At 40.4% G+C, this 132,741-nt stretch overlaps 3 protein-coding genes across 5 annotated transcripts in view; all 3 read right to left on the reverse strand.

Moving 5' to 3' along the window:
- The window catches only part of LOC110968853 (calmin-like), a 72,562-nt gene extending 65,658 nt beyond the window's left edge, over positions 1-6,904 (reverse strand). For both annotated transcript variants that reach the window (XM_051942750.1, XM_022218857.2), the window contains exon 1: positions 6,486-6,904. In XM_051942750.1, coding sequence (XP_051798710.1) covers positions 6,486-6,570 — 85 coding nt within the window. In that variant the 5' untranslated portion in view covers positions 6,571-6,904. The remainder of the gene's footprint in view (positions 1-6,485) is intronic.
- Positions 6,905-21,278: 14,374 nt separating this feature from the next.
- syne3 (spectrin repeat containing, nuclear envelope family member 3) lies at positions 21,279-68,762 on the reverse strand. Its single transcript, XM_051950322.1, has 18 exons — positions 68,605-68,762; positions 64,118-64,275; positions 61,561-61,733; positions 58,556-58,865; positions 57,428-57,583; positions 53,543-53,902; positions 51,412-51,548; positions 49,190-49,364; positions 48,333-48,515; positions 46,936-47,079; positions 45,402-45,536; positions 44,656-44,817; positions 42,705-42,877; positions 40,980-41,502; positions 39,393-39,533; positions 37,593-37,778; positions 36,197-36,247; positions 21,279-29,601 (listed from the first exon to the last, which is right to left on the reverse strand). The coding sequence occupies exons 2-18, from the start codon at positions 64,259-64,261 to the stop codon at positions 29,419-29,421; spliced, it is 3,336 nt and encodes a 1,111-aa protein (XP_051806282.1). The 5' UTR covers positions 64,262-64,275; positions 68,605-68,762; the 3' UTR covers positions 21,279-29,418.
- A 6,500-nt stretch (positions 68,763-75,262) lies between these two features.
- mocs1 (molybdenum cofactor synthesis 1) lies at positions 75,263-91,412 on the reverse strand. Of its 2 annotated transcripts, none has more exons than XM_022216704.2 (11): positions 91,110-91,412; positions 88,329-88,440; positions 84,839-85,006; positions 82,461-82,625; positions 81,422-81,483; positions 80,241-80,352; positions 79,790-79,902; positions 78,736-78,846; positions 78,360-78,480; positions 78,214-78,261; positions 75,263-78,030 (listed from the first exon to the last, which is right to left on the reverse strand). In XM_022216704.2, the coding sequence occupies exons 1-11, from the start codon at positions 91,314-91,316 to the stop codon at positions 76,901-76,903; spliced, it is 2,349 nt and encodes a 782-aa protein (XP_022072396.2). In that variant the 5' UTR covers positions 91,317-91,412; the 3' UTR covers positions 75,263-76,900. The 2 variants fall into 2 exon arrangements, with proteins under 2 accessions (XP_022072396.2, XP_022072397.2); XM_022216705.2 differs by having other exon boundaries at positions 77,881-78,030; positions 78,199-78,261.
- Between the last annotated feature and the right edge of the window lie 41,329 nt (positions 91,413-132,741).

A 132,741-nucleotide genomic window follows, 5' to 3' on the forward strand; every position in this document is an offset into this window, starting at 1 on the left:
CTAAGCGCTGTAAGATATGCGCTGTGAATCGGCACAATATAAATAAAACTGAACTGAATTGGTGGCATAGCTTCTGTGATGCAGGGATTCAGTGTCTAAGCCCAGTTTACAACCATGATACCGATGCTATAGAAGTAGAAGTACTGCAATGGCGGTTGAGTTCACAGCAGTAATGCTAAGAGAGAGAGCGCGAGTGAGCTGTGTGGGATGTGTGATGTGGGAATGTTCAGCTCAGGGACTCGTACACTGTAATGCACACAGAGCTGCTCTCCCTCTCTCCTCGTCTCATCATGTGTTATGTAACAGCTTTCAAGCCATTGTTTCAAAGTACGAGCTGCTCTCCCAGCTTTCATGCAAAGTAAAGCCACAATCAGTCTGGCGCATCCCTAAGCACTGGACAGAAAAAGGACAAAAGCAGAAAACTCCTGCATTTTAAAATGCTATGAGAAGTCGAAGTTCATAGGAAAAGCTCAGTTTATTGGCAAAAGAAACATACAGCTAAGATCCATCCATCCATCCATTCTCTATACACCGCTTTATCCTCATTAGGGTCGCAGGGGGTGCTGGAGCCTATCCCAGCTGACTCGGGCGAAGGCAGGGGACACCCTGGACAGGTCGCCAGTCTGTCACAGCTAAGATGTACGTAGAATCTCCAACTATATCTTAGTGCACATAGTCCAGTGGAAAAAGCAGGATTTGCTGGACTGGACACCCGAGCTTATGGTACCTCTGTTCAATGCATTCTAGTTTCTCCTGGCTTTAAGGTAAGACCAAAAACTGTACTGTAGGATTTCAAGCTAGAATAGTTACACATGAACATGTGGTTGTCACCTGAAAATCAAGCGGCAGAGGTTATACAATAACCAAGTAGTACAATATGTAGTAACAAAGTATGAAAGTACAATATGTTGATTATTTGACAAAATTTCAATAGAATTCAAAGCATTTTTATTTACCAGGTCGCTCCATAAGCCTCTACTTTTGAGACATTCACTAGTGTGTTTGTGATCATTGTCCATTTGATTCTGTAATCTAGAATGAAGAAGCCTCTTGGATGAGGGACAAAATGTCTTCAAGAGCCTAAAGGAGAAGTCCAGTTGATTTTTTACTGAAGCTTCTAGGAATTCCATGACTGGATGACTGAGACTCCACAGACACATTCTGCTTTTTCTTTCTAAATCCTATGTTCCCTATCAGTCCATCCAATCACATCACAGGCTAGTGTGTGACAGAGCAATCCACAATTATCACCTCTAACATCCATCCATCCATCCATTATCTATATACCGCGTAATCCTCATTAGTGTCGTTGGGGGCTGGAGTCTGTTCCAGCTGACTTAGGGTGAAGGTAGGGGACATCCAGGACAGATCAGCAGTCCATCACAGAGCTACATACAGACAAGCAAGCACATTCACACCTACAGACAATTTAGAATCACCAGTTAACCTCAGCATGTTTTTGGACTGTGGGAGGAAGCCGGAGTACTTGGAGAAAACCCATGCATGCACAGGGAGAACATGCAAACTCCATGCAGAAAGATCCCAGGAAGACCTGGACATGAACCGGGAATCTTCTAGCTGGAAGGACAAAGAGCTAACCACCGAACCACTGTACAGCCACCTCTCTAACATTTCTCCTAAACTGTTACATAAACTATAACAAAAAATGTGCTAACTATAATTTGTTATTAGAAGCATTTCGTGGTACTTTCTTGAAATCTCTGTTGTGTTGTCTCTGATTTTGTAGCCAACACTGTGTTGCGACTAACAGTTGTGCGTTTCCAGAGCAACAGTTCTTCAACAGGGCCAATAAAACACAGGGTTCGCTGTAATCCACTTCTGTTTGTTGTCTTTGGCACAGCGGGGGAGGAGCACTTTATCCATCCTTATGCAGTGCCTATCATGTTTCAAACTCATTTAAATGATAATAGCCTGTATCACCTGCAGTCCCGGCACAAAAGCATCAAACGGATCTTCAAAATAAGGTTGATGTATTTGAAATAACACTGAAACTTTTAAAGAATAAATGACAGACTCTTTATCTAACATCTGAAAATAACTTCATAAGCAAAAGACAAATGGCTCAACTCTGAGTTTTCTTCATCTCTACAGACCACCTGAATTTTCAGCAAATACACTGTTTATGTTCAGCATCACTCAACTTGAGCCACAGGCTGTTTAAAACCGGAAGAAATCCTAGCAGTCTCTAGGCATCTTTCTTTCTAATTGGCCATTAGTTTATTTCCCTCACTGTGGGCTTATTTTTCACTGCATTTCTTCATTTCTATGGAACCAGCACAAACATGGCTACATGTACTTATGTGCAGTATGGCACAGTTACAATGCCATTAACCACAAAAAAAAACATAAAAACTAAAGGAATTTCTTTGATTATTTATTTTTTAAAGCATAAAAACCTGGGATCAATATGTTTTTCAAACGCCACAGTTGTTACCAATACTAGAAACTGTGACTCTACATACTCACTACTTGTAATTTTAATTTGTTTCCATCCTCGTTTCCAGTCTGATCTACAGTTTTAGTTCTGGCCAGGTTGGTCAAAAAAAGTCACACAGTTTTTGCCACAGCTGTTGGTTACAGCCAAGACTGTAATCTATGACTGATACTTTCACGTTACAAATTAAGTTTGGTTTCTACTAGTGGCTATGAGTCTTATCAGATTACAGAGTAGCAAGACTTCTTCTTTGGCATCCTGTTAAACTAGTATTCCAGTATCCTGTGCCAACACATACCGTAATAGGACACAATGGTTTCAATGCATCAGAAGATAACTTGCTTGTGTCCATTTTGGGCTAGAACTGAACAAAGCTTTCTTTCTCACCACACTCAATAAGTCAATTACTTCCACTTTAAAGAGCAATTGTTGTTACCCTCTCCTCTGATCTTTGTAAAGCCCTGTTTGGCAAACTGACAATACTCACAATGTATTAAATATTCCCACATGATTTACAGGTTCACTCCAACTCAAACAGCAGGGCATGGAGCAATATGTAATTACATCACACCAATTAAAGACGGTACACTGGAATACCACCTGTGATGTCTCAAACGATCTTCACAGTTCAAAAGTGTTGTCCAGAATATACAGAAGCAGGATGTATGCGTGAATCTGACGTTGCAGCATCACATGCAGAAACAGGTCCAAAGGATTCCTCGCAATACCATGAACTGCTGCTCAAAGACTATCTGAAGAAGCTGCCTGGTGATGCTCTCGACCGAAAAGATGCAGAAAAGGCGCTGGAGCTCATCTCCTCTTCAGCAAACCACTCCAATGCAGCAATCAGAAAAATGGAGAAGATGCATCATTCGTTATCTATACACTGCTAAGTTCTCATTAGGGTCACGAGGAGCTGGAGCCTATCTCAGCTGACTTATGGTGAAGGCAGGGGACACCCTGGACAGATCATCAGTCTGTCACAGGGTTACATATAGAAACAAACAATCACACTCACATTCACACCTACGGACAATTTAGAATCACCAGTTAACTTCAGCATATTTATGGACTGTAGGAAGAAGCTGGTGAACCCAGAGAAAACCCACGCATGCACAAGCAGAACAAACTTCACGCAGAAAGATCGTGGGAACCAGGGCTGTTCTAGCTGCAAGGCGAAAGTGCTAATCACCAAGTTACTGTGCAGCTCCTGTCTCAAACTACTTGTTCATAATTAAATAACTTTCAAAGCACATCTAAATGTGCATGAAAAAGAATTACTTAATTAAACTGTTCCTGAACCATGTATTTACAGGTAACTACAGTATTTAGGACTTTAACAAGGAGTAGCCATCCTGTGGGCGCCAACTGGGTAGGTCTAAGGAGAAACATCTGGCCCTCTGGCAACGTCTTATGCCACTAATCCATCAAATACACTCATCTTCATTCTTGCATATTGTAATCAGTTTGGCTCCCTGTTACAGTAAATATGAGGTGAATTACTGTAAAGGAGAATTGGGCTTTTGCTTGACATAGCCCACAGTCTGTAAAAAACTATTCACATTTAAAACCATGACTAGATCAGGCTGATAAGAACTGTGGTTATAAACCATCATTAGACTTAATTCATTCGTTTGTTCACTTCTAGACACCTAAAAGGGAAGTTGTATCAACAGATGCCACAATGACGGCTAATGTTTTTTTTTACTAGAAACATAATCCATTCATATTTACTGAAATATAAACAAGGTTATTTCATGTGGGAACATGTTTTTAATCCCATGTCTTACCTCGCCTTAATTTTAGGTGACATTATTTAAGAAAAAAGCAATGCCAAAAATAACTCTAAACTAACAAACCGTCACTGATGTTAATCTTGCAAATTTTTTTACTGAATTATTCAACTTGTATTCATCTTCTGTTGTAAAATGCACAGTGTAAATAAGGGTCAATCCCTCACCTGTTCATTCATCAGGCCAGTTAATGTCTGTGTGGAGCATCTAACAGAACTAATCAAAGCTTACACTTTGGCTGCTTGAAAGAATACTATGGAAAGCTCTGTGTCTACCAGAGCTCCATAAAAACTTTTTCCACTGGTAGTCACACTGATCTCTAATGAAAATTTGAGGAACACCATTTAAATTGCCATTAAATGCAACACATTGACATGTGTCCATATTAACTGTGTTGAAAAAGGAACTGATTTCATTTTCTCCAAAGGGCATTACCAGACCGGACACGGGTCGATGACATCCCACCCTCTTATGATGACAAGAGTCTTTGTTAACTTTTAACTCTAATCAGTCCCTCTCTCACTCTCACATAACAATTCTCACTCCTTCCTGGTGTTTCACATGATACACAATGAAGATTTAAAATAAAATTAATAAAATAGCAAAAGGCAAATTTGCAGATGCCAATGCTGCTAGTTATTAAACCTAGTAGTACTGTCTAGTATTACTATCATGAATGTACCTAAAGAGTTGAAGTCTGTAGGCCTGCATTACTAAATACATCTGTAAATAATTATAATTTATCATAATGTAAGTGGAGACAAAATCATCCTCCAGTACCACACATGAAACTGGTAAATAAAAGTCATTGAAATAGGACAATAACACGTACAGAACCTTGGTCAACTTTGAAAAAGGCTGTGATACACAGTCAGAAGCTCAAAATCAGGTAGAAAATAAAAAGCTCTCACTGCTCGAGCACTGTTACCTGTTTTTCTGGGTTCATATAATTTATATTTGGCTCTTATTCAAGTGAATAATTGGCCAGAGGTAGTCAACGTTACAATATCCCAGAAACTTGTCAGTGACCAGTGGAATCTAAAGGCTGTAATTGTTTGTATTGATCTCATCCTCAACATCATCAGTGAACACAAAGTTTTGAGGTGAATCACTTAAAATCAATCAGAAACTTTGGATTCTCTTACATGCTTCAGTCTGCCACTGGAGAGGAGGCAGAAAGAACTATTTTCACACCCACAGTTACAAAACATAGCCCAGAGGGCAATGCAGCTACAGAGCCAGCAGAGTTGAGGGTAAAGAGCCCATCACTGACTCACAACCGGCTGATTAACTCACATATTCATGCTTGTGACTGGAGGCCACATTATCACTCCCTACTCTCCTTCTCTCTACTTAGAGAAAGTCTCAGAACTGTAAGAATATCATTTGAGACTGAAGTAAATACCACCAGAAAAGCCCTTCAGTAAACAGTCATACAGCTCTGTTCCTCCAGGGGCATCCTGGCTGTGCAGTCCACCCATCATCAACAACTTCTCTTTCTGTTTTGTCTGCCAGTGCTTAACGAACATTTTACAGTTGAAATGCAGTGATATTATGATAATCGCTCTGTTCTTCCTTGCTGTCCTCCTGTGGTTTCTCACAGAAAACACAGCTACACTGCAGTTCTACGAAGCCGTCAAACACTGCCTGATGTAGAAAACGATGTGCTTTATCTGACCAACTGTCCCAAATCACAATGACACTGTCGGATAGCTGTGATAATTAACTGTAGAGTTTTGGCAAAATTTTAGTCAACCAATCCATGAAACATTGTCTTTTGCAGAGCTTTGCAAGCTTACAAGCAGTTCTTCCAAATGAACTTTAGACCAGTGTGTTTTTTAAATAGCAGAGTTGCACAGTGCTCCCCACAGACACTTTGCTTTATACACTGTGCTCCATAAAAGCAATCTGCTCACACAGCAGTGCAGTTAGAGCATAGTGTGTCACGTTCAGTGGGCTCCCACGGTCACACAGGGCCCTGAGTGGGCTGCCCACTGTATGGAGCAGAAGAGGACCTGTCTGACAGCTCGATCTGGAAAGTTTGAGACTGCTCTGCACTCTAAAGCGAAACCAAAAGCTGCCAATCAAAAGTTTCCCACATCCCAAGCGGTTCTCCAAGTCCCTCGGGTTCTAAACTCAGAGTGCAGCATGGTGGTGCCTGCGTGGCCAGGCCTCCCACTGTTTCATGTGGTATTAAACAGCAGCTTTGGCTCTGCTCAAGGACGGGATGCTCCTACCTTGCAGGTTCTGCACTCGGATGTCGCTGATCTGTCCAATAAATTCTTCCCGCTCGAACCAGTCTTCCCACCCGTGTCCAGCCATCTGGAGCCGCGGACGGTGCTGCAGGAATCCCGGACAGGAACACTGGAAGCTCCCACGGCTGGAGGGAGGAGAGAAGCCTGTGCTGCTGCAGCGGGAAGGCGGGCTGTCTATTGTCCAGCCGGCCGAGCGAGAGCCATGCAAGCCGGCAGCTCAGAGCGGAACAGCACGGAGCTCTCACTGGACGAACATTGCTGCAGTTCGCTGCGGATTTCTCAGCGACAGCAGCCGGAGAGAGGAGAGGAGAGGAGGAAGGAGCTGCTGCACCTGGTTGGTATTTCCGACGTGGGATAGAGTCGATCCAGTGCCCGCCCACCTCTCTCTCCCTCCCCCTCTGTGACCTGAACATTCTCACATCACCCACACAGCTCTCTCTCTCTCTCTCTCTCTCTCTCTCTCTCTCTCTCTCTCTCTTGCACACACACACACACACACACACACACACACACACACACACACACACACACACACACACACACACACACACACGCCCACCCCCACACACACATACATAGTCGTGGAAAATAAGCCACTGGTAAACACTGCAGTTCAATTTTAAGTGACTTTAGTGTTTGTTTCCATTTATACTGCTGTTGTAAACCTGTTCTCAGCAAGGAAAGTGTTTATCGCCTTTAAAACCTTTAGTTGTGCTTTCTTGCTGATTCAGATTAGTAATACAACATATAATCAATATTCAAATGAATTGTAATGTATTGTTTTGGATAAAGATAGGACCCTTGGTGAAATTCACAGGTTAGAGAATAAAAACAACTTCACCTTTGCTGTCTGCCTAATCCTCGGGTCATCCAGGGCTGGAGTCTATTCTAGCTGACTTAGGATGAAGGCAGGGGACACCTGTAGGTCACCAGTCTATCACAGAGCTACACACAGAGACAAACAATCACATTCACACCGACATTCAGTTTCGACTAATCATTTAACCTCAACATATTTTTGGACTGTGGGAAGAAACTACAGTACCTGGAGAAATCCCATGCTCGTACAGGGAGAACATGCAAACTCCATGCAGACAGATAGACAATCATCGTCTTTTGCCAGCTTGAGCCAGTCTCAGCTGAGCCATTCATTCTGACCTCTCTCATCAAGAGGGTGTTTGTTGCTCAAGTAATGTCTAGACTACCTACAGACAATTACAGTGAAAATGTCAGAAGATCGGCTGTTTGCACTGCATGAAAGGAGGGATTTTCATCAGTAAATGGCACTGTAAATTGCTCTGGAATTTCAAGTTAACAGTGGGTGTGGAGGGTGGAAGGTAGGGGGGTTATGGGGTGTGGGATGCCTTCATATTTGCATTGTTTTTTAAGAGAAAAGGACACACAAACAAAAATATAGAGTTTACACTTTATTTGAATCAGGATTCATCCAGCTTTTATAAACCACTCAAACCAGCCCATGTGACACTAGCAACAACACCACAGTCAAAGTCACTGAGATCACATTTTCCACGTTCTGATGTTTGATATAAAGTGTATGCAATGTACAGCTGCCATATGATTGGACAAATGTAGGAAGAAGCAGGTGTACTGGTGTTCCTAACAAGATGCTTGCTGAGTGTATAAGATATAACTTCTTCATAAAGAAAGAAGAAGACAGTTTCTTTAAAACTGTACCCAGATTGAAGCTCTGTCTGGTCTCTGTTCATTGTCACCACACAGGAAATGAGGATCATTTTAGTAGAGCATGTTTATACACTGTAGACAGACCATCATTTTTCAGTTAACTACAAAGTAAAATACAAAGAAGAAATGGGTGTCCACCAGTGCAGACCAACCCCTACCACAGCACTAAGCAGATTAGTTTTACACTTAAGGGTGTAAAATCGTATGATACCCATGTTTTTTGGACTATACTTTTATTGTGTCCATGTCATGTTCTGTGTAAGTTTCTTTCAGTTTGCACTTACAAAAACCAGCAAATTCCACCGAGGCAGAATAGAGGAAAAACAGGTTTATTGTAGGAGGGGGGAGTGAGTATGGTCAGGGGTGAGGGTCCAGAAGTGCAGCGGTTGCGGATGGAGGGTTCCGGCTGCGTAGGTGGGGGAAAGCCGGGAATCGGCGACCGTGGAGGGCTCCGGAGGGGAGCAGAGTGCGGCGGCAGGTGTTATGGGGATCCCTGGCGGCTGGTGGTTCTGGGAGGTTCACTGTGGTGGAGTTCGTGGAGGTCCGGCGGGTCCGAGGGGTACCAGGAGGCGAGGAGGGGAGAGCCAAGGGAGGGGATCCAGAACGGTAGGGACGGAGAGGTTCGGAGAAGGAGCAGACAGGTCTCGGCGGGGACAGGAACCCGGACAGCTGGTCCTAGGCATGCAGAGGAGAATAGACGTTAGAAACGTTCACAAAAACACAGTAGAGTCGGCAAGAAGGTGACTGACTGAATTGTCTAGTGCAACAGTCTGGCAGAGAATGGATGAGTGAACCGGTCTTTTATTGTGGTGGCGGTGATTAGTGGAATGCTCTTCAGCTGTCCGGGGTCCTTAGCGGCGGCTGATTGTTCCAGTGGAGACAGCTGTGAGGCTGTACTCCACACAGAGCTCGGCTGGGGAAAAAACAAGAGAGAGAGAGAGCAGGAGGAAGAAAGAAGGAGGGGGAGAGAAAAGGAGGGAGAGAAAGGAGGGAGACAGGTAGGGAGGAGGTTTTGGGATGCCAGGTGGGTGAGGGTGAGGAGAGAGCCCTGACAATGTCAGGTCATTGCCATGGCCTAATTTGCAGCTCTGGTATAAAAACGTAGTGGTCCTGTGGCACTAACTTTTGCCTGAAATCAGCAAGATGACCACAGCTACAGAGGACTGGATACCTCAGTACTGATAAAACAAAGAAAAGGTTAGTAAGCAGATTAGCACCTAAATAAACATAATGCTGGATATGTCTCAAAAACGTTCATTATGTCTTCTTATTAGTACACTGGTTGTGAGTTCTTTTGTTCAGACATAGAATAATTAGGTAGATGTTGATTGCAGAAACTGTCAAGCAAGCAAAGTAATCAACATCTACCTAATTATTCTATTTCTGAACAAAAGAACTCATAACCAATGTAATGCTGGATATCCAAAAGTTAACTAAATGTGTGCAGTACAAATACAACTTTAGTACTTGTACTTCAACAAATGCGGGGACCCGCGATGCAGCTGCCAAGACACTGCAGAAGCACCGAATTAAAACAACGTTACCCAAAAAAAAACTAATTTGTAGCATGCAACTCATGCCAAAATAAAATAAAAATAAAGTATTGCTTTATTTTGTCTGAGCATGGATGAATGAGAATATACAAGATGCAACATATTAGTTAACGAGTTTGAACGTGACCTTTGGACAAAGCTGGGCTTGTGCTTTCAGTCTTTATTCTGAGCTGAGCTAATCACAGCCTAACTCCAGCTCTGTCACACAGTCATAAGACTGACACTGAACCTATTATCTGACTGCCAAACAAATTACTGCACTTCCTAAATAACTGCTTATTTTTTTTCGTGAAGAGGTAGTTTTTAATTACCATCATATTTGTTTACATTTTTTCAAACAGATGCAGATTGTACTGTATAAAAGCAGCCTTGTCTCAAATATGAGATTACAGAATTAAAGTAAGACTCCTGAGAACGATATGTCAGAAATTAAAATGTATATACAAAGGACTAGTTCACATGTGTTCAACCCACTTCTAGAAAGAAAAATCAACACAAGCTAACAGAGAAACTTGGCTTTCTATTCAGGGGGTTTTCAGAAAGAGAGCACATTTGCATGCTGACCCACATTAGTCCAGTGCAACAGTTCGGAGGTTATCATTTCCTTTTTATCTGCATTCTAAACAGAAGAGTCAGTGCCCCACAGCCAACAAAAAATATAAAATAGAGGTACATGAACAGACAAAAACATGATGTTTGGAGGAAAAAGTTGCTGAAGTGAATGTATCAAAGTTGATCCTGATCTTCAGTGAGCTAAAATCAGCAAATGACTGGCTGATATTATCTGGAATAATCTGTTAGGAGGCCATCTGGCACATGTCACTGCTCCCAGCTGTCCTCAGCAAGTAATCAAATTACATTGCAGTAATTCTACCGGAATATTAGTACTTATGATTATGACAGCATTAGTCATCCGGTCACAATGCTAAAAATGAGTCTGTGTGCGGTTCCACTACTGTGATCTTTCTCGTGGATGTTTATATGGCTCAGTTTCATATGTAATCACATACTTGTGCTACTCCCATTGACCCTGTTGGTGTGTGAAGCTTCTATCTGTAAGCGTGTCAGGTTTATAATTGCTTACTCAGAATATAGAGAATGCCAGAGATGAGAGGAAGTCATGTACAAAGAATTTTGTCAAAAGAATGAACTCTGTTGCAATAAAAACTCTTCTTTTAGACATTTGGCTTGGCTGTGGGTCAGCAGGTTGTCCACTAGTTGATGGAGCTATCTCTGTTGAAGTGTCCACCTTGTATTGCAGCTCTGCCCCCGTTGGTGTGTGAATTGAGAGCCACATTATGAGATGCTGTGTAGAACCAAGCTAAGTGAAGCATTTCCCATTTGAGTAAAATGTAAATATGATCTGTTGATGTTGATAGGGGTCAATATATAATTGTGGGACTTTTATAACATAGTAGACAGGTATCATAGTTGACATTTTTGCTGTTTTCAGGCCTAAAATCAACATGGTCGCCTATAACCAAACACCACATGGCATTTTGACAGAAAGATTCTTCTAAAATATTATATATATAATTGACTAAAATTGAAATTGAAAGTTATTCATAAAGATATTGTAGTAATTCTGTTGACATGCCATAAATCCACAGCTGACTCACACAATACTTTATATTAAATAACTCGGAGTCTTGCCAGTCTTTTCTTCAGGAGGAAATGACATCATGTGGAACAGGTCATGTGATCTGGAATTAACACACTTCATTGAGAGGTGTTTTTGTAACGTGGAACTTAGTTGAAAGCGATTTCTCAGATAGATACAATTTGATATTTTCCATATAAAATTTGATATATTGCCAAAAAAGAAATATCTGTCATGATTATCTCAACTTAATAAAAGAACACAATCAAAACAATTTTGAATAAGCTCATTTTATTATTGTTTAGCTAATTAAAAGGTGGTTGGTATTAAATCCAGATGGTTATTTAGTTGAATTCAATGATATCCAGTCAGTTTTCATTAATAAGTGATTGTTTCCATCATGAATAATTATAGAATTTGTAAAGACATTATCATAATGAACATAAAAAACATTATTTTTTTTACTTTTAATAAAAATGTATGCAAGATATATCCCATTGACTTCAAAAGTGCCTCAATTATATATTTACCAATCACTTCAATTATGACAATTTATTCTGTGGGGACACATCTAAGCCGGATTTCATCTTTTGTCTCAGTGTCTTATATGCTTGTTACTAACTACATACAGCACTTGAACCCACCTTTTGCACATGGTGTCATATGTAGAACATACATCTTACACTGCCAGGGTCATAGTCTTAAAGCCACGTTTTTCTAGGGAACTTTTCAAGCAGAGTGCTGACTGATTACTGAGCACACGCAAATTTAGACTAAAAGACTTGCTTCATTCTAGACACAAACTTATAATATTATTCTGGTATAATATTATAATATTTTAGCACTGTGTGAAAGATTTCCATTTCTGCACTTTGTCAGAAACATTGTGTCATTTATAGCAGAACATTTGGCTGTGCAGAGCTGGCAGTGAAGGCAACAACAGAAAGTGAGTCATAATTCTGCAAATCTCACTCTAATCACGTATTAAATTTGCTTGACAAGTACACAAGTCCCCAGTGACATGTGTGGAACTGAAGCAGTGTCTGAGCAGATTTCAGTGTTTGATTTTTAACAATCTTACAAGAAAATACACATTTGCTTTGTTGTGATGTTATGTGTTTGTTAAGTGTACATTAATGAACAGAATTTGCCATTTTTATTCATCTATAATGAATTCTAGAACAGTACTTTCAGAATCTGCTGCATATCTATAGTGGTGAACAACAAGACCAAAGGTGCTGTTTCCTCCTCTGCTGCCTGTGACTCATGTAACAGTATGTGAGCATCCATTTAGTTCTTCTCCAGGTGTTAGTTATCACTGCATCTTCCAGGGACATCTCCATCAGACACCAGACACAAGATTAGTTCTTCTTCTGGTTGAGAAACAGGTTAACAGGACAGAGTCACTGCATGCAGGGCACTCAGCCAATCAGGAGCAAGATGACACATAGCAAGGTAAGCTATTTTTAACCAGATCTGGGTCTGATCCTAGAAGCACTGGACATTTACATCTCTGGGTAATGTCACAGATAGATAGATAGATAGATAGATAGATAGATAGATAGATAGATAGATAGATAGATAGATAGATAGACAGACAGACACACATTTCAGCTTTTGTTTCCACGTACACACGTGGACAAAATTGTTGGTACCCCTCAGTTAAAGAAGGAAAAACCCACAATTCTCACTGAAATCACTTGAAACTCACAAAAGTAACAATAAATAAAAATTTATTGAAAATTAAATAATCAAAAACAGCCATTACTTTTGAATTGTTGATTAACATAATTATTTAAAAAAACAAACTAATGAAACAGGCCTGGACAAAAATGATGGTACCTCTATAAAAGATTGAAAACTATTTGACCAGAGTGACATGATTAACTCAGGTGTGTCATTTAATTGACATCACAGGTGTTTCCAAACTCATAATCAGTCAGTCTGCCTATTTAAAGGGAGACAAGTAGTCACCCTGCTGTTTGGTGAAAAGGTGTGTACCACACTGAACATGGACAACAGAAAGCGAAGGAGAGAATTGTCCCAGGACATCCGAAAAAAAATGATAGACAAACATCTTAAAGGTAAAGGCTATAAGACCATCTCTAAACAGCTTGAAGTTCCTGTGACAACAGTGGCTCATATTATTCAGAAGTTCAAGACCCACGGGACAGTAGCCAACCTCCCTGGACGTGGCCGCAAGAGGAAAATTGATGACAAATTGAAGAGACGGATCGTTGGAATTGTATCCAAAGAGCCCAGAGCAACCTCCAAAGAAATTAAAGGTGAACTCCAAGGCCAAGGTACATCAGTGTCAGATCGCACCATTCGTCGTTGTTTGAGCCAAAGTGGACTTCATGGGAGACGACCAAGGAGGACACCACTGCTGAAAAAAACTCATAAAAAAGCCAGACTGGAATTTGCAAAAATGCATGTTGACAAGCCACAAAGCTTCTGGGAGAATGTCCTTTGGACAGATGAGACCAAACTGGAGCTTTTTGGTAAGGCACATCAACTCTATGTTCATAGACTCAAAAACCAAGCATACGAAGAAAAGAACACTGTCCCTACGGTGAAACATGGAGGAGGCTCAGTAATGTTTTGGGGCTGCTTTGCTGCATCTGGCACAGGGTGTCTTGAAAGTGTGCAAGGTACGATGAAATCTGAAGACTATCAAGGCATTCTGGAGAGAAATGTGCTGCCTCGTGTCAGAAAGCTTGGTCTCAGTCGCAGGTCATGGGTCTTCCAACAGGACAACGATCCAAAACACACAGCCAAAAACACCCAAGAATGGCTGAGAGAAAAGCGTTGGACTATTCTAAAGTGGCCTTCTATGAGCCCAGATCTGAATCCCATTGAACATATGTGGAAGGAGCTGAAACATGCCATTTGGAGAAGACACCCATCAAACCTGAGACAACTGGAGCTGTTTGCTCATGAGGAGTGGGCCAAAATACCTGTTGACAGCTGCAGAACGCTCATTGACAAATACAGAAATCGTTTAATTGCAGTGATTGCCTCAAAAGGTTGTGCAACAAAATATTAAGTTATGGGTACCATCATTTTTGTCCAGCCCTATTTCATTAGTTTGTTTTTTTAAATAATTATGTTAATCAACAATTCAAAAGTGATGGCTGATTTTGATTATTTAATTTTCAATAAATTTTTATTTATTGTTACTTTTGTGAGTTTCAAGTGATTTCAGTGAGAATTGTGGGTTTTTCCTTCTTTAACTGAGGGGTACCAACAATTTTGTCCATGTGTGTATTTACACCTGGATCTGATACACAACTTAGAAGATGCATCTTTTGTTTTGTTTTGTTTTTTCATGTGAGCAAAAGTAGTGGAACATGGGACATACATGTTTGTTTTGCTGTCCTGGTGTGTCCTCTTATATTGATTATTCAAACAATAAATAGGGCTTCATGTCTACTTTCAACTGTCAGATTTGGGTTTTGTCTGTGCAGACTGCATCTATAGTTAGAGCTGTAACCAACATGAAAACCAGAGAGCTGTCTGTGGGTGAAAAACAAGCAATTGTGAAGCTGAGAGAAGATGGAAAATCAATTAGCGCCATTGCACGAATATTGGTCGTAGCCACTACACCCATTTGGAATGTTCTGAAGAAGAAAGAAACCACTGGCGGACTAAATAATGGATACACCAAGGAAAACAGCAGCAGTTTAACATCAGAAACATTGTAAAAGCTGTAAAAAAAATAAAAATAATAAAAAAAATAAGACCCTAAAACAACTGTTAGTGACGTCTGCAAAAATCTCCAGAGGGCAGGAGTGAAGTTGTCATAAGCTACTTTTCGCAGAAAACTTCATGAACAAAAGTACAGAGGCAAAACCAGATGATGGTATTTGCTAAAAAGTACAGAGATGAGCCTCGAAAATTCTGAGATAAAGAGTTATGAACTGATGAGACAAAGATGAACTTTTACCAAAGAGATGGAAAGGTGAAGGTCTGGAGAAATAAAAGACCTGCTCATGATCCCAAACATACAAGCTCATCTGTAAAACACAGTGGAGGTAATGTCATGGCTTGGGCTTGCATGGCTTCTTCTGGGATGGACTCATTAATCTTTACTGATGATGGAACACATGATGGCAGCAGCAAAATAAACTCAGAAGTCTACAGAAACATTTTGTCTGCCTATTTAACCCTTTGATGCACATCAAGAGATACCCGTTTTCCACTGAATATGGGTCACTTTTGACCAATGTTGCGCATCAAAGGGTTAAAGGAAGATGTAACCAAACTGACTGGGAGATCCTTCATCATGCAGCAAGCTGATGACCCAAAACACACTGCCAAAACAACAAAGGAGTTGGTCAGGAGCAAGAAGTGGAAGGTTTTAGACTGGCAATGTCAATCTCCAGACTTCAACCCTATAGAGCTGCATTTTACCAGCTAAAGAGGAGACTGAGGGGAGTAACCACTAAAACAAACAACTGAAAGAGGCTGCAGTGAAAGCCTGGAAAAGCATCACAAAAGAAGAATGCAAAGTTTGGTGATGTCAATGGGTCACAGGCTTGATGGAATTCTTACAAGCAAAGGATTAGCAACGAAATATTAAATCTTATTCTCTTGAATCTATTTGGAGTCTGTTTCAACACTGTTGCTCACATAAAAAATTGGTGTTCATTACAAATTATGCTGTCTTCTAATTTGTATCAGATCCAGATGTAAATACCTGGAAATAACAACTGAGATGTTGATCTCTTGTCTTATATTCATTTTTTGATGTCAACCCCAAATGTTTTCAGTCTACAGCAGAAAAAGAGGAGTTGGCCTCACTGTTTCAAAGTATGAAGGATTGAATGGTATTAAATGCATTTGAAAAGTCAGAGAACATAATCCTGACATATCCGCCTGGTTCATCCAAGTGGGAATAGACCTGATGGAGCACGTAGGGGGTTGCATCGTTCACTGTGACATGAGAACTGCAGAGAGTCAAGCGCATAGGCAACCAGTGGTCTCAGAAAGTGGTGAAGAAGCTGCTGCTCTTTTCTCTTCATGAAATGTAAAGTGAGGGACACCAGTCTGTCCTCATTCCTCTACGCTTTGATGATGCAAACAGATGAAAACAGCAGTATTCTCACTATAACAGTAGTTGGCAGCAACCAAAAAAGAGTGAAATTAGAGTGAATGCTGAATTTCACTACAACAGGTGGACACAAACACAATACAATTTAGAGTTGCCAAATAAGTGAGGTACATGTCTGAAGACTGGCAGAAAACCAGAGCACCCAGAGGAAACCTGTACAGACACAGATAGTAGACGGAAACTTCACGTTGAACTGTAAATTTTTCATGGACGAAATCTAATGTAAGCAGGTGTAGGTCAAGACATAATCTGAAGAAAATAATGCAAATTCAATATCATTGTTACAGCACTTCTTTCAAATAAATGCTTCAGCAAAGATAGCAATAAAACAAACAGACGGAGCACAGAAACAGGTTTATTCAGTCATAAATACCTCCCTATCGACATCTCTACCACAAACACAAATTCCTGCCCTCTCTTTTCTCACCATAACTTCCTTGTTTCAGCCCCGGTGTTCATGTTCCTGTCCATCTGTTATGTGACTGCCTCGATCCAGAAGACTGAAGGCAGCCAGAGAACACACAGAGACACAGAGACACACACACACACACACACACACATGCAATTAGAGAGGGCAAGTCCACACTTGACTACGTAAACACAAAGCTGATTCACTTTGTCTAATTTCAGATCCAGCCAGTCACGTTTCATTAAGCATTCATCTAGGCTAAGTGAATACACAGATTATATTTTGTAATCATGAACTCTTGCAGATTTTGTAAAAGCAGCACAAACAAGACTAGCACAAACTCAAGAATAATCTACATCATAATAATAATAATGTCATAGTGTGTTTTGTTTATTTACAACCATCAGGATTTAAAAAATAATCCAAATAAAACATCATAATTTGATCAGTCTATAGCTGTTGTGACTTGCACAATGTCCTCTCCTTTCCTACAACCTGTTTAGTTTTGCATTCTCTCCATGACCTTATTTCTCAGGTTACACATTTCACTGTCAAATCAGCAGCAGATCAGCTGGCACCCTTAGTTTGTCCTTAGCTTTGACATTATGCCGTACCAAATGCTAAATACAGACTGCCATGACAGAGAACTACTGGAAAACAGCCAGCATAGTCTGGATTTTGCTGTTTGAATATTTGCACTATAAGTAAGACTAGCACATGACTGTATGACAATCAACTGTAAATAAACAGAGGTAATATGTTATTGTGTGTATTTGTTGACATTATGTAGGACTGGAAAACCACCATCAAACACCAGCAATTCTGAAATATGCAGTGTTGTGATTGCCATGACAGACGAGTGACAAATTAAAACCTACATATGGTGTTGGGCCATTACGTGTCACCAGACCAGCTTCTGTGCAACTTACCTTTGAATACCCAAGTTTCTAGAACTCTTGTGAAGGAAGAAAACACCTTTTTTCAAAAAGCTGTTCCCACATTTAGCGTTTCAAATATGATGAGTTACAGAGAGGAAAGCAGTGTGTAAAACCTTGGCCTAAGATCTCCCATACACAGAGATCTCCATATGTGCAGGCTGTTAACCAAACAGCAGATCACTCATTTAAGTCCAGCAGGCTACTGTATTGAATTAGTTTTCAATTTGAATAGTATGTGCTTAACACGCTGTAATTCGTTATGTGGGTGTTATGAGAGAGAAACATGCCTATCTGCATCAGTCCTGCCTTAAAAATGAAGGTGATTGAGTAGACTCACATGATTTGTGAGCGATGTCTTAATATTTTAGTGGTATTTTATAGATAATTTAAAGGCGAAGTCTGTAATTCTGAAGAAAGGTGGTGTGGGCCATTTCCTCCCGTTGCTCTGATTACATTTGAATGACACAGTGCCATTTTCTCCATAATTCAGTTTGTGTATAATGGGGTTTTATTGAAAACGGCTGGTTACCGTTTCTGCCCTGGTGATCATGTGTTACAACCACATAAACGACCAGTCACAAGCATGGACACACCTCCTCATTCAATGTTTTTTCTTTATTTTTATTACTGTATACATTGTAGATACATTCTGAAGACATCAACATTTTGAATCAAGATATTTGGAATTATGTAGCAAGCAAACAATTGTGATATAACTCGGAACGTGTTTTCTATTTTAGATTCCACAAAGTAGCCACCCCTTGCTTTGATCACTGCTTTGCAAACTCTTGGCCTTCTCTCAATCAGCTTCATGAGGAAGTCACCTGAAATGGTTTTTACTTCACAGGTGTGCCTTATCAAGGTTACTTTGTGGAATTTCTTGTCTTCTTCATGAGGTTGAGACCATCAGTTGTGTTGTACAGAAGTCAGGTTGGTCCACAGTCGACAGCCCCATTTGTTAGCATTCATATTATGGCAAGAACCAATCAGTTAAGTAAAGAGAAGTGACAGTCCATCATAACTTTAAGAAGTGAAGGTCAGTCAGTCCAGAAAATTGCAAAAACTTTGAATTTGAATATATTCCCAAGTGCAGTTGCAAAAACCAGCAAGCACTATGACGAAACTGACTCACAGAGGACTGCCCCAGGAAAGAAAGACCAAGAGTCACCTCTCCTGCTGAGGATAAGTTCATCTGAGTCACCAGCTTCAGAAATCACAAGTTAACAGCACCTCAGATTAGAGCCCAGATAAATACCACACAGAGTTCAAAGGCCCCGTCCACACGAAGATGAAACGCTGAACAGTTTCAAAAATGATCGCCGTAAAGATGAAGGCATCTCAGAAAATGTATGCGTCTACACGAATGCACTTGATACGCATGGAAACGCTGTAAAACGCATGCCAGACCTCTAGTGACGCTGTAACGATATGACGGAAACACGCGCAAACAGAAGAAAAAAACTGTGGGCATGCGCACTTGCGGCAAAAGTTGTAAACAGAGAGCTTCATCAGCACATTTGCTACACTGTACGCCGCCATTGTTGTTGTCGTGGCCGCGTGTGGTGCATGCGTGTCAATGAAGATACAAAACTATGACGCAAGCGTTTCTGAAAAGCAGCGGATCGCCCGTACACACGGAACTGCGTAAACGGCGTTTCAAAATCTTTCCACTCTGGAACCCGTTTTCAAAAATGATCGTTTACAGACCCCCAAAATGCCGTCTTCATGTGGATGATATGCAGATTCGGCAAGAAACTTATGTGTTTAGACCTCGTTTCGTCTTCGTGTGGACGGGGCTCTAGTCGCAGACACATCTCTACATCAACAGTTCAGAGGAGACTGACCAATCAGGCCTTTATGGTCCAACAGCTGCTAAGAAACCACTACTAAGGAAAGGCAACAAGCAGAGGAGATTTGTTTGTGCCAAGAAACACAAGGAATGGACATTAGACCAGTGGAAATCTGTGCTTTAGTCTGATGAGTCCAAATTTGAGATCTTTGGTTCCACATGGGGCTGCACAGTGACGTAGTGGTTAGCACTTTCGCCTTACAGCAAGAAGATCCCCGGTTCAAATCCCGGCCTGGGCCTGGGATCTTTCTGCATGGAGTTTACATGTTCTCCCTGTGCATGCGTGGGTTTTCTCCGGGTACTCCAGCTTCCTCCCACAGTCCAAAAATATGCTGAGGTTAATTAATTACTCTAAATTGCCCGTAGGTGTGAATGTGAGTGTGATTGTTTGTCTGTATATGTAGCCCTGCGACCTGTCCAGGGTGTCCCCTGCCTTTGCCCGAGTCAGCTGGGATAGACTCCAGCACCCCCGCGACCCTAGTGAAGATTAAGTGGTGTGTAGAGAATGGATGGATGGTTCTACTTGCCATGTCTTTGTGTGATGCAGAAAAGCTGAATGGACTGTCTACGTGCATGGTTTCCACCGTGAAGCATGGAGGAGGAGGTGTGATGGTTTGGGGAGGGTTTGATGGTGACACTGTTGGGAATTTATTCAAAACTGAACACACAGAAGCAGTCATGAAAGTAAAGAAAAACCATTAAATGAGAAGCTGTGTCCAAACTTCTGACTGGTAGTGTACATACTGGCTGACTCCTTCCCTGGTAGAAGATGTGTCCACTAAACAAAAATACAAATACAGTGTGTAATAGTTTACTAATATTTACCTTTTCTTTTAAACAAAGGGGAATAAGACATTTTTGGGTTCAAACACACAGCATTTTGACAGCAGTTATGGCTCTCTTGAACAGCACGCTCCTCAATACTGCTGTGTAGCCAGGCAGAAAATCTGCTGAAAAACAGAGTGAGAAGCTTGGGTTTAAATCCTGAAGCGCGTAGAATGGAGATGACTCTCAGGTGAGTCTGATGATCGCCAGCAGGAGGGAAGCTGGTGGCAACTTCCAGAGACACATAAACATCCACAAAGGCTAATTTCGGCATCCTCGTCTCCTCCGAACACAAAACTTAAAAAGTTCTCATGAAATAGCCATAAAGAAATGAATCTTTGATCTACGCATACTGAGCTGTCAGAGATTAGAAAAAGATCTATGATGGAAAATGCTGCACATTTATTAATATTGGAGCTTCTTTAGAAGAGAGGCTGTGCTGGTATTTGTGTTCGATGCATTTGGCAGATTGTGAGCTCCAGATTGCAGCACAGCTCGGTGGGCCTGGCTGGGAGGCCGAGGTGAGAGCGGCGTGGGAGGCTGCACATGCCATGCTTTAAGAGAACACTCATACAAACAGACACAGACATGTAAATTAGGTGATGAAAATAGCAAAAATAATGTCTCTGGAGAAAAGTGGAATGCAGCAGCAGGAGGAAGCAAAAGGACAGAAACAGACAACACCAAGGAAGTCTGGTAAACTCAGGTAAACTGATGTCTCTCTGAGATATAATGGTTTCTGATTTAGAAAGGAAAATGAAGAATAAAAAAGGATTAACTTGCATTCTCTTCTGAATCACTTTATATTCATGTATAATGCATTCTCCACAATTCAGTTAAATACAATGACATGTACACTACTTTCTGCTGACAATCCCACAATGCAACATTTAACAGATGACAAACAGACAACGCTGGAAATTACAATGAATACTAAGTGTCAGAGTAATTTCAATTTACTGCTTACTATTGAGTGTCTTTTAGTGAAGGTACAACTATACAAAGTGTACCTCCATGTTCACTTTTGCAGATACTGTAAACTAAAGTGTTTAAGGATGAAGCTGGAATAGTAAATATAAAAACCCCAAATAAGGCATTAGTCTGTTTGCCAGTACCAACACTGCACCACATCTGCATCCCCCTTTATCAGTTTATGAGTACATATTCATGATTTGTCATCTGATGACATTCTTGAAGATCACCGTAAATTACGCATCGGTGGGGTTTAATGCACTTTAATGTAACTTAAACTGATTCCAAAGGTGTCTTTTCCTCTGATCCTGAATAAATGCACTGGAAAATACAGGAGCTCCACAGACAATGTCAAAAGATCACATTATCAAAATAAAATACATTCCATTCAATCTAATTGAATAATAAAAAAAACAAAACATTTGTTAAATATAATCTCTCTTAAATAATCTGCTTCAAAACTTTGATCAATTATGATTGTATTAATTTACACAAAGAATATTTCACCTGTCAATACTTCTCTGTTCATCTTCAGAATGAAAAATGCAACAACAAAAAAATGGCATTTAGTATATTTGAAAATAACAAAATGTGATGCAAATATTTCCAATCCTTTCTCAAGGACCAGCTGTGCTCAGGAGTTTTAAGTCATTTCATATGTTGCATAAAGAATTGATGGGTATCAAAGGACGCATGCAGTGTTTTTGTCTGACATTAATCAGGCTTTTACTATTTCCAACTGTTTTTATTGCTCAGTTGCATAAAGCATCGACGGGTACAGTATTAATGTCTGATATGAGCCTGGCATTGTGTGAGCTTTTCCTGCACAGTAGAATAGTAGAGCAGTGCAATAAGCGACTGTTTCACTAAAGCTAGTTACTGCATGAGTTATTATTATGAGCTATGGGAAGCTTAAGACTGCCATGATAAATATGGTCTGTACAAGTGTACGTAAATGGACTGTGCAGTGTGTTTGAACACACTGCTTTAAGGCCATGCTACCTACATATGTATGCATATAATGCTACCTGAACTCCTGCATTGTGTACAAGATGATTTGAAAAGGATCATTTCATTTTATAGAATTGACATCACCTCAGAGATTGGCAAGAAACAGCATACACCAAGTGTAATGAAAAAAAAGATCATTTACTGACTACCCAACCCAGGTCTGACAAACCATCATGATTTTCTTCACTACTACCTTTTCCATTACTTTTGCTTAAGGAAGCCTCATACACCACAGTTTTGGACAAGAATTACATTTAAAACATTTCCATACCCGCCAAATTGAACTTTAAACGAGAAGTTCTGAGTAGTACTTAAAGCAAACTGGTACGTATTTGATATAACTGAATCATTAAAAATTAAATCCCGATGAGCTGATTCAAAACTTAATCACACTGAGAAATCAGTGCTGATTTCCAGCACTAATGATGATACAGGCTGATACCTGATACGGCCATGATAATCCATAAATACATAGTAGCGCCCTTTCAATTTCTGGCAGGTTTCACTGCGTCCTGACAACAAATGTGTGAACTGACTGTCCTGATGTCCTGTAATAACACCAGCTCTTGGTTGATTCCAGGCTCTGTTTCCTCTCTTTCTCAGTAAGTTGGCTGTTGTCCTCTGCACTAGCACAAAATGAAAGGAACTAGTGATCATGCTACGTCCAAAAACAGTACTGAGACTGTCAGTGTCAGTCTTGTTCTTTATGGGAGTTTTACTATTATGGATAATTTACACGGTGACAATCTAGTGATGCTGAAATGTTACATCTTTAAAATCTTCAAATGTCCCCACCTGTACTCTTTCATTCAAAAATAAAAGATGAATTTAACATTGAAAGAGGGCCATGCTGTAGTGCTCCTGTTGTATAAGAAAGGAGATGAAGATGTTAACTATTACCACAGCAACATAAGTTAAAAATACACATGCACCCAGCCAAAAAGAAGGAAAAGCAGTAGTGGCATTTCCGTGTATTTTTATGGGAGTGCGTGGTGAGAGAAGAGAGAGAAGGTGGGATGCAACAGTGATTGCTAGTGATTTTGGAGCTTCTATAAAAGAGGTAGTTGCTAAGACTGACAGTTGGCATTAAAACACACAAAAAGCCTATAGCTTTCTAACAGTTTTTTGTTTAAGCTCGACTGTGAGGAAGACCAGTCTTCATTTGCAAGCCAAAATAGCACCTTAGAGAAGCAAAAAAAAGTCTCATGATTTGGTTGTACAGTTGAGACGAGGAGCACAGACTGAACAGAAGAAAACTGCTTGAACCCCACAGACCCAAGAACAGGCTGGGGAATCAATACTGGTCCTTCTTTTTACAGACCAAGGATGAGTGCTCTGAGTCCTCGCTAACACAGAGTACTGATACAAGTAGCTAATATTAAAGTGGGATTTCTATTATAAAAAATAATGCAGAAATGCAAAGACTTGGAGCGCCACACCTGTAACAGCCTGTAGTTCAACATAGTGGCAAGAAGAATCCACAACAATCCACTGCATAGTGCAGCTAGTTATTAGTGGTAAAGCTGAAGGCAGGAATGTCCTGCAGTAAACACTCAGTGTGCTGTTTCACAAAACAGATTTTGGGATGTGGTGATCGTACCAAAATCCCATATTTTCAATAATCAACAATAGTTGGTTGTCAAAAGCAAAGGAGTAAGTTAGAGTTTATATTTTAAATTTTCTTTTGGTTCTCTGAGGCAACGTTTGCTAACTTTAGCTAACGGTTTGAACTGTGCACTGAGTTGGGCCTAGATGTATTCTCACACTGATTATGTTAAATGAGGCTTTTTGCAGCTGACCTCAGAACAGAGCTGGGTTTCCTTTATTTTTGTCAGTGTCTCCAAACTGCTCTCATTCACCCTCTGCTACATTTCTCCTTAAATACACTGAGCTTTATGTAGTTTTGGCATAAAGTGGTACCGAGTGTGTAATATCAGAGAAATGTTGTAATTATGCGTGTGATGTCAGCACACCACTAGAACAGATCACTGTTCTAAAAAACAAAAACTCTATTCCCTTCATTAGTATTAGTGGATGATTTGCTAAAAGGGGAGAAATATATAAACAAAAATCTTAATCTTTTGTGAAGGAGAACAAAATAACATGCATAGTTAAATATGTACTCTCAAACATTAAATGCTACCTTCAGAATTGTCTCATGTCAGCAAAGGAATATCTCAGGATGTCAAACAAACACATTTCAGGAATTCTACTTTGCTGCTGTGGTATTGAGAACTATGCTCATTTAAGACCAATCATTTTCTTTGGCTTCCTAATTTACAGTCAATGTCACTAATCCAATGTGCACAGAAAATAAAGGGATAGTAAACATTTAAGTTATTTGGGTAGCTGCTGTTTAAAATAGCTTTGAATGTGTCTTTATGTAAGTTGTACCTGCTGCCTTTTAGCCACGTCAAAAGTCAAATTTCTATCACTGTCGGGACGGACAACAAAACTTATCTAATTACTTCACCAAGGAACACGGCGGAGTTATGAGATGATCACTTCCCACTACCTGCTACATATTTAGGTCACGGGATCTGTACATAACGTACACATGCATAACACATGCCTGGGCTCAGCGCAAGGTCATTTGGTTTACATCTGTATTAAACGGCCACCTTCTATGTCGCCACGATTTCTGATCTAACTAATAACAAACGCCGCATTTTGATAAAATATATGTTGCATTTCTGACAATCCCATATGGGGGAATGAACACCCATGGTTGAATACTGTGCTCTCAAAGTGCTTTTGTTCCATTTGTTCTAGTTGTTCTATTTGTAATAGTCCAGGAGAAGATGCTGTGGTGCATTTAAGGGGAAAATGGTGACTTCTGTAATTTATTTATGATTCTAACACTGACTATTCTGTCCATGTGTGACGATAAGTTATCCTACTACTGTAAGTTACAGTACTATAAAATGTGCTTCCATTGTTATTCAGCTACATGTTAAAACAATATCCAGCTGTGAAAAAAAATGATGTAATGGTAGTTTATAAACTGTGACTTTGTGCGACAGCTCACTTGTATCCAGATGAAAGATAGAACAGAATGTAATACACTGTCATTTAATGATCCGTATTGATTCTGTCTCCAAAGTCTAGGATAATTATACAAAACAGGGGGATTTTGGTTCCTTACCACTAGTGCTGCTCAAAGGAATTCAAAACAAATTCTAGATTTTTTGGCTTCATTGTTTATAATCTGTAAATATCTTCACATTACTATGTGATAATAAGGCCTGTTTTTGTTTCATTTGGGTCAAAATACTGCACAAACATTAAAACAAACTTTGTCAGTTATACTTCAAAGAACTACATGGAAAAATATCAATCATCATCATCGTTCAATGTCTTGACGGTGAAGATCCTCCTCTATGAACTGCTTGTGATTCTTCCCGTATACTGCCTTATCCAGCACTGAATCAGGCGACCACATCTGTGTGTCCACACTTTCCTGTCTGGGATTGGGTTTGCACTCTTAAACTAACTAAAGTTTAGAGCTAGGTTTGAATTTGGTGATTTTCGAACATGAATATTTATACTTCTTGTAGCATTTTTTTTTTTTAATTTCTCAGATTTAGATTTGTATACTTATTCTTTTACAGTCTGTCGTTGTTGCTGAGTACTGCAACTCTTTACGCCACGTCAAACTCCTTGTGTGTGACCTCACTGCATTAAAGGCTTTTCTGATTCGTCTTCTCTTGTTCATTTATCTGATATGAACTGTCCTCCTTTAGCTTCTAACTGTAGACTGTCTCAACTCACAGTCAAAAAGCAGGATGATTTGCAATAGTGAAGCTGCTCTACGTGTAAACTTCCAGTAGGTTTATAAAGCTAACACGCAAGTTGTTTTTTTAACCTTAAAATCTTAAAAATTATTAAAACATCCATCGACTGTCTATACACCACTTAATCCTCATTAGGATTGTGGGGGGCTGGAGTCTATTCAAGCTGACTTATGCTGAAGGCAGAGGACACGCTGGACAGGTCAGCAGCAGGCGTGAACTAACCGTGACGTCACCCGTTGGTTTCACCGCCGAGAAAATGAAGACCGGATTTTGCTACTTCCTGGTCGCCATTTTGGATTTTTTGGAGCCAGTGACGTAAAAAGCGTCATCAAACAGGCTGGACCGGAGAGCAACTAGGGGCAGGACCAGTCTATGGGACTGTCAATCAAGTATAGCCACGCCCCCTGGCTCCGTCAACTTTAACGATTTATTTAAAATTCAGTATTGATTTATTTTAAGATCGGCCACCTGATCTCTCATTTTGACCATGAAAACTAACGGGAAAAAAATCCTGAGCTGTAGAAAATCAGTCTATCAAATTTAGTTTTTTCCAAAAATGAATTGGGGTCTATGGAGCAAAAGCTTTTTGGAGCCAACCCTAGCGGACGGCGTGATATTGCAAGTTTTTGACACTTCCAGGTGGGCTTCAATTTTGGAGCCAGATGCTACGTCCATCTTTATATACAGTCTATGGTCAGCAGTCTGTCACAGGGCTACACATGGAGACAAACAATCACACTCACATTCACACACACTGGAAACTTAGAATCACCAATTAACCTCAGCATGTTTTTGGACTAAAGGAAGCCCGAGTACCCAGAGAAAACAACCACGCATGCACTGAGAGAACATGCAAACTCCATGCAGTAACATCCCAGGCTGCAAGGCGACAGTGCTAACCACCGAACCACTGCCACTGCCACACCCCTAGTACCAAAACAAAACATTTTAAAATATAAAGCTGACCATTGTATATTTTATTTTTTTTTTGCAAACGAGCTATTCGATATTGCTACATAGCATTGGCACAACATTAGCTGAAGCACAGAGAAAATCTTGGCCAGAGTCCATGCTTCCACCCTGGTTGCATCTGAGTTGGACCACTAGAAAACACAGACAGTTTAATCAAAACTGCACCAGTTTTTGGAACCATTGGTTTGGAGCTTCTTGCATATGTTCCACATTTGCATGTATGGAAAGACTAACTTTGGCTTAGGATGTCTCCGTGTGAAATCACAGACATTTTAACTCCCACCAGCTAAAAATGAATTCTAGTCAGCTGATAAGGATTTGAAGACTCTCATAAAGCAAATGGCATTTCATGGGTTTAGATGTGTGTCTCCCTAAATAGTAAAAGTATGATTTTAAATTTATATTTTTTGGTAATCATGACAGTAAGAAGAGTTACACAGAGCCGTGAAGTGATGAAGTGTAAGCCTGTGTTTGGCTGCCACTATAAGACATGATGACATTTTACCAGCTAGAATCGCATGACTTTTCTTGTTCTCACACAAGACCATTATATTAGGTTTAAAAAATCTTCTTGTAACATAGGTTAATATACTGTTATAAGAAGCAACTTAGATGGTAATAAAATAACATATATGTGACACAGCGCACAATAACCAAATGTAGAAATGTAGTAAATGACTGAAGGGGGAGTTTTATGTTCCTTCTTATTGTCACCAAGGGCTGCTCAGTGTATCCAAGAGGAACTTTGGATTTGTTAGGGTTCTCTGTTCAACATTTTGTAAGGTCTTGCCCAGACTATGAGAAGTGCTATGAGATGACATTACTGTTGTGAAGTAGCACGATAGAAATCTGAATAATAACTTTGTTAGGTCTATACAGGCTCTAATTTTCTTTCTGCGGGCGCTGATTGGGTTCAACAAGTAAATAGTATCGTTCTAGTCTTATGAGATACATTAAAATACCATGATAAAGGGAGTTTATTGCTTTAATGTATTTCATTGAATCTGTGTTAATATGTGATAGTTTAAATAAAGTGATATGCTGAGTAACAAAAGTTCCTTATTAAAGTTAAATAATTTTATATATTTCATATTTGTAATATACATTGTATTACTGACATATTTTGATAAACAAAAAAACAACCTTTGTTATCATCTGAAACAAATCCAAGAAAAAAAAGTGAAACAAGAACTTAGAATTGTAGAAGCTTCAGTTGAAATTAACTGGACTTCTCTTGTAGGTTCATGACACCATTTCACCTCTCATCTAAGAGGCTTCTTCAGTTCTGACTGATTGATCGGGGAGTTTCAGAGTTTGAGGTCACTCCAACTCACATGGCTAATGGCCTATTAATGACCAGAACTCACGTCTCAAACTGTTGGAAACCACTCCATCTCCATCTGTCAGTCAGACCTGAAGAAAACTTCTGGATGAAAGTGAAACGTCTTCAAGAACCTACAAGAGAAGTCCAGATAATTTCTACTGATGCTGCTACGATTACTATGACCTGGATGACTGAGAATCTACAGACAAGAACCCATAATAGGCTGCAATAAATTGCCATTGAAGCCTCTGTAAGCTGGCACTGATGATCAAATCTGGAGTCCATTAGTGATCACTGAAGTAACAGAACGCTTGTCTGGACACATTTTAAAAAAGGTCAGAATGGCAACGACGTATTAAAATTACAACTGTAGTACACTGACCCCTCTGTGGCCACTTGTTCCTATATCTGGAAACTTTTAGAATAAGCTTTGACATCTGTACTCTTGTTGTCTTGTTGATCCTTGTTAATGGGTTGTCTGACACACAGAGAACAGATCATGATTATATGCTGTTGTTTGTTTTCTGCAGATGTGCCTGGTGCTCTACGTAACAGTTTCCTGCCAGACTGAAGTCCATCATAATAGAGATGATAAAGGAGGATTAAAGGAGCTATGAGAGAGTGACATGAGTAGTTTTTAAAAGGAGTATAAGATGGAACAATGAGTTCAAAACTGCACCAACTTTAGATTGATCTGAGAGTTGTGTGTTCTGGTTTGTGGTCTCTCACAGGGGAATGTGACATTTTAAGTGTTCAAGTCAACATTTCCTACACAAGCCATGGGCCATCACAGAGACACATGCTGCTATATGGAGAAAATTCAAATGTGACTTTAGGTCACAGGAAGTTTCCTATGTGGGTGGTGGTCCATCATAACGGAGCATGATGTTGAAGGACCGGGCAAAATTGTTGGAGAGGGAGCAGCTGTTTCCTTCATCCATGAGGGGCAGCAGGAAGGCCAGGAGCAGCAGAGCGAGGAGGAGGAGCCACAGAGGAAGAGCCAGTCGACAAACCCGCTGCAGTAATCCAGGCTTCTGCCAATACAGAAACAATACAACTTTAGCAGGACACAGAACACACTATGCAATAAGTCTGTATTACCTATGTTATAAAAGACAGACCTTCTGAAAAGTTGTGTCTTTCTTTGTCTGCCCCAGACATACCTCCCAATGATAACTCCTGGTCTTACAATGTTGTCATTTAAATGTTTCCAACTGCCTCAAAGAATACACAACTCCTTGAAACAAACATTTGGATAATTATCAGGAAGTAAGTTTGATTGAAAACACTGCCAAAGCCAGTAAGTCCACATTTGGATGTGGTCAGACTTGCACCACTACTGAAGCCCAGCAAATCTGTCAACTGCAGTCGGTACAACTGGACCATATCCTTACAAAAATCTGTTCAGGGACTTTGATGTCACTTAATTTCATTCTCTGAAGCAATCCTCACCATAACTGTGAGCAAAGGCACCAGCTAGCAACCACTAGCTCCCTGACAAAACATGATCAGTAGCCATGGCACATCGCATGTCGAGATAATTAACACTATGAACAGATGTCACTGATATATAGACTACTACTGTTATCATGAAAACTCATTTTAATGTCAACTGTTAATGCAAAGACCCATGTATTGGATCTCATCTCTTTTTTTAGGATTCTTTTTGTCAGATTTGGTTTATATCTGTGAGACTGACTAAAAGAACGATAACGATGTGATGACTTTGTGATCATTTATTCGCTGGGAAGCACAAGGCAAGCTTAGAAATAATACATCTGACACACTGGCTGATCGAAAGCCTGGAAAATAAAGGAAGTCTGAGCAATCACAAACCAAAATGGTAGAAGCTCACCCACACTGTCAGAAACATCTCCTCGCACAGTAAACTGATTAGTTCAGGCTTCTGCAGTCTTTCGTATTTCTCTCAGACTTGTTTTTCTGAATCATGTTTATCACCCACATCCATCTTTCACCTTCTGAACTCTGTCATCCAGCCTTACTGTCAATAACTTGTAAACCAAAACAGGCGCCTGCATAGAAAAACAATTACTAAGGTCCAGCATCAGATATGGACACTTAGGAAAGACTGAGAAAATCTTTAAGATGCTTGTGTCGGACTGTCATAGAAATATCACTTGCTAAAAACACAGAACATAGCAAGTGACTTACATACTGCAATATTAAGAAAAATGCCACTACTACCACTGTCTCTCATATACCTGAACCCTGTGACACTATTCTGTGGTAAAATATTAAGTTGACGCATTACTAGAAACAGTAAATTTGCTGATGAACAGTTTGAATCATCATGTACGTTAAAAATCCTGAGGGTTAATACAAACTGTCTACAGTGTCCAAAACACCACTTCTTGTGTACGTCTATGTATGTCTTGTATGTATCATCCATCTTATCATACCTGTATTCAACTGTGTGTTATATGTTCCTTGTTCCCCACCCTCCCTGTCTCCCCCTCTCCTGTCCCTTTCAACCTGCCGGCCAGCAGCAGATGGGTCCCCCCACATAAAGAGCCGGGTTCTGCTCAAGGTTTATTCCCTGTTAAAAGGGTGTTTTTCTTGCCACTGTCGCCTGCTCTGGGGGTTCAGGCATTTGGGTGCTGTAAAGCGTCTTGAGACAATCTGACCTATAATTAGCACTATAAAAATAAAATTTAATTGAAAATATTGAACATCCTTTCCTGTTGACACGCATGTCTGTTACCAGGTTCAGCAGGATTCCCAAACTGCGCTGGAGGGCCAGATGGTCCAAACTGAGGTCCAGGTCTTTCAGATCTGCCTGTAAAAGCCTTCATAGCCTTGTGGCTGTTGGCTACTACTTTGTGTAATTTCATGTTTGACTCTTCAAGTGTAGGTGCAGATGCAAGCCCGTCAACGACATAAAAATGTCTTACTAACTGCTTTGCATTAGCACTGTGCTTTCTCCCATCCTCAGCTGCAGCACACCATGCAATAATGACACGTGATCTTTTACTTTGTGCATTTTTCACATGCTTGTGCAGGTTATTATCTTCATACCAAATAATCTGAGGTTGTCTTTGTGTCTTTCCTGTACTACCCATCCATCCATTATCTACACAACTTAATCCTCATTAGGCTCGTGGGCGGCTGGATTCTATCCCAGCTGACTTAGGGTGAAGGCGGGGGACACTCTGGACAGGTCACCAGTCTGTCACAGGACTACGCAGAGACAAACGAGCACACTCACATTCACACCTACAGACAATTTAGTGTTACTAATGAACCTCAGCAAGTTTTTGGATTGTGGGAGGAAGCCAGAAATAATCTACACATGTAGGGAGAAAACATGCAAACTCCTTGCAGAAAGATCCTGGGAGGGCTGGGACATGAACCAGGGATCTTCTAGCTGCAAGGCAAAAGTGCTAACCACCAAGCTACTTCCTCTTCTAGAAAACAATTAGACATTTGCTGACCATCAGCTATTAATGCTTATTTTCTGAAAAGCAGGAGAACCCCCAAAAGGATGTTGTTTAAATCAGGGTTGATGCTAGAGGTACGGACCCGTACCTGTAGCATCTGTACTAGAGGTACGGACCCGTTAAGGTCACTGAAGAGCTGGCGCCGGTTAACTACTATTTGCTGCACATTACAGGCAGTTTATATGAATGACTTTGACGGCGAACATTGTATAATTGAACCAAAAATACACCGTCTCCTCTCACACTTTAGACATTGCAGTTTTTACGCTTTTAGATGCCGTGTCTAAATTGTTTGAAGTCCAGCTCCTACTAATTAGTTTACCGCGTTCAGTGGTGGAAGCGGCTGACGAACTCCATTGTAAATGTTCCCATTTAATTTCGGACGCTAATTTACAAGATAAAGTTAAGGATGTCGAATATGAAACAAACACTCGTGAATGGTGAGGAGCAGCTCTTTAATTCGGCATGAATTAAAAAAAACCCACAAACTCGATTTACTGTGATATTGTGAGATTTGTTTGTGGTTATGTAACTTAGCCATTCAACAGAGTCCGCTAACATTAAAGTGACTGACGTGCAGTGTCTGTGTTGACAGACGTAGAAAATACGTCAGGGTTTTGTTTAGGTTGTTAATATGTAATAGTCTGTCGCTACTTTTGAAGGTAAAAAAATAATTGTAGTTTGCTGGCTGTTAGTTCCGCCATTTGTTTTGCTTGCTGTTTGTGCTTTATTAGAACAGGGTCATATGAATAAAGAGTTTTGCTATTTTTAATAGCAGTACTGATTTCAACCCCCAAATCGCTGTCCGTGAAAAAGTCAGATAGTGATGTTGGACTTTTCCACAGACAACGATGACCCCAGGACACTGATTGTAAAATATTTCTTGTAACTTTATTGGAACTTGATATTGAATGAATGGACTTTAATACACTGTTAATACACAAAATACATTTACTTTTAATACAGTGTTATATAATGTGTTTACATCATTAAATACTGATGTTCAAATTCCACGAAGAGCAGATGACTGACATGACAGACGGCTCATTAATATTTATGGTAAGGGAAAGTGCCGTATCCGTAGGCCACAGGCTACGGATACGGGTCCGTATCTGTAGACACTACCTTAAATCAGGGCCACTAAGCAGCACTTTGTTGTAGGGACACTGCTCTGTATTGCACGCTTGAATTGAACACCACTCTTAACTGATCAGGATCTGATGGCAAATGTCAGTGTTCTTTGTCTTCTGTCAGTGGAGAGGAAGGTTCTGCATGGTTATCAAGCTTTTTTTTTCATATGAAGTCAATGCACTGCATTTTCATATCTGGTTTTCTATCCAGTGTTTTCCCAAAAGAACAAAGATGCTGCTCTCTCTGTTGCTTTGAAAACACTATCTGAGGTATCTGGATGGTAACTGTGCAATCCTGTTATTCGCTTCATGTTGATAGACTTCTTTTTTCATTGCATCAAAAATAAAATAAACTTGATCATCCAGTGAAAGTGCTGCTTTGTCACCTTCCCTGGTCTGTTCAAAGACTGCAGCTTCCATGAGATGCTGGCAGTTTTTCTCGGCTCTAAACCATTTCTTGCTACTCCTACACATATTGGCCCACAGCATTTGTATGTGGAGCAGCAGGCACTTGCTATCATTATGCACAACACACGTTCCCAGTGTTTTAACCAGCAGGGTGCATTTGCTCTCCAGAGGGAATCCGCTCTATAAGGGAGAGAAGACTCAATCCCAAAGTAGTCCATCAGGTGTGGCAGAGGTTTGGTCAGGGATCTGTAGATCTCATCGCATCACGCATAAACGCCGCCCAACACAATGTGGTACACAAACTGCACTTAGACTAACAGGAGGAGACTTCAGAAAACAATGAACACAGCTCAGAAAATCATCTGCTGTCCTCCCCCCTCCCTTAAGGATAACTACAACTCCTGCTTCAAACAACACTCTGAAGGTTTATCCAGTGCAACATATTTCTTACTGGTGCAACAAAATAACATTATTTATTGTATGGCACAGAGTATATACTGTGAAAAACATAAATGTGTTTTTGCTGTACAAAATACATTTGTTTTACTGGTATTAATGGTATGGTTTCTGCAGATGCTCAAAATGTTTTGCACTTGAGGAGAAACATCTTTCTATTCTATTCTCAATGTAGTCCACCTAATCTTTTCTTTTTCAATAATATCTGTACTAAACTTCAAATTCAAAATTATACAGTTCCTGAAAATGATACTATTCATAACTACTTCATGTCCATATTGTGCTTTTCTTGGGCAGATAAACTGTGGTATGGCAGTGGGTAGCACTTCATAAGAAAAAAAGAAAACAATCGCTCCCACTCTGTGCGGGTTTTGTTTCTATGACAACAATATCTTGGAAACATATCACCATTCTTACCACCCCCGTGTGACAGACTAGCTTTGCCCCTATTTGTAATAATTAATTATCATATAACTCCGGAGACAGCCATGGCCAGAACAAGCATCTCCACCTTATTTTTGGTTACTAGGGCGACGAGTCCTTACTATATGAATTGTTGCCTGAGAAGTAGCGCCTTTCTGTTTGAAGTAGCTCCACAAGAAATGCAGAGGATTCAGAAAAATGTAGGCTGGGTGATGAGTTATCTAACAAATTATCTAAAAGGGAGAACTATAAACTGCTGTGATGGATGTGGACATGGACTGTATGGATAGTAAATTCTTTGTTTGATCTCTTAAATAAGTCAACATCAGGGATTGTTCCCAGCTTGTCTAATGCTCAGTACAATGTTATTCTAATTCACATGAACTACTGGTCCAACTCAGAAATGCTAGTCACTCCTCCAACTTCATTAATGCATTTATAAGTAATGGTTGTGCTTAAAAATAAGACCAAGAGTCTTTAAAAAAAGAGCACACGATTGGTTAACTAAAAATGTGTCTTTTTGCATTTCAGGCATGTAGATGGTGCTGACTGTGTGTAAAAAGCTTAATAATTAATGTAAGAGGAAATGAAACGAGCTGCACAAAACAAACATCCTGTGGACAAAGGTATGTGTGTGTTTCCTACAAAGATAGAACCCTGTTGTATGGACGGTCTCTGAGCCGCTGAAGCTTGTAACTCACGCAGAAAGTCACAGGTGTCTCTTTCTGATTCACTCAGTTTTTAATGACCCTCCCTATAGGCAGCTTTATGTCAGGTTTAAGGAGGTGTTCCATGAGTCAGTTTCATGTCATGTAGACTCCATTTCAACACTTTAAAGTCAGTTAGTATATCCTGTTGAACATATATCAGTGAACCAGACATTTACAAGCATCTTCTGCTATTTTCAAATGTATACGTGCCATTTGACCATCTGCACAAAGCAGCAAAGAACATCAGGTGTATCCGGACTACCTGCACAGAAATGGCTGTATAATGATTTTTCTTCCACTATTAAAGGAACACTGATTGCACTGATTGCTACAGATTGCAACAAATAAATAAATACCCCTTGTCCTCTTTGCCCTCCGCTTTCAAGTATGTAGGACAACTTACAATGGCTGCTAAAAACACAAAAACATGAAAGCCCTCTGTAAAGCCAGTGTTTAGTTTGTTGAACCAGGCTACTGTACAAACATGAAGAGTACCTGCTCCCTCTGTCGAAATGAAGTGCTTCTTCTAAGCTAATACTTCTAATACTTGAAAGCATACTCTGTTTATAGTACTGTGATTCTTTTTTTATTTTTTAAAGTATTTCTTATTTATTTTTATTCTTTTTTGCACTGCTGTTAATTGTTGTGTCCTTCCATATAAATTCCGTTGTACTTCTGCACAATGACAATATGTAAAGTCTCTTTGTCTCTATCTAATGAAAACATAGACATTAGTATGTTTAGGTGATTATTACACACTAATGGAAACATACAATATCATAATCCATTTTTGCCAATAGACTGCCTTAAATCCTACATGCTGGCCTAAATTAAACTTAACTAAAACAACTGCTTTGGTACCACAAATAAAGCTCTTGTTATTGACAAAAATCTCATGATGTCCATATTTAGCAAGACTACTAAATGCACTGTTTGCAAACAAACGACCACAAATGTGAAAGTTCACCATGAAATTCATATTATATTTTCAGTCTCTACAGGGAGAGTGCAATCATCCAACATATTTGTTAATCACATCCTTACCTTTTGTACCTTTGCTGCCACTGCTGAAGATTCTTGTTTGCTTAGGACTCTCTGCAGAGACAAAATGTGCCACTTTTAAGTATAAATCGTGTCCTAAAACTCAGGTAACATTGCATACAACAATGGCTGGATTATTGATCAAAGAAATATGACACATGTACTAAATTCAAACCAGTACACACATTTAAAACACAGACTGACATACACCAGTAAACACCTTTCAGACATGGAACATTGCTGGCATGATCAATCCATTAAGGTGTTAGCATTCTAGTTGTTCAGATTCTGATGCCAAAGGTGCAAAACTCAGAGCTAACAGCTGATAGAAACAAACTTCAGCTCCTTTTACCATCTTGTGAGGAGGAAAGAAAATGTGATTATAATCATTATTGTTGAGCATCATTATTCTATAAGCGGTTAGGGTCTGTTTTCAACACAGCATGGATTCATTATCATGTACAGTTTATTTTGTTGCCAAATAGATTTCAAATTGTAGAGCAAAGAAAAAGGTGTGTTGTGATTTTGGCACACAAACTGTGTATGAAGCATCTCTGTGATGTTTTTCTGCTAATATTGGTGCTGAAATGTGGAAAAATCCTTCATGTAATCACTTCAGACAACTCAAAATATTACTGCTTGCCTATGACTGCCCATTAATGTGACGTTTCAGTTCAGACTTGTGCCCTGGTGAAAGTGTTGTGGAAATGTGTTACTTGCTCTGATTGGAAAGATTGTCGATGCAACTTCTACAGATAAGCCACCAGTGTGAACATTAATAAATGCAGCCGACCCATTTAGTTGCCGTCAGATTAACAGAACAGAGTGCACCTTTGAAAGAGTATTCAGTTCTTTTGCCTGTACAATTACCAGTCTGTCTTATGAGCATCTTTTGTGAACATTAAATTGGCCTTCACCACATCTAGCTGTGGAGTTAAATCTTTTTTAACTTCATTATACTGATAGAGCCTGCTGACATTAACAACAAACTACATGTGGGTAAGTTTTCCATGTAGTTGTGCAAGCAAGAGCATATAATGTTACACTGCCACCTTATGGTAAGAAAAGGCAGGGTACTAAAAGGGAAGTTAATTTTAAACTTTAGTCACCTTGGAAAGCCAAGTTCATGAAAGCACAATCAATGATTAATATTTACTTTAGGTTATAATTTATTGAGAAAAAAACAGAAATTCAAAAAAATACATTACAACACAATTTAATAAAATGCATCAATTCAACAGCAGTTAAATTAGTTACAAGCAAGTTTGACAGTGAAAGTCTGAGAAACACAAAGGCTCTCAAAGGTCCGATGACTCTATCAACAAGAAAGGCGAGAGAGGGTACAGTAAAAGCGACATGTTTGTCCCCTTAAATGATCAGTGCTTAGCACTGGTCTTACCTTGGCACTGGTCCTGGACCTAAGTTCTCCCGCATCCTTCAACTTGGACTTGTAGAGCATCCAGCGGTACCGAAGTTCCTCCAGACCCACATCTTCTGCTGATCCAGAACCATCTTCACTGCCCTGACTCTCCTGCAGCAACAGCTGAAACTGCTCCTGACCAAAGCACACTCCGTTTCTCAAAGCCTGCACCGAGACACAATACATTATAATAGATTAACTAGTTTGCAGTGTTTCATATTTGTCTATTGTCTGTTAAATACTGAAGCTGTAATTCATGCAGTTATATATTGTTCCTATTTTCATTGTTATTTAATAATTTAGGCACATCTCTTTATCATTTGTCATTTCTAGCTGTCTTAGATTATACAAGGTTACTTCAATCATGATTATTAACAAAAACTCAAATGCCTGAAGCAATCAAAGAAAATGAAAAGGAAAGTTTCAGACTTCTAGTGAGATGTTGCTAGTTAGGGTGGGTAAGGTGCATGGGATAAAAATTCAAAGTCACATTTGGCTGCTTCTGCCACTTGCACTGTGAGGATGGGGGCATTTTCCGGAGGCAACAGCACTCCAGCTTGAAGATTTTCTCTCCTCGAAATGACAACAAAGACTTGAGTTTTTGTAGACAGCGATATAAGGCTAAACAGTATACAGCTACGGCTCAAAATGGGAGTTATCTCCCTTGTTGTAGTTGCTATTGAGTTCACTCCAGCACATTTTCACTGATGTTATTCATTAATGTGCACCAGTCTATATACAAACGCATAAAATAGTAACACAGTTTTTCAGATACACTGGAGAATTACTGGACCTTCCTCGCAATGTTTTTGCCAGTTTTGAGAAGACAAGCTGCAACAGAACTTAAACATTAACTGCAAGAGGTCAGAGTAACGTGACTGAATGTACAGCAAGGCTTAAAATTACACTAAAAACAACATTTGGAATATTTTCAGATCTCATCAGGAGAGCTACTTCTTATTTACAAAGGACTTATTTCTCTCTTATTGACAAATGATCAGGTTGGCACTACCACTATACTGTCATGTTGTACCAGAAGCCACCTTTTCCAACAAAACACATAGATGCTTTGCACTGCCATTCTTCTCCTAACTTTGGTAAATAAATGCTTACACATCAAGTAACAAGAAAAGCACTCAAAGAGCACAGTACTGGAGCAAGGCTGCTCAGTTGTTGTATCATTTCTGATGATTAAGTCCCGCAGTTCCGCAACGGTCAATTTGTAGCAGGATTGCAATCATGAAATCTTGAACAAATACATAGATCCATACTTTAAGCTGCATCACTGCAAAAATCGAATCACTTGTGTCATTTCTGACCTTCTCTGAAAATTTCATAAAAATACGTTATTCTGTTTTTGAGTCATGTTGTGCACAGACAGAAAGACAGACTAACAGACAAACGTACGGCGATCATCACATAACTCCACCGCGTTCCTCAGCAAGTAGTTACAGCCAGTAATTACTTGACGGAGTAACAAGTAAATACTGTAACTATGACAACAAATGAACGCTCTGTCAGCTGCCTGCTGACGACCACATGATTGTGATCCTGCTCCAAATCCACCACTGTGGACTTATTGGGACTCATCCATCAAAATAATACAACTGAGCAGCCTTGGCGGAGTACTGTGCTCTCTGAGTGTTTTTCTTATTACATTTACTCTAGTCTTAATATATGTACACTCATAAATGTATGCCTAGCAAACGGTCTGCAACAATATTCAGTCAATGTGATTACCAAGTAAATGAGCTACAACATTCAAAAACTTCAACTCACCTTGAATGTGTCTTGTCTAATCTCGACTTCTTTGGCACTGAGTGTTGCTTCTTTGGAGCTGAGCACCTCCGAGAGGAGTTCGTTCTGTTTTGACAGCCAGGACTCAAACTCCCACCTCCTGGATTTGTGTCCTTTGCTTCCCTGCAAAATTTCAAACATGTCATTCAAGTCTTGCACACATTTAAACTATCAAGAAGCCAGAAGTGATTTTGTGTCCTTTCAGTGTACATTGGGGATACCTGCTTGCTGTGTGGACTGTTATGACATCTATCTAGTGAGAAGGCTACATCAAATCAAATCTCTGTTGATTTATTTTTCCTGTCGATGTGATTTTATGAAAAACTGTTCTGCCAGGGACTCAGTGGGCTAGTGGTTAGCACTTTCGCCTTGCAGCAAGAAGATCCCTGGTTCGAATCCCGGGGTGGGCCTGGGATGTTTCTGCATGGAGTTTGCATGTTCTCCCTGTGCATGTGTGGGTTTTCTCCGGGCACTCCGGCTTCCTCCCACAGTCCAAAAATATGCTGAGGTTAACTGAGTACTCTACATTGCCTGTAGGTGTGAATGTGAGTGTGATTGTTTGTCTGTATATGTAGCCCTGTGACAGACTGGTGACCTGTCCAGGGTGTCTCCTGCCTTCACCCGAGTCAGCTGGGATAGGCACCCCCTGCGACCCTAGTGAGGATAAAGCGGTGTATAGAGAATGGATGGATGTTCTGCCAGGTACGTACAAAATGGACTGGAAGATGATTACAGCCACTCAAAGCTCACCACCACTCTACAAGTAAAACTATAGCAACAACAAACTAAACATTGAGATGAGGCAGCTCCACCCATCATTTGAATGAGCAGAAACATGGACAGACAAAATAAAAAACTAGGGTGGCCAAAGACAAAAGGTCAACTGGACGTCACAGTTACAACTTATTTTAGCAAAATGCCTCTTCTCCTACAAAGCAGAATTTTGCTGCAACTTGTCAACAGTCCCAGAATGAAAACCAGGTTAAAAAGTATTAATCACTTCTCCCATAGACAATCTGATGGGTTCATTGAGTTTTTCCACTCTCAAATTTAGGTTTGATTAAAATTCTAAGACTTTTAATTTTTAGTCAAATATGAATTCCAGACAGTATTGAAGTAACAACCTATGGAATGCTCTCAGAACCTTGAAGTAGCTCACTTCATGATTTCAGATCAGTTTGAGATAATTTTAGTACTTCACTTATGTTGAGTTTTTTTTGTACCAACAACTTCTGACATTAAAATAACCTGCAGTATTGAAGAGAGAAAATGAGAGTCCTAGTATTTTACACAGAAGAAATTTGAAAATAAATTTACAGAGAAATAATATTGTCACTCTGAACGTGTCTGCCTCTGCCAACCAGTTTATATCCACACCTGTCTAGATTTCACATTAAAGATATAAAATGTCATGCCCTCATAATTTTATCCTGTAAGACAGGGGTGACATTTTGCACTAAAGATCTTAACCGTTGACTACCAAAATCTAATTCATCTTTTGGTCAAAATGAACACTTGTCTCAGGCATGGAGGCATGAGAATACTTGAGTAAACACAGCACAAATATACCATGGTGTGTTGAACTGGTGTTGACATCTCGGCCGAGTCCTTCTTGAACAGCATGAATGCTCCTCCTCTCGAGCTTAGGCCTTCTGCTGCTTCTGTGCCACCTTCTCCAGAGCTCATTCTTGCCCCCTCACCATAGCTGGCCTGTAGGGATGATACCGCTGGCCTTTTGTCTCCGTCCAAGATGATAGCGTCACCTCCTGTTAACTTATGACTGTCAGGGCTTCCAGTAAAAGAGCCTTTGGAAGTTTCCTGGCTACCTGCTCTGCTATGAATGTCCCGAGCAGAGGAATCGACTTCATCTACTGCAAGAGAGGGACCACTGTCCATGACTGTCTGTGAGGGAATGAGATGCTCGTGGCCTTTTCCGGCCAGTATGGTGAGACCTTCACCATGGTCCTGGATCCATGCACCCTCCCCTGCCTGTCCTTCCAGGCTTTCTCCTCTTGCAGGTCCAGAGCTAGACATGACTCCATACGCTGTTGGTAAGTCAGACTCTGTGTGGACTGTGGAGCTGCTGAGCAGCCTGAAAGAGAAACAAATAGGTTAAGTTTTCTCATAACTCACTAACTGTAGGTCTAATTCAGAAAAAAAGAAAACACTTTTTATGCCTCCATACAGTTTTTTTCTTAAAGCAGCAATAAACCTGATGCTATAGAAGCTCTTATAGTTTATATTCAGCCATTACGGGTAAATCATTATGAATGTAATATTTGAGAAAGAAGACAATGCCACGTGGAGGCAACACAAGTTGATTTGCCAAACAATGTTTCAGAACGGATTTGCTGAATACATATCACATTTACAATTTAAGAATGTATCTATGGAGGACTGAAAGAGCTGCAAATGAGAAGTATCCAGTTCTCTTACATATCATTTGATTCATGTCTCACATAAGGAAATGTCCTCAGCATGACCTCATCAGAGGCTCCTATTGCTCTGTCAACCAAGACTGGCTGGAACTCAGCGTGTTAGTGTCATGGAGGCTAAGGACACCCCATCCTTAAATATGACTGACACTGATGACAGATTATTCAAAAACCTAATTACACTACAAACAGAAGATTCCAACCCAAACCTCTCGACCCAACTGTCTCTCCAGGGCTTAGCTAAACTGTCCGCTGGCACAAGCTGGCCCCACTCAGCTCCACGGCCCAGAGACGATGTTCTTTGTAGCAAACCTTCTCTCATCAAACTATCAATCCCCTCCTGGGACCTCCCACTGATTCTGGAGGCATTTTCTGTGGCCTCTTTTGAGCTGCAGGATCAAGTTAACTTAAAAGTGGGGACTCTTTGGTCAGACAGATTTTCTACTGGTACTTGCCTCAGGGGGGGTTGAAATCCATATAGTCTCAGTGTAACCAGCTTGCATAAAGTTCCTCTCAGTGAATTAAAAGTTGACCCTATGTCCTAACACTGTTCTTAAATCCAAAGTGTTAGGGTCATGCTCTCCAGTTCAACTTTGCATTTTTTATCCCCCACCTGTCTCCTCAGACAAGCATCAGTGTTTACATGTGCTGCACCCAAGAACTAATTGGGAAAACCAGTCTCAAAACAAAAGCTTTACTAATAGATTGTGGAGGCCAGGGGTGTGGACTACAGCACGAAAAGGAAACAGCCACCTGTGTGTACATTTTTCTGTAAATAATCCAAAGCTAATGTAGACCCAAGTCTGCCTGGCCACACCCCTAGCCAGATGAGCCAGATAATACAAATTTTTAGAGATACCTGTGAAGATTGAGACTCATATTGTACAGGGCCAGCCAGGAGTCTTTTAATCGCTTTATATCTCGAAGAATGTGGACCTGTCCCTCCTCTGAAGTCCTCTCCAAAACTCTCTGACCCTGGACCTCCATCTGGTGCAGCTGAAGGTCCTTCCCTGGGAACTCTCCCAGTACTCTCTGTGGAAAGAAACAATTGAGCACTTGAAAATAAACGGTGGTCAGAGGCATCACATCAAATGTAACTAAGGCTCAACAGTCAGACTGATTGCAGCAATCATGTCATCTGATGTGTGTAACTTTAAAGGCTCAATTATTTTTACTCTGCCAAGGAATGTGACGAAGTTATGTGACGATCAGCGCACATCTGTCCGTCTGTTCGCAACATCACTCAAACACAGCTTAACGGATTTGGATGACATATTCAGGGAAGGTCAGAAATGACACAAGGACCAAGTGATTAGATTTTAGCAGTGATGCGGCTTATAGTCTGGATCCACAGATTTGTTAAAGATCATTGCAAGATAGCAAGGATCACAAGTGAACACTACATCAGCTGTCTGCTGACGATCCACCGCTGCGGACTTATCTTTACTTATCTGTCGGAAATGATAGAAGGAACAACTGATTAAATTGTTGGGGTGTTTCTGAGTCCCATCAATTCCCGCCACAAGCTACATATTCAGGTCACACGATTCAGTATCCGTAAATAACGTACACATGCAGAACACACACCTGGACTCCGTGCAAGGTCATTTTGTTTGTGGGTACATCTGTATTAAATGGACACATTTCATGGTGCCGTGATTTCTGATACAATTTGTTTTTTTTAAGATTTCAGGCGTCAACAAGTGCTACGCTCTCTGAGTGCTTTTCTTGCTATATTATGGGAAAATTTCATCATCGTACAATTAGTTTTTCAAACTTAACACTAAATATTTTTTAGTAAACAGCCACAGCAAACCGTAAAGGTTCTACGTTTTATGCTGGCTACATCACCAAGCATTTGATTTTTACATTTTAAATCCTCACATGCTTTCGTAAATAGCTTACATTGATGGAATACATAAGCAGACAGGACCTACTTCTACCATGGTTTCTCAAGTGTAAAACTTCAAGATGTTAAGGTTAATCTCTGATGTCTGTCGTTGTGGACTGATTGCGCTGGTATGTCATTGCTACAATTTTACAATAAACATTTAATATGCATTCAAAGATTATTAGTTTGGACTTTTAATTAGCCATTAATGATGTCTGATGGTAGGAAATAACTGAGCAGTTGTGTGCATGAGACTCTCCATAGTTCATAAAGGCTGTTCTAGTCACGGTGAATTTTAAAATTACAAACTTATCCCTGGAGTTGTTATCCTAATCTTTAAATCACAACTTAGCAACTTACCAAGAGCCCGGTCCACTTAGAGAAAAGCTGCTGTTAACAAATGTGACTGAAAGGGTAACCTTATTACAAAGGCTACTCAGTTAAGTTGACTGTTAGAGTAAACGGGATAGGTGTTTGGCTGAAGGCAGTCAGAAGGTCGGTACGTTTTCAGGTAAGACTCCAGCTCAAGCTTTTCTACAGATCCTATCAGTGCTAAACCCTTTAGGCAGATAGAACCTAACCATGCAGACAGACAGCTGGACCAGTAACCTGTCCCAGGGGGGACAGGGGATCAACAACTGAAATCAGGATGAGAATCTATACTATTAGCTGAGTGCTGATAAGGATGATAAAAAACATGGCTCTGTCAGATAATACCTATTAATGGGTTCCCAATAATAAGTTTGTGTTGAGGAATAGATGCATTTTTCTGTCCTATTTTCCAAACTGGATCAATCCTCTATTAATTTCTCCGGCGCAACGGGTCTGCCAAACTCCTAACATTAAACTAAACCTGTAAGATGAACAAATATCGCCTTGAAAAACTGCTGATTGTGAGTTTGAGAACACACAGACAGACCTCGGCTTCATGCTGGCGGCCCTCTACGCTCCATTCTCCTGAGGGGCTGTGGAAGGACTCCAGCTTCTGCTTCATGATCATCAGCCACTTCTCTATGTTTAGCAGGCGTTCGTGAAAACTCTCATGTTCTGCGATGCTCTCCTCACTCTCATTCACTTTCACCTGAAGATAAAAGAACATCAAATGGACAATTAGCGGCAAGGAAAACGACTAAAAGCTGATGCAATGCAATGGATACATCTGAAACAGAAGCAGTCGTTTAACTTCCTGCACTTTTTTATTTAATGCAGCTATGGCATCATTTCAACCACAAAGGTCCTCTTCACTTAAAGGTAAAGAAGTAAATAACCTTTCTGTTTATGGTGACTTTCATCTTCCAGCCCACACATGCAGTCTTGATCCTCTTAGTGTGCTCAGGTTCACATTAATCAATGGATCCACATTATTCAATTACATCCATGTGTGGAATTTATTTTTAGATTTTAATTGTTTTCCATTTATCAAGTCTTGTGATGTATTTGCCTGGACACAAAGTACGTAGAGAAGGAAAGAACCCTGTAGAAGCTGGTGTCTCATACCTGTTTGAGGCTAAAGGCTTAAGACTACATTAAGCACATGTCAACAGTGTTTGTGTGATATTCTCACTACCAGAGCAGGGAGACAGAAGTTCCACACCGCCTGTCTGAGGAGGAGTGTAAAGATATGATTCAGAAGTTAATCTTGCTTAAATGATTCCCCTTTCTTACCCTAACTGCCTTGTGCAGATGTTTCCATTCACCACAGAGCTTCTCAAACTGAGTCCTGTTGCTTGGACTGGAGGAGACCAGAGTCTCCAGCACCACGATATGTCCTTCACAGTCCTCCAGGTCCTTCTGGATCACCTGAGAACACACATTATGTCACACGGCATGCCATAGGAAAAAGAAACACAAATGCTCAACTGTAGTTTGGTGTAAACTGTCAGTTCTGACAAATGGGTAGACAAAATTATTTTAATTGTATGCCTTAACCCCAAGTCAGCTGGAATAGGCTCCAGCCCCACCACCACCCTAATGAGCAGTGTATAGACGATGGATGGATTTTAACTGTATATATAATTACTGTCAACAGGTTAACAAATTAGAAATAAGAGAAAAATCACTTCAAAATGTCTGGTCTTCCAAAACACCATATTACTATTTTAGTATTAGTGGAACTGATTTTTATAGTAACAGAGAAGCACATATTTACTGATAAATAAATAAATAAAACAATTATACACTAGATGACAGATGACTTTCTAAACTGCAGGTGTACAGTGGTATTATAGAGTATTTGGGCAATTTTTGTTTATTCAAACTTGATTAAATTAATTAATAAAATCTAATGTGCAAAACTACACCTGAGGCTACACTGCTAGAGACACTGGGCTGAATTCAAGGATAATAGAGTAAAAATAGGAAAACAGATTAAGTGCATCAGTAAAGATTGTTACGGAGACAAACAAGAATTATCATCTACAACAACATAATAAAAAATATTAAGTACGGGTAAAGACAGACACTCATACAAGGGAAACAATTCATAAGCTAAACGAATGGGTAAACCAGCGAGCTCAACAGGTTGAGCGGGGGACCATTTTTTGTCTCAGCAGACCAAAGAACCTTCTTCCAACTGACCCGGGAGTCTCGCACATGCCTTTGGGTGAATTCCAGGCAAGATTTCATCTGAGCTTTTTTCCAACAGTGGCTTTTTTCTTTGTCACTCTTCCTTACAGCTTTGACTGGTGAAGACCCGGACAACAGTTCTTTTATGTACAGACTCTCCAAACTGAGCCACTGAAGCTTTCACCTCCTTCATAGTGGTCCTAGGTGTCTTGGTGTCTTCCATCACCAGTCTTCTCCTTGCCTGGTCTTTCAGTTTGTGAGGATGACCAGCTCTAGATAAATTTAAACAAGTGCCATACTTCTTACATTTCTTCATGATGGATTTAACTGAACTCTGTGGGATGGCCAGTGAGTTGGAAATATTTTTTAACCATCTCCTGACTTATACTTCTCAGTGATCTTTTCTCTGAGTTGCTTGGAGTGTTCTTTTGTCTTTATGGTGCAACTGCAGCAGGAATACTGAAGAACCAGAGACTGGGCCTTCCAGATACAGGGTTTTTATACTGCCATCACTTGACACAACTCAAGCCTCCATTCCGTTAACTGTGTCACTGGAAAAGCTGCTTGATAATGTCCATTTAAGGAGGCTACAAGCTGTTCTTAAGTGTACACCATGCACTTTGTGTGACCTCACCCTGAATTGGTCTGACTGGCTTTTTTTGGCGAGGATGTCAGGCTGGAGGCCATCAGCTGCCGCTAGTCGCTCTCTCAAACTGGACAGCTTGGACTGAATCAACTCGTAGGTGTTACCAAAGTCCTTTGTTCTTGAAATTAAGGCCTATGAAAGACAAAATGTCATTAAATGCATCATTATACAGTCCGTGATATCTGGACTACATATTGCAACACGCGTTTGTTTTCTTCTTTCTTGCTTCCTTCTATAATGGAATCTGCACAAACACCTTCAGCTTTTACCCTTCTAAACTACAGTACACATCGTTCAATCTTTTTTAAACTTAAATTTAGCATTAATTGATAATTTCAACCTTTGGAGCTATGAATATGCAAGATGGGATTTTTTTTATTATTTCTTTATTTTACCAGGTAAGCTCAGTTGAGAACAATTTCTTATTTACAAACAACAAGTACCTGTGTTTTCCACCTACCTACAGTGGAGGTGATAAGAGTAGAGTTGGTGGGATGTTATTTTTAAACTGTACCGTCTGGTGGCCTGGTGTCATTATTTTCTATTCATTTTCATACAATAATAGTATAATAATAGTGTATATAGTATAATTTGTTGGTACTTCAGGGACAACTCTTACCTCAAACTGTGTGACAGGAAGTGGCTAGTCAAATGCATTCTCAACCAATTGATATTCACACACCAAAGTTTGATTTTATAGTCAGAAAGGCTTAGAGACATGCAGTACATGCAATTCTGCATATTTTGAAAGAAACGGTCAGATTTCATTCATCTTTTTGTATTTTGAGATGGTTATTACGTTGGATTAGACGATTCTAATGTTAAGACATTTTTGCTGACTTGGCCTGAAGACATGAGAGAAGACACAATAAACTGACCAACTGACACAATATCTGACATGTCTACAGACCTGACGAACAGGTGAGAGACTAATTTCACTGTAAAACTGACATCAGTAACATCATTTCTCTTTCTCTACTTCACATTTGCTGCTGTGCTGGTTAACAGCATGTGGTTCATGTAATGTGGTGTTCTAATGTTCACCACTGTGGGACATGTGAAACCAGAGGACCATTTGTAGCTTTGAAAAGCAAACAGAGCACTGCACCAAAGTTTCAGCGCAATGTTTCTAAATGCCAAAAATGTGTGATTAAAATGGGATGTGCTGCAATCCACCATACTAAACATAGTGGAATAAAGATGACTGTTACGGAATAAAAGATTTAAATTCAGTTGTGTCCATTGCCTTTATACATACAGAACTTACTTCCCTTCAACATGAAATTGTCTTAAACAGTATTTCTGATTATAACACAGTCAGTACTTTGAATACTTGACACTCAAATTAAAGACGCAGTGAACCCAAATGAATGGCATGCTGATACCTGTAGCCTGCTCTTCCTCTGCAGCAGCTGAGCGTGCAGCAGCTCTCTGTTCCTGATGGCAGCATTCAGTTCACCCTGCAGACCATCAGACCTATCAAGACCGAACACAGAGTCCAGCAGGTCCCCCTTTACCTGCAGCAAACTGAAACGTTCCTGCAGCTGGACACTGTCCTTCAGCAGACGCTAACAGAGTACAGAAACACAAAACACATTCAGTCAGTCCATACTGCTGACCAAGGTGAAATAAATGTAAGCAAATATTAATAACAATATTTCAATATCCACACAGAAGTTTATAAAATTTTGACTATACTTCAGTGCGGCCACAATGATTTAGCTCTAAAACAAGCTTCAACACTGCTGTGGAAGAGCAGAACTGGTTTGAACATTTTTTTAAAAATGACTGTAAGAGGTGGAAAACATACTCTATTTGTTATCGTTCCTTAATAAGCGAGTGAAACATAGCAAGCATTTGTAATAATGCTGTAATGCCATGACTACCAATGCCACATGACATCCAGTCAGTTTTGACTGATGTAACTATTCCAGCATGATATATGGGAATATATACACATAAGATGTATATGTAGATCAGACAAATAAACAAACACCATGATCAGTAAATATCAGCAGCCAAGAGAATCTGATCATCCCCAAAGGTCCATGTAGCACTAACAATGAAAAAAAGTGTCATCTAAACGATCAGATCTGCCTGTCTGTTGATAATTTTTCTCAGTCTTACCAAATGAACCACACCATTGGGGTGAACACACCCACATTTGAATTGATAAGGAGTTGCTTCCAGACTCCTGAGAAAATTGATGAAACTTTTTCAAAAGTTAATGTGTTTCTTTTACCTCTATACTCTGGACCAGCATGGCTATGTGGGAGAAGTCGGTAACCTCTGCAGAAGTCTCCAACACTTGAGCAACCATGTGGCTCCACTGGGCATAGACCAGTAGTGGGTCTTGAAGGATGCTTCTCAGCCCCGACTCTGACTCTGAACATAGTCTGGTTGCTCGGCATTTCACACTGCAACGTGAGAGCACGAAAGATTTACAGCTTTGTAGAGGACTCAAAGTAATATCTATTATATATACAGTATGTAAAGACCCAACATTTATGCAGGTAACAAAATACTGTGCAGGTGCATTCCTCTGGTTGCAAAAAGAAATCTAATTTTATGGATCTGAACATGCTGCTAATGGATGTATAGAGTTGCTAGTTTTAAGACTTTTTGAATACAGCTTAATGTTAATTTTGAAAATCATGGTCCAATTTAGAGCAAAATAGTAACAAGAAAAGCACTCAGAGAGCGCAGCACTCTGCCAAGGCTGATCAGTCGTATGATTTCCGACGGATGAAATCTTTAAATAATTCATGGTCCACAGCTCTAGATATGTAGTCGGATCGCAATCATGTGATCATCAGCAGGCAGCTGATGTGGTGTTCACTTGTTGTCATAGATACAGTGATGCCGTGCCGCTATCTCACCATGATACAGAAATCTTTAACAAATCTGCAGATCCAGACTCTAAGCTGCATAACTGCCAAAATCTAATCAGTTGGTTGTTGTGTCATTTCCTGAAAATTTGATCCAAATCCGTCAGTCAGTTTTTTAGTAATGTTGCACACAGACAGACGGACAAACGCCAATTGTCACATAACTCCGCTGCGTTCCTTGTTCGAGTAATTAGACAATACAAGCTCACATCGAGGTTATCAGGTTTTATTGCTTTTTTTTTGGGGGGGGGGGGTATTTGTGTATGGACATAGTGTTTCCAGATGGAAGAACATAATCCATACAGGAATTGCAGTGGGTTAGTAAGGCTGGTTATGTTAGTTATTCTGTTATGGGTGCAGTCATGCATGTGAATATGTCGCCCTCCTTTTTCCTAATGGTGTATAATGAGGTCTATGAGTTTGGCTGTTTCATCCATTAGTGTCTATTTAAACAGCACTTAAGCACGCACATACAGCAGTTCCAGACAAAATGCTTCAAAAACAAATATTAAAAATAGATTCCAAAATTTTTAATACATATATAAAGAGGAGCATGGTAGAACACTAAGAAATAGACAAAATTAAATTTTTTAAACTTACTATCTCATCTCCACTATTATAATTTGCCCTGGAGATAATGCAGCGTTTCCACTGCTATTCTCTTTCAGTGTGAAAGTCCTGTTATATTAGCAGTCAACAACCACACAACACAATTAACTGAAATGACTAGAGAACAGTTTTAGAGCTCTCCCTATAATCACCATCACAGCCCAAAGTTCTTTCTTGTAAACTCAACAAAAACAAAGATATTGGAAATCTATTAGGAAATAATGGACTTATTTCCTGAAGTGGAGCCCTCATGTGTTAGGACAGAGGGAAAATAGCTATCCAGAAAATAAATGGGGCATGGAAACTAAAAACATACAAATGGGGTGCCTTGTACATGTTTGATGATATGAAAATAGCTAACACCTTACAACAGGGAAAAAAATCTAATACGCATACTGTACATCAGAGCAAATGGTGAAGCTGTCTTATTTGTCTTCATATGACTATTTTAGTTTTATAAGAGGCTAAAATACTTGTTAAATATTTATCACCCCCTGCTAAGGAATACATAACTCAGAACAGATAATTTGGGTTTGTGTTTTAAATATCTACAAGCAGAGCACATCATAAAGCCTCTCAAATCTCTGACAGTAGCACGAAAAGCTCAGTAGGCTGATTTGCTGCATGCAAAATATGCAGCATTAAAGGGCAATATCAGCTGACAGGTTAAGGGATTACATACAGGTTGTGTTTTATCTGAGCTTGAAGTGCATCCTATGGTCACAGTCTAGTTTTATGCTGACACTGATGAGTATTCACACAATCCTGAACTCCTCAGTTAGCAGTGTTTAATCACTTGATCACACAACAGTTTCAGAATAGAAAACAGTGTCTACACAAAGGAGCAACAAAGTGTTCATTGTTGTCATGAACTGAGAAAAAAATAAGAAGATTTTAATAGTTATTAGGTTATGTGAGTATGATGCATCAGGGATTTCAAACAGTGGTAGGTTTTCCCATCACATACCTTTGATGCTCTTTCACAACAGCTAGGACATCATCAGAAAGGTGGCGCGAGTCCTCTGAGAACCTGAAGAGCTCCTTGAGTTGAGCTTTAAGAAGTTCCACCTGGGATTCCTCCCCTGCTAGAGTGTTCCTCACACCCTGCAACAAACACACATTGAACACAACCAAGATGAGCCCAAGCTAAAACAACAGACAATCAAAGACTGGACACTAAAGAGGCCTGACCCCACTCAGCCACTGTCTAATGCTACGCTCTCATCATATCATTCAGACCACAAATAAAAGCAAAACTCCCTGTTGTAATTCAGAGGCAAAGGTATGGGGACCATGTCTCAAATGGAAAAACTACAGAAATGTCAAAAGACTTGCAGTGAAATTTCCATCCCACTAATAGTCATTCGACTGAAGCACAAGTCAAAAGTTTGGACACACCTTCTCTTTCAATGGTTTCTATTTATTTGATTTTTTTCTACATTCTAGATTAATACTGAATACATCAAAACTATGAAAGAACACATATGGAATTATGTTGTAAACAAAACAGTGTTAAACAAAACAGAATACTTGCTGTCTATCCAAATAGTCAGAAATGGGTAACAAGGGACATGAAAATCTGCCTGGTTCAAAACAAACTGTTTTTTTTTTTTTTTGCATGGAGAAAAGCTCAGGGTGAGGGATCTAAAGAAAGATTTCAGGAGGATAGCTAAGTTGGCCAAGATCAACTACAAGAACAAGGTGGAGCAGAAACTCTGATCTGCAAGGGAGGATTGGCAGGAGTTTAACATCATGATGGACAGAGCCCCTAAGCCAGTGGTGGCTAACTGTTCAGATCACACTTCCTTTGTAGAACAACTTAACAACTTCTTCAATCAGTTTAATAAAAGCAGCACACCAACGCATTGGATCTGCACAACTCCCATCACTCCCCACCAAGCCCTCACCATCAGCGAGCAGCTGGTGACCTCCATCCTGCACCAAGGTAACCCACACAAGGCCTCTAGCTTTGACAGGCTCAGAGGCAGGGTACTCAAAATCCACTCCACTCAACTAGGTGAGGTTTTCACCAGGCAGTTTCAGCTCCTCCTGGACCCTGGCTGTGTCACCAGCTGGTGGAAGGAATCCACCACAGTCCTAATCCCCCCAAAAAACACACCCTGAGGACTAAAGGACACCTAAAGGACTATAGGTCTGTTCAACTAACAGAAGTCACTTCACAGACCCAATGGTGCTGAAATTCTTTGTTTACTCTCCAGAAATTTCCTGCTGATCCTGCCCTTTATCTGTCAAATACTGCAGACATGTGTATAAAAGCATACGATAGCTTAATTCTGCAGAGGCAAAGTGTCACATGTTTATTCCTACTTTCCTGTTACACATTGGAAAAAGGACTGCTTGTCAGTCCTAGGCTAGTGGAGACATGCCTGACAAAGATGTAAATTAACTTGGTATGTGTCACAGTGTCAGTCACCAAGGTAGAAATAATAATCTGCCTTTGGCTCTGCCACTCCTCTGTGAGGCATTCAGTGAATACACATAAGTGATAAAGCAGCTGCAGTAATGCTGTTTCCTGTGTGTTAAATAGGCTGTAAAGTGTACTGTGAGGGTAACAAAGAATCCAGTTGAGTCATCTTGTCAGGACACATAGGTTTTTACCACCTCTGAGAAACTACAAATTGAAACATGTTTATAGAATATGACAGAAAAAGAAAAACCATCACTACAAAAAAAGACAACGACATGAAAGCAAACTAGTAAAACAATTGAGAATAGTAAGAAAGACAAAGGCAATGAGAGAGGACAGTGCAAAATATTTTGGTATACGTTGATGAAGAAAACAGCACATCTTTTGCTAGAGATACCTTCTAGTGTCACGTGTCACTCCTTCCTACGGTTATCCACAGTTCTTTTATCAATTATTTGTTACTGTCTGTTAGAATCTCTCATCCCTTTAGTTATTTGCCAGACTTCTTAATTTAATTACTATTCATTCTTTTTGTCTTACCCTCTGTCACTGATCAGCAACTATATGCAAATTAACCACTATTCACCTTTGTATTTACATACAGTCCCCTCCCTACCCTCTGACCATCCCCATGTGTGGTGGGCTCTGAAAATGTTCTGGCTCGGCTTACCGTGTACTTCCTCCACTGGCCCACAATCTGTTCCTCTGTGTGGTCAGAGTGGTCCCTGGATTTGTGGGTGTCCTCTAGTTCCTGGTCCAACCCCTGCAGCAGCAGTCTGAGGCGGCTGATGTCTTCTCCCAGCCGTAAACACCTGGCTACATACTGACTGTGGGAGTCCAGGCTTGAGCGCAGACCCTCCTCTGCCTCACACAGGCCCTGCCTCAGCCTCTGCCAGCCCAGTCTTAGCTCCTCAGCCTCCTCTACCACTACCTCTGCCCCAGCAGGAGAGGTGGTGGCCCTGACGGATTCTGCCACACCTTCAATATGCTGCAAGGTCTTCTCCTCACAGGCCACGCTGTCATCCAGAGCCTAGCAGAAGAAATAATGCAACATGTTGGCTTGTAGACAAGTGCAGCTGAGAAAAATACATTAGAGAACCTAAAATTTGGTTTGTTCTACATGGTACGTTTTTATAAATTCAAATATTTCTGATTTTCTTCTTTTAAAGACAATGCCAGTAGCTAATAAAACGCAGGTGAAACATGTTGAGAAGTGGAATATGCAACACAATAATAGTCCACATGAAACATCACTACAATATAATGATCAATTCATGTACACACGTGGACAAAATTGTTGGTACCCCTCAGTTAAAGAAGGAAAAACCCACAATTCTCACTGAAATCACTTGAAACTCACAAAAGTAACAATAAATAAAAATTTATTGAAAATTAAATAATCAAAAACAGCCATTACTTTTGAATTGTTGATTAACATAATTATTTAAAAAAACAAACTAATGAAACAGGCCTGGACAAAAATGATGGTACCTCTATAAAAGATTGAAAACTATTTGACCAGAGTGACATGATTAACTCAGGTGTGTCATTTAATTGACATCACAGGTGTTTCCAAACTCATAATCAGTCAGTCTGCCTATTTAAAGGGAGACAAGTAGTCACCCTGCTGTTTGGTGAAAAGGTGTGTACCACACTGAACATGGACAACAGAAAGCGAAGGAGAGAATTGTCCCAGGACATCCGAAAAAAAATTATAGACAAACATCTTAAAGGTAAAGGCTATAAGACCATCTCTAAACAGCTTGAAGTTCCTGTGACAACAGTGGCTCATATTATTCAGAAGTTCAAGACCCACGGGACAGTAGCCAACCTCCCTGGACGTGGCCGCAAGAGGAAAATTGATGACAAATTGAAGAGACGGATCGTTGGAATTGTATCCAAAGAGCCCAGAGCAACCTCCAAAGAAATTAAAGGTGAACTCCAAGGCCAAGGTACATCAGTGTCAGATCGCACCATTCGTCGTTGTTTGAGCCAAAGTGGACTTCATGGGAGACGACCAAGGAGGACACCACTGCTGAAAAAAACTCATAAAAAAGCCAGACTGGAATTTGCAAAAATGCATGTTGACAAGCCACAAAGCTTCTGGGAGAATGTCCTTTGGACAGATGAGACCAAACTGGAGCTTTTTGGTAAGGCACATCAACTCTATGTTCATAGACTCAAAAACCAAGCATACGAAGAAAAGAACACTGTCCCTACGGTGAAACATGGAGGAGGCTCAGTAATGTTTTGGGGCTGCTTTGCTGCATCTGGCACAGGGTGTCTTGAAAGTGTGCAAGGTACGATGAAATCTGAAGACTATCAAGGCATTCTGGAGAGAAATGTGCTGCCTAGTGTCAGAAAGCTTGGTCTCAGTCGCAGGTCATGGGTCTTCCAACAGGACAACGATCCAAAACACACAGCCAAAAACACCCAAGAATGGCTGAGAGAAAAGCGTTGGACTATTCTAAAGTGGCCTTCTATGAGCCCAGATCTGAATCCCATTGAACATATGTGGAAGGAGCTGAAACATGCCATTTGGAGAAGACGCCCATCAAACCTGAGACAACTGGAGCTGTTTGCTCATGAGGAGTGGGCCAAAATACCTGTTGACAGCTGCAGAACGCTCATTGACAAATACAGAAATCATTTAATTGCAGTGATTGCCTCAAAAGGTTGTGCAACAAAATATTAAGTTATGGGTACCATTATTTTTGTCCAGCCCTATTTCATTAGTTTGTTTTTTTAAATAATTATGTTAATCAACAATTCAAAAGTGATGGCTGATTTTGATTATTTAATTTTCAATAAATTTTTATTTATTGTTAGTTTTGTGAGTTTCAAGTGATTTCAGTGAGAATTGTGGGTTTTTCCTTCTTTAACTGAGGGGTACCAACAATTTTGTCCACGTGTGTATGTTCAATGTACTCAATTCACCATCATCTTAGCACTGAATCCAGTTGTACTAACTACAAAGGCAAATCCTGTATTTATTTACAGTGGGTACAGAAAGTATTCAGACCCCTTGGAATTTTTCACTCTCTGTGTCATTGCAGCCATTTGCCAAAATCAAAAATGTTCATTTTATTTCTCATTAATGTACACTCAGCACCCCATCTTGACAGAAAAAAACAGAAATGTAGAATTTTTTGCAAATTTATTAAAAAAGAAAAACTGAAATATCACATGGTCAGAAGTATTCAGACCCTTTGCAGCGACATTCATATTTAACTCACATGCTGTCCATTTCTTCTGATCCTCCTCGAGATGGTTCTGCTTCTTTATTGAAGTCCAGCTGTGTTTAATTAAACTGATTGGACTTAATTAGGAAAGGCACACACCTGTCTATATCAGACCTTACAGCTCACAGTGCATGTGAGAATCATGAGGTGGAAGGAACTGCCCAAGGAGCTCAGAAACAGAACTGTGGCAAGGCACAGATCTGGTCATGGTTATAAAAGAATTTCTGCAGCACTCAAGGTTCCTAAGAGCACAGTGGCCTCCATAATCCTCCAATGGAAGAAGTTTGGGACGACCACAACTCTTCCTAGACCTGGTCGTCCAGCCAAACTGAGCAATGGTGGGAGAAGAGCCTTGGTGAGAGACGTAAAGAAGAACCCAAAGATCACTGTGGCTGAGCTCCAGAGATGCAGTCGGATGAGACCAAGATTGAACTTTTTGCTGTTAATTCGAAGCGGTATGTGTGGAGAAAAGCAGGCACTGCTCATCACCTGCCCAATACAATCCCTACAGTGAAACCTGGCGGTGGGAGCATCATGTTGTGGGGGTGTTTTTCAGCTGCAGGGATGACTGGTTGCAATTGAAGGAAGGATGAATGCGGCCAAGTACAGAGATATCCTGGAGGAAAACCTTTTCCAGAGTGCTCAGGACCTCAGACTGGGCCGAAGGTTCACCTTTCAACAGGACAATGACCCTAAGCACACAGCTAAAATAACAAAGGAGTGGCTTCAGAACAACTCTGTGACTGTTCTTGACTGGCCCAGCCAGAGCCCTGACCTAAACCCAATTGAGCATCTCTGTAGAGACCTCAAAATGGCTGTCCACCAACGTTCACCATCCAACCTGACAGAACTGGGGAGAGGATCTGCAAGGAAGAATGGCAGAGGATCCCCAAATCCAGGTGTGAAAAACTTGTTGCGTCATTCCCAAGAAGACTCATGGCTGTACTAGCTGAAAAGGGTGCTTCTACTCAATACTGAGCACAGGGTCTGAATACTTCTGACCATGTGATATTTCAGCTTTTCTTTTTTAATAAATTTGCTAAAATTTCTACATTTCTGTTTTTTTTCTGTCAAGATAGGGTGCTGAGTGTACATTAATGAGAAATAAAATGAACTTTTTTGATTTGGGCAAATGGCTGCAATGACAAAGAGAGTGAAAAATTTCAAGGGGTCTGAATACTTTCCATACCCACTGTACTTTCAGTTACATCTCTTGCTGCGTTTTCAAGCATTGTTAAGTGACTATAAATTAATCTGACATGGCAATGTTTTGAAAAGTCCACCAAAAACTGAAATTCTAACGTGACTCTCACTTGTAAGGCTTTGAGTTTGTCCTCAGGTGTGTCGTCCCTCTCCATCAGATCAGTCAGTTCCTTAGTTTTTGACAGCAGCCAGGACTGGAACCTCTGAACGCAGCCTTGGTACATCTGGTGCTCCTCAGCGATCTTTTGAAGCACTGACAAATGCTCCTAGCACAGCAGGAGACACACCTTGTTGTAACTTTTAGCAGTAGACTGTTAAAAATGAATGATCTTTCAGAACACATCACACACCACATTTGGGATTACTGAGAATCAGCCTGAAAATGAATTGAAATTCTCCTGTGAAACTCCCTGCTGTCTGTTACTTCAACTACAGAAATCTGTATAACATGTTTAAATATTAGAAATCAAGCATGCAAGGAGTGCAGAAGAGAGCACTCAAGTAGAAGGGGCTTCCACAACTGCTTAAGTCACAACTTTCACAGCTGAAGTCAAACATACAGCTACGCCAGCAGAGTGGTTGGGTGATGTGAATGCTTGATGAAAGCAAAGACAGATGCCTGAGTCTGAATTTTCTAGCATTTAACATTTTTTCATTAGGTTTCAAAACTAAAGTTGTACATTGTCTGCACCAGCATAGAATTTAGTTGCACTTAAAATTCAAATACAGCCACAATGAGTGAGCAAAGGACTGTGGGTAAAGATGAGTGTAACCAGTGAGCTTCTGCATCAAGTCATCATGAAGAGGATGTCTTGACACACTGTGACCATAAACTGTAATCTAATACTAGCAGTCATAATAGTGAAGCTAGTAAATAAAATTAAACACCATGATGAGAATGTTCCCACACTAACGAAGCGAATAAAGGACATTACAAGGGACTGTTCAATGCTGCTTGACCCTGTCAGACTTGGCAGATTTTTGGTGACATGAGCCCTTCTACTTGTTAAATTGTTACTTGCAGCTGTATCCACCAATAAGATCTGTGTAATCCAGAAGCAACACACTAACAGTGATATCTTGAGCACTCGTAGTAATAAGCCAGTGCCCACACAGTCATAATGCAAACTTTCTATTACAGATACATCTGTTACAGCGGCTCTGAATGTATCCACATATGTACAGAAGTATTAACAGGGTGTAGTTGAAAAGTACATCACATCAAGTAAGTGCCTCACCTCTGCTCTGTCTCTGACATCATTGTAGCCCTCTTGCATTCTCTCTTGGGCCTGGGGGTCCACACTGGGGTCCTGAGTTCTGTTGTGCAACGCAGCTGCTTCATCCAGCAGCCTCTCCAGCAGTGCTGCCTGGGCTTGAATATCGCTCACCACCACCCTCTGTTGGTCCACCTGCCACTGCTTCTCTTTCACTCCCACTTGGTGCTCCACCCCAACATCCAGGTTGCGCTGCTGCTTTGTCAGCCACAGCTCAAACTCTTCGTAGGCCTTCAGATACTCACTCCAGTGTAGCCATACCCACTCAATGCGACTGAAATTAAATGGAAACAACACAAGAAAGAACATCTCTCAGCAATTTGTGTCTGGTCAGCTAGCAAGCAGAGAACATTGTGGCAATTTGCTCGCAACGGACAACCATGACAGAGACTTGCAGTTAATGTCTTCAAGGAAGAGCTTCTCTCATTTGACAAGATGCAAGTGCATTGTGGGGCTTTAGGTAGCAATAGGCCGCAATGACATAGACGTCTGTGGTTATTAAGAGCTTCTAGCTAGAGTTCAGTCACTCGAAGAATCAATGTTAGAGAGGACAGACTTTCTATAATCAAAGAGCTTAAACCAATGCATTGTTGTGACAAATGTTAGGTGTTTGTGGTAAGAAAAAATTGCATAATAAGCATGTAAAAATCTTATCCTATATTTCATTCCCTTAAGTTCATTGATTCTACTTAAATTTAAAGGCAAAATATAGCTTAAAACAGTTGTTTAAAATTAACATCCTTAGTAAATGAAAGTGACTGATCTGATAGATGAGTTTCTAAATTCTCACGGTTGGCTACTATGAAACTATAAACCTTACCTTAAGTATAACTGTATTGTTTTTAACTAGATTTTAAATCCCCTATGATTTAAACTTTCCTCCAAAAGCATTGGAGCAGTGAAGCTAATTCTTTCATTTTTGCTGTAGCCTGAAAATATTTGAGTTTGACATCCAACGATGAATATAAGACAAGAGATCAACACTTCAGCTTTTATTTCCAGGTATTTACATTTGGATCTGATATATAACTTAGAACATAGCATCTTTTATTTGAACCCACCCATTTTTCATGCGAGCAAAAGTAGTGGAACGTGTGACTGAGAGGTTTGTTTTGTTGCCCCGGTGTGTCCGACTACATTGATTATTCAAACAATAAATAGTGCTCAGTGTCTACGTTTAGTTTCAGATTTGAGGTTTGTCTGTGCAGACTGCATTTATAGTTAGAGGTGTAACCAACATGAAAACCAGAGAGCTGTCTATGGGTGAAAAACAGTAATTGTGAAGCTGAGAGAAGAGAGAAAATCAATTAGCGCCCTTGCTTAAATATTGGCCGTAGCCACTACAACCATTCGGAATGTTCTGATGAAGAAAGAAACCACTGGTGGACTAAATAACAAATGTTGAATGAGTAGACCATGGAAAACAGCAGAAACAATATAAGAGCTGTAAAGAAAGACCCGAAAACACATCAGCAACAACCTCCAGAAGGCAGGAGGAAAGGCATCACAATCCACCGTTCACAGAAGACTTCATGAAGAGGCTATACCAGAAGATGCAAACCATTCATTAGCAAGAAGAATAGGAAGGCCACACTGGAATTTACCAAAAAGTACTGAGATGAGCCTCAAAAATTCTGGGACAAAGTTGTATTGATTGATGTGACAAAGATGAACCTTTACCAAAGGGATGGAAAGGCTGAAGTTTGGAGAAATAAAAGACCTGCTCATGATCCCAAACATACAAGCTCATCTGTAAAACACAGTGGAGGTAATGTCATGGCTTGAGTTTAAATGGTTCTTCTGGGATGGACTCATTAATCTTCACTGATGATGGAACACATGATGGCAGCAGCAAAATAAACTCAGAAGTCTACAGAAACATTTTATCTGCCTATTTAAAGGAAGATGTAACCAAACTGACTGGGAGATCCTTCATTGTGGAGCAAGTTAAAGACCCAAAACACACTGCCAAAACAACAAAGGAGTTCATCAGGAGCAAGAAGTAGAAGGTTTTAGACCAGCCAAGTCAATCTACAGACTTCAACCCTGTAGAGCTGCATTTTACCAGCTAAAGAGGAGACTGAGGGGAGTAACCACTAAAACAAACAACGACTGAAAGAGGCTGCAGTGAAAGTCTTTCAGTCTACAGCAAATATCAAGGAATTGGCCTCACTGTTGCAATACTTTCAGAGGGGAGTGTATATACTAATAAGGTACTTAAAGGGTAAAGTACTTACTGAGCAAAGCAACATTAAATAAAATGTAAATAAAAATAAACAAGTGTTCATTTTGTGACCTCAAATACTAAAAGTCAACAACAACCTCTTGAAAAGTGACACATTTATAATTGTAGTTAATCATTTCAAACATTATTTTACTGAACTGCTGTTCATCATCAACATGTCAAACTAGGGAAGAAAATGTTGCTCCTAAATGCACTACAATCAGTTTCACATACGTTCACTGTATTTGAACAATGAGGCTGAATGATACTACCAAATCTTTCTAAAACTTCCAGATGTGTCACATATTGTGCTGAAGATGTTTTCAGTTAAAACATCGGCAATTTCAATTTTATCAAAGAAATGAGCCTCAAAGAAAATTTTCAAACAATGTGTTTATAGCTGCATCTCCAGAGGGAGGATTTGCTTTTTTTAAGTTTTCCGTTGTTATAAACTGTCTATTTGTGGGTTTGGGACTGCTGGTTAGACAAAACAAGCCAATTTCAAGATGTCACCTTTCGATTCTGGGGAAACAGATTGATCGGATCAACAACAGCATTACAATCTATTAGTATCAGCATGACAACTGAGAATCCTACATCAATCCTGAAACCACATGCAAAGCTATTCAAAGCAGAGCATTAAGGCACAAGTGTAACTCCCCCAAAGCTGTCCTCCAGCCAAACTAACAAGGATGATTGTTTCACAAATCAAACAGTAATCAAACTGCTGTGAGTAGACGAGTACCTGTGACAGTGGATGATATAGGTGGAGGTCTCCTCCCACAGGCTTTTCAGGTCTTTGAGCTTAGCATGGGTGTGGCTCCGCAGCTCTTCATCTCCGCTTTGCAGAAGGTTCTCTGCTGCCACGAGCACCATGTCCATCTTCACACGACCTTCATGCTCAGACTGATGTATTTTCTAAACAGAATTTAGCAGAACACAATTACATGTATAAATGTACACACAGTATGCATATACCTTTGGGTTAAATATTCAAAAATGAATAATGCTTTAATATGGTGAAATGACTTTAAATAGATTTTGGCTGACAAAATCTAATTAGATTTGACATTGATAATAACTTTCTCACCCAAGATGTATACTGATCAGGCATAACATTATGACCACTGACAGGTGAAGTGAATAACACTGATTATCTCTTCATCATGGCACCTGCTAGTGGGTTGGCTATACTAGGCAGGAAGTGAATATTTTGTCCTCAAAGTTGATGTGTCAGAAGCAGGAGAAATGGCCAAGCGTGAGGATTTCAGCGAATTTGACAAGGGCCAAATTGTGATGCTAGATGACTGGGTCTGAGCATCTCCAAAACTGCAGTTCTTGTTACCCCACAGGAGCTGCAATGGTCAGTATCTTTAAAAAGTGGTCCAAGGAAGGAACAGTAGTGAACCAGCAGCAGGGTCATGGGGTGCAAAGGCTGGCCCATGTGGTCTGATCCAACTGACAAGCTAATGTTGCTCAAAGTGAAGAAGTTCCTGCTGGTTCTGATAGAAAGGTGTCAGAATACACATTGTATTGTAGTAGGGCTGCACGATTAATCGACATCGCATCGACATTGAGGTTTTAACTACTGCGGTAACCTAACCTCACGAGGGTGAGGTTTATTTTTTTAAATCCCTATTTGAGTGACAGACCTATTCGCCAATCAAAAACATTGAGTCTCGTGATCCTCCTGGCCACTGGCCAATCAGAAATGGCAACAGGAAGCAAGTGCGTATGCACTGCACTACCGCAGCTAGCTTTAGCCAGTAGCTAACAACAAACCCGCACATGTACTTTGCAATGCCGTGAGGAGCAAAAACTTTTCATTGTGACACATTAACAGCGTAAAAATGGCTGAAGGAACGTCTTCAGTAACAGAACAGGGTGCGGAGCAGTTGGTATCTAAAAAGAACTCTATTTCAGTTGTTTGGACTTACTTTGGGTTTGAGAAAAACGATGTGGAGCAAAAGCGAGCCAAATGCAAAATATGTAGTCGTGCAGTAGCCAGATCCAGAGGAAACACGTCTAATTTGTACCAACACTTGAGGAATCACCACCGACAGCAGTATGATGCAATGTTTTGGACACAGGCTCCACTTGGCTATTGGTGAGATTATTTTTTCCCCTTAGTCTTGTGTGTGTGTGTGTGTGTACCGCGAGCAGCGGAGCCTCTACAGCTGATCGCCGCTGCTTGGGACACACGTCTCAATTCTGATCACAGATGTATTAAAATGACTGCCGAGACACACGTTTTGCACACACTGTTGCTCAGTGAAATCTGGCGTGTACAACCGGGTAGCGCAAACGCGGAAATGCCCGGCAGCAGCCGACCACGCGAGTTTCGTGTTGCGGTGACAGACTGGCTTGGCTCCGTGCCAAATCAAATTTTCAAAATCATCTGGCGGGCCAGATATTATTCCTGACGGGCCAGTTTTGGCCCGCGGGCCGCCAGTTGCCGACCACTGCTGTAGATTATTTGTGTATTGTTTTTATGTGTCAGCTTGTCTTTTTTCAATCATAATTTGCAGTTTTATGCATTTGAAAGTAGAAAATCAAAAAAATCGCAAATCGAACCGCAATCGCAATTTTGGTCAGAAAAATCGCAATTAGGTTTTTTTCCAAAATCGTGCAGCCCTATATTGTAGTTTGATGTGTATGGGGCTGCATCGCCACAGACCAGTCAGGGTGCCCATGCTGAAACCTGTGTACCACTGAAAGCACCAACAATGAGCACATGAGCATCAGAGCTGGACCATGGAGCAATGGAAGAAGGTGGCCTGGTCTGATGAATCATGTTTTCTTTTACACCATGTGGCTGGCTGGGTGCATCGTTTACTTTGGGAACAGATGGCATCAGGATGGACTATAAGAAGACAAGCCGGCAGAGGCAGTGTGGTGCTTTGGGCAATGTTCTGCTGGGAAACCTTGGATCCTACCATCCATGTGGATGTTATTTTGACACATACCACCTAACCAAGTATTGTTGCAAGCCATGTACACCCTTTAATGGAAATGGTATTCCCTGATGGCTGTGGACAACACACTGTGCCACAAAACAAAAATGGTTCAGGAATGCTTTAAGGAGCACAGTAACAAGTTTGAGGTGTTGGCTTGGCCTCCAAATTCTCCAGCTCTCAATCCAATCCAGCATCTGTGGGATGTGCTGGACAAACAAGTCCAACTCATGGAGGCCCCACCTCGTAACGTACTGAACTTAAAGGATCTGCTGCTAACATCTTGGTGCACTAAAGTAGCAACATTAGTCAGAGAGCAGAAGACAAATAGTAAATGGAGTATCTCACCTCTGTCTCCCTGAGTCTGGCCTCCAGGGCATCACGGGGCCCCTGGGTGTTATCATTGGCCTTCAGCCTCTCCTGGACGGCCCGCATCCAGGAGAGGGCTGCCTCAAGGCTCTCCATGAACTCCTGCTGCTCCTGTTGTGTCATGGCAAGTTCTGCACCTGTAAGAAAAACAGTGGTCTGACTCTGTCTTCAAGGACATTTACTGTGAAGTAGGAATGTGACCAACTGTCTTTTGATGGACTTTGGTGAAATAGCTTGAATAGGTCAAGACATACTCTCAGTGAAAGAAAATCTCTCATTGGAAACAATAAGAATCAAGAGTCACATAGTATTAATCCACTGACCTGAGGTATAGAACTGAATCAACACCTTTACTGACACATCTAAAGATAAAAACTGTAAATTCTATTTTACTGACTATTTCACTACAAAGCCGTGGCTCAAAAGTCTGAAACTACACACAAAATCTGTCATATTTTCATGTAAGGATGGAAATAATTAAAAAGCTTCAAGATTTAAAGTTGAATCATGAGTTGTATTCTTCCCTGAAGCAGCATAGATGACACTAAACTACATTTGACCAACTCATCAGAGGTTTGTTGAGCTAAATCTCCCCGCAGTCATTGTCTACTTGTTAGAGATATGGCTGTACCTCAAGTGTTAAGGCAAACATTGATCACTAAGCAGCTGTCATTCCATGTCATATCATCAGGGCATTTGGCCCAACCATCTCTGATTTGCTTGAAACTTTTTTTTTCCATAAACAATGTGTATTTAAAAATGGCATCTGTGAAATTTTGTACTGGCATTTCCAATGCTTATGAAGAAAAAAAAACCCTTTTTTGAACTTGCACGCTAACCCAGTTTCACCACATTTTTGCAGGCTATACGTACATCTATAGATGTGGACCTACTAAAGATAAAAGCCTGACATTTTTACATTATTTTTTCAATGTGCCATTGATTCATGAATAGATTGAAAAATTTGATAATACAGAAGCCAACAGGCGGTATTCATTGAACCAAATGAAATTGTGTAAACATGTCACTACAATACAAACACAACACATAGCTTTGTTTTTAATGTGAATTACTTGATCACAGAAATGAAAATAAAAAAATATTTTCATTGAACTTTCATAGCAGATTGAGCAGGTACGACAAGTTGCATCACAAAAACAAAAATATTTCTAGACAGCCTAACCCAAGTAGAGCAGAGTTGGTCGGTCGGAGATGCAGTCTGACCTGCTATGTTGTTACCTATTATGGATTATACTTAGTGAATTCAAACTCTGAAGCAGTTCCTATAAATTTTTGAATTCAGCAAAGCTCATCTCTAATGAAACACAAAGCAAGAGAATCAATGTTGATCCTATCAAACAGTTTTCACAGTAACTATGAGAACACATTCACCACTAAAGTCTACATAAGTAATTCAAATTATCATTAAATGAACATCAGGACATGGACATTTTCCACAATAAAAATCACACTTTCCCCAACAGGTCTATGTACCGGGCTTTGCAAAAGTTCTGTTACACTCGGTTTCATGATCTTTAGAGACGTTTACATGTCGGAGTGAAAAATTCCATTAAATAAACTGAAAGTTCTACCTTATAGGCAGGTGTCCTTAATACAAATTTTTTTCTCCGGTGAAGTTGTATCAAGATGGAAGTCAAAAGAGTTGAGATATCTGCTCTCCTTTGTGCTGAACATCAGCCGGATGACCGTCCACAGAGTTGCGGAGAGGCTAAAGAATGGTGAAAATCTTTCAGGTCTTCACTATTCTTGAAAGATCATCTGAAAGATCTTCACCATTCTTGAGCCCCTCCGCGACTCTGTGGACGGTCATCCAGCTGATGTTCAGCTGTTTGGCTCTGTCAGACTTGTTGTGGCCAGCATGAAGGAGAGCAGATATCTCAACTCTTTTGACTTCCATCTTGATACAACTTCACCGGAGAAAAAAATTGTATGAAGGACACCTGCCTATAAGGTAGAACTTTCAGTTTATTTAATGGAATTTTTCACTCCGACATGTAAACGTCTTTAAAGAGCATGAAACCGTGTAACAGAACATTTGCAAAGCCCGGTATTTAATCTAGGGCTGCAACTAACGACGCATCGACTAATTCCATTAAGAGCACCATTTTGGCACTTCACTGCTATGTTCAACTTGAATTAGGCAATCCAGCAATATTTTTGTTTTGTTGTACAACTTCATACCTGTTTAAATGAATTAAATTTTGTCTCTTTTTTTGTTGTGATCAAGTATTTCATGATAAAAATGATTCTTTGCTTACCGGTATTGTGACATACATATGGGTCAGAAAATATCACAAGCTCACTTCTGCATTTTTTTTTTTTTTGGGTTGTTTATGTTTAAAGATGCGACTTTTCATGAGGGTATCATTTGATTTTCATATTTTAGCTCATCCATAATTAGAAAATATGCTACCTACTTGTCAAATATTGCAGACTGAATCAGTGGCATGATGAGAAATAACTAGAAATTTCAGGCATTTATTTAATCATTTCTGAAATAGTGTTGCTCTAATATAATCTGAAATTACAATGTGCAAAAAACTTTAGAAGAAAGAAGAATAAATTAGAAGAAAGTGAAAGTGTCTGAAGTCAGATAGTTATTCTTAGCAAAGAGGGCCTTTCTCACCAGCAAAGGTTTCTAAGGGGGCAGCGCCTGCACACAATGACATTCATTCTGTACGTACTTCCTTTAAAAGCGCCATTATAACATAATGCTGTTTTAAAAGCAAAGGAAAAGCACATTTCTTCTTCTTATTATTTTTTTATTTGTCTGTATATTTCTATTTTTATTACCCTTTTGTCTTATGGATTCTTTTTTAAAACTAATATTGCTTTATATTGCCACATTATTTATTTTTCATTTTATTTATAACCATATTTCTTCTTATTATTATTATTATTTTATTTGTCTTTATATTTTCACTTTTATTAGCTTTTTCTTTTATGAATTATTTTTTCTTAATATATGCTTATATTTCCACATTTATTTTATTATACTTTTAAAGATTTACTACTCCATATGCATATTCCTATAAGAGCAAAAAGCAAATGCAAAAACTGATCAGCAATTTATGTACATGTTTTCAGAGATTCAAATTTTTACTTAAATGTTTAAGCTGATACAACGTAAAATGAGTACATATGTTATTTTCAAGTCCAAGACTTTTGGACGCCACAGCAGACACTTTGCAAGCTTGAAACATGTCAGTCACCACGTTGCGTTGTACAGAAACCGACTGTGCGCTCAGGACAAACAGCTGCAAGAAAAACGTTATGATAACCCAACTGTCAGAGGCAGTCAGGAGTCTGGAATGAAATGTATACGAGGGATGACTGTTGCCCTGCAGGAATGCAGAGGCACCACCTTAATTCTTAGAGGGAAAATGAAATGCAGACAGCCGAGGCCATTTTCCGCAATGACTCACTTTTCCCCACCACAACATTCTCTGCCCAACATCTGCACACTGTTGAAACTATTCAATTCAACTCCCTGTTCTCAGTGAAAGCGCACAGTTGTTTATTCCTTTAATCAAATGTCGTTTTGTTTTGTTTATGACTAATCGAAACAAGATTACATTTAGCTGCTAGTAAACAAGCTAAAATCAACAACCCTGCGCAGAACCACTGAAATGCTGGGACATTTAAGTGTGAAATGATTTCAGACTGCATCAATTTTCAATTAATGCGTTATTAAAAAGTTAAAAAGTAGTATATTTTCCTCTTATGAACAATCAAAACCAATATTGTACAGTGATGTACTCACTCTTCATGCATTGCTCACGCAGACTACTCACTGAGTTTTAAAAACATGTAAATGTGTTGAAGCCATCTCAACGGTTTGTCCTCATTTGCAGCTTTAAACCACTTCTAACTTGTATTTCCTGTTCTAGCATTACACCACGGGCTGTTTCTGTGCATCACAGAGTTCTGCAATAAAGCAGCAAAGTAAACAGATGCTTTCAATAGCTTGCATGTAGTAAGTGTGAATTCCGTGGCATGTGCTGCTGTCTGTGTTGGCAGAGACGCTCCTCAGGTCCCCGGCTCGTACAGTAAACTCTCAAACTTTCAGCATTTCCACGCACACACGTGCCACTGACGGCTTCACTCTTCATTATTTGTCAGACTTGTCAGGCTATTTTTGGATTCCGTGCTCTATCTTAATTTAAAGACACACTCACACACTTTTAGCGTGGTATTAGCGTCCTTTATGCTATGCTCATTTATCGGTTAGAACTGAACGTCAATACCGCACCGGTTTATTGGAAACGACAGCTTACGTCTGTCTGTCAGCTCGTGACAGCACAGCACTGTAACGTAGAGCTGCTGTAAATTCAAGCGCCTACAGGGATTTGTCCGCGTTTGTAGCAAGAGGTAATCCCGGTATCAGCAAGCTAACTGAGCAAAGGCTCATTGTAAGACTGTAAACAACAATAAAACACACTTACGGCTCTGTGGTCATCAGTTGAGAGGCGTCGCTAGGCTGCTCGCTGTCTTGTTGTGTTGTGAACAGCAAAGTTACAACAGGCAGGAAGTGGAGGGAAGGCCGTCTATGGGATCAACACACGCAGCAAGTCATGCTGCCTTCAGGGACTCCTGGGAAACTACAATTCTCGACTCGCAGTACAATAGGAAATACAAACCATTTCCTGGTTTTCTGGCTCAAAACATATCTTTTCAGACTGGCTTTTAATGCACACTAATGTGATGACATTTTATCTGATTTTATTTTACTTTTATCTGATTTTATTGTTGCTTTCTTTTAATCTGATTTTATTTCTAATTTTACTGTTTATTTTTAACTGGAAAGCACTTTGGTCACCTTGCCTGTTGTAAAGTGCTCTATAAATAAATTTTGATTGATTGATTGAACCTGTCCTTAAGTCTAAAGTGCAACTTATGCAGAAAGTGACACTGTGCAGTGCATTTCCAATGTAATTAAAGAAAGACTAAATAAAGCCTTCTGGAGTGATGCATTATCGAGCTTCCTCATGCCCCAATTGTACCATTTTTTTCTCATGGTTGATAATGATAACCATTATCAGAGACCAGTAGCTAATATTTATAACCATTATACTTGGTTTGTAAAGATGACAATCTTGGTTTCAAAATTTTTGAAAAATTCAAACTTCAACACAAAACTTTACTGAAATGCCTATCTTTGATCATGTTTTCTCTTTTCCCTCTTTGTAGTATCCTAGGGATGCCTAACCAACCAGACAGTGCTGTGGGAGGGACATTCCTTTACGTTACAGGGTGGTAACTATAGACAGAGAAGTGGCTGTAATAGAGCCAAAGTAAGCAACTAAGAAAAAAAGGTGCAGGTAATTGGAAAAATTCTGAATATGGGATCCAATAATCGATCTAGCTCATATATGTAAATTCATTTCATAGCATTTAACCAACACAAATGAAAGTGAGAATGCAAACTTCAAACAAGGGAGCACAAGTTACTCAGACCACAAGTGTGTTTTTTAAACAGACTCATTCATAAAAAAACATACCAACAAATTTTTCTCTCTCAAATTGTAAGTATGCTTCTTTTTGAAGTTCAACTGATATGGTGTGTCATTATTTCTCGAAGTTAATTCCATGCCGTAGGTCTGAATTCTACTGACAGGGTTTTCAAACTTTCCCATGGCACCTGAACTCATCAGTAGACCAGCTTGAACCAGACCATGAATAAATCCAGAGCAGCTGCTGATGGCCCAGAGCCCAACACTTCACTGATTCAAACAGAGAGCCACATCTCTGAGCTTTACTGTGATTGGCTGGACACTTCCAACAGTTCCAACTGAAGTTCCTGTTGGTCTTTCAGAACATCATGGGTGTGGTGCAACAGTTATGTCTCTGGGCTACTGATCAGAAGGTCAGAGAATCAAACCCCAATGCTGTCATTATTGGGCCCTTGAACAAGGCCCTTAGTCCTTCCTGTGTCCAGGGGAAAGTTCAAAAGCCTAAGAAAAGTTGTGGGCTATTCAAGCTAGTATGGGCATGCCAGACAGTTTTAAAGCCTCTCATACCCCTTCAGTTCTGTAAAGCATCTTGAGACATTTTGAACTGTAATTGGCGCTATAAAAATAAAACTGAAAAATTTAACCGCTTTTCAGAGAGGAGAGTGTCAGGGTCCAAGGTGACGCCTATCACCAAAATGCTAAAACATGTTCTTTCTGCCGAATGGGCCCAAACGGCTCCTTGTTTTGGTGCCACACTTGCCAACCACTTGAGAAATAATATGAATGAAAAATTCAGTGGCTTGGAAAAAGTGAACTCCCGGTCTGTGGCCACCACCCTGGAGCTACGGTTCAAAGAGGTTGGCTTTGGCAACCAAAGTATTTTATTTATTTATATGTTTATTTAACAGGGACAGAACAAGAAGCATTGTTACAATAACCGATGCCATGTTCATAGGTCAATAGCTAACAGCTAATTTGCAGACCAGGTCCCTAGTCCTAGTAATGCTCAGGCTGTTGTTGAAAACCTGACCCAGGAGTGTGCCAGCCTGACTGATGATGCAACAGAAGATGTGCCTCTGAAGAATGCAGCAACATCTACCAGTATAAATGAAGAGAACTAAAACTTGTGAGTTTTGCTGGACGGCCATGTGGAATCTGCCAGCACTATAGTGGAGATCCAGAGGTATGCATGTTGAGTCCTGCTGAAACACCCGTTGTTTCATTCAGTCATTCATTTGTCTCAGATATTTGAAAGAGCAACATCTGGCAAGAACAGATGATCCTCTGAAGGACTGGTCAGCACATACAACATAATATCCTACATTGGAAAAAATATAGATTATTTCTAAATAAAAACCTGTGAAGAAAACAACCTTTGTCACCTTGTCTCTGTGAATAGACATTGCTGATGAATCCTACAAGTCCCCAAATGACTGCTAAACCATTAGCTTTAAAGGTTTTCTTTAAAAACAGTGAAGTAAAACTCTAAACAAAAGAAGTTAGCGTTTCTAAGTTCATTTAAAGACCAGGATCAGTTGTAAAACAGAAAGGATCTCATCCTGTTATGGACTTTTAGTGCAGTTTTTAAAGCTTAAAGCTCTAAATGAACCTGAACAAACACTTAACGATTCATATTCTGACATTTAGATTTATTCTTTAGTTTAATCACGAATGTGTTTTAGAGTTTGGGTAAGTGTGTCTGCATAATAGTTTTTGTTTGTTTTTTAAAAAATCTAATGTTTTACTCATTTTAACAAAGAACTTAGTTGTACTTCTAAGTGTCTAAAAAGCACAACTGTTTTTAATGTGTAATGATGATTTAATAATTGTTTAGTATAAATCAACAAAACACATGAATGACCACACAGTCTTCACTAAACTTTTATTGCTGACATGGGATTGAAACGGTGTCAGTGCTTCAGTTGTGCTCTTGAGAGGTTGTTATGGCTTCAGTTGTCCACCAGATGTCACTGTCACTAGAGCCTTGAAGCTTTTAATCTTTTTCAGCACAATTGTATGGAAAGCCTCAATGCTTCATGAGGCTTCACCTCCCCACCACTAATGCATACATGCATACATACACGCATAAACACATACATACATATATACAATATCTTGTAGAGGTGCGAACCATCATGCCACTGTGCAGCTTGTGAGCAAACCTATTGTTCAGATTTAGTATTTCTCACTAAAGTGCATTTTAGTGACTTTGTCAGAAAACAGTAATGCAGATACTGTGCATTTTTACATCCACAATAACAACAGGTCAGTAATCACTACCAGTTGTCTAGGAATGTGCATGCAGAGCAACAACAGACAAAACAAAAGCAGTCATAACCATACTGTCTTGTTGTTCCAGCAGTGATCAAGAACTGAACAGGGCACCTGACATGGAGTTGAATTGAGTCTGTGACAAATAAAAACCCATTTATAACATAATAATAATGTGATAAAATAGTTTCAATATTCAAAAAGTAACCAGGTTTGTCTCTAAAATGAATACTGCTGTAGGGTATTAACCACAATATTTTAAATTTGTTGTCATCCTTCTTCAATTATTTCGCTGTTGAACCAACTCCTCTGTTTCTTAAAACCTGAAAGATCGTGGTGAACCATAATCTTTGCGGAACAAACCCTTGGGTGAATGTGGTTGGAGATCACTTCAACGTCTGGTGAAATCATACCAAAAGAAATCAATGGTAGAACTCACAGCTATGGTTAATAGTGAGAGTAAGAGTATTTCAATACACAATGCAAAAGGAACTCAAGGGATTGGGACTAAACAGCTGTGTAGCTTTAAAACATAACTAGATCAGTTAGGCTAATCAGGAAAAAAAAAAGAATTCAATTTGCAATAAAAATTGGACTCTGGAGCAACGGAAGAACATCGTGGTCTCATGAGTCCAAATTTTACTCTGTTCCAAAGTGATGGGGGTATCAGGGAAAGAAGGGATGGCTAGTGTCTACAAGCCTGTGGGGGTTAGGGTTATGATCTGGGGTTGGTCAGGTTCAGCAGTGTTATGTTCCCAAAGAATGAGGTCAGCTGATATCTGAATATACTGAATGACCAGGTCTTTACATCAGTGGAGTTCTTCCCTGATGGCATGGACATTTTGCGAGATGACGATGCCAGGATTCATGGGGCTCACATTGAGAATGAGTGGATCAGGGAGCATGAGATGGATTGTCCTCCACAGAGTCCAGACTTCAGCCCCATTGAGAATCTTTGGGATGTGCTGGAGAAGACTTTGTGCAGCAGTCTGACTCTTCCTTCATCAATATAACATCTTGGTCAAAAATTTATGTACACACGTGGACAAAATTGTTGGTACCCCTCAGTTAAAGAAGGAAAAACCCACAATTCTCACTGAAATCACTTGAAACTCACAAAAGTAACAATAAATAAAAATTTATTGAAAATTAAATAATCAAAAACAGCCATTACTTTTGAATTGTTGATTAACATAATTATTTAAAAAAAAACAAACTAATGAAACAGGCCTGGACAAAAATGATGGTACCTCTATAAAAGATTGAAAACTATTTGACCAGAGTGACATGATTAACTCAGGTGTGTCATTTAATTGACATCACAGGTGTTTCCAAACTCATAATCAGTCAGTCTGCCTATTTAAAGGGAGACAAGTAGTCACCCTGCTGTTTGGTGAAAAGGTGTGTACCACACTGAACATGGACAACAGAAAGCGAAGGAGAGAATTGTCCCAGGACATCCGAAAAAAATGATAGACAAACATCTTAAAGGTAAAGGCTATAAGACCATCTCTAAACAGCTTGAAGTTCCTGTGACAACAGTGGCTCATATTATTCAGAAGTTCAAGACCCACGGGACAGTAGCCAACCTCCCTGGACGTGGCCGCAAGAGGAAAATTGATGACAAATTGAAGAGACGGATCGTTGGAATTGTATCCAAAGAGCCCAGAGCAACCTCCAAAGAAATTAAAGGTGAACTCCAAGGCCAAGGTACATCAGTGTCAGATCGCACCATTCGTCGTTGTTTGAGCCAAAGTGGACTTCATGGGAGACGACCAAGGAGGACACCACTGCTGAAAAAAACTCATAAAAAAGCCAGACTGGAATTTGCAAAAATGCATGTTGACAAGCCACAAAGCTTCTGGGAGAATGTCCTTTGGACAGATGAGACCAAACTGGAGCTTTTTGGTAAGGCACATCAACTCTATGTTCATAGACTCAAAAACCAAGCATACGAAGAAAAGAACACTGTCCCTACGGTGAAACATGGAGGAGGCTCAGTAATGTTTTGGGGCTGCTTTGCTGCATCTGGCACAGGGTGTCTTGAAAGTGTGCAAGGTACGATGAAATCTGAAGACTATCAAGGCATTCTGGAGAGAAATGTGCTGCCTAGTGTCAGAAAGCTTGGTCTCAGTCGCAGGTCATGGGTCTTCCAACAGGACAACGATCCAAAACACACAGCCAAAAACACCCAAGAATGGCTGAGAGAAAAGCGTTGGACTATTCTAAAGTGGCCTTCTATGAGCCCAGATCTGAATCCCATTGAACATATGTGGAAGGAGCTGAAACATGCCATTTGGAGAAGACACCCATCAAACCTGAGACAACTGGAGCTGTTTGCTCATGAGGAGTGGGCCAAAATACCTGTTGACAGCTGCAGAACGCTCATTGACAAATACAGAAATCGTTTAATTGCAGTGATTGCCTCAAAAGGTTGTGCAACAAAATATTAAGTTATGGGTACCATCATTTTTGTCCAGCCCTATTTCATTAGTTTTTTTTTTAAATAATTATGTTAATCAACAATTCAAAAGTGATGGCTGATTTTGATTATTTAATTTTCAATAAATTTTTATTTATTGTTACTTTTGTGAGTTTCAAGTGATTTCAGTGAGAATTGTGGGTTTTTCCTTCTTTAACTGAGGGGTACCAACAATTTTGTCCACGTGTGTAACTCTGGACAGAAATAAATGCTGTTACATTGCTGAAGCTTATTAAAACGACACCACAGTGAATGTGTATCGTTCTGAGAGCTAGAGGTAGTCCAATGAAATATTAGTGTGCCACTTTTTTTTTTGGACGGGTAGTGTATGAGAGTAGTGCACCAAAAAGAACTGGCAAAAGAGAATATTTTCTTCATGCCCAGATCAAGGAATCAATCTATCCGTTTCACATTCACGTCTTTGCGAGGTTGAAACAGTCTCAACCCTCCAACAGCACTTTGAAAAGGCTTGTTTGAGGTCTGGGTGACTTTTTCTGATCTGGATCAGTGAGGAACACTGAAACACCTGCAACTGTTCAAATTTGCACTTCGTTTGGACATTAAGGCAATCAAAAACAAACAAGTAAATAATCATGTCATATTTGATGGTCAGTTGCTGTATTTTAAGATGCATGATATCATTATATGCACCATTATCATCTGCACCATCATAATGTGCATTATTACTTTTCTCTGGAATCCAGAACTACACCTAGAAAGTCTCACTAATGTGGCAACAACTGCATGGAGCAGCATTATATGATTTATCTATAATTTATTAGACCTTATACACATCTGGCAGTCAGCTCACATCTGCAGGATAATATTAAAGCTACAACATTAATTGATGTGTTTGTTGACTAAAAAAGGCAATGGAAATAATTTAAGCCATAAAACTGAAATTGAAATGTTTTATTTTCGTATCCTATACAAAAAGAAAGAACAGGACAAAGTATGAGGATGTTTAGCATGGTAAATAACAGTATGCAACCCCGACGCTTAGAGAAATGGTTTACCCTGCTGCTCAGCTGCCAGCAGGAACATTCCACTCATTCAGTTCATGCTTTAAACGGGACAAATGGCTCAGAATTCATTGAAATTGTCCTGTGAGACCAGACGTTGTTGACACGTTGTCTGATGTTAACATGCTGTGATCACATTGAAAATTTAGTGTTTCTACACCACCTGGCCAAACTACCCAACGGTGTATTTTCCACTAATACAGATCTTTACCTTTGTGCCTCCTCTCTGCAGGTATCCCTGACTGCAGGTTTCTGATCTGAGGTGACCGTTCACTGTTTGTCTACTGTTCCTTGCTGCTCATTTTTCTCTCTGTTCTCACAACAAGGATTAGAGGCAGATGGCGGACAACCCTGTGCTGCATATTGGCACTGAGTGCAGTGACCCATGGAATCACACATTACCCAACTTTTAGGCACACTGTACAAAGTTAAGACAACACAGGAGAAACTGTAGAGATTGGTAGTTGTTATGAAGATAAAAAAATCTAAACAAGCCTTTACTTGTAACATGAGTTGGATACAACCAACAACTTGCTATGATTAAAAAAAACTGCAATATTCAGTTCTCCACAGCTAACAGATGAGAACTGCAGATCTACTGTGCAGTCCAGAGGATCATATCTACACAACACTGAGAGACGGAAAGAAATGACCAAACAACGTTTTAGCAGTGTAAGTAATCATTTGAGTAGTGTGGATATTTCATATTACTGACATCCTGTACTCTCATGCAGTATGAGTACAGGATGTCCAGAGTTTCAAATAGAGTACGGAGGTAGATAGAAAACCGTACAAAACTAAAATAACAATCACTTATAATGATGAAAGCAACATCTCATACAGCTAGATTAACTGTACAGGTCAACTGTAAAAGCCTTCATTCGTAGTGCTGTTAGTTACGGCAATGCAAAGCAGGTAAATAGAGGAACAACAGTGAAAATAATATTTGACTTTAAGACTGGGAAGCAGTAGGGAAATACAACCGGGACACTCAAACATAAACTGCTCTGTTCTGCTGCTGCTACTTCTTTTGGTGCCGGTCTTTAAGTTTGGCACCTGGACTTCTTCAAAATGCAGCTATCTTCAAAGTTCATGCAGGTTCATGAAAGATGTCCTGTTTATTTAACATGTAAACAGCATCAATACCTTCTTCAGTTTAAAATTCATTGAAAGACCTGCACGGAGGCTTGTACATGTAATGCCCTCTAGTGGCAAAAAACAAACATAATCCCATGTATGACACTGAATTATTTACAAAGCATTGCTAAATCAAAGTAAGAATGCATAATGTTTAGAGTAAAGGATTCATATTGAGTGGGATTAGTGACAGATCAAGTAGTTATCAGGTAAAATGTCACTTCGGTATATATTCAAGAAAGCTACTAGCAGAGGCTGGCAGGGTGATAAAAAAAGCTTTCAAATTGTTTTGATGTCATGCATTTTAGTTGGTATAAAAATGTGACAATTCCATTGCACTGTTCAGTCTTTTCACATTGTGACAGTGCATTTAGTCTCAGTTTTCCTTGGCTGGATGACGATAAAAGTCCCTCTTTCCACCTGTCTTGCTGACCAGTTTTATATCTGTGATGATGATGTCATGGGTCACTGCTTTGCACATGTCATAGACGGTGAGTGCTGCCACGGAAACGGCCGTCAAAGCCTCCATCTCAACTCCTGTCCTGCCTGTAGTGCGACACGTTGCTGTGATGACAGCAGCATTCTGCAGCTTATCGAGCTGAAAAGTGACCGTGGTGTGGTCTAAGGGGAGCGGGTGGCACAGTGGGATGAGGGCTGAGGTCTGCTTTGATGCCATGATGCCAGCCAGCTGTGCTACAGTCAAGGCATCGCCCTTGGCAAGCTGGTTATCCTGAAGCAATGGGAATGCCACTGGGCCCAAGATGACGGTGGCGCAGGCTGTGGCTGTTCGACGTGTGGGAGCTTTTCCCCCAACGTCCACCATGGTGGCTCGGCCCTGGTGGTCTGTGTGCGTCAGCTGAGCTTTGCTGGTTTCATCCAGGTGAGTGTTGGAGACATCTGTGGCTGACTTTGCCTGATCACTCACACACTGTCTGACTTTGACAGTGTGGTCTTTGCTGGAATTTTGATTGTGAAACAGTCTAACATTGTAGTGTTTAGGATTCATTTTGGCATTCATTAGTAGTGCACAAAAAACAGGAGTTGCTGGGGTCCTGAGTAAGCGGCTCACTGGAGCAGTAGGACCACTGGCATACCTGAGACAGTCTTCATTAAGGTAACTCATGACGTTTGTGCATGTCGCAGAACTTGCAGTCTTAGTGTGAGAACTGGTGAAAATGAGAGCATTACTAAACTCTGAGGCGTGAAGAGGTGCTACAATGTGAAGGCTGTCTGTCACATTAGGGTTTTCTTTGTTGATATGTGTATTAACATGGGTACTGCCATTCATTAAGGTTTTACGGCAGCAAACATGGGCTGCTTTTGCTGAAGCAGTGCAGTCTTGAAGGCACAAAACACCCTCTCTGTTCAGGACTCCATTACTGCCTAAATGGCACACGTGAGGAGCTGCTTTTAGAGGAAGGAATGTCTCATTTTTAAGCTGGGAAACAATAAGGAAATCCCTCTGGCTATCTTGCTGATGTGGATGAAACCTTTGGGATGTGTTCCCTATTGAAAAATAAAGAACATTATTAAAGCATGATTTGCATTCACATTTTAGATCAGGTTTGTTATTATTGCCAGTGTGAATACGGAAAATGTGACAGTGGTACAATCCACGATGAACATCAAAAAAATCAAAACAGAACAAGAACAGTGTGAGAGATGAGTACGTACAGCCATGTCACCCACCAATGAGGATCATAGGTCTGTTCTTCATCTGAGAGATGCTGAACATGCCTGAATAGAAAAAAACGATTTGCATTCAAGTAGAAGTGCAACCAACACAACAGTGTGAGTATACCCCATAAAATAATGCATTATATATACATTTCTACCTGCATGTTGTTTCTTCTTCCTGCCCACAGCAGCTCCAATGATTTGCAGTAGCTCTTCATCAGATGCCCCAGAGCGCAAGACTTCTCTGAGGGAGACCTCAGAGTTGCCAAACAAACACACCTGAGACAAACCAGTCAGAGAGGAACTGAAGTCAAAAAACAGACCCCACACACACACACACACACACACACACACACACACACACACACACACACACACACACACACACACACACACACACACACACACACACACACACACACACACACACACACACACACACACACACACACACACACACACACACACACACACACACACACACACACACAATACAGTAAGAAAAAACAGACCTTATAACAGCAGTAGCTTTACCTTAAGGTTGCCATCTGCAGTGATGCGTAAACGGTTGCAGGAGCCACAGAAATGGTCAGACATGGAGGTGATGAAGCCCACCTGACCTTTGAAGCCTGGCACTTTAAACGTCTGTTGTAAAACAAACAAGAGTATGAAAGACCTCTTTAAAAACACCTTTAAAATCAGTGAAAAAATACTTTGATTCCTACATCAGACACTGCATAGGGTAGGGCTGGGTGATATGGCCAAAAAATAAAATCTCGATTTTTTTTAGTCATCTTGGACGATTACGATTTTAATCGATTTTTGTTGTTTCTTTGCGGTCTGTTTGCTATGGCTAGTGCTAGCCATGCCGCACCCCCGTAGCTGCGAGCACTCTTCCCATTCTTTAGGATGCCTCTGCCGGAGGTGCTGAAAGAGGTTAGTTGTGCTGCTACTCTTTGTTTTCACAGTACTTATGCAAACCTTGCACATGACTGTAGTTTGCTCTATGTCAGTCTTGTCAAAGCCGAACCACTTCCATATAATCGATGTAACACGAGGCCCTTTTCTGGCGACCAACTCTTCATCTGCTGTTCTGTCCGCCATGACAGGGTGTGAGTGTTTGGTGGAAGGAGATGAGAGGCGGAAGCAAACGCCAGTGCACAAGTCATGAAAGGCAGAAGAAGAATCTGTATTGTTATATATTTAAGCTCGCCTCGATTTTACGAGTTGGCAAATTTTCAAATCGTCAGGTTTTAAAAAGGCAAATTAATCGAATTAATTAGATTTATCGCCCAGCCCTAGCATAGGGTTATTCTCTAATCTGCTGATTTTAATTTTCTGTTTGCTAACCAGTTCAGCCACTAATAGCTACAACACTACAAATGTTTGTTTTCTGATAAAATATGCAATCTCTTCAGAATCTGACTGATTTACAGATGATCATAGTTTCAATAATGTAACAGCTGGGGAAGAAGTTCGCACCATCCTCATCTTCTAGAATAATCAGTTATAAAAAAAAAGATCTTTGTAGTGCTCCTGAAAGTCAAAATCAGTACTTGAGAAATATGGTGCAGTTAGAGACACTGACCTTTGCAGTGTCTGTGTGTCCAGCTTGGAGTAATTTAAGGTTGGGCCACTGCTGCCTGATGCAATCCAACATCTCCTGGTAACTCACCATCTTCTTAAAGTTCCACTTGTTACCTGCAGAGGAGAGGAAGAAGCATGGTTGAGGATACAGCGCAGCATTTTACAGCTCATCAACAACAAACCAAAAGCAATCAGCAGCTCATCAGACAATAAAATGGGAAGAGAAAGAAAAGAGACATCTTAAAAAGCTGTATGAAACTAAGTTGAGTGTGTGACCAAAACCCTATTGCACTGTTGTAAAAGTGTAATACCATTTTATTGGTGTTAATTAATAGTTAAGTAGCCCATCTGAACACTGCATATTTTAGGCATATACAGCATTTTGCAGTCCTCTGAATGTCTAGACCATGTAAATGATGATCATTAAAACATCGGTTGACATGAGCACTCACCATCGAAAGGCATGTATTCAATGAAGCGCACCTCTAGAGGTTTCTTCTCTGTCAGCGCCACGAAATCTAAGAGCTCATCCTCGTTGAGGCCTCGCATGACTACACAGTTGATCTACAGAGAGCAGCACACAACAATTGGTCACAGATTACTAAGCTGTACAATCATTCTACTAACAAGCCTGTTGTGCAACTGTAAATATGTCAAGACTCAAGGCCACACACAAGGTGACATTCTACCAACTACACAGCTATCTGACTGGAAATGTTTGGGGCAATATGTACTGGTGTAACCCAGTAATATGAGCCGCTGAAAGACTGCTGACAGATGAATCTACTGAAATCAATTAGGGTGATTGTGACTGAGGTGTGTAACTCCACTACAGCTGTGTTGTTCTGGTTACTAGAACTGATAAACTTAGATCAGCCTGGCACATTTCAGTACAAATAGTTAAAATGCAGGTCACCAATGTTTTATTACTATTAACAACTGATGCTGGTGATTGTTTAGCTCTGTTTGATCTTAGCTCAACTTTTGATACCACCAATTCAGTAATTTGGTTTGATCACCTTGAATAGGTCCAAATGTGATTTGTGAGCTGTACATAGTGATTTTTTTAAATTTTGGGGACAAGATGAGAATTGATGAAAAATTATACATACATACTCACACACACACACACACATTATGTTTTTCTATCATTGTGGGGACTTACCATTGACTCCCATTCATATCTAACCCCTAACCCTAACCTTAACCAAACCCTAACCAAAACAATGGCTAACCCTAAAGAAACGTTTTTGCATTTTTACTTTTTTCAGTAACAACAACATGGCCAAGAAAACACTGTTTAAACTTGTGGGGCCCAAAATGAGGTCCCCACAAGTGACATAGTTTTCGGTTTTCCTACCGTTGTGGGGACATTAGGTCCCCCACAACGTAGCAAATGCTAGAACACGAACACACACACACAGACACACACAGACACACACAGACACACACAGACACACACGTATATAGATATATACATACATATATAAAACAAACAAAAAGAGACAACTCAAAGTCAGATGTATAGACAAATAAGAATAAAGAAATAATTCTTAATACTGTTGGGGAAGTTACAATATTAATAGTGCTTCATGTTTCTATGCAAGCATCTTTAAAAAGATAAACAAAATACCTTCACAGGGTTGTAACCCAATTCAACTGCTTTATCAATGCCCTCCATTACTTTGTGGAATCCTGGGAAAAACAGACAGATTTAAATGATGAAATTTTATACATCAACATTTTGGCACATTAATTAGGCCTTACTGTGTTTGAAGTAAGCCTTTAAAAAGCGAGACGAGAGCCGAGGGCTGCTTCTGCTTTACTGGTCGCTACACCAGAAGGTAAGCTTTCTCTGTTCACTCAGTAGGTCTACCGTTTGCCACAAACCATTAGCATGTAAACATCTACAACTCATGCTTCAGCAGCAGTCAGATTTCTCACTAACAGCAAACTGTTAAGGTCAGATATCTGTTTCCATCTCCCCAAACCCCACAAATACAGACAGACGTGCACTGGCTGAAAAGTTGTGTTAATCTTTACCATGTAAATCCAGGATTTGAAGTATAAGAGGCAAAGTTTGTTCAGGCTAAAGTCTACTAAACCTGAAACAAACACAAGAAAGCAGGTATTGTGGAAGAAAACTGGCTCAGACAGCATTTTATCCTGTGCCAGTCTTTTTGCTCTCCTTCCCTTCCTAATCTCAGTCAGTCCATCTGTGTCAGTGTTCTACAAGCCAACCACCCAGAGCTCTGCCCTGCTGTCACCTCCAGCACTCGTGTACAGAGTTTACAGCCTCCTTCAGTAATGGAGTGACAACGGACCCACAACACTAGCCATATAAAAACAGAGGTGATGTAAGCAGTCAGCTGCTAATGGGTTTGGATGGAGATGAAAGAAAAAATGCATCAGAACCAAAATAGTCTCAAAAACACTGTGGAAAAGATGCCGGTTTTACATAATTGACACTACAGCAAGGACAATAACACAACTCGACATTGATGGACCATTTGTACTCTTCCTTCTACACAAACCACTTCTACAGTCATACTCTGACTACAGTATCAGCAACTACTGTGATTTAACTACTAATCTTTCTATTTTGTCAATATTTCATGTATTATTACAAAATTGCTTCAGTCATTTAACTGTCATGCTTGTCCTACACCTACCTTTCCGCCTGACAATAAACTCAAATTTGGCAGGAACCAGTGAATCCAGGCTGATGTTAATGAGGTCCAGACCAGCATCCTTCAGCTTTGGCAAAAGCCGGGCCAAGTTCATGCCGTTAGTTGTTACTGCAATAGTTTTCAGGCCCTCTAACTTCCTCAGTTCAGCTGCAAAGAGAGAGCAAACATGGAAAAAGAGAAGAGGAAGAAATGAAGGAGAGAATGAATAATCTTGTTGAGAATAAACTGTTATGCAATGTGGAGAATTTGCACTGTTTGCAGGTTCAAACTTCAAGTGTTTTTAACAAAGTTTTTACTAAAGCCTTTAAGGATTACTCCATCTCAAATCACCAGGGGCCTTCTGTTTAGACCTACTTGAAGAGGTCGTTTTATCATAAACTATTGATATATAAAATAGAATCTGTAAATTTTGAGATTGATATACTAAATATTTTCTTTTTTTTCTTTTTTTTTTTTTAAATTGTCCTTCGACCCACTTTCAGCCCACATTGAAATTTGAGGCCATGTTTGGGTGACAATGTCTCAGGACATATTAGAGATTAAAGATAAAAACCTTCAAAAAAAATCCTGGAGAATCAGAGTGACTTGTTACCTTATGTGGTATCCTGAATTCCTATACTTATTAAAAGAGACGGCAAACTCTTAAGTGGTTTCTATCAGTATGCATGCTTTAACTTTCTCCACAGGGTTCAGCTGGTAACACTGGTCTTGAGGACCAAGTTAATTTCCACAGGAACACAAAGAATGAGAATTCATTGAAATGCTCTCTATCAGTTTTCACAAAGATCATTGGAATAAATTTGCCACTGAAGTCCTACTCACATTAGTACATACCATTAAATATATTTCAAATAACTATATGAATTCATGAAGTAAAACAGGAAAGGTAATGTTCACTATGTCTCTCCAGCCTAGAAAATGGGATCTGAAATAAAAAATATTATATATTAAAAAAAATATACATTTTTATATATATTTAGACAACCTTTCTGAAAACTCCAAAACTCTGTTTGTTAGTATTTTTATTCTGCCAAGAAACGCTGCAGTTATGTGACGATCAACGTTAGTTTGTCTGTCTGTTCGCAACATTTCTAAAAAATGGACAGACAGATTTGGATGAACTTTTCAGAGAAGGTCAGAAATGACACAAGGACCAAGTGATTAGATTTTGACAGTGATGCAGCTTATAGTCTGAATCCACAGATTTGTTAAGGATTTCTATATCATTGTGAGATAGCGGCACAGTGTCACTGTCACCATGACAATAAGTCACTATTGCACTATAAACACTATTGCAGCTGCCTGCTGATGATCACATGAATGCAATCCTACTACAAATCCACTGCTGTGGACCTATTCAGACTTATCCATCGGAAATGATACAAGGAAGGAGCATCCTGGGCAGAGTACTGTGCTCTGAGTGCTTTTCTTGTTTTGGTAATGTGCTCAAAGATGGCATTTTTCATGATGGCTTCAGTTCTGTATCCATATGTATAAACTCATCCATAGTCAAAGATTATATGATTTCTTTTGTCAGAATTGCAGAATCAATGTCACGATGACAAATAACTGTGAAAAAAATCTGGCTTTTATCTTGAATAGTTCTCATGATATTGTTATTTGAACCTGACCTCAAATTTGATGAAAAGCTAGATTAAAGTCTGGGTACAGGTCTCACTTAATGTAACTTATTCACTCCTGCAAACTTTCATGCGGGTCATGTGAGGTCACAGTGGTGTCCTGGCACTGTGATAATTGTTGATCTTTATGCAGCTACTTGAAGCCTTTAGTCCTCTTTCTACAAAGACATGAGCCATTAGTCACACCACATTGCCATATTTGTTCATGTCATGCTTGATGTTTCTCCAACAGACACTATTCTCTGAGTGTGACTCTTGATGACTGAGGTTCCAGGATTCATTTACAAAACTAGGCTGTAAAATTGAAATAATATGATGATATGTCATTAGAAGCAGATCACAGCTGTGGTGTGACAAATCAGTTCCCCTTCCACACACATCTTAACACGAAGGCATGCACGGAAAATCACTTCTGTTCCTCTCTGTCCTCTCTCCCCTTAATTCTAGTCTACAGTTAGTACATGGATCAGTGATGGTCTTAGATACCAGATGCTGAACCATTCCTCTGAAAAGACGACAGCATGTCCACTTAGCTGAAACTGCATTATCTAAGCTTATATTTGCCACAAGCTGCGAAAGTGTTGAAACTACTCAAAACAGAGCAAACAGCTTTCAGTGTTACTTTATCAGTAAAATTAGGTTATGTTATGAACCACAAAGTACAACACATTTTAATAGTAGCTGAAGTAACCGCCCAAATTCACTCTAATTTGTACGTACTGATGATATCCAGCACATCAGGCCTGATAAGGGGCTCCCCTCCTGTGAGACGGATTTTGTCCACTCCCTCTCGAACAAAGAGGCGAGCCAAGGTCAACACCTCCGCGGTGGAGAGCAGCTGGCCCCGCGGTGTAAGCTTTACCCCCTCTTCTGGCATGCAGTACTGACCTGAAAACGGGAACGATCAAAGATGTAATCTGCCACTAAAATGGAATAAAGTTAACATGCAGGAGCAAGAACGCACACATTTTGTATTAGTGTGATTCTGGTGCAAACTGCCATTATGAAGATCTATTTAGCAAGAAGAGCAAGCTTTAACATGTGGGGAAGTTGTAAAAAAAATTATATACAGTCCCTGACAATAGTCTTATCGCATAAGGATATAGTAACCTTAAATGGCATATAACTTTATTTCTAATCAATCAGTTCTCACAAAAAAATGGTTCATTTTAATGTCAAGGGCTTTCACATTAATAACTAGGTGCAAATTGAACCCGTCATAAAGTGTCCTGATGTTCACGTCTTGGTAAAGCCCATAACAACTGTTTTTGCAAGGACAAGTCTTGTCATGTCTTTAAATGATTCAACCAATCACAGATTAGAAGTTCACCTGTGACAAATACTGTAACTGAAACTTTCCCAGGTGTGTATAAAAAGAAACCCAAGACACAAGACCTTCATATGAAGCCCAACCTGACCCCGACAGCATGCCAAAGACCCAACCACAGACCAAAGTTCTGATCATCAAGACCCTGAAGACCAAGTCTGCTGCTGAGGTGGCAGACAGCTTTAATGTATCCAAATGTCAAGTAAGGAGAATACGAAAAAGATCTGAAGAAACTGGTGACGTTTATGACAAGGCCAGGTCAGGCAGACACCTGTTGGAGAAGAGCATTTGTTGCTTCGACAGTCCAGGGCCAGCCCTTTTTCTACTGCAACAGAGTTGCACATGAATTGGTCACCAGAAATCCCTGCATCTACAAGAACAGTTTGTCAAATTCTCTCATGCGGTGTTCTCCGTAGTCAAATTCGTGCATATAAACCAGCATTAAACAGAAGACAACAAAAGATCATGTTGCATTTATCAAGGTCCACAGCTTGCAGGAAGGATGGACAATGAAAAGTGGCAGAAGGTTGTTTTTTCTGATGAATCATCCATTGAACTGCATCTCAATCAACACAAATCCTGCAGAAGCCACACTGACCCAAGATTCACCAAGAAAACAGTCAAGTTTGGTGAAAGAAAAATCATGGTTTGGGGTTACATCCGGTATGGGGTGTACGAGAGCTCTGCAGAGTGGATGGAAACATCAACAGCCTGAAGTATCAAGAAATTCTTGCTGCCCATTACATCCCAAACTATAAGAGAGGGCAAATTCTGCAGCAGAATGGCATTTCTTCTCATACTTCAGCCTCCACATCAAAGTTCCTGAAAGCAAAGAAGGTCCAGGAGCTCCAGGATTGGCCAACTCAGTCACCAGACATGAACATTATTGAGCATGTCTGGGGTAAAATGAAGGAGAAGGCTTGGAAGATGAAATCGAAGAATCTTGATGCACTCTGGGAGCCCTGAAAGACTGTTTTCTTTGCCATTTAAGATGACTTTATCAATAAGTTATTTGAGTCATTGATGAGACGTATGGATGCAGTCCTCCAAGCTCTGGAAGTCAGACACAATATTAATTATTTTTGCAAGACACCATGACTGAATGTTCTGATGTTTTTATAGCATATTTGTGTATTCAGAATAAAGTATATGTATAATTTCAACATTATTTTTGTATGCAACAAGACTTTTGTCCAAGCAAAATCTGACCTTTCTGTCCTAATTAAATGATAAAACTCAATGAATGATACAAAACTTTATTTTGGCATAATAAATATAATCTAGAGGTCTTTGTCATTCATATGAGCCATTCCTGATTCCTGATTCCTGATTCCAATTGATCAACTACAAGTCCAGTTGTTATTTGTTGTTCCTACAACTTCAGAGGGTTGTTAAGACAGCACAGAAAATCATCGACTGCCCCCTCCCCTCCCTGATGGACATTTACACCTCCCGCTGCCTTAAAAGGGCAGGAAACATCATCAAGGACAACTTCCACCCTGGTTCCGACCTGTTTGTCCTGTTGCCCTCAGGAAGGCGCTACAGGTGCATCAGAACCAAAACAAACAGACTCAAAAACAGTTTCTTTCCAAAAGCCATCACCACTCTGAATTCAAACATGCACTGACATTCCAAACCCCCCCCCCCCCCCCCCCCCCCCCAGACTACCTCAAAACCGTCTACTGTGCAATACGGACTATTCTAATGTGCAATATCACACTGACCATGCACTTTTATTCTTTTTAACTGTTTTAACTTATCCTTTTTTGTGATTTTTATTACATGTATCTTGCACTGATGGAGATGCTCTAAATCTCATTGTACTTGTGTATAGTGACAATAAATGGCATTCTATTCTATTCTATTCTAACTTAAGAGAAGCAACAAGACTTTTGTCAGGGACTGTGCATCTTTAAGTCAGCTCGGCTCCTATTGATCTTTCGTAGTTTTCAAAATTATACTGGTGCTACAAATCAACACATTTATGTGACCTGTACCTGACCATCTCAGCATCAGTGGTTATATAGCACAACTTGACACACATTGTTGACATTTTCCTTTTTCTCTTTGATACAGAAATTGTAAAAAAAAAAAAAATAAAAATAAAAAAAAATGCATCAGTGCAAAGCAGTTAACTTTCCAATGTATATACATTACCAGTCAAAAGTTTGGACACAGTTTGTATTATTCTCTATATTGTAGATTAATACTGAAGATTAATGCTTTTTTTGTTTACAATATAATTCCATCAGTGTTCTTTTACAGATGATGATGTCTTAAGTATTAATCTACAACGTATAAAACAATTTCATAAAAACCTTTGAATGAGAAGGTGTGTCCAAACTTTTGACTGGTTGTGTACAAATTCCAAAAAATATTCTTTAAGATTCAAACCTGTTGTGCATCATTTCATCACATACAAGCTGAACGTCTACAAAATGGTTTCTTTTAAAATGTTACATCCATATCCTGTGTCTCCACCATATATCTGTACCAAGACAAGCGCTGATTTGGACAAACTTAACTTTTCTAACAACACAATTCCATTTAAATAAATATTTAAAAAACAAGGAGTGGTGAGTAAAAATTAAAACAAACTTAATAAAATTGGCAGTGAAAAAGAAGAAAAAGGCCTTGTTATTTTCAAGTAAAAGAAAAAAAACCTTATCATAATCAGCACACCATCAACCATTACTCCTATTTATTTGCTAAGAAGGTGTCATTATGTCTGGAATGATGCTTTTTCAATCAGATCACAAAGTTGAAAGTCTCCCAAGTTTGTCATAAACATCCAACTAATGAAATGTTTCTGATTATTACTGATCAGTGAGCTGCATATGAACAAGGAAAGCCAAAGTCAGTAGGGACCCAGCATCTACTCACAGCGGAGGTTGCATTTCTCAGTCAGGGAGATGCGCAGGTAGCTGTGCCTGCGGCCAAAGTTGTCAGTCAAGAACGCTGAAAAGGGCAGTACGCTGTCATCTCTTAGCCTCGTCTGGGGATGAAGACAGTAGGAAATGTTACAGCAGAGCTTTGTCCTGTCCTGCAGCAGTATTCTGCATCCACCACTATTTCTTGTGTTAACACGTTGATAAATGTGTGTTTTTCGTATCTCATCAGTTTGAGGCTGAATCTGTGTCCCTGAACCACAAAACAATTAAACCAACTATACATGGTTTAATTGTTAGGATGAATTTGCAAAGTGTAAAAATTACAGAGTCGACAATAACTGCAATAAAAAAAGTCACTGCTATTTTAAACTTCTCCACTGCACTGTCACAACTTTTTTGTACCTTTTTGCATACATTTTAAACATTTACAAGGCAGGGGGACAACTTAACCTTCCTCCATTTAGTTTGTATTCAGTGGTGGTCAGGATTACTACACAGATGTGGAAATGAATGTACATCTAAAATGATTTCTAGATCTTGACAAGTTGTTTTGATCATAAAGTAAAACAATATATTGCTCACTTCCAGATACCTGTGACTAAATGTTCTGGGCTTTTGTACATACACTGTGATCTGTAAGTTGTAATGCACAAATGATAAACTGAGGCATAATATTGTTGAAGTTGCACTTATTTTTCAAAAGAAATTTCAGTTTTTTCATAATGTTTTGCAAAAACATGGTTCACTCAATGTGAACTTTTTCAGAATGTACTTTTTTGCATTAAAAAAGAATGAAAATATTTGGAGTTGTTATTTATTGGTTATTATGCTGTGATATTACTGGTGTGGTCCAGTGGAAATTAAATTGGGCTGGATGTGGCCCTAAAATGACTTTAGCAGTATGAAAGTCTAGTGCCATACCGTGTGGCAAACACAGGCTTACATGATCATTGTGAAACAGACATTTAATTCAGAGTATCAACACATCGGAAGGATTCACTAAGTTCATCCCACTGATGGAGCTGCACGTGGCTTCGTAAACGCCTCATGACCTTTGACTGTCACCAGTGTACTGCTGTTACGTCTCACGTTATCGGCACAAAAGCAAGCATGTGACTCAGTACTAACGTAGACATAATGAATTAATCACAGAATACAACCATATATTCATTCATCTCCGTTTACTTCTTTGTAAAACACTGTTAACAGCACAACAGCTTAAATCTAGTGGTTCTTCTAATGAAACTCACACGAGAGCTGCAGCTAATGATTATTTTCATTTCTGATTGACCGTTTTCTTAACCCTCATGTTGTCCTCATTTATGGATAACAAAAAAATATTGTTTCCTTGTCTGAAAAAAAAATCCAAAAATCCAGAAAAAAATTCCCCAAATTTCTGAAAATTTGCAAAACCTTCAGCAAGAAAATTCCAATAATTCCTGAAAAGTTTCTGATTAAAGTTCTATTTTTAAAAATCCCCCAAATTTGGCAAGAAAAGTCTTGTAAATATTTTTTAAAAATGAGGAAAAATCTTCCAAAAAATCCTAAAAATATCTAAAGTGATTCGATATACATCAGTAAAACTTGTAATATTTTCTTTAAGAACATTCACACAAAAAAATCAACCAAAAACCAGCGAATTTCGCTGGATTTTGGTTGATTTTTTTGTAAATGTTCTTAAGGCACATTTTTAACATTTCTTTTTTCCCCACCAAAAAACATTCAATGATTTCCCAAAAATGTTGAAAATATGGACATCAGAAGTTTCACTTTGAATCTTTTTTCCCCAAAACATTTTCAAACTTTAAAACAGGTCAATTTTGACCCGTAGGACGACACGAGGGTTAATTAATTTGTTGTTAGGTCTCTAAAGTGTCAGAAAATAGTGAAACATGTGGATCAGTGTTTCCCAAAGCCCAAGATGACAACTGTCCTGTTTGATATTCAGTTTCTTGTCAAAGATAAAGAAAGAAACCAGCAAATATCCCAAATTAACAAGCTGGAATCTGAAAATTAAGATATCTCTTTTTAAAAAAAGATTTCTCCAACTTATAAAGTGATAATCAAAACAATTGGTGATTAATTGAATAGTTGACCACTAACAGGTCAGTTCTTTCAACTGCAATTCCCAAAGCAACAAAACTAATTCAGCAGCAGTCATTTAAGGACCCAGAAGAAGTCAAATATTCTCCCGGTGCAGTAATACAGTCACTGAAGCGGCAAAGCAAACAGATGAAACAAGCAGGCGAACAATGAACGCCTCACTGCCATGGCCATGTTATCTGGATCAGCCCTTAGATAAGACATTGTCTGGGATCATGCCAGTGATATGGATGTGTGTTATAGTGTAAAGCTGCAGGTTTGCTGCAGTGACAGCTCCACAAAGGACAGGTGAGCTGCTCAGGGCCACATTAGTAGACATGTCTGTCCTCAGGCTCAGCAGCTTTTACAAACTTTGGAACCTTTGTCAGGACTTGACCCTATTTAGGGTCATGACAGCTAAACCCTACAACAGCTCTGTACTTTACAGCACCACTCTCATGTGGCTTCCTTGTTGTTTACATGGTGGTATCTGGCATGCTTGGCTAATTTGGCCTCCAGTGGGCCCTAACATGGACTGACACTAAACTAACACAACTTATCACCTATCAAGATTGTAGTCAGTAACAACCGTTAGCCGGTGACTCCAGCAGCTAGCCTGAGGTGGTGCAGTGACAGCAGACCAGCTCAGACCAGGTGTACCTCGTTGGCAGTGTCTTTCAGTCAGTCTTACCTGTGTTAACCTGGTTTTTGGAGGTGCCCTGAAGTTGGGGGCAGTTAAGGCGGACTCTCCGAGTTCAAGCTCATTTTCCTTGTGCGTAGCGCCGGAATACATCCGCTGTCTGCTCCCGTTCACGAAGAGTTTTCTGACCTTTCTCAAACAGCCCGGTCCATCCAGCCAGCGGCAGCACATGCTAACAGGAGAAGCCATAATGTTCATGTGTGACAGCTCTGGAGCAGTTTAGCTCCAGCTGGGAGGTGTTCTGCTGTAAAACATGTCAGTTCAGCCGGACAGGGAGCTAGTATCAGGGCGGGGACAAGCCGACCAATGATAACAGACGCAAGACCTGATGCATGCTGGGTAGTGTAGTCTGAAGGGTAAACAGAGTCTTTCTTTCTTTCTTTCTTCTTTCTTTCTTTCTTTCTTTCTTTCTTTCTTTCTTTCTTTCTTTCTTTTATTACTCTTATTTATTTTTGCTACAACTGTACTTAAATTATGAATATTCCATGCTGAACATGGTATTTCTGAGATATTTCTCCTCTATAAGTTCATGATTTTAACATTTCTTTCATTTCAGTTCATCTATTGTAGGGTATTTTTTTTAATTTGATGGCTTGTGCACTTATAGATCCACAAGTGGGATGTTTGTCAGCTTACATTGTACTTTTCTCCATATCTCAGAAGTAACTGGGGCCCCTCATAGCTGCCATATTATATCTATTTAGGGATCCAACCTTGCATAATATTGGATTATTTTGTACTGCAGATACACATGCAGCTGTGTGTACAAGGACAAAGGTTTGGGTAGAAGTTAAGTCTGGAAATTGTGCATGGAATGTATGAAATGTAGTCAAATCTATTCGTCTTTTTTAGTTCATTTAGTGTAAATTTATTTGATTTATTTATTCTTTATTATACCAGGTAAGATCAGTTGAGAACAATTTCTCATTTAACAATGATGACCTGGCAAGAGGCCCCAGCAATATATCATTTGTAGTTAGTTTGTAGTCAAAATCGATATTTTCAGACTACTTTAGACCTTAAAAATGTGATTTTCTATAACTTGAGGGACTAGATCAGTTAAATTAATGAACAAGTGAGACTTCATCAAATTAGTAAATAAGCAGAAGTTTTAACTCCTCAGACACACTTGTTTCTAACAGTTTGAGGAAACTAGTCTTACACATTGGATGTAGGATATGAAAATAATCCATGGCACATTTCTGCTGGTTTTGTCTTTCCTTCCAATGTCTCTATGTTACTGTTTTCTTCATGACCAGAAACAACAACAACAATTTCCAAGGAGCAATCTGACTCAGCCAACTTTCACAGCTTAGGTTGGGTTACGTTTAGAGTTTTAATTTTAAATGTTTAAGGCATCAGGGGAACCTCAGTTTCTAAGCTGAATGTAAAATGATTCACAGTATAGTATTCTTAGCATTGTGGTCAAACACCACAGCTGATCCACAGAGAAGGCTGTTCTGTGAATTGTGGATTTATTGTCTTCTTCTGAATAAACTATTATTTTCTTTTTAAGAATGATAAAATGCACAATTTTAAAAGATTATAGCTGTGAATAGCATTCTTGTCCTTGTGCAAATCTGCCACACTTTGTGGGGACATTAGCAGAAAAAGAGAAACCTAAAATTTTATTCACACATTTTGAGCAATATCCCATTGAAAATATGATCCATCACATATATTCAGGGATAAAGTCATCAGTGGGTCATCGGGCCCCTGAATATTCAGCCCTGCTTTCTGGGTCCAGTTATTTCAAAGAAAACTGTAGTTTCACTTGCTTAATTTGTGTCATTATCTCTTCAACTGATCATCTGGTCAACCCTGTACTGTGTGCAGCTCCCTGCTATCATAAGACTGACACCCCTTCTATGGAGTTAAACAATGAGAATAAATGCAGACAAAAAAAAGGATACAAGGATACATATATGTTCAGGTATCTTTTTAAAACTGCTTGAAAGTGTGGAAAAAATGGGAGTTTCTGCCATAATTTTACAGAGTACTGGTGTGTGTGCGCACTGTATTTTGCAATATGAATCATAGACTCTTTGTATTTGTCCTGTGATGGACTTGCAGCATGTCCAGGTTGTGCTCCACCTTTCTTCCAGTGCAGGCTGAGGCTCTAGCACCCTGTGAGCCTACAGGATAAAGCTGGCATAGCTATGGGCTGGGAGGAGACAGGACCACTGGGTTTGCTTTCAGGGTGGGAAGAAGCAATGTATACTTTATCCACTAGGTGGAGATACAGTCTTGAAGTTCTTTTTAAGGAGTCACAGCCGCAGCAACTCACAAGACAAATATACTGACTGAGGAATCTTTTGGAGGAGCTTTCACTATAATCAGCTTAACTCAAACACATAATGACAGAAAATCACCAATTCTGGTAAACAGAGAGAGAAGAGATGAATTTCCTTGCTTTTATATACCTGCACTTCTTGTCAAAGGTTTGGAGCAAATGCAGTTGGAGGAAAATTATTTTTTGTCAAGACCCAACCCAGATCATATTTGACCACTTTCAAGAAAACCAATTACTCTCTCCCAAAGTTATGAATAAGAGAACCAACTGTTGGATCTGCAGACTGTTTCTGTTTCCTGATGAGGGATACTGTATTCTAATCAAGGCACCTCATTTGGACTGAAATGCTGTTTGTCTGCAGGCTTTATTTCTGTAGTACTCCTGCTGAGTTCAGCCCTGCCAGTATCTACTTCTACCATATGTGCCATTTTAAAATCGACTTTATGTGGATACCTGAATCACAGTCACATGTGAATTTATGTTCAACATTTTGTTTTCATGCAACCAAGTTCTACAGAGTTCTGTGTTTATGAATCATGCTGTATCATAACAGCAAAATCTGCATAAAAAAACATTCATTGTCTATGCGCCACTTAATTCTCATTAGGGTCATGGGGGTGCTGGAGTTTATCCCAGCTGACTTAGAGTGAAGACAAGAGACAAACCAAGCCACTGTGCAGCCCCTGATCTACAATATCCAGTTTTTTGTTTCAGGTGCAGTGAGATGAGAGCAAAACAAACCTTACCTGTCTGATTTTCACATTGTCATACCAATGATTTTCCTTCCTCTCAGCAGGGAGGTGAACTATATTCTATCTGGCTCAGTGCACACGGCAATGAACGGAAAGGTCGTCTGGGGTGAATCTGTTGAGAAATCATTTGGGAACGAACATCTTGGGTCAGCACACAGCGGAAGGCTCCAGGCATGTGCGGCAGAAAGCCGTCACAGGTCACAGGACTCACTCAGTGCTAAACAATAGACCTGCATGTTAGTCCATCCATCATCTCACTGCTGCATTCTTTCACATTTAAATCACCATTGATTTATTGACACTGAAAATTACCTGCAGCTTTAATTTATTTGCATTGATTTCATGATAAAAACAACTCCCAGACAATGGCCACAGTAGAGGCCATTTCTCAGACTGTCTTTACTAAATTCCATTTCAATAGACAAAGAGGGGAGGTTAACATCACCTCTTTACTTGAGGTTGAAAGTGACAGAAATTAGGCAGCTTCATGATGGCTGATGCTTTTGTTCCAATGCAAACTTATCTGCTTTTCATCAGCCACATCAGATTCTTCTGAGTGGAACACCAACAATGTCTGATTTGTTTATTAGGATCCTTAATTTGTCCTTTATTCAGTTAAGGAATATATTGAACTGTCGAGTTTTGGTGGATATTATTTACATGTTTTCCTTCTTTATCTCTCAAAAGTAAAAACTCTTTTTGAATGTGTGCCTCCTACTCTGCTACAGGTGTCGTTTCTCGGTCAGGGGGATGAGCAGGTAGCTGTGCCTGCGGCTAAAGTTGTCAGTCAAAAACACTTAAAGGGTAGCATGCTGTCATCTCTGAGCCTCTCCTGGGGGCGAAGAAAACAGGAGAAAAACACTGCGGTGCTCATCTGATGCACAGAAAACAGATGATAAAGAGGCTACAGCAGCATCTCCACATTGCATTCAACATTATACATGCAACACGGATGTAAATAATGTTTATCAGCTTGGTTCAGATCTTCCTTGGCCTACATGAAGAAATTATTTTTGCAGCAAAAAAATTGAGAACTTAACACTACAGTGTGAGAATTAAAGACATTAAAGTGCTGGTATCATACAAATGGCATTCTCATAAGCAAAAGAAAGCTAAGATCAAGATAAAGTGACAAGTTGAACAGGCAGCCGATAATCTTTCAGTGCAACACGGCTAAAACAAATGAATAGAAACCTGAATGTGTTGCAGCTAATTTTAGCATCTCTGACCAGCAGGCAAAATGTCAAATCCCTTTCAGAGGCGATGGTCCTGATTTGTCTAGATGTATCTTCCTGTGGGACTTGCAGACTAAAAATATTTGGCTTTTGCTCTCAAAGGTTTTTACCTGTCAACCTTACAGCATTGCTCAGTTGATTTCTGTTTGTCACATTTAAATTCTCCAGTGGTAGAAAGGAAGGAAATGCAGCTTTGGAATACTTTGGTTTCAGCTCTGTGTAACTTTAAACTCCTATTCCCCTGGATTTATGAATAAATACTTGTAACTCTGCTATATTTATTTATTTATTGATCAGCTGTAGTTACTGATCATTTGTATTAAAAAACAGGATTGTCATATAAAAGTCCATTTCTTTGTGGGGAGATTTTTCTTTCCTTAGATCTCTGGGTGGGTTATGCAGTGTTTTCATGTGTTCCTTATAAGTAAGCTCCAACAGCAATAGTTCATTGTCCATCTGACGGTTGGTGTTCTATGAATCTGTGATGTCCAGTGCCATCCTTTATGCTGCTGTGTGTTGGGACAGTAGGCTGAGGGTAGCGGACACCAACAGACTGAACAAACTGATCCGCAAGGCCAGTGACGTTGTTGGGGTGGAGCCGGATTTTATGACAGTGGTGTCTGAGAAGACGATGATTGCAAGTCATCTTGGGCAATGTCTCTCATCCATTCCATGACATACTGGTCAGCCACAGGAGCTCCTTCAGTCATAGACTCATAGACTTTTTGTTGTTTTTTGACCATGTGTCAGAATTGTTTTGGCTCATCAAAAGTCGCTTGCTTCTGCTATCTGTTAGAGAGACATTTTCTTTTTAAACGTCTCACATGTCTTCATTTAAATAATTGGTCAAAGTCAGTGGAGACACATTTTCCATTATTTCCCGAGTAGGAACTTACAAAAATCCTAATTTGCTTAACAGATTTTTTTTTCATTTCCCTTACTACACCTCTGGTTTCTCTTTAGAAGGACGATGAGAGCAAAACAAACCTTACCTGTCTGAATGTTAATTCTAACAATACTCGCTCCACCTCAACCAGATCCGAAAGTGAAATGCTGCTTTTGCATTGACACATCAAATATACAGTATCATATGAGCATTGTTTTCCACACACTGTGTACATTTACTTTTATACTACAAGGCCATTTTTACACTTCTTGGAGGATTATTACATCAGTGTACAAGAGCTGGTAGTTTAAATCAAGGATTCTTAAATTTCTCCCACTACTAGAATAAGTGAGACAGTTGGTACTCATCTGATGATGGATCTAATCAATGACACAAATTATCGTCTTTGTTTTGTCTTTCATATATCAGAAATATAGTAACCCTCAGAGGGAAATAGGCCTGTATCTTTTGTAACCTCACTGTAAAAAATGTTCGTAAAATTTACTCAAATCATGACAGTAAAAATCTGTAAACTCTAAAACAGTTTGATACAGTTTATATTTTTAATGGAAAAATGCCGTAATATGTGTAACATTTAATACTGTAATTTTTGCACTCACTGTTCGAAAAGAATACCAGTTTTCACAATTAAATATATGTACTGTTGTTCTGATATTGTTTGTAATGAGTAATATGGCATTTTGTGCATTTATTTCACGTAAAAAATATGCTTTGTACTGGTCAAATTGATGTACTTTTGTGTTAATAACAGACATATGCTTTCATATTTATGACAGCTATGACTTCAATTGTCTCACATATAAAAAATACACGTGTTAAGCGTTACACTAATTGTTGTGCTGGTAATGGGAAAATGCTGTAATATTTACAACAGGTCACACAAACTTTATTTTATATAGTACTTTCATGTAACTTTTCAAGTAAAAGAACTTTTCCTTTAAGAGTTCAATCTTTTTTGTAAAATATGGAATGAAGCACAATTTCTAACTGGAAAATCAACAGCGTCAACACATTTCTTTACTTTAAATGAAGAACATTTTTTATTGCAATTTTACGGTAGCATTTTGGAGATCACAGCTGCCCAAATTTTTCTATATAATTATCAGGTTTTTTTACAGTGCTGGGGAAATTATTTATAAATGTTTGCATTTTGCTCCAACATCACTTTTTTAATACAAATCCCTGCCTTGAATGATGTACAAAGAAAGAAAAAATATCAAATTTGTGTTGCATAGTGCTTTATCACCATTGTGTTGAAGGACAGCGTATGGATCATAAACATTACTGACTACATTTTAATCAATCAGACTTTGCACAGCACATTTTCAAAGTCCTCTCTCATTTACAGGTCTCTATTGCTTGTCAACAGTCTCCTTTAAGGACCTGAGATCCATCCAGCTCCGTGAACCAACTCAGGTTTCCATCCATCCATTCTCTATACACCACTTTATCGTCACTAGGATCGCGGGGGGTGCTGGAGCTCCGAGTCTTAGCTGACTCGGGCGAAGGCAGGGGACACCCTGGACAGGTCGCCAGTCTGTCTCAGGGCTACGTATACAGACACACAATCACACTCACATTCACACCTACAGACAATTTAGAGTAACCAATTAACTTCAGCATATTTTTGGACTGTGGGAGGAAGCCGGAGAAAACCCACTCCATGCAGAAAGATCCCAGGCCGGGATTTGAACCGGGGATCTTCTTGCTGCAAGGCGAAAGTGCTAACCACTACGCAACTGTGCAGCCTCCACCTCAGCTTTGCAGGAGAAAATTAAATTTCAGTCAGTCAAGAATCCTGTGAAATATGATGATTTCTTCAATGTTTGTGAATCCCACTAAAATTTACCTTTTGCCTTTTTATTTTTCAAAGCTTGCTTTGAAGTAATTTCTCCATCTACGTTACGTCTACATATATTCTCACCCTACATGCTTCAATGTTGCTTTGTCTCTGCATTTCTATTAGTGTGTGTCGCAGCCATGAGAAAGCAGTCAATGTTGGTATGAGCTCAAGCAAAATGTCAGCTTTGCCTCAGCAATCGCATTTGGAATGCAGGTTTTACACGCTGCATCGATAATGTGGCAGATATTTGCTGCAGAGCCCCATGACAACTGCATCAGTGTTTTAATGAAACACAGCATAGCTTAAAGTAGTTCAAGGATAGAAGCTTATGTTAGAATGTCAATCTACAAATAATTATCGACTGAAATGACTATATGCAAGACATAAAAATTGTGAAAATGCACCTTTTACAGATGCACTGTAGTGTTGTGACCTGAATGTGACGATATCCTGGCTGCATTTGAACCTTGTTACACCATTAAACGTCTGACACATGGACTGTGTCGCTGTGATCATCTGAGGTGTGAGGAGTACATTAGCACAAATGAACACGTGTCAACTGAAGCTGGAGTGAAAGAGCTCAAAGCAGTACATGGCTCCTCTTTGAATGCTCACTCCCATAAGTCTTTAGATGTTACCTGGACTTTTATGCTTATCTTCTTTCACATCACTTTGCTGGCAACTGCTGACCATGTTTCCCTGCAAAAACCAGGTCAATGGATAAAAAGTAGGCCTGTGAGTCTCTTTGAAAGGTTGGCATGACGGTGTAATTATCTTGTCGTGACACAGCAATTAAACAGAGGTATTTAAAGCTAGCACAGATTGTGAAAGAGATTCCTCAAATGATAGGCTCACTTCCCACTCTTGTCCAGCAGTATTCTCTCCTGTTTTGTGTGGGTGTGATTTACTATTGAAGCAGAGGGAACATGAATTTGCATATGGTTAACACCAAGTCACACTGCAGCGGCTAATCTCTGGAGTTGTTTTTCTGAGCGCTGTGTAATGGAAGGATTAAATATGTTCATTGTGTCCTTTAATTTGATGATGAACTGAAAGGAAGAAAACATTAAAGCCTTGTCATTTAATTTGCTCTTGAAATGCATGTTTTAATTACACATATCCTCTTACACTGACAGGACCATTTTACTGAGTTACAGATCATAAATAAATAACAGGAAAAAGATAAGGGAGATTCCAGTTCAAGTATTTGTGTCCTAAATATTATGGAAAGATACACTACTGTTCAAAAGGTTTGAGGTCACTTAGAAATGTCTTTAATTTTGATAGAAAAGCAGTATTTTTTCGATGAAGATAACATTACATGAATCAGAAATACAGTCCAGACATTGTTAATGTGGTAAATGACTATTCTCGCTGGAAACGGCTGATTTTTAATGGAATATCTCCATAGGGGTACAGAGGAAAATTTCCAGCAACCATCACTCCTGTGTTCTAATGCTACATTGTGTTAGCAAAAAGGCTAATTGATGATTAGAAAACCCTCATGCAGTTATGTTAGCACATGAATAAAAGTGTGAGATTTCATTAAAAAAACATGAAATTGCTTGGGTGACCCAAACTTCTGAACAGTAGTGTGTTTAGTTCACCCTAAGAATCTTTTTAAATTGAATTACCCTACAATTTAGAGTCAGGTTATGTGTGTTTTTTGTAAACCTATACAAGCGTTTGCAGTCTGCCCTCTGCATGGTTCTATCTTTCCTTCAGTCTTCTGGTCCTTAAGTCTCTTCGCGATTCAAATGAAACTCTACATGCTTGTTAAAGATAATTACAAAAAACAGTGTGCACCTGACCAAGCTGCAGTGGCCACAGTAATGGGTTTGACAACTTTGTATCAGATATTTACTGAATTTACACAAAAAAAAAAAGCATGGTTACATTTTATTTTTACACTTCAGAATATATTTATATTCTGGGTAAACTGCCAACTTTATTCTTTTAAAATGAATGCAGACTGTAAAGTGAAGTTGTCTGAAAACCTTCAGAAGTCACTGAAGGTAATTATTCTCTTTTCCTTTAGGACTTTCTTCTTTCTAACTCCAGACAGACATATCTACCTTTTCAGCTGCTTCGTCCAGTCTTATCATGAACTTTGTGTCTGATGTTAGTTGCTGCTGGTAGCAAACTCTTTAGCTGGTAAAACATTCCTGCTAAGGCTGAACACAACACTGAAATGTGTCATAGTGAAACAGAAAAAATCTCTGTTAATAACATTAAATTAGAAATAAAAAAATATCAATTGTATGGCAGCTTTAATAATACTTGTGTACTAAATGTAGCTGGTGAGATCAGCTGAAACCATCAGGAGTCGGCAAGAGAAAATGTTTAGTACACTGATAATAAGTCTCCTGAGAAAAAAATGCTCATAAATGAGTCAGTTGTTTTCATTGTTTTTCGGAATTGTTTTTGACAGGGATGAGCCAAAAATCATGACACTAATCTTCAGATCAGGTTGGTTTCCACTGACTTGCTACAGAGTGCCAGTTAAAATGATTTCTGCCCTCAGGCAGTAACTCATTGTGATGTTGGCAGTGAGCCACACTTGGTAAGCAGGTGGTGAAGATCTATGAGGCTATTTAGTCATTAGTCATCAGCATTTGTCATGTCATTTGGGATGCATGGAGCCTCCATGTTTTCTGCTTGTATGGTGAAGGAAGCTGGGCATCGTCCTGTTCCCTACGGATCGAAGCCTGGCAGCTACAAGGCTGTGAGAGATGTGGAATGTCTTATTTCATGGTACAAAGAGAAACTATTAATGAATGATGATGATGTTCTTTCACTTCTAAAAACACAATGATTCCAGAAGTCATTTTTGTTCTTAGTCTTTTTAATACAAATACAGAGTTCTTTCACTCAGTCAGGTCGAACCGCTTTGATCTGCTTAGTATAAGGAGCAGTGCAGCAATTATGTGCTTTTAGATTCAGTAGCTCATATTATACTTTCATGTTCCTTTCTCTGCAGATCTAATGCATGTCATGGCAGACAAAGGTTCTATATCTGTCTTTTTCTTTGATATTTATGAGTTTTATCTGAAGAGTTTCTGCAGGTTACACACACACACACACACACACACACACACAACCAGTGTGCTTGCTGAAATAATCTCCATCATTTTATTGAGAAAAGACTTTTGATTATCATAAGAATTTGAGTGTCCAAGTTCAAGTCTCCTTTGACTGTCATCTACAAAGAACATCAGCTTCATAATGGATTAGCAAGGGGGGCATTATTATGTTTCTGAGATTACATCAGTCTGGCTGACTAATGGCACTATAGTACTGTCAGCTCAACATTCGATGCCCCCAAAATATCCTAAATAATTGAACTATTGAAGGGTTTTTAGAAATGGCAGTGCAATGTCATAATTTTGAAGCAATGAACATGAAGGAAGTCATGGATCCTCATTTTGAAAAGCCTCCCCAATTTCTCCTTTCTTTTCACATCTTAGCAAGTAAATTGGTGGGAGAATAGAATAAGGAGTGTACCACTGTACCAAGGTCACTGGGGCGTTCACCGGGGACACATCAGCAGTAGTCTCTGAAATATGTACGGAGAGATGCTACAACTATGTGTTATTAGATTATATGAATGCCATTTCAAAAATTTATCACTGCAGAATGGCCAGAAGGTGACTTTCATGCTGCCTCTAAACAGCATCACCAGGAACAAAAGCTGCTTTGAGATCTCGCAAGGTAAAGAGGGGTTCTGCACATAGACTGTATATATAGTGGACGTAGCATCTGGCTGAAGAATTGAAGCCCACCCGGAAGTGTCAAAAACTTGCAATATCACGCCGTCTGCTAGGGTTGGCTCCAAAAAGCTTTTTCTCCATAGACCCCAATTCATTTTTGGAGAAAATAAAATTTGATAGACTGATTTTCTACAGCTCAGGATTTTTTCCCCGTTAGTTTTCATGGTCAAAATGAGAGATCAGGTGGCAGATCATAAAATAAATCAATACTGAATTTTAAATAAATCGTTAAAGTTGGCGGAGCCAGGGGGCGTGGCTATACTTGATAGACAGCAACAGAAGCCTCTGCGGTAAAATGTGGGCGGGATAAGAGAGTCTTCAGCCAGTCCTGCCCCTAGTTGCTCTCCGGTCCAGCCTGTTTGATGACGCTTTTTACGTCACTGGCTCCAAAAAATCCAAAACGGCGACCAGGAAGTAGCAAAATCCGGGCTTCATTTTCTCGGCGTTGAAACCAACGGGTGACGTCACGGTTAGTTTACGCCTGGTTCTGCAGTGCTAAAGACTGGATACCACAATCTACAGTTCGTATTCTTCTTCTTCTTCTTCTTCTTCTTCTTCTTTTTTAGAAAACTGACAAAATCCACATACTTTCAAGCCACACTGATCAGCCAGAACAATAAAACTGCCTGCCTAACGTTGTTTAAGTGTCCCTCTCTGAGTGTCCTGTGGTGTCTGTCACTGGGATGTCATCAGCTGATCCTTTGAGTGATGTTTGGACTTCTGTCTATCTTTAACGGAGCATCCATCAGATGGTTTATCGATTGAGATCTGGGCTTTTGGAGGCAGAGTCAATGTGTCAGGCGGCTCTGTGTTGTATTCCTGAAGTTGTTCCTGAGCAGGTGTTGTAACGAGCTTTGTCCTGGAGTAGAGGCTACTGCCATCAGAGAATACCATTGCCATGGAAGGTGTATGTGGTCTGCAACAGTGTTTAGGTGGATGATGTGTCAAAGGGACATCCCATAAATACCTGGACCCAAGGTGAGTGCTTGATATACTACTGCATAAGCATGAGACAGAGTTTGTTCCAATGTTTAGGCAATTTCATAAGCATGCATTTCTTTGTATACAGACAAAGCCAACCATTTCCTCCCATAATGAAATGCATTGCTATTTCAGTGAATTCTAAATGTTACCAAAATTCAGTTTAGAGCAGCTAAAGCTAGTGTCTGAGGTCTTCTGTGAGACACCACTTATTAAGGCACATTCCGGTGAATGCGTCAGAATCAGGGTCACTTTTATTTGCTAAGTATGTGAGCACATACAAGGAATTTGACTCCGGTATTTTACAGTACCCTCTTGTACTAGACAAATAGAAAATCAAATAATAAACATAAATTATGTAACAGGACAAAAATACATAAAAAATACTAACATAACTTTAACATTACGTAATAAGAAAAATTAACATAACGTAACATAACATGACATGACATAACATCATAAAATAACTTAGCTGAAAGTGATCAGTGGAAATGATGCATTTCGAGTTATAATTTTATGGTTTATAGGTCTGTTTGTTGAGGTTATGGATGTTTATGTTCATGATTCAGACTGTGACTGGTTTCTAATGTTCATCAGAGCAACAGCCTGTGGAAAGAAACTGTTCATGTGTCTGGTGGTTTTGGCGTACAGAGCTCTGTAGCGCCTGCAGGAGGGGAGGAGGTGAAACAGGTTATGTCCAGGGTGTGACGATTCTGCAGTAATAGTAATTTATTACTGCAGAATGGCTAGAAGGTGACTTTCATGGCGGTGCGCACAGTCGCAGTGGCTCACGGCTCTCCTCTCCGGTGCTCTTTTTCGTTGTTTTCGTTATTATTTCTTGTTTGTTTGTGCACGATCGGCTGCGAGAACATCCACTACACCCGCCAGGAACTTTTGGACATTGGAAACCAGCATCAGACACCCATCACGAGTGCCTTTCACCACAGACACAACATACCAGACGACCTAGCAAGACCATCGGGCTCTCCGTGGATTGTCGTTGGGTCTCGAAGACGGCGCAGACGGAGAAGGGAGAGGAAGCAGAAGCGGGGCCGTAGGTCCGGTGTTATGCTAAGGCTAAGAAAACGACCACACAAGCCACCTCTGCCGAGCCTGTATCTCGCCAATGCTAGATCCCTGGTGCATAAAACGGACGACTTGGAACTACAGCTTGCCGGGAATCGCTATGTTCGGGATTGCTGTATTCTGATTATCACCGAAACCTGGCTCCACCCGGACATACCCGATGCTAGCATGCAGCTAGCGGGCCGCACTCTGCTACGCGGGGACAGGACTAAGGACTCTGGTAAGAGCAGAGGAGGGGGGCTCTGTATGTATGTGCATAACAACTGGTGCAACAACGGGACTGTGATAGACAAGCACTGTTCCCCCGACCTCGAGTACATGTCTGTAAGATGCCGGCCCTTTTTTCTACCGAGAGAGCTAACAGTAGTGATCGTCACAGCTGTGTATATCCCACCACACGCTAACGTAAACACGGCGCTCTCCATCCTGCTGAACACCATCAACGTACACCAGCGGGACCATCCAAATGGCGTCCACATAATTGCAGGAGACTTTAATAAGGCCAACCTGAAGACTGTACTCCCGACGTTTTACCAACATGTCAAATGTTCCACTAGAGGGGAAAACACCTTGGATCACGTCTATTCCAACATTAGGCACGCATACAGAGCCATACCCCTCCCCCACCTCGGCCAGTCAGACCATCTTTCCCTTTTGCTCTCCCCAGCCTACACCTCCCTTAGACATAGTGCCAGGCCCACCATAAAGACTGTCACAACCTGGCCGGATGACGCGCTTTCCCAACTGCAGGACTGCTTCACTGAGACAGACTGGGACCTATTTGAACAGCAGGAGCTTGGAACTTTCACAGAAACAGTACTAGACTACATCAAGTTCTGTATTGGGAATGTGACTGTGGAAAAAACCATCCGGGTCTTCCCAAATCGAAAACCCTGGTTAACCAGCCAGGTCCATACACTCCTCAGAGCCCGTGACGCTGCCTTCAGATCAGGTGACAGAGCCCTTTATAGGACTGCTCGAGCGGATCTGAAAAAAGGAATTAAAAAAGCAAAGGCGGACCATAAGAAGTGCATAGAGTCTCACCTGTCCAGCAACAACACACGTGCGGTGTGGCAGGGCATTTACGACATCATAAACTCCAGGGGCGGCACTACAACAACAGAAGACCTGAGTGCATCACTGGCTGAGGAGCTAAACAGCTTTTTTGCTCGCTTTGAACCATCACAACAGCAACACTCAGCAGCCCCTGTACTACCCCACCCCCACCCAGTTCCTGCACCACTATACTCACTGTCAGCGAGCATGAAGTCAGACGGGTGCTCCTGGCAGTGAACCCCAAGAAGGCTGCTGGCCCTGATGGTGTTCCTGGTAAAGTGCTAAAGGCGTGTGCCCTCCAGCTCACCCACATCTTCACCAGAATCTTCAACCTCTCCCTGTCACAGGCAATCATTCCGCCCTGTTTGAAAACCGCCACAATCATCCCAGTACCTAAGAAGTCTCCCACCATGAGCCCAAACGATTATCGTCCTGTGGCCCTCACTCCGATAATCATGAAGTGCTTCGAGAGACTGGTCCTCCAGCACATCAAGGACCATCTCCCCCCAGACTTCGACACCTACCAGTTTGCATATCGTGCAAACAGATCCACTGAGGACGCCATCGCTGTAGCTCTACACTCTGCGCTGTCACATCTGGAGCAGCAGCAGAGCTATGTCCGAATGCTCTTCGTGGATTTCAGCTCTGCCTTCAATACAATCATTCCGGACATTCTCATCACCAAACTGGACACTCTCGGCCTCCCCCCTCTCACATGTGCCTGGATAAAGGACTTCCTCACCAACCGGCCCCAGGCTGTGAGACTCGGCCCCCACCTGTCCTCCACACGGACACTGAGCACCGGCTCCCCACAAGGCTGTGTGCTGAGCCCCCTCCTGTACTGCCTCTACACCCATGACTGTCGTCCGACCCACAACAGCAACCTCATCGTGAAGTTTGCTGATGATACAACAGTTGTCGGACTCATCACAGGAGAAGATGAGGCAGCCTACAGAGGGGAGGTCCTGAAGTTGGCAGCTTGGTGTTCAGAAAACAACCTGGCTCTGAACACCAAGAAAACAAAGGAGATCATTGTCAACTTTAGGAAGCTCAGCACCGACCTAGCCCCCCTCTACATCAACGGTGAGTGTGTGGAGAGGGTCCACAGCTTCCGGTTCCTGGGCGTCCTCATCTCCTCTGACATCTCCTGGACGGACAACACTACGGCGATCATTAAGAAGGCACAGCAGCGACTACACCTCCTGAGGGTTCTCAAGAAACACAACTTGGACCCCACCCTGCTGACGACCTTCTATCGCTCGTCCATTGAGAGCCTGCTGACTTATTGCATCACAGTGTGGTACGGCAGCTGCACCATGGCAGACAGGAAGGGGCTTCAGAGGGTTGTTAAGACAGCACAGAAAATCATCGGCTGCCCCCTCCCCTCCCTGATGGACATTTACACCTCCCGCTGCCTTAAAAGGGCAGGAAACATCATCAAGGACAACTTCCACCCTGGTTCCGACCTGTTTGTCCTGTTGCCCTCAGGAAGGCGCTACAGGTGCATCAGAACCAAAACAAACAGACTCAAAAACAGTTTCTTTCCAAAAGCCATCACCACTCTGAATTCAAACATGCACTGACATTCCAAACCTCCCCCCCCAGACTACCTCAAAACCGTCTACTGTGCAATACGGACTATTCTAATGTGCAATATCACACTGACCATGCACTTTTATTCTTTTTAACTGTTTTAACTTATCCTTTTTTGTGATTTTTATTACATGTATCTTGCACTGATGGAGATGCTCTAAATCTCATTGTACTTGTGTATAGTGACAATAAATGGCATTCTATTCTATTCTATTCATGTTTTCATGTTGTTTGTCTTTTCCTGACTCTGGACATGTACAAGTCCTGAATGGAGGGCAGGCTGGCACCGATGATTTTTTCTGCAGTCCTGACTGTCCGTTGCAGTCTGTGCCTGTCCTGCTTGGTGGCTGATCCAAACCACACAGTGATGGACAGGCAGAGGACAGGCTGGATGATGGCGGTGTAGAACTGGATCAGCAGCTCCGGTGGCAGGTTGAACTTCCTCAGTTGACGCAGGAAGTACATCCTCTGCTGGGCCTTTTTCCTGATGGTGTCGATGTTGGACTCCCACTTCAGGTCCTGGGAGATTGTGGAACCTGAAACTTTCCACTGCAGACGTTGTTGTGAATGGAGGGGGGGAGGGGGGGGGGCAGCACAGGGGGGGCTTCTTCTGAAGTCCACTGTCATCTCCACAGTCTTGAGCGTGTTCAGCTCCAGGTTGTTCCGACCACACCAGAGGACCAGCTGTTCCACTTCTCGTCTGTACGCAGACTCATCACCGTCCCAGATGAGGCCAATGACAGTTGTGTCGTCTGCAAACTTTAAGAGCTTCACGCTTGGGTCACCTGAGGCACAGTCATTGGTATAGAGGGAGAAGAGCAGTGGTGAGAGCACACACTGGTACAGTGAGCTGGAGGAGTTTGGAGTGGAGGATGTCCGGGAAGATGGTATTAAACGAAAGAACTGAAGCTTGAGAAAATAAATTATTCTAAATAGCTTTTGTTTTTGTAGCCCAGAATTTTAGGCACAGTTCAGTTGAGAAAAGGTTGTTTGTGTCACCTTAAGACCTACAGCTCAGATCAGAATCTAAGGTCACATCATGACTTGTAGTCCAAAGAGTTAGATACCTCGTACTACACAGAATTTAACTTTTGTTTTAGGTCAGAGAGCTTGTATTTCAGTTTTATCCCCATTCAGTTTAAAGGGGTTGCTGTTGATTTACTTTTTTATTGGTAATAGGAAGATAGGATTTATAACTGCTGCATAACTTGGTTCTGCAGAGATGTCTATAGTTGTGTGTCTTATACTGCTATGAATGAATACTATTGAAATGGCCAGAAATGCTTTTTACTCCACTGCTAACTACTGAGAAGCCATAGTGGCAACTCACTGGTGTAAATGTTTGCCAGTACTTGCAAAGTCATGCTCAGGTGGGTCTTAATACTGAAAAAAAATCTGCACACTTGACAATCTATGAGACATCCAGGTGGCAGTGTGTAGGTGCTAAGGAACCTTTTGAATGGATACTGCAGCAGAGATTCCTCTGCAATACATCAGCCAGGGCTCAGGTGCTAGAGCAGGATGTCTGCCAGTCAAGAGGTTTTTGGTTCAGTCCCTGAAATCCTCTATGTGTTGTCCAAGTGTAGTTGGGCATGACACTGAAGCCCAAGTTGTGAGCACTGTGTGATAGTTCTGCCACCGTGAGTGTGTCAGTGCTTTGTAGAATCAGCCACAGATGAGCACATTTGTCCAAAATCCAGAGTCAAAACAACTATAGATGTACCGGAAGATTTGTTTTTATAATTAGTAAGGTTTTGTGTATATGTCCATAAGCAACTTAAATAGGAGAAAACCCACATCATTTACCAACATTCTGTGTAGTTTGTCGTGTGAATGTTGGCTGGCTGCTCTGGCTGTAGTATCACCTGACTGGTCAAGAGACAGTCTACTTTAGTGAAGTTACAGACTCATGTTTGTACACTTTCGCCAAGCAGTGAAATTACAGTTTACATCTACTATAGTTGAGGCTCAAATTATAGCGTGTATGTACAAGTGAAGACTCTGAAGCGTGAAAGTTAAAGAGAAAAAAACCCCATGGAATTCCTTGTTACATGTTCATATGTCTGCACAGTTTAGTAGTGGTTAGCACTTTCGCCTTGCAGCAAGAAGATCCCTGGTTCGAATCCCGGGGTGGGCCTGGGATCTTTCTGCATGGAGTTTGCATATTCTCCCTGTGCATGTGTGGGTTTTCTCCGGGTACTCCGGCTTCCTCCCACAGTCCAAAAATATGCTGAGGTTAATTGGTTACTCTAAATTGCCCGTGGGTGTGAATGTGTGATTGTTTGTCTGTATATGTAGCCCTGTGACAGACTGGCGACCTGTCCAGGGTGTCCCCTGCCTCCCCTCAAGTCAGCTGGGATAGGCTCCAGCACCCCCCATGACCCTAGTGAGGATAAAGCGGTGTATAGAGAATGGATGGATGGATGTTCATATGTTTGGCCAGTAAAGTTAGCTTTACTGTATGACACCAGACAATGCTTCAAATATGGACCCTACCTACAAAGAAAACTCTAAGACGTCGAAATTTTATAATAATAAGGAATGTACCATTGCTCTACCACTCTGCCAGCATCATTGTTATGGACTAATGCCAAGGTCACTGGGGCATCCGCTGGGGAGACATGAGCAGCAGCCTCTCAGATATGTACCAAGAGATGCTGCAATCACCATCATTACATGATACGAACGGCAGCATAATAATTTATTACTGCAGAATGGCTAGAAGGTGACTTTCATGTTTTCACCCAGATGTCTCTGGAAGAATTGCTGCTCTGAGATAAACCTCTTTAAAGGATGTTTCCGCACTGCTAAAGACTGGACACCTTTCATGTTGGTACACTTGTTTCCATCCATCCATCCAGTCTTCAAAAGTCTGGGGTCATCCAGACAATTTCATGTTTTCCATGAAAGCTCATGCTTTTATTCATGTGCTAACATAATTGCACAAGGGTTTTCTAATCATCAGTTAGCCTTTCAACGCGATGAGCTAACACATTGTAGCATTAGAACACAGGAGTGATGACTGCTGGAAATGTTCCTCTGTACCCCTATGTAGATATTCAATTAAAATTCAGCCCTTTCCAACGAGAATACTCGCTTAGAATATAAACAATGTCTGGACTGTATATCTGATTGATTTAACGTTATCTTCATTAAAATACCTGCTTTCCTTTCAAAATTAAGGAAATTTCTAAGTGACCCCAATCTTTTGAATGTTAGTGTAGTCCTGGTTTGATCCCGAGTCATTTAAGGGCATCATGTCTCCTAGAATTAAAGTATTTACACGGACTAATTGGGTTAGAAAACATAAAGAGACCATAAAGCCTCTAAGTGAAATGTTTCTGCCAGTGGTGGCCTCTTGAGATGCAGCTTTAATGCAGCTTTATGTGTGGCCATTTAGCCTTGTTGTAGTCTGTCTGCACTCGATACTTTTGACCTTTTGACTGGGCAACACTGAGCTGCAAAATGAATTGTGTTTTCAGAATAATAGCTTTATTGCATGCTTTAAGATAGCTGTGCTAAATGCAATGAACAAGGGATGAACAGCAGCAATAATAGATATCCTCTGGGCTGTGCTTCTTTGACATCCAGCGCTCTTTGGGAGCAAGCCATTGTTCTTTGTTGACTCCATGATTTAGCTGAGGGACGTGGGGACTCCCAGCACATGCAGTGTGTCTCTGAAGTTAATCCTCAAGCTGTTTATCAATTCTCTGCCAGAGTGGGTGTTAGCCACAAGAGACCGCTCAGAAAATGCAGGAACATTAAGATATTCAGAAATTAGAGGAGGACAGCTGCAAAAATAACTTTGAACATCAAATGATTGGAGTGTTTTGGGACAAAGGATTTTGCTAATGATGCAGCACTGCAGTTGCGCATTGATTACAGCCATTGATTCTATAATCACAGTGTACGGTTTCCCATGCAGAGCAGAGGTTAACGTAATCATGCCTACTAAGCACTGTGGTCATTAAACTTTTAGACTGTTTTCCATTTACAAAGTATACATCTTAGAAGCTTTTTAAGATGTTTTAATCTTGTATTTTGACTTTTAAAATGCTGCAAAAACATTGTGGGAAATGCAGGCGGATGACATTTCATTTCCTGCGACACTTCAAAGGAAACAGATATTCAGTATCTTATTCTAAAAAAAAATTTTCATGCCTTTACTGACACCAGAGATGAGAGCAAGTATAGGAGCAGTGATGTACCCAATCACAGTTACTCATCAACAACATCAACCACTTCTGTTTTAGTGATGTCGTATATTTGATGGGTTTTTGTTTTTTTATTTGTCTTGAATGAGGAAAAAATCTCCAGGCACCACAAACCCAAAGAGTGCTGTTGGCATGTTGAAACGTACCCTCATGTTCCGTATCATGTGTTTTGATGCACTCACTGTCTTCTGTTTCTCTGGGCCTCGGCAGTTTGAACTCCCTTCCATCCTTTTGCTTCTTTATAGGAGCTATTATTAACTCCTGCAGAGGTGAAGCACTTTCTAGTTCTCAGAGATTAATGAAAAGGTAGTCAGCATGTGAATAATTTAGGTTTGTCCTCTTCATTTATTGCTGAACTCAGTTTGGACATGTACCCACTTAACCCTGCAGTTTCTCCTCCTTTCAGCTCCTCATGGATTTGACTGTAACGGTGAGATTTTCATTGCATGATTGTATAGTTTGCAGAATGAATGAATAAACTAGTACTGAAGTATGAGTAAAAATAGAAATATATGATAATGTGAGAGGCATAAAAATGCTGCAAACACAGGAATTCCAAACTGCCTTGCTTCAACAGTTCAGCTGTGCTAATCGCAGTTGAAGAAGCTACCACTTGACATTTGCCTGCCAAATTTAAAGTTTCAAACCATCGCTTAGTGGAAGTTAAAGAACTGCTTGGAATGCAATTATGGAAATATTGGTAAGCAATTTTATCCCCAAATGCATTTTTTCACCCATTAAAATGCTGCAGTGCACTAAAAGTTAACTTCAGACTGGGCTCATCAGAAAGCGTACAGTACAGTCATCAGTTTCTAGAGAGTTTCCATGTGCTACCTGTTACAGTAAGCCTCGCTGCGTCCACACAAGTGGCACTGAGGCTGGTATGAACTGAAGCCCTGCGGATGTGTGTGTTATTTTGCAACAAAAGTGCGAGAATCACATTAAGCAAAGTCATCTTGGCAGATGTGTGCCTCAATAGCACTTATTACTATGACTAACTCTTGCTTTAGTCCAATCTTCTGCCTCTAAGACCACATAAAGTACAAATTTAAAGTTGTTGATAAAAATACAGCTCAGAAATATTTAGGGCATTTCGTCACATAGTAAATAGAGGAAAATGGTTTTCTTTTAATGGTATGCTAGATTATAAATAGCTGAATCGATTTAATGCATGGGTTTTCTCTGTGTATTACTGCTTCCTCCCACCGTCCAGAAACATGTTGAGGTTAACTGGAAACTCTAAATTGTCGGTAGGTGTGAATATGAGTGATTGTTTGTCTCTCTGCGTTGACCTGTGATATAATAGTGGCCTGTCCAGGTGTCTCCTGCCTTCACCCTGAGTCAGCTGGGATAGACTCCAGCTCCCCGTGACCCTAGAATCGGTGTATAGATAATGGATGGATGGATGGATTTTTAAAGGTGTTAGTGTCTTTGTTATGTAAAGTATGTAAAAGGTGTAGCTCCTAGTGATGAGCCTACAGAGATTTATCATCTCCACCTTTACCACGGTCACTGCTCTCATCAGCCTTGTTTCCAGGTGCAGCAGACACCTGTTTCCAGTTTTATAATTACCTCACAGCTTCATACTGATTTCATAATACAACCAATTTTAGTTGGAGAATTTGATGAAAAAAAATGTGTGTTTGTTTTGGATTTGGTACATTAGTGTTAGTTTGTAATTAGCCACTGATGCAACACCTTCCAGGAGAGCAGCTGCAGAGATCACAGAAAATATCTGACTTGCATTACGAGGAAAAGCACAGGTGTTATGGATAACGTGAATCACAGTGATACTTTATCCTTGACACCGAAGCTGCTCAGTTCAACGCAGCCATCAGTAACTCTGTTATTCACATCTGTGTTTTTGCTACTGTGACAAGAGACAGGCAGCTTGTCTAGACATGCACAGAGTGAGATTATTACTCACATTGGGATGGTACAGTGTGTGTGTTTCTGCAAATCACTTTAGCACCAAGTCATTTCATTTACTTGCTCTTAATATGTGCTTTTGTGGGCAAGACTGCCATGTGAAGCACATTGTTGTTAAAGTGCATCTGTAAGGTAAATTGGGCATAGGGAAACGGATCTGTAAAAATGTTTTGCCAGAAGAATTGCTATGTGAGTATTTACGTAGCCCTTTAATGGGCTTTACGTCAGACTTCAGCATGCAGCGACTGTAACAAGTCAACATATCAAACTTGAAATACAACTTCTGTGCGACATGCAAAGCTAGGCTCTGAGTCTGCATTACAAGTGCATGAGGTTTTTAAATAAGACTAGTGTAAAATATACATGAAATATAAGATTAAAAAGCATTACACCACAAATGTTCTAAACTGTGTTCAATACACGTTTTTATTATGTTACAAATGACAGAAGATACCAGAGAGACATAGCCTCTGCCCACTCTGCCTCTACTCCCTCCCCCACCATAGACACATCTCCGCCCCCCTCCCTCAGCTGGCTAGTGGCTCTATAGATATTCACCTTATTCAGCTCCGCCCATTTTCCAACGGGCGGGACTTCCTGTTTTGAGTAGGACTTCCGGTAACTCGGTCATGGCGGTGTTTACAACTGAGAAAGTGATGTGGGAAGAAACGAAAACTTCTTTAAAAAACAGAAATGGATCAAGTCTGCCTCATCTGCGACTTATTACAGAGTGGGAGGATGACATGAAAAAGTGGCCACAAGTCATGTATCGTGATATTTTGAACTATTTCATGTTGTCTCTTGGCATTGATCGCTCGGCTATGAGGAATTATAAGAGCACTGAAGCCTATCAATATTTGCACAGTGGTAAAGTTGGCACTGTTCTGTTACATCAAGAACGGGAATACACGTTTCTTAAAGCTAATGTCAGCCCGAGTCAGGCTAATACCTCCACACATATGGCGTGGGTGTTGGTGACAGCTGATGGAGTGGTGGAGACCACGGGATGCTCCTGTATCGCTGGGTTGGGACGGTCCTGCAGTCATGCTGCTGCGATATTATGGAAGGTATGTTGATTTGAATAAAACTTAATTTGATTCATGTATATACGATGTGGCTGTGCAAACGGAGGTTGTTATTGTCATTTCTGAAACAGCTCCTGCAGTTTACTGTGTTATTAGCCCTGTCACAAGCTAATGCTAATTCCCTGGAGCAACAAAAAATTGATTCTGACCAAACCGCAGTCATAACAATGTTTCAAAATAGCAGAGAGTATCTTTTTACCTCACTGATGGCATAGCTAGGTCTTTAGTGGAAACTGAACTTTGGTAGAATCGCTGTAGCTGCGCTGACAGTGACCAATGCAAGCTGTGTGTTTACATAGCCATGAGATGGTCTGCAGCATTCAGCTCTAACCTTTCCGTGCTCTAAACAATTCTGAGAGAGAGAAAGCTTCATCTTTCCCCAGTTGTTGTGGCACCCACGGACAGCGCAATTGATGCCAAACGTTAAAATCGCTTAAAAGAACAGTTAAAAGTAGCTACAGTAGTGAGAGGACTCGATGTTGTTGTAGTGCAAAGACGGTCAATCGGAAGTCGCTCTCAAAAATGGCGCCGCCCTGCCTCACTTCCTGAATAAGGTGAATATACAAACACTAGATGTCTCAAGGCAGAGTCTGCAGCGTCGTCACTTGGCGGCCATCTTAGGACAAGGGACTTCTCTGGCACGCTGTACTGTTGTCAATGGTAAGGTGGATGATTTCCTCACTTTAACACTCATAACTCGCTCAATTCTTGATTGATTTACAAACGGGTTAGTTTATTACAAACCTTATTAACGTGGCTATGATTCAGGCTAAATGTTGAAATCGCAGCTTTTCGTTTTGAAAAATGAGGCATAGTTGTGTGTCTTTTCTGCCTGGCTACTCAAGGCTGAGAACACAATCTGATTTTCAATTATTAGGTTTTCCTGAGACCAACGTTTTTTGAGAACCTAATCTTTAGGCGAAATTACATTCTTTGTGGTTGTATTTATTTGCTTGTTAAGAGACTTTGATTGAGACCTTAGACTTATTGTTTGTATATATCTATGCCTGGATCAGTTAGCCTGCAGCCAAAATGCATTGTGGGTAATGTAGGCACCAGGTTCATGAAAAGAAAAGACAACATCTCTGTTTGTTGTGCATTGATTTTGGTTGAGCTTTGTTTTTATCTGTGCATTAGAAAGGTGATAGTAATAAAGAAGTGCAATGCTAAAAATTAAAATTACATTTACATCCATTTATGCTGAAAAAAGATGATATCTGTGTTCGTTTTTTTATTTTTTTGCAGTGGCAGCCTGAAGTTTAGAGAAGTGGAAGGTCCTCGCTGCAATCCTCAAACCAGCAGGATAAAATTCTGAAGATTACAATATAAGTAAAAACCATAAATTAAGAATAGTAAGACACTAAATAAACTGACTAAAAAGACAGCTAGCAGACAATTTTCAGAATAAGAATCAGAATCAGAATCAGAATCACTTTATTCATCCCCGAAGGGAAATTCAGTTGTCAGGAATCTTATCTGTTTAATTTTGAATTGAATAGCCTGACTGCTGATGGCAAGAAAGATTTCCTAAATCTTTCGGTCTTGCAGCGCAGGGATAGGAGCCGTCCACTGATGTTTCACTGTTCATTGAGGCAGATGTGAAGTGGATGATCCATGTTTGTCAGAATGGCCTCCATCTTGCTCAGTGCCCGTCTCTCCACCTCATCCTCCAATGTGTTCAATCCGATTCCAACCACAGAGCCAGCTTTTTTAATCAGTTTGTTCAGACGTCTTGCATCCTTCTGTTTTATGCTGCCTCCCCAGCAGACTGCAGCATAAAACAGGACACTTGCTACCACAGACTGATAAAACATCTGCAGCATCTTACTGCAGATGTCTAGTGATTGAAGTCTTCTGAGGCAATAAAGTCGGCTCTGGCCCTTTTTGTAGATGAAGTCTACGTTTGTAGACCAGTCCAACTTTTTATCAAGGTGGACACCTAAATTTTTATAAGATGTCACCATCTCGATGTCCACGCCACAAGTGTTCACTGGCTGAAGAGGGGGTTTGGATCTGTGGAAATCTATGATCATTTCCTTTGTCTTTGAGGCGTTGAGTAGCAGGCAGTTTTTATGACTCCAGTCACTGAAGGCACTTATCAGATCTCTGTATTCAGCTTCATGTCCATTTCTGATACATGCCACAATCAGAGTATTTCTGAATGTGGCAGGACTCAGTGCTGTATTTGAAGTCAGATGTATACAGAGTGAACAGGAATGGAGCCAGGACTGTTCCTTGTGGAGCCCCAGTACTACTCATTAATGTCCCAGAAACACAGTTCCCCAGCCTGACAAACTGCGTCCTTCCTGTCAGGTAATCTGTGATCCATGAAACACAGGAAGGATCCACTCCCATCTCTGTGAGCTTGTCTTTGAGGATCGTGGGTTGGATGGAGTTGAATGCTTTTGAAAAATCAAAGAACATGATTCTCACATAAACTCCAGGTTCCTCCAGATGAGACAGGGCACGGTGAAGCATGAAGAGGATGGCATCATCCACTCCAATGTGTTCTTTGTATGCAAACTGCAAGGAATCGAGTTTGTCTTTGACCTCAAGCCTCAGGAGATGTAAAACCAGCCGCTCCAGAGTTTTCATGATGTGTGAGGTCAGAGCAATCGGTCTGTAGTCATTTAGTTCAGCCGGACATTTGATTTTTGGTACCGGTACAATACAGGATGTTTTCCATAGAGCAGGGACCCACCCCAGCTGTAGACTCAGGTTGAAGATCCTGTGGAGAGGCTGACACAGTTGTGCAGCACAGTCTTTAAGCAGCCTTGGACATACACCATCTGGGCCAGCTGCCTTCCCAGAGCAAAGTCTCTGAAGCTCCAACATCACCCCTGTCTCTGTGACAGAGACAGATACAGGTGCTGGAACGGAAGTGGCTGCAGCTGTGGAGACGTGTAGGAGACAGAGGAGAAGGAGGAGGAGCTATAGCGGGGATTTCCATATGTTGAGGAGAAGAAGGAGGAGTAGAAGTGGAAGTAGGTGTTTCCGCAGTGTCAAATCTGTTGAAGAACAAGTTGAGTTTGTCAGCTCTTTCTACATCACCCACTATTGGCTCCCTCCTCTTTTTATTGTTGTGTCCAGAGATGGTATTGATTCCTCTCCACACATCACGGATGTTACTGTGTTGAAAATGCCTCTCTATCTTCTTTTTGTATTCCATCTTTGCCACTTTCAGTCTCCTCTTCAACTCATGTTGCACTTCTTTGAGCCGTTCTTTGTCACCATCTATAAAGGCTTGTTTTTTCTGGTTGAGGATTGCCTTTATGTCGCTTGTGATCCATGGTTTGTTATTGGAGAAATGGCGAACAGTCTTTGCAGGTATGACTGTGTCTCTACAGAAGTTGATGTATTCAGTAAAACAATCAACCTGTCTGTCAATGTTCATACTGTCTTCATCTGTTTCCAGGAGCACATTCCAGTATGTTCATTCAAAGCAGTCCCTTAGAGCTTCACTAGCTTGAGGAGTCCATTTTCTGATTTGGACTTTAGTTGCAGGCTGTCTCAGCACACAAGGTTTGTAACAGGTCTGCAGATAAACCAGGTTATGATCTGACCTGCCCAGTGGTGGTAAGGCAGTAGCTCTGTAAGCTTCTTTGACATTGGCATACAGCAGGTCTAGGGTTTTATTCTCTCTGGTAGGGCAGTTAACAAACTGTGTAAATCCAGTCAGGTGAGAGGAGAGGCTGACATGATTGAAATCTCCTGATATTATTACAAGTGCCTCAGGATGTTGAGTCTGTATCCTAGCAACAGTATCATGCAACACATCACATGGAACAAAGTCAATTGCTTTGGGTGGAATGTATACAAGTATTGTTATGATGTGACTGAACTCCCTTGGGACATAATATGGCCGAAGTCCAACTGCCAGCAGTTCAATATCTGGACAACACAACTTCTCCTTAACTGTTATGTATGAGGAGTTACACCATCTCTGGTTAACAAATAAAGCCAGACCTCCTCCTTTCTTCTTGCCACTAGCTTTAGTATCTCTGTCTGACCTTATGAGGGTTAAGCCAGGTAGATCCACAGTTGAGTCTGAGTTGTTTTGATTCAACCAGGTTTCAGTAAAACACAGGAGACTGCATTCACGGTATGTTTTGTCCATCTTTACCAATGTCTCCAGCTCGTCACTTTTGTTTGGTAAAGAGTTGACGTTTCCCGTGATGACTGATGGAAGAAAGGGCTTGTATCTCCATTTTCTAGCCTTCACCTTTGCACCAGCACGGCAACCACGAAAACACCTCAAGATGTCCACTGGAATTGGATATTGCAGTCCAGATCTGCCCCGTCTCAATGAAAAAAGCTCCTCTCTTGAATAAATTCTTCTCCCACCTGAAACCTCCATCAGCAGTCAATAAAACACAATAAAATATTTAAAAAATATAGCAAAAATACAGCAAAAACTGAAAACAGTTAAGAGACACCAAACTTTGCAGCCACTTTCACAGGCGCAGGTTCCGGAAAGTGAAACATGCCCGAGATTTAGAAATAAATAAATTCAGAAGCTTAACATGATACTGTGCAGCTAGTTAGAGATATTGGTCATCAACCTTTAATCTTGTTTTTCTTTGAAGGCTAGATTAACTTAAAAATTGCCCACTCCATTGTTGTAACTTCAGTTTGTTATGGGACACTGCAAAAATCCTGGAAAATGATTTATTGAAAAGAGTGGGAACTCTGTTATTATTTTCTTTATTCATTATTTATTTTTTGTTCAAATGTCAATATTTGTTTTTTTTTCATTTTAGCATGACTTTTTTGTTATTTATTCATCATCATTTATTTATTTTGTCTATTTGAATATTGTAAATATCAAAGATTGACAGTATAATATCGGTGTGTGTATAGATATTTCTTTATTACATATCTACTTAATATAATTTTTATATGAATTCAATGGTTTTAATTATTCTTAAGTAAGCAGTAAAAGAAGTACATCTCTGACATTTATAACAAACCAAGCTGTTCTAAAATCGGTTGAAAATTGAGCAATCTACAGTGATTTTAAAATCCATGCTCCATTGACTTTAATGTTATGAGTGATCGAGCAGCCCTGTCCCAAGATGGCCGCCATGTGGCGACGTCGCTCCCCATAGGCTGACAGCGCTCACGAGCCATCTAGTGTTTGTATATATCTATGAGTGGCTACTACAGATAGTTCACCCCCACCCCTCCACCCACTCTCCTTGGACACTGACATCACCCAGCACCCTTCCCCCTCCCTCTCTCCCTGCCTCACACTCATGTCCAGCCAGGTACAGAGGGAGCTCTCCAAACTCCACACTAACTAAGCCAGTGGGCCGGACAACATCAGCCCCAGAGTCCTCAGAGCGTGTGCCGGGCAGCTTGTTGGAGTCTTTCAGCACCTCTTTAACCTCTCCCTGAGGTTGATGAAGGTGCCCAACCTGTGGAAGACCTCCTGCATCGTCCCGGTACCTAAGAAAGGATGTCCCAGCGCTCTTAATGACTACAGACCTGTGGTACTGACGTCGCATGTCATGAAGACCTTTGAGAGGCTGGTTCTTCAACACCTGAGCACTCTGCTGTCTGCTTTCTTGGACCCCCTGCAGTTTACATACCAGCAGCACATCAGCGTGGAGGATGCTATCATCTTCCTCACTCACAGGGCCCTGACACATCTGGAGAGGCCTGGGGGCACTGTGAGAGTCATGTTCTTTGACTTCTCCAGTGCCTTCAACACCATCAGGCCCTGCCTCCTGGGGGAGAAGCTGCGGGAGATGCAACTGCATCCCGACACCACAGCTTGGATCCTGGACTACCTCACAGGCCAGCCACAGTATGTCAGGGTGGACGGCTGCATCTCTGAGGTGGTTACAAGTAGCACAGGAGTACCCCAAGGAACCGTCCTGGCACCCTTCCTTTTCACCCTCTTCATCTCTGATTTCTGGTTCAACTCTGGTTCCTGTTACCTCCAGAAGTTTTCCGATGACTCCACCATTGTTGGATGCATTACTGATGATGACGAGGGGGAGTACAGAGGACTGATTGAGAGCTTCGTCATGTGGTGTGACAGCAACCAACTGAAGCTCAACATCAGCAAAACCAAGGAGGTGGTTGTGGACTACCGGAGGAGCAGGAGGTCCCCTGGCCCCATTATCATCCAGGGGGAGGAAGTGGAGAGGGTGGACTCATATCGGTACCTTGGGGTCCACATCAACAATAAACTGGACTGGTCCCATAACACGGACGCCCTCTTCAGGAAGGGACAGAGCAGGTTGTTCTTCCTGAGGAGACTCAGGTCATTTGGCGTCTGCAGAAGGCTCCTGAAGACTTTCTACCAGTCTGCAGTGGCCAGCGCACTCTTCTTTGCCATGGTGTGCTGGTGGGGTGGCATCAAGACTGGTGAGGTCAACAGGCTTAACCCTTTAAGGTTTGGGCAATTTCCGCCCGAAATTTCTACTGAGATTTACAGAAAGTAAATTGAATGCTGTTCTTGAACTGTTTGGAGTACATGCATGGTTGGGGTCTCATTTGAAAGCTGACAACCTGAATTTTCACCCAGTGCAGTCAGAATTACTCTAGGTGCTACTGGCACAGAGTATTTCATGTTGGCACACACTGAATTAGGATGAATTTTTTTCTCGCCTCCATTTTTTCCCTAATAAAACACCTGAAAATCAGTGTGGCAGCACTGTAAGAGCTTGAAAACACAATATTGCAAAAGCCTGGGGTCTTACATAGTTAAGGTCAAAATTTCAGAGCAATACTACAAGAAATGAGTGTTTCACACATGTATTTGTACTGATATGCTCCGCCCCTGTCAATGTTGGATACACTCTTTATACACTGTGCACACTCTCTACAGAATGGTATAAATTCATTTTCACTTCATTTTCACTTCATTTTCATTCCAAAAACTCATAAAGAACTCAAAAAATCACTTCAGATAGGCTTCAGTGTCGATCACACACACAGATTGAGAGGAATACAGAGAAACAGCAGGTGGAGCCCGGAGCTCACGAATGAAATATCATATAAAGCCGCTGGCAGAGGCGGGATTTATATTCAAGCCATTCAGCAAGCTCATTGGCTACCAGGCCTGTCAATCTAACGGTTCCTCCGGCGTGATTTGCTGAGAAACAAGTCAATCAAGTGATGTAATCGATATCTGTCAGACTCGGCCATGGTTGGCTAAATCGCCGAAGTAGGCGGAAACGAGTCACCTGATTGGTTGAAGTTCGGTTTGAAACGGAGGAGAAGTCTCCAGTATCCATTTTGAATCGCGAACAAAGGGAATTCGACCGTGTATGATAAAGTTATAATAGAAAGATGCAGTGAATATGAAACGCACAGCGCCACCACGCGCCGCGTGCACGCGCACGGAGCCGATCGTTTTCTGGATTTTTTACCTATTTCGAGACATGTTTTGGCCAAAGTATTATACTGGATTGTTTCCTCTGGATGGCTAAGCTTGGGTTCTGGCCGGTTTTTGTGGATTATCTTCTTTTATGACCAGAAACGAGCGTCCAAACTGCGTCGACAGGTGAGCTGTGCACGTTTACATGACTTGTTGTTTGTTGGATAAATGTGTTTATATTACCCGCTGTGGTAATCACATCTGAAAGTGGTTTATACCGGTGGATTCATGAGAATCTCAGCTTTCTATGTGTGTATAGTGTTTGTATAATCGTGTTTGCAGTGTCCTTCTATTTTAAAAAAAGCGTATACCGATAAAAAAACGGCCCGCCCGCGGGCCGGCGTAACTGGTGAAGAAGGCCCGTTCTGTTGTGGGCCTTCAATTGGACAACCTGGAGACTGTGGCAGAGAGGAGGATCATGGACAAAATCAGGGCAATCCTGGACAACTCCTCTCACCCTCTGCACAAGGAGCTGTGGGACATGGGCAGCTCATTCAGCCAGCGCATCATCCCACCCAGAAGGCACTCCTTTGTGCCCACCGCCATCAGACTCTTAAACAGCAGCAGGGGCCACCATACATCAATGCACTGACCCCCCTGTAATTACTGTACATAACTCCTGCTGATTACTGTATTTAACTCTTGTTACCCTCACACTGTCACTTTAATATCACTGTCACTATACCTCACTGCACTGCATAGCTCAGTTGTCTACTCATACTGTGTGCTGCTACTGGTCAGTTTATTGTTTCCCCATTTGTTTTGTTTATTATATGTCACCCTTGGTTTGTCCTAAAACTTTGTGTAATTACCCTTGTATCCTTGTACTTGCCCTGTGCTGCTGCAATACCTGAATTTCCAATCTGGGGATCAATAAAGGAATATCTTATCTTATCTTATCTTAGATCATTTACATTCACTTTTTTCTGTCCTCCTCTTGTTTCAGAATATGCACAGTAATGCAGGAATGAGGACATGTTAGTGTAAAAAGTGAATACATAGAGAAAAAAATCCATTTGCCTCAAAGCAAGGAACAAGATCCTTCCCAATCAGTTTTACTTTTCATTGTTTGTCCCCAGGCGTTCAGAGTGCTGGAAATGTAGCTCTGTACATAAGGCCAGAAGTACAGCGAGGACTAAAATATTCCCATCCTTCCCTCAAGGAAAAATTTTGCATGCTCACAGCATCTCTGCAGCATTGACATTTTGAGGAGCAATTTGCAAGAAATGGAATGTGAATAAGAGGCTAGCTCAACCATGTGATTGAGTTTCCCTCATGTCCTCAACGATATTTAGAAAAGTGCACAGCCCAGAACAGTTGCGCTATGAAGACATTATCCTCAGCTGGATTTCCTCAGGAGTCACAACGCTGCATGTTTTTATGGCTCAGGGAGTATTACTTTCTTAGGGGATGATTAACAAATGCACAAAGTGATGAGAGCTTTCCCAGCTTCTACACTGTTATATTCATGTGAGGATTATCAGTCAAAGAAATGGTCATAATAGAAAAACAAAAGGAAAGGGGACATTTATTATGCATCCACTGTGTGGGAGGTATAAAACTGGCAATGACAAACGAGAAAAGCTTTTACTGCAATATCAGAGCAGTATTCAGTTTGTGATGAATTGTGCCATCCAAACAGCATGATCTTTGTCCTCTTACGTCTGTATGTAACTTTCTAGTTTGTCTGCCTTGAATTGAATGAATTTATTTATTTTGTGTACAGCATTGAGCCTTTTCCTTTTTAACTTTCTTAGGGGGCATGATGGCAGTCTAGTGGTCTGAGATGTATTTCACGTGATGATGTCACGATGAATCATGACCCATGACATGTCTGACCTTCATCTGAATACTATTGGAGGACAACAGTCAACATGCTAACATATTTGCCTTGACAATGCAGATCTTTCGGGTCTTCAGCAGGTTAAAGTTTTACCAGTTTAGTTTAGCATGGTAACATGCTGGTAATTAACAATATGTACAGCAGAGGCTGATGGGACCGTAATCAGTTTTGCAGGAGCTTGGTCATAAATAAATGAATTAGACAAATGGTGGCCTGATGGTGTTATTACATTATGTGTTTTTAGGGCTCACTAACACTATTAGGATTCATCCTGTTCGGAACAAACTCTCAGGAAATTCGGTGGTTATTGAGGTATGCCCCATAGTGGCTTTGCTGGCAGTCATTAATTTAGATATTTCAGACTGTTTCAAAATGCTGAACCAATTGTCTGGGTTATTAGGATACACAGACTCTGATGTCTTCAAAGTCTGAACTTTTCTCTCCCCCATGTTCTACTTTGACACTGGTAAGAAAAAAACTTCAATCTGAAGTGGCATCAGTTCCCTGCAGAGCAATACTGTGAGTCCAGACCTTCATGGCATTAAATACTTGATGAGATAATCTAGTCTGGACCACAGTTGTGAACCAACCAACTGAACAGAGACATTGTTATTATTAGAATCTCATCGCTAGCATGGCTAAAAGAGCCAGTATCAGTTGTAGTAAATGGGCTTTTTCTTTGGCAATATTTTTGTTCTAACAGTGTCATTTGAAACAAAATATATTATTTTAGATTCTTTGCTATAAACAGCAGCAGGGTGGTGTGTCTTTATTGCAGACTGCTTATAAAGAGTGGATGTAGTCTCTGAGTCTAAAAAAATGAAATCAACATAGAAATGCCTGAAGCCTGCATTCTTTCTAACAGCCAGTAGAGGGAGACTCATGTGGTTGCGAAAAAAATGTCTGTCAGTAAAAAAAAATTTCTACTGAGCTTATGGCCTCAAAAACTAATTTTGTATCACCTTCAATAAAATAGGGTATTCATGTTGTAAATTATTGTCCCATTTAGAAGAAAATAGACAATAAAGCAGTGTGTGTTTTAGGCTGTTGCTATCTTCTGACTGACAGCTTGCTACTGTAGATTATCTTAGGCATCGAGGATGTGCAGATGTTTAAAAAAACGTCCGTTGACACTGACTTGTGTAATAATGATAACAATTACATTATTGCAAAGGACACAGCATCTGATCAGGCACCGCGGTCTGCCTGATGGAGAACTCAGAGTCAATGTGAACCACTCAGAATGACAATATGCGCTCACTTATATAGGTTTGTGTATGGGAACATAACATTACGTATGGTTTCCTTCAATGACAGGCCCCACATCACTTTGCAACTTTCCCAGGCACAGAAGCCACTTCAACATAAACATTCTCAGAACTGAAATAGAAAAGTGTATATCTCATTTCAGAGACTACCTGTTTACTTAAAAAGAGGAAATGTGTGTTTCTCAAATCGCTGGTTAGATGCTACAACAGGCAAAACGCATTCCATTCTACTAACTTATTAAGTAACACATGTCTCAGATCAGATACTACATTACCATATAGGTGTGTAGTGTCCAATCAGATCAACCCTCACTCCTCACATCCTCTTTCAAGACCAAAATGGCATTCAAAGCTTCTAAACAATAGTCCAGAAACCAGCAGTTGACATCACATTCACTACATCTATATTTTATCTGCAGCCAATAGTTTGCACTATCTTTTCAGAATCTTCACTCTCTTCAGAAAACACAGTAAAAAAAAAAAAAGAATTTAATCAGAAAATCTCTCTCCTTTGTGTCATGCAGCGCAACAGAACTCATGAAACCTTAGCTGTGCAAACAATAGTCAGAAATCAGTGGCAGCTTATTAAGACACAATACCAGCTTGATTCTAATCAGACATTTTTATTTTCTTCAAATGTTGAATTATTAGACTTAATGCAATACACCAAAAAGAAATCTGAAACACAAAGGCATCAATTTGCAGTCGGTCAAGCAGTTTGAGGCCTAGTCAGAATTCTGCCACTGAGCTCGTAATGTGTCTGTTATGTGTGTCGGTGCACGCTCAAACTACACACCAGGCAGGACAACCCCTTCACCCCCTGCTAGCTGTGGCCTTTGCAGAGAGAACATGCATTATTGACCAAGGAGTGCTTTGCAAAACTAAAATTGAGAGGCATAAAGATACTCCAGCGTTGGCACTTGAAAACACATTCTTTGAAAGAGGTGAGCTGCCCTAAAATCTAGACAGAGTGGTCAGCTGTGAGCGAGTCGGGGCAAACAAGACTACAAAGCAATCATTGACTCTGCAAGCCTGAGTGCCCCCTCCACATCAGACCTGCATACTGAAAAAAACATAAAGAATGTCGGAAAGGTCGTCATCCTGCTGCTTTTACAGATTAATTCTAAAGATCAATAATTAAGCCATCAGAAGGACTGTTGAATCTAAAGTGTGGAGAGTCAAGTGTTTCCTTCTTCTGCTTCCATGTATAATTCTTCTCCATTACACTAAAGTATTTCTTCACAACAGTGGAGTTCACCCTGGTAAAGTGTTGCCCATTTCATTTTAACAAAGAGGGGTGACATTGAACAAGATAGAGACATGATGTTCAGCTTCAGTCAGTAATATCAATAAGAAAGATTGCTGGTGAAGTTGATGTACATAACTATTCAAAAGTTTTGGGTCACCCAGACAATTTCATGTTTTCCATGAAAGCTCACACTTTTATTCATGTACTAACATAATTGCACAAGGTTTTTCTGATCATCAGTTAGCCTTTCAACATCATTAGCTGACGCAATGTAGCATTAGAACACAGGAGTGATGGTTGCTGAAAATGTTCCTCTGTACCCCTATAGAGATATTCCATTAAAGATCAGTCGTTTCCAGCTAGAATAGTCATTTACCACATTAACAATGTCTATACTGTATTTCTGATTCGTTTAATGTTATCTTCAGCGAAAAGAACTGCCTTCCTTTCAAAAATAAGGACATTTCTAAGTGACTCAAGCCTTTTGAATGGTAGTGTACATAGAAGGTTGGACATTGCCATCAAATTGTGCCTTGTATTTTTCAACCTACAAAGACAGGCAAATAAAAAAAAAAAACTAACATGCTGAGATTGTTTTTGTTTTGCTAAAAGACACTGGCAGAACTACATTAACAGCTTGAGTCACTGCACAAGTAATCCACCATTAGTGAGTCCACCTCAGTTGTCGTCCCCAGTGGCACCAGTGTGATGGCTGTTTTTGGCACCAGATACATGACTTGTTAAAACTGACAAACACCCAAATAAAACCCAAGAGCTCAACACCCTGCAAAACTGTTCACTTTTCACCTTGGCTGTTGTTTCAGAACCGTATTTCCCCCCAAAATGCATCAGCTGGACTGAACATTTTCTTTTTTTGTGATCAACTTTTTATTGCTCAACAAGGCATAAACAGGACAAGACAAATTGTACAATACACACTATCTGAGCATAAAAACAAAAAACAAAACAGAAACAATAGGAGAGGAGAGTGTGAATATGATGACAACTTCACGTTTTACAGCTATATCTTCTAAATAATTGACAAATGGGGTGGAATCTAAAATAGTGAAAGTGTTCTCAGGTTCTCTTAGTTTGGAAAGCTGTGCTTTATGTTGGTTAGATGCAAATAATGTGGTGTTGCTTCTAATGAAACCCTTGACTGAATCCCATATTATGCCAGGGTCATCAACAGACCCGACACTAAAGTCCAAAAATTCTTTGAGCCTTCCAATGAACTGTGTCTTGAATACCTCTTGTTTCAGTGGTTTAACATTAAAGCACCAAGAGAGACTACTCATCACCACAGTGGATAGAACCCCTTTATGATCTGAGAAGGCTATAGGAAGTAATTAAACATTATATGTTTCTTGAAATATTTTGGGGGATGCAAATACGCTGCCTGACAAAAAAAAAAAAGAAGTCACCACTTGGATTTAACTAAGCAAACAGGTAAGAGCCTTCCATTGGATAATTACTGCAGCGATGAATACGATTTAGCTACAACAATTTATTTAACCCGAGCTGATGCAGGAAGAAGCTTCTCATTTCTTAAACAACCGTGTCGGAAGACGTAACCTGTGGTCGAAGAAAGGATGTTAATCTCTCTCAGATGGGACAAATTATTGGCCTGCTTCAAGCAAAGAAAACAACTAAGGAGATTTCTGAAACTACTAAAATCAAGTTAAGAACCGTCCAATGCATCAGTAAAACCTGAAGGATAGTGGAGAACCATCATCTTAACAAATGTGGTCGGTCATGTTGTCTCATGAGTCCAGATTTACCCTGTTCCAAAGTGACAGGATAAGAAGAGAGGCAGATGAAGTGATGAACTCATCATGTCTAGTGCCTACAGCCTGTGGGAGTTAGAGTTATGACCTGGGGTTGGTCAGGGTTAGGGTCATGTTCCCAAAGAATGGCGTCTCTGAGTTATTCTGTGGAGTTCCTAACTGCTTTGTCCTCATCTTGCTTACAACTGCACAAGGATATATAGCATACGCATCCACACAGATGGTGCAATATACACGGCTGATATGGGTTTTACACTCCTCCAGTGATCAACAGCTGGTAGTTAAGTACCAGGAACAAAAGGAATGTATGGCTAAGTACTGGGAAGAAAAAGACTACAAGCTAGTACATACTGATGTTAACAATATAGGTTTAAAATAAACCCTTAACATTTCTGTGGTCATGAACATATGGAAAAGCACTCTGCAATAAGACACTGATACAGTTTATATATGACTCCATGAAAATGAAAGCTCTGGTCAAAGGGTGAAAATGGAAGCACAACCTGACAGATACAGGCAACGTGACAACCTGTAAATGTAAAAGTTACTTTGTTTGTTCACAAGAAAACCCCACTGCATATTTTATTAAATTAAAAAAAAATGCAGTTTACAAAACTGTTAAGTGGGCGTTCAGATGGAAACAGCTCAGTGTTAGAAAAATGTTTTGGTGCAGGTCAGTCAATGAGCTGGAAGATTCTTCAGACATTAAGACATTGCACGGTGGTTTGTAATGCTCTGAAACAGAATTTTATAACTCTGGAAAACATTTTACCTTCAGTTCATATGGAGGAGTTCACTGCATGAATGAACTAATTTTGTGTGTGAACAGACTATACCAAATTGCCATCATCGCTTAGTGAATCAATGAGCTTCATCAGTGATGCTGTGACTGAGCACACAGTTATAGGCTCAGCTGTGATTCACAGGACAGTAATTCCACATTAAAAGCATATCAAATGACCATGAAAGCCAATGAAACAGTCATAATCTGATAAATCATTCGGTGCAATCAACCTCATATATGGTGCCTGTATAGTTTGTTCTGAACTGAACATGGCAGAGTGGACTAACAATAAACTGAATGATCTGCTGAGCTCAGTGTGAATCAGTGCTGAACATTAGGTCATGTGAGCGACGATGTAGAGATGCTTTTAACAGTGATCATTTCATGTTCTACATACAGAATCTGAATGGTGGGGCGGTAAACTGCAGAGTCAATGACTACAAAGTATTCAAGCATTTAGGCTCTTCTAATAGGAATGTGTGCCACCTCAACACAATGCTGGATGACTGAGTCAAATTCAGCTTACTTGAACCCGACCTGCTGGTCAGATGGGGTCTTTCTTTGTCGGGTTTGAATGCTCTCCCTGTTCCTGTGTGGCTTTTCTTCAGGTACTCCAACCTCCTCACAGTCTGAATGCACCCATGGTAGGTTAATTTGTAATTCCAAATTGGCTGGATGTGTGAATGTAAGTGTGTGTGCGATTGTCTGTCTTTCTGTGTAGACCTGTTATGGACTATCCAAGATAGAGTAGGTATAGCTGACAGATTGGTGAATGGACGGATGGATGGATGGATAGATGGACGGACGGATGGATGGACAGAAGGATGGATGGATGGATGGACAGATGGATGGATAACAGATTACTGTACAAGATGTTGCATTATTCATTCAAACCAAAAATGTTTACCAAGCTTCCTCCAATAGGTCTTCAGATGCTTAACAGTTTTGGACTCACAGATCAGGTGCACAAACTCACAGACTTTGAGGCACATCCCTGCTCAGTCTGTGAGCCTGAGGGCTTTCTCACTGTCAGATTGTCCTTTATGTCTATATGTGTGCATTTCTGTAGACATTAACCACAGGGTTTCCAATGGGAAAACCTGAAACAATAAAACAGGAATCAAACAGATATTGAACCTGCAACCACCCCCAGCATAACAGATCAAAGTTTACAGGAACATATAGCTCACTGGTGATTCACAGCTAGAAGTGTGTGTGGTTGTTTTTTCTTGATGGCAGGATGATGAGTTCTCAATGTACTTTACCTTTTGTGTCTTGCTTTAAAAATGCTGAAAACAGCACAAAATAAAAAATCCCAAACCTACAATAGTATTAAACATCTGTTAGCAACATCAAGGTAACGCTAAATGTTCCCAAGTCCTGTGTCAGTCCTATTTGTACCATTTTGAGCTTTTGCAGCCCTTTTCACTCAGTGGAGGTCCATGAAACCCTTTCATTTCATAGTTTTGAGGTCTTCAGTTTGTTCTGCACTTCCAAAAGAATAAAAACTAAGAAAACCCCTTGAATGAGTAGGTACAGTGCTGTGAAAAAGTGTTTGCAAATTCTCAAAGTCTTATTTTTTTAAACACATTTTACCCACTTTAATGTCTAGACAAATGTAAATATCAGATAAAAATAACCAGAGTAAACACAAAATGCAATTTTTAAATGACAATTTCATTTTTAAGGGAAAAGAACTATTCAAAGCTACCTGGCCCTGAGTTAAAAAGTAATTGCCCCCTAAACCTAATAACTGGTTGGGCCACCCTCAGCAGCAACAACTGAAATCAAGTGTTTTCTAGAACTTGCAATGAGTCTTTCACATCTCTGTGGAGATATTTTGGCTCATTCTTCTTTACAGAATTATGTTTTTTGAGCATAAACAGCGTTTTTAAGGTCATGCCAGCATTTCAATAGGATTCCAGTCAGGACTTTGACCAGGCCACTCCAAAACCTTCATTCTGTTTATTTAAGACATTCAGAAGTCGACTTGCTGCTGTGTTTTGGATCGTTGTTCTGCTGCAGAACCCAGTTGCACTTCTGCTTGAGGTCACAAACTGATGGTCAAACATTCAGAATTCGTGGTTCCATCAATCTCAGCAAGTTGTCCAGGTCCTGAAGCAGCAAAGCAGCCTCAGACCATCACACTACCACCACCATGTTTGACTGTTGGTATTATGTTCTTTTTCTGAAATGCTGTGCTACTTTTACGCCAGATGTAACGAGACACACACGTTCCAAAAAGTTCCACTTTGGTCTTGTCGGTACATAGAATATTGTCCCAAAAGTCTTGAGGATCATTCAGATGTTTGTTTGCAAAAGTAAGATGAGCCTTTATGTTCTTTTTGGTCAGCAGGGGTCTTGGCCTTGGAACTCTGCCATGGATGCCATTTTTGCCCAATCATTTTGCCCAGAAGTCAGTTTTAATGACTTGTTTCTGAATCATAAACACTGACCTTAACTGAGGCCAGGGAGGCCTGCAGGTCTTTAAATGTTGTTCTGGGTTTCTTTGTGATCTCCTGGATGAGTTGTCGCTGTGCTCTCTGGGTAATTTTTGTCACTCCTGGGTAGGTTCACCACTGTTTTCCATGCTTTCTCCATTTGCGGATAATGGCTCTCACCATGGTTTGCTGGAGTCCTACAGCTTTAGAAATGTCTTTGTAACACTTTCCACACTGATGGATGTCAGTTACTTTATTTCTCATCTGTTCTTGAATTTCTTTGGATCACAGCATTTTGTTGCAGCTTTTTGAGATCTTTTGGCCAACTTCATTTTGTCAGACAGGTTTTCTTTCAGTGATTTCTTGATTGAACAGATCTGGAGGTAATCAGGCTTGGGTGTGGTCAATGAAATTGAACTCACTTCCCAAAAATGTGATTAGCCATAATGAATTTGTGATTTAACAAGGGGGGGCAATTACTTTTTCACATAGTGCGAAGTTGGTTTGGACAGATTTTACCCTTAAAATATTAAATTATCATTTAAAAATTGCATTTTGTGTTTACTTTGGTTATCTTTGTCTAATATTTGAATTTGTTTTAGGGTCTTAAACATTTAAGTGGTGACAATATTCAAAAAAATAAGAATCTGAGAAGGGGCTAAATACTTCTTCACGACACTGTATGTCCAGACTTTTGACTGGTACTGTAGGTCTGAACACATTCTAATGCCACTCTTAGACATACACACGTGGACAAAATTGTTGGTACCCCTCAGTTAAAGAAGGAAAAACCCACAATTCTCACTGAAATCACTTGAAACTCACAAAAGTAACAATAAATAAAAATTTATTGAAAATTAAATAATCAAAATCAGCCATCACTTTTGAATTGTTGATTAACATAATTATTTAAAAAAACAAACTAATGAAATAGGGCTGGACAAAAATGATGGTACCCATAACTTAATATTTTGTTGCACAACCTTTTGAGGCAATCACTGCAATTAAACGATTTCTGTATTTGTCAATGAGCGTTCTGCAGCTGTCAACAGGTATTTTGGCCCACTCCTCATGAGCAAACAGCTCCAGTTGTCTCAGGTTTGATGGGTGTCTTCTCCAAATGGCATGTTTCAGCTCCTTCCACATATGTTCAATGGGATTCAGATCTGGGCTCATAGAAGGCCACTTTAGAATAGTCCAACGCTTTTCTCTCAGCCATTCTTGGGTGTTTTTGGCTGTGTGTTTTGGATGGTTGTCCTGTTGGAAGACCCATGACCTGCGACTGAGACCAAGCTTTCTGACACTAGGCAGCACATTTCTCTCCAGAATGCCTTGATAGTCTTCAGATTTCATCGTACCTTGCACACTTTCAAGACACCCTGTGCCAGATGCAGCAAAACAGCCCCAAAACATTACTGAGCCTCCTCCATGTTTCACCGTAGGGACAGTGTTCTTTTCTTCGTATGCTTGGTTTTTGAGTCTATGAACATAGAGTTGATGTGCCTTACCAAAAAGCTCCAGTTTGGTCTCATCTGTCCAAAGGACATTCTCCCAGAAGCTTTGTGGCTTGTCAACATGCATTTTTGCAAATTCCAGTCTCACTTTTTTATGAGTTTTTTTCAGCAGTGGTGTCCTCCTTGGTCGTCTCCCATGAAGTCCACTTTGGCTCAAACAACGACGAATGGTGCGATCTGACACTGATGTACCTTGGCCTTGGAGTTCACCTTTAATTTCTTTGGAGGTTGCTCTGGGCTCTTTGGATACAATTCCAACGATCCGTCTCTTCAATTTGTCATCAATTTTCCTCTTGCGGCCACGTCCAGGGAGGTTGGCTACTGTCCCGTGGGTCTTGAACTTCTGAATAATATGAGCCACTGTTGTCACAGGAACTTCAAGCTGTTTAGAGATGGTCTTATAGCCTTTACCTTTAAGATGTTTGTCTATCATTTTTTTCGGATGTCCTGGGACAATTCTCTCCTTCGCTTTCTGTTGTCCATGTTCAGTGTGGTACACACCTTTTCACCAAACAGCAGGGTGACTACTTGTCTCCCTTTAAATAGGCAGACTGACTGATTATGAGTTTGGAAACACCTGTGATGTCAATTAAATGACACACC

This window comes from Acanthochromis polyacanthus, chromosome 1 (genome assembly GCF_021347895.1).
Source record: "Acanthochromis polyacanthus isolate Apoly-LR-REF ecotype Palm Island chromosome 1, KAUST_Apoly_ChrSc, whole genome shotgun sequence".
Lineage (NCBI taxonomy): Eukaryota > Metazoa > Chordata > Actinopteri > Pomacentridae > Acanthochromis > Acanthochromis polyacanthus.

Coding starts and splice junctions, on each gene's coding strand:
- syne3 (XM_051950322.1), bottom strand. CDS start 64,261: ATGACACAACAGGAGCAGCAGGAGTTCATGGAGAGCCTTGAGGCAGCC. Junction 51,549..53,542: donor GCCAGTGGAGGAAGTACACG/GTAAGCCGAGCC, acceptor TGTTTGTTGCAG/GGTGTGAGGAACACTCTAGC. Junction 39,534..40,979: donor CACCAGTTCAACACACCATG/GTATATTTGTGC, acceptor GAAATTTTGCAG/GGAAGCAAAGGACACAAATC.
- mocs1 (XM_022216704.2), bottom strand. CDS start 91,316: ATGAACATTATGGCTTCTCCTGTTAGCATGTGCTGCCGCTGGCTGGAT. Junction 78,847..79,789: donor GACACACAGACACTGCAAAG/GTCAGTGTCTCT, acceptor GTTTTACAACAG/ACGTTTAAAGTGCCAGGCTT. Junction 78,481..78,735: donor CTGCAGATGGCAACCTTAAG/GTAAAGCTACTG, acceptor GGTTTGTCTCAG/GTGTGTTTGTTTGGCAACTC.